Source organism: Balearica regulorum, chromosome 22 (genome assembly GCF_011004875.1).
Source record: "Balearica regulorum gibbericeps isolate bBalReg1 chromosome 22, bBalReg1.pri, whole genome shotgun sequence".
Lineage (NCBI taxonomy): Eukaryota > Metazoa > Chordata > Aves > Gruiformes > Gruidae > Balearica > Balearica regulorum.
The window spans coordinates 3,657,390-3,797,103 of NC_046205.1; the positions used below are offsets into that span (position 1 = coordinate 3,657,390).

Sequence of the window (139,714 nt, forward strand, 5' to 3'; positions counted from 1 at the left end):
TATTCAAAGAACAGTTAGAGCTTTATGCTTGATTTAAACAAGTGAACAGAGAAGTACGACGGTTGAAGTTAAGTGGAGAATGAAAGCCCAACGCTCCTTTAAGAATGTGCTTATGCAGAGAAAAGGAACTATTCATGCAAAGGTTATGGAGCACCTAAGGACATCCCATCTGCTCCAAAAATGCCCAAAGGTGGATAACACAACTGGAAACATTGGGCTTTGTTCAGAGCTATTCAAGTTCATGGCAGTTTCTCTCTCTTTGGGGGTTTGGGAGTAGTTTTAGAGGGGTGCGACGCTTTGTGCCAGGCTCTAGGGGGGATGAGGACACTTCTTGCGTGGAGACCTCTCCAATGTGTCTGTTCCCCACGTTGGAAGGCAGATGGTTGAAGCTGTGGTGAGCGTTTCGTGCGGCTCCTGGGACCCCTGGACAGACCTTCCCTGGAGCCCAGTACAGCTGAAACCAGGAGGGAAGGGACTGAGCGCCGGGGCCCCGGGCAGCGCCTGTCCCACGGCCGTGCTGCCGGAGCCCGGGGGGGTGCTGAGCCCTTCAAAACCCAACACGCGACAGGGGGAGAAATAAAAAAAATTCCAAAGGAAAGAAAAAGGGGAAATGTCTGGATGGTGGAAAGAGGAACCGAAAGGCACATGATGACGAGAAAAGTACGACGGGGTGGATGCAAAAAAACATGATATGATTTCTAATTGTGAGGAGAGGCGCTCAGAGGAATTGCTTGTCACGGAAGGGCTCCCAGGCAGAGCGCTGAGGGCTCGGGCACAGGGAAATCCTGCTGCACGTGCTGAGCAAAGCACTCTTGCAACACAAAAAGGCTGCAGAAAGCCGTTTCTTGCCTCGGAAAATAGCTGTGCATTGGCAAAACTGCCCCACCGCTCGTCCCCATCCCTGGCGGGGTGGGAAAATCGACCTCCTGTCCCCGTACAGCGGCTGAATGTGCAATGGGGTTTCCTAAAGAGCATTTTTTTGCTGCTGTCCCTACAGCCTGGCCCAAAATATTGGGGCGATGCTGGGTATCAAACGGGTGCTCAGTGCTCCCATGCTACGCTGAGGTTTGCAGGGAGCAGGGACCCTGCAGGGACTGTTGGGGAAGGGTCTTGCATCCACACACCAAAACGGCGGTCGGGGTAAGTGCTCGAGCCCTGGTGCGGTGAAGCGAGGCTGAGCTGGGCTCCGGCTGCCGAGCGATCCCTTTGGGGAAGTCAAACGTGAAGAGAGAGAAAGTGAACCCTGGGAACCGCTCACGTTCCTGCACGCTCGCCTGCGAGGGGCACCTGGCTGTTAGCAAACCATAGCCAAAGGTTTAGCCGCTTCAGGGCTGCGAGGTCTGCAAATAGCCCTCGGATGTGGGGGCAGAAACGGGTGCTCACCTACCCCCAGGAGGGTGCTGGCAGCTGCCTGCGACGGGTGCGGGCGTCAGACAGGGAACTCCAATTTCCATTTTGGTTCACGTCTGATAGAGCATCTTAGGGTCACAGCTCAGCAAAAGCAGCTTTACAGGCAAGTGCAAACACACTGTATCTGTTTAACTTCCCTGCCAGACATCAGCATTGCAAAGGCAACCGAGCCCGGTCACCCCGATGGCACCCTGATGATTCGAGAGCCCAGGACACCCCTTTAAGCAGGCAGCCCACAGACGTGCTTTCCACGGTGGCTTCGTGCATTGTTTGCATCTTGCTCCGAAGAGGACGACGGGGCCGTGCCATCTCACGACGGCTGACCACAGGGTAGCGGAGATGCCTCGCGGCAGCTTTGCTAAATTTCCAAAGCCCTTCCTGCAATATCCTCTTGCTGGAGGTGGAGAGTTTCGCCCTCGAACCTCAGCCTGCGATGTCTCGTGGGGAGAGCCACAGCCACACCACAGTGGCCAGCAGTGACACCGACATGGACATCTCCTCCCCTCCTGCCTCACCCCCAATTCTTTCCTCCTCTTCCCCCCCCCGAGGAGGTTACCCCATTTCTCCTGCCTGGGTTGGGTTGAGCCCTGATGGAGGCAGAGCTGGTGGCCTGGGAGGGAGGCACATCACAGGAGGTGCTTTATAAATGTGGTGTTTATAAATGTGCCTAATCCACCAACTTTCATCCACGTGAGGGTCTCTCATCCCCACCTGTCTGCAGGCAGATGAGCTTTGCAGAGCAGCGCCAGCGCAGGGTGGCTGATAGTTGTTCTCCAGCAAGAGAACGGTTTGGAAAAGGCCCCAAAACTGATATTTAAAGGCAGAGATCAGGGACAGGAAGAACAGGACCAACTGCAGCAATGGAGCCCAAGGAAGCTGCAAGGTTTGCACCGAGTGTCATTGCATACAGCTGGAGAAATGCAAACAGGAGGCTGGCAGCGCTTTTCTCCAGCCCACTGCGATGCTGCTTGGCATGGAGGATGAGCAAATGGCCGGCAGCACAGTGTTTGCCTGCAGGCAGCTGCCTGCTCAGCCCCGCGGGCAGATCCTGCATGTCTGCATTCAGTTATCACCCCAGGTCCACCTCACTTGGGTTGCTCCTCAGGCAGCTTGCCCGTGAAATCACCGGCAAACGCAGCTCATTAACTCTACCTTACAGCTCCAGGCAGAAGATAGAGACGAGGTTCAGGCTGGCTGGCAGCCTTTTTGCAATGCCAGTGGCGGGATCGCACCCCAAACATTTCTGTCAATGCAACACATTGGCCCTTTTCCACAAAAAATAAAGTCCTGGGCAAGGACCAGCTCTTCCCATGCAAGGTGTTTATCATCCCTATGCGATCAATCCCTGATTTCCACCATGTCTGCCAGACTTCGTGGCAACCCCCGGGAGAAACGGTGAGGATCAACCTCAAACTGTGCTGTCAGTGACTCACCTGCAGCAAAATAATTCTGAGAAAACCAGCCTCTGGTTCCAGTTTCAAATTGTCCTGCAGGCCTGCACCATTTTTTCCAGGTTCATTTGCTTTTTGCCATTATTCACTACTTTCACTCCTACGAATAACTCCAGGCGATGCAATTTCACAGCAGGGCTGCGGTTGGGCCACTGTGACTAGATGGGCTCCAGGTTGCGTTGCTTCTGCTCCTTCCTTGGATTATTTTTTCTGGTGCAAACATTTTCTTTCCTATTTGCCCTTCCGTAAAGACTCTCATTGATGTGAGTTTGCCTGACATCCCTGACCAATAAGTCTGGTGGTTGCAGAGTAGCTCCAGAAAACAAGTCCCCGAGGGGGTTCAGCTTAGGAATTCACCCAGCACTTACGCATCCCTTTAGGCACAGAACGAACTCCCCAACTTGGAGGAATTAGTCACAGGCTGAAAACGACACAGAAGGTACTTTTCTGGTTTCTGGCTATGAACTCAGACAAATCAAACGCGATGTTATTTAGGAACGGCTGTTAAGTCACTGTTTGCTCCTCATCCATCTCCAGCAGCCTGGAAAGGGAACTGCGCCTGCTCGCCTACATCAAACCCCCAGCCCCACGCTCATCAGCATGAGCTCATTTTTTTTTTAATTTTTTTCTTTTGCAGAAGTTTCTTATAAAAGTTCATATGCAAGCAGGAGGTGCCTGTCTGCCTGGGTCAGCTGGCTGACACCACGAGCAGGCTCCTCACCCCAGCCCAGACAGCAGCCCGGGAAGTTGGAGCGGTTCAGCAGCAGGTTGGGGCTGGAGACGAGAGAAATGAAGAACTTGCCCAGACAAAACGGTAGCGGCTTTCGGTCTCACACGAGCAGCCAGCTCTGCGGGGAGAGAGGGGATCTTATCTGTGAAACACAACCTCAGCCGTGTCCTGGGGTCTGAGCCGGTCCACGCCTGCCTGATCCTCCAAAACTGGTGGTTTTGGAGAATGTTTGCATGTTTTCTCCTCCAACCGAGTGGCAGGCCCTCGCTGGCACGAAGTGTGGGCTCTGGGAGAAGGCATTGGCAGGGGAAGCAAGATGTCTGTGTTCAATCCGCAGCTCTGCCGCAGCCTTCCCATGGACCCCAGACGTGCTGCGCAGGGGCTCCCTGGCAACTGCTTCGGTCACCCCGTCTCCCACCCCTCAGCCAAGCAAACCCCCCGCACCAGACCCTGCCACACAACACGGTCCTGGCACCATGTGTCCATCCCACCTCCAGCAGCAGGGAGCCCCCAGTTTCAACCACCGCCCCCCAAACATGACATTAGCCCGAGGAAAGCCCCGCGAGCCCCGGCAGGCTCGCATTCGCAATCTTGGCGTTGCAAAATGCAACAGGGATGAGCCCATCCTGCTGCAAGTGAAAGCTCCCCGCTTCCCTTGATGTCAGTGGGATTCAAGCAGGTTGGATCTCGGCAGGATCGGGGTCTTTTCATCCTCCAGCAGTGAGGGTCGGCTTTGCTCACCCACTGGACAACGGCAGCGGAACCACAGAGGTGATCAGGGATGGGAGGTGGGATGTCTCTGGGGAAAGTTTGGGGACACAAACTGTGAATTCCCCATCTCAGGAGCATATCCCAACGCCCCAGCTCTTGTCGGATGTGATTAGGATATTTTGTCTCTTCCGACACGGGGTGGGATGGTCAGACCGACCAACCGAGCAATGGTTTCTGCAGGGCGTTGGGTTAAACGGTGTCTGCTGGCTGTCCAGGTAGAAAGAGGTTTGAAACAACTAACAGATGCCACCTTCAGGGCTTGACTAATCCACCTCCTACACTAAGAGTGTGTTGACTTTCCAGGTAGCACAGGAGGGATCCTCGCGCTGCCGGTCCTGTTTAACCCCTCCTGGTGCAGCCGGGATGGAGGTGACCTGCTTGTCCCACCACAGACCCGAAGCTTTGACTTTGGGGGTCTCAATCCCTCCCACTATCACAGATACAACTTTTTTTGTGAGTTCCCTTCATCATCATTACCCAACCCCATTAGTCTTCCCCCCAGCCAGATCCAACCACAGCATGGAGAGCCACATTTCTCAAGGAAAATGTCCCCTCCGGCCGCGGCTACCTGGGCAAAACAAACCCTGGAGGATAGGCACGTATTTCTAGTAAATATGAGCAACGTTTTTGCATTTTTATAATATCCTATATTGCTGTTTCAGAGTAAATGAAGGTGAACTCTGGCATCACAGCAGGAATAAGTCCCTGAAAATGACAGGAGAGAAATGTGTGTTGGTGGTGCCAACTAGAACAGTTCGCGATTGAAAGAGTTAATCAAAGCGGGGCTGATCAGGAACTATCTCATTTAATATATTATCCCATTGGCCTTCATCTGAATGGGGGGGAAGATGATGGGGAGAACTGCAGGATGAACTCAACTCAGGACTGAGCTGCCCTGGTCCTGCTCCCACCAGCCCCCTCTCCACCACCAAACGCCTCCGTGATCCCGACTCAAACTCAGCCCTTCCTACCGCTCACCAAAAGTCTCCGAAATGAGAAGAGCAAGGCGATGGATCTCAGCAGCCCGCCGGGCTTGCAAGAGGAGGTCAAGCTCCTTCTCAGAATCGCAGGGCTGTGGTGGGAAAGCAGAGCTAACAGGGAGCAGAAACGTATTTTTGGGAAAAAAAAAAATCAAGCGAAGTGAAGCTCTGTGCCCAGCTCGAGGTGCAAAAGCAAGAGCACAGCATTAATGTGGAGTAAATTGGGGTCTGAAAGGCTTCGCCTTTGGGTCCCTATTAGCTGCAGAGGTAGGGAAGGTTTAAAGCACGTGCAGGGGATCCAGCCCCCGTGGGAACGGGGACGAGGTGCCGCTGAGTGTCCCACCACCCCGCTCGGGGACGAGGAGTTGGGGCTGGGGCTGCTCCTCCCAGCCTGGCAGTTTGGCTGAGCTTTATGGAAAAAAATTAAAAAAAAAAATGGTAGGCTCGCTCATTCAGTGAGATTTTCCAAACTGACCCAGGGCTAATAAAAAAAGGTGTTTAATTACAGGGTTCAAGGTAATTGGGCACAAAAGTGGCCAGTAAAATGCAGCGTGGTGCAAAGGAGCTGCAGAACAAGGGCTTAATTTTGGAACAGCACATCTGATTTATTCTTTATGTTCTCTGGCCGGCACTTTCTCTCTCCTAATGAGGGAAAACAGCATGGCCTTCCCCAAATCCCCACTAAGTTTATTCCCGCCTTCAAGTCACTGAAATCACGGCACCGTGCTCTGTCCTTAAATTATCTCCATGCATATGCTTCCAGTTTAAAGGGAAACGTTGCAGCCCATGTCTGGCACTTAATGTCTGCCAGGCTGTGAAGAAACAGCCTCCCCGGCTTTTCCGTGCAGCCCATCGATGTGTAGCCCCACTCCCACCTCGAGCATCTTCTTGCCTCTCACTTGCACCCACCATCACCGAGCGTGGGATGCAGGGAGCAATATTCCTTTAAATATTTCGTAAAGCGTTTTAAGCAGGAATGGAAGCAGGCATTTTTAGCGGCAGTTTCTAATATTTGTAATTGAGTGTAGCTTCTTCCCCGGGCTTTTGGCTTCTCATTGGGAGAGAAATCGAGCCACAGCTGGGGATATTCCTGTAACAGCCCGGCTAGCGGCAGCGGCTGGATGGGAGGCGTGCGAGGGCTGCGTTGCCAGTTAGGAAACGTGCCGCTCGAGGGAATAACCCGCGTGCTCGCTCCAAAGATCAGAGAGCAATTGCTCCAGTCGCTCGCTGAGGTTTTCCTCCAAGAAAATTCCCCTTCGTTGCAAAGTGAATGTCAATGCATGAAGTGCCAGAGAAGCACTATCGAACCAGCACCCACCTGAGGGGACACGGACCCCGTGCTGTCGGCTCCGTCCTGGGTGCTGCACCCGGAGCCACGCGGGAAACCTCTTGCAAAGCCCCGACTGAGGTTCGTTAACATAACGAGGAGCTTTTAATGACCAGCTCACCCCATCCTGCAATCACGGGCGTGGCGAGCTCTCCATCAGCACGCGGAGAGTTTGTGACACTCTTTGTCTGTGCGTCCCTGTGCCAGACAGAGCCCTGGCCGGGGCCCAGGAGGTGCAGAGGGTGCGAGAAGCCAGGGCAGACTTTGGTCCAGGGTTGTGCCGCTCACATCATTCCTACCATTTTGTTTTGATTTTTTTTTAGAAGCTATTTTAACAAAAACCACGCTGCGTTGTGAAATCACATCCCAATATAGCTGCCATAAACACACACACACACACAGAGTGGCTGGGGGAAAAAAAAGAAAAAAGAAAAAGAAAAAAGAAAAAGAAAAAAGAAAAAGAAAGAAAAAAAAAGAAGAAAAAAAAAGGAGGGGGAAAGAGCAGCCCTGGAGCCCTAAATCCCATCATTACCAGGAGAAAAGACCCTTGGAAGGTGCCTCCTCCTGACCAGGTTCCCCCAAGGCATGTGGCTTCCCTGCACCGACAGCTCACAGTTACGAGGTCAAACCCCGCCATGATGTCAAAGGCACTGGTGACACCTTGGCGAGGGTGGTCGGCGCCCCGGATCCCGGTGAGCGGGCTGGGGGGGATGCGTGGCCGATGCTGGCGGTGATTCGGGGCACCACTAGCACATCCCTCACCACCCGCTGCCCCGAATCGCAACTGCGAAGCTGGTGGCACCTTGGGGACACGAATCCCTCATGGGACACTCCACGGTGGGGTGATGGGACCAGCCAGGGTGGCAGGAGGTCCCTTCCCAGCCGTTACGGGGAGGGTTGCATCTCCCCAAGTGGAAATACAAACCCAGGAGCCTCTTAGCCCTCCATCTAGGACCCGGCCGTCCCAAAGGCAAAGAGGTCTCTACAGGGCTCTCCTGCACGACAGAGATTGTTGAAGAAAGCCCATTTTTTAGCATCTCCCTTCCCAACTGAGGCCCTTTTTTTAAAAAAAAAAAATCTCTCCCTTCTCCTCCTATTTTGGTTGTTTTTATATTTTATTTTACAATAGCTTGAATAATATGTTCCTCATGTTCCAAATACGCTCGCTGCTTCCAGTGGGAATGGAAAATCATTGTTTCTTTTTATTTTCCCTTTTCTTTTTCTTTTTAATATGTTTATGTTATGGAAAATACCCCCAGATTGCAGACGCGTCGGCTGTCCCGCTTTCTTGAAAAAAAAAAAAAAAAAAAAAAGAAAAAACCAACAAAAAAAAATTAAAGCATTTTTAGAGGAGGAGGAGGATAATAATGCTGTGGTCCAAGGCTGTGCCTGGCACCCCGCAGACAGCTGTCGTGGCCAGCTTGGGTGTTGCTTTTGTCTGTCAGTGCATCGTGGCATCACGATGGTCCGTACAGCACCCAGTGCGCTGGGGCTGCATCCTGCCCTCTCAGAAGCAGCCGAGGCAGGATGCCGGTGCCCCGCGTGGGAGGTGGATGCGCTCCGTTCCCCCCTTTCCCACGCGCCCTTCTCTGCCGGGGGGTGCCCAGGGAGGAGCTGCTCCCCCCACACACCCCAAGGATGATTCTGCAAAGGGCCTCGTCATCCCCCCCCAAGCCGGGAAATCACATCTGCTGCCGGCACGGCAGCTGCCCCGGCGAGGCCAGGGCAGCAGAGGGAAGTAAAGGGAAGAGGCACAAATGGGTGGAAACAGAGAGAAATTTTTCCAGGCAAGACAGGGAGCAGCGATAGGTCCGGAGGGTGAAGGAGGATTTGTGTTTGTGACCAAAAGGGCTGATGCATCCGCGCTTTCAGCCAGCGCTAGCGCCGGGGATGCTTCCCCGTGCTCCCGCAAATGCCAATAACCGCATATAGCCAGGGGCACTGCACCAGGTTTGTGGCATATCTTCACCCATTTTTCCCTCCCACCCGGCGCCGCCACCCCAGGGTGCTGCTGTCAGCACCCCCAGCCTGGTGCACCCGAACATCTCTCAGGACAAGGTGAAGGTTTTTTGGCCAAGAATTGAAGGTAAAGGCTGCTGGGATATCCGGGATGAAGGGGTCAGGAGTACGGATTCAGCCCCGTCCTTTGCGTTTGCTCCATCCCCGGCACATCAGGGATGAAGCACTAGAGCCAAGGAAAGTGAAAGTGTGATGGGAAGCCCCGGGGGACAGCTCAGCCCTCTGGATCCTGCACCGCTTGCACGGCTGATGGACATCACCCCTGCAGCGACATTTTCTTCCCACCCCGGAGATACCCAGGAGAAAAATCGGGTGCAAAGGCACCCTGAAGCAGGGGGGAGAGGGGATGCGCATCCTCAGGGCAGAGCCCCGAGCTCCCGTTGCCAGCGCCCCGATGCCACTGAAGACCCGCTGGCAGGTTTTTCAGTCTTCTCCCCTCTGTTGCTCAGTCTCGTTTGGGGAGTATTTACGGTGTGGCCTGTGGCTCGGGCTCGTCGCTTCGGATGGGAAGTCACATTCTTGCTCCTAATGCCGACCATGTGTGGATCTGAGCCTGCAAACATACAGCTCATTCTTTGTTTTCCAACCCGTACGCGGCCAAAACAGTGGACCGCAAACACTGACGACATAGCAGAGGAGATCAAGTCTAAGAAATCATCATGAATTAAAGTGTTCAGCAAAGGAGAACGCCACTGTCTCTCTACCCCTATTAGATCATAACAAGGTGATGAGAGACAGTGGATTTATACTCGTTCCCACACACACACACATAAATATATTAAAAAAAAAAAAAGACAAAAAAAAAAAAGACATGCCACCAGTCAGCAGGGTGCCCTTGGAAAAGGCAAAGCCACTGACAGTCAATCAGGAGCCGGCGAGCTCCAAGCACAGAAGCCTTCCCCGGGAGGGGAGAGTGAACGGACGCAAAACAGATTTTGTGGCCACGTGGTGCCGCGCACCAGGACCTGGCACGTGGGCGAGCACGTGTGCAGGGCCGGGGCAGCACCGGGGCTCCCTGTGCCCTCTGCCCCCGGTGAGCTGGAGGGACAGAGGGAGGGTTTGCTCAGGGGTCTGAGTGTGCAGGGACCTGGGTGTGCAATGCTCATGGGCGTGCAGACATCTACGGGGCATCCCTCCTCTCCCCAGCACGCAGGCTCTGCCTTGCTTCTCCTGCACGCAGACACAGAGAACGGCTGCGGACAGGCACGGTCCACGTGCTCGTGTGTCCCACCTCCGCACTTGATCACTGCAACCCCCCGGTGCGATGCACTGTTATCATGCTGGTGTGGAGCTTAGACGCCCGTAAGTGAAAAAAAAAAAAAAAAAAAATTCAGCTTGGGTGCTATAGGATGAGACAAAACACTTGCCTTTAGGGAAACATGATGGCAAAGCTTGGTGACACCGTTACACGTGCATGGTGTTACCCGGTGCCCACTCGCCCAGCCTCCACTGGAGGCATTGCCCGGAGCACAGCGTGGCAGGAGGAGGAGAACACGACTCCAAATACTGTCAGGGTTACAGTTGTCTGTGGTTAGGAAGAAACACAGAAATCCATTAAAAGGAAGTTTGCTGAGTGGGAATCCTGCGGTGGCCGGTTATGGGAAGGGTGGAAAAAGAAACCTCTGCTTGGGGCGAGCTGGGGCCGTCACCTCCGCGCCGGCGGGCAAGGAAAGCCGCTGGTGACGTGGGGGTGCAGCGAGCAGAAGCGCCGTGCCGTGGTACGGCCACAGCACTGGGATACGGCCACAGCACCGGGGCGACTTCTCCGCACCCCGGGATGCACCAGCCCCTCGGCAGCCCGAGACCACAGCCCCCAACACAGCGACTGCGAAACTCTGACTAATCCACGCTCATGGCAAACTGGGGATAGGCGCGGACTCAGCGACCTTCCAGAGAAGAAATGACGGCCGCCCGCTGCACCAGGGTACTGGCATCACCCACTTTCAGAAGCCAAAGGCGACCGGCACCGGCTCTGCCACTGCAGGGTTTTATCCTGCTCCTCCTGGGGCAGGTCCAGGGCCAGGAGCCGCTGTGTTTTGGGGATGGGGTGGGTTCCCCATGGCATCACAGCTCATTTCTTCCCCGACGAGATGGACCATTTTCTCGGTAGGATTTCAGACACCGCCCCCAGCAAGGCTGTCCTGCACGGGGCCACAAGCCTGCTGCCTTCCCTGGGGGGCAGAGCAGCACTGCACGGACCCTCCAAGCCCCCACGCTCCCTGCTTTAGGCAGAACCCCGCCTGTTCGTTAGGCTAACGAGGCCGTGAAGGGCCAGCAGGGACCCTCGGGTTCCCTACACCCGCACACGCCACCCTGTCCCTGTGGCAAAGCGGAGAAGAAGGAGCAGGGAGAGGAGGAAATTTGCCACAATCAACCGGAGTGACCCAGAGAGCCCAGGAGAAGTGGCAAAGCAGGGACTAAACCCCAAGATCGGTCCCAGTTCCTTCAGAACAGCACTGAGCACTGCATCACGGCGCAACGGGCCTGAGAGCTTGCATTTGCAAAATAAACAGTAAAATTCCCTCCGTGGATGGCAGGGCTGAGGCTCAGCACCCTTTGCATCCTGTACAAGGCCACGAGGCCACCTGGAGAAGACGGCAGGGCCTGGCCTACGAGGCTACCAACACGATGGAGAAAGAGGCAAAAAAAAGTGATATAACACTGTTTCGTTTTCACTGGGAAGCGTGGACAGACGGTAGACAGTTCACAAGCTGTTCCTGCATGCTTTTACATTTACAAAAAGCAAGGGAAAAATGTCAAACATCGGCAACCTGAGCTAGGGAGAGGTGAACAAGCCCAGCACGGACACCCCGAGCAGAGGAGCCAGGCCACGCCAGCAGCCAGCCTTCTCAGGGCTCACCCCGAGGCAAAATAACTCCCAACCCTCAGCCGAAAGGTCTGAGAGCATCCCAGCCACCGACACCTCGCTCTTCCCTTGGTGGCCCCACGCAGCATCGCATCCCGTGGCCATTCCTGAAGGTTTCCACCGAAAACACAGCGGTGGCTGTTGAGAAACCAGCCCCTGCGGCTGAAGCCTCCCCCCCTGTCCCGATAGCCATCGGTAACAAAGAACTGACTCACGGATGTGACATTTGTGGTTTGATGACTTAGAGGCAAGCGGCTGCCAGAGGGATGGTGGCTCCAGAGGTTCCAGGAGGGCACGGCCGGACCCGGGAGCCAAGCCACAGGGTGCTCAGATGGAGCAGAAAAAGATGCAGTTGGGTTTTTTTTATTAAAAAAAAAAAAAAAAGGATAGAAAAGCGTTTGGCAGCCCCGCAGAGGAGTGCGGCCGTGGCTCAGTCCGGTCCCACGCGCTGCGCCGGGAGCTCGGGCTGGCACCCACCGCGGGGTTTGGCCTTTGGGAGCAGCAGGGGAGTCTCCCCCAGTTCAACCCAGTTTATCTCACAACTTCTGGTTAGTGTCCAAGAGAAGCGAGGAGACACAAAGGCAGCCCCCAGGCCAAGTCGACGCTGGCCACCAAAAATGGGGTTTATATCCCCAAAACTGTTGACTGGAGGCAAATTTATTTTGGTACCCGCCAGATATTTCACTCGGATGTGAATCCAGCACACACAAGCAGGGATTGGTGCCACTTTCCCACGTGGGACTCCTTCGCCTGCCCCATAAGCAAGCCAAAAAATCCCTTTTCTACCAAAAAAAAAAAAAAAAAGCATTTCCAGACTAACTAGTGAATAATACCTTTGGGATTCTTTGTTTCATTCCTTAAATATTTGTGCAAACAAACACCCATTTTCATGGATGTGCCCAGAAAAGCAAACAAAAACTATGAATGCGGTTGAATCCCCCAAAGCCATGAGGAATTTAAATGAACGTTCATGAATGTTTTGCAGTACTCACCCAAATCTAGCCAGGCAGGAGAAGACACACTGAGCTCCTTAAAGAAAACAAGGATTTCTTGTCCTAATACTAAACAAATGTTTCACCATTTGGCCATATTCCATCCTTGGTGCAATCATTTAATTCTCCCCCATTTAATAAAAAATCATGTCTGAAACAAAGATGTTTATTGCTTTTATGAGTTCCTATTTGTATGGAAATTGCATACAAGACGTGATATTTCTGTTGCTCCCTCTCTTTTTATTTTTAAATGAGCAAGCCCACTTAAACCCCGACATTTCTTCATCTGGCTTGGGGAGGGAGAAGTATAGATTAAAAAGAACCATGCAAATGTTTTTTATAAACTTCTCTTATTTCCTTGCCACGGGACTGCCTTTAATTAGCTGCACAGAGTACAAAGGACACATTTATAATGCCACCATCTCTGAGCGGAGGGCATTACGATGAACGCGGTTATTTTGCCTATTCGCCCTGCGCTCTGGCACGGTGTATCCATGATGGGGCCGGGGAAGCCAGTCCAGATTTACCCCCATCCCTATCCACATCCCCATCCCTGGCTCTTTCTGCTGCCTCTCCAACACTCTCTGCTCAGACGACGACTCCAAGCCACGGAGGTGCGGTGACGTAGGCTGACACCAGCGATCCGCCTCAAAAGGACACGGAAACTTTTGTGTTCTCAAAAATGGGCCCAAATCCGGTCTGCAGCGACATGTTTCTGGATGACCTGCTGTATTTTGCTCTTTGGATAGAGGTTTGCGATTACCCTCCTCCCCTGATCTGCTTGGGTTCAGCGCGACGTGCCGAGCCATCGCTCGGGACGCAGGTCCTCGCAGCCACCAGCAGCTCAAGCTTTTGTTCCCGAACCGCATCAGGAAGAGAAAAGGCAAAGGATGCCCAGCTTCTCCCCAAAAAGTTCTCAGCACACACCTGGGAGCCACGGTCCCAGCAGCTCCAGCCCATGCCAGCCCACCCAGTGCCCCCCAAACAGCCTGGCTGCAGAGGAGCAGGGGACAAGAGGATGGCAGTGGTGAAATGAAGGCGGGTTCAGTTCTGGGGACAGGACATCCTGCTGCAAGCTGGGATCAAGCAGAGGAGGAACCTGGGGAGAAGGGACCCCCTCCCGTGGGCAGTTCGCCCATCCCAAGGCAGCCGGGAGGGACCAGAGCATCGTGTCCGGCGTGTGCAGAGAGGCCGGGAAAAGCAGGTTGAACAAATTCATCACCCAACGGAATTATATATTTAGCAAAGCACTATATACAGTTGCTGCGTGTTTTCATATTTAAACTACTATATGTAAGTAAACGTATAAAATTGTAAGCTCAAATGCAGCCCTGACCTCCCCCCAGCTCTTCTCCCCTTGCAAACTGGTTTCTCTTTAGAAGCAATTTCCCTTTCTGCAGATTTTTGCTCCCCCCGCGCAGCACCTCAGGCTGCACCTGCCCAGCACCCAGCTAACAACTCAGACTGCAGCAACACATGGAATCAAGCCCAGCACCATTCTGCCCAGACCCTTCCCAGCGCTGAAACCACATGGGAAAAGGGAAAAAATAAACAGGAGCAAACCACCCACCAAACCCGGACAAACACAGTGGTGACCCAGAGCATCACAGACCTGACAGAAAACCCCGTTGGGCAGCGGCGAGTAGTGAGGTGCCAGCAAAGCCGCATCAGAGCCCGCTGCCGGTTTGCCTCTTTGCAAAAAAAATAAATAAAATAGATGCAAAACCCGACGACGTTTCCTGCTGCCGAGGAATGAAAGAGCCCGGTCTGTACTCACCACGCAGGAAAGCGGAGGAGTAGGTGGTGAAGGAGTCGAAGATGCTGTTGGAAGCCATCCCCCTCGTCCCGTATCCCAGCTTCCCTGGAGGAGCCACTGGCTGGCGGGAGGAGGAAGAAGAGTGATGGGAGGAAGAGGAAAACCCCGCTGGCAGCGCAGGTAGCCTCTGGCTGGCTGGTGGTTCTGTGGTCGGCACGGCAGAGCCGCCGGCTCGGCATCCGCTGGGTGGGAGAGCGGCGTCACCTGATCCGTGGCGTCAACGGGCCGGCGATATCGCTGCGGCTTCAGGGTGCTGGGGTTGGGTTTTTGTTGGGTTTTTTTTTTTTCTCTCCTTTTTTTTTTTTTTTTACTAATAATTTTATGGTTTGTAGTTGGTGGTTCATTGGAGGCTCGCTCGGACTCGTGGCTGAGTGACAGACGGAAGCGGAGGAGACATTTCTCTTTAATTAATTATATTGTTGCCTTAGAAGAAACGAAGGAGAGAGCCCGTAGATTCCTAATTGGGTGATTGAAGTAATAACCCATTTACATGCCGTGGTTTTCTCCTTTTAACTGCCTTTTCTCCCACATTCACCACTTGTCTGTATCCTAATTTTGAGCTGTACACGGCTTTCCGACTCCCAGCTGGGTACGGGGACCGCGTGCCAAGACTGTTTCCATATGTGTAGATGGGTGGTTCTTCTTCACAGGGATTTTATGTGAATCAGTATTAAGCAAAAATATGAAGCACATGCGGCAGAATAAACAGCGTCGTCTGTGGAGGGGGGACTGGGGAAGGTGGAGAGGGCTGGCGAGGAGGAAGAGGAGGAAGGCAGCAGGTACAGCTGACCTCCTGCTTTGCCCAAATGACAGCAGATAATTTTTATATGGTTTTGGGTTTGGGTTTTTTTTAAAGTAATAAAGCCAATCAAGTAATACAGGCACAGCAAATTTCCAGGAACACCTAAAGATGCCGGTTCTGCTGGACCGCAGAGGTGCTGGCACCCAATGGGTGCTCGTGCCCGGAACAGGAGCTGCTATCGGACACTGCCCTGCCTGAGGCCGAGGGGTTTTCTCAGAGAAAATTGCCGTTATCACCCTTGGAGACAAAATTTCCCTAAATGGGAAGAAATGTAGAATTGAAACACGAGATTATATTTGTCCTTTTCTTTTTTCCACTCGTAAGAAAAAGCAAAGGGAGGCCTCTGATGGAGCAAACCAAATGCAAACTGAGCCTCAATGATCGAAATCCACAGGCAAATAGGACCCAAGGTAGAAGACATCAGCCATCAGCGCACGCAAGTACCATTTTAAGGTATTCAGAGAGTTTGGTGTTCATCACGCCTTGATGCTCACCGTTGTCATTCTCCACTGAGTTTTTCATCCGAGGGATGTTGGATGTACTGAGATGCTATCAGCTGAGACGTTACAGATTCCTCCAGCGTTATTAGAGGCTAGGGGAAAAAAAAAAAAAAAAAGAAAAAAAGAAGAGCTGCTCATATTTACTGCAGCTGAAAACTGCTTGCTTGCTGCTTTTAAACAAAAAGAGGGGGAAAAAAGTGGTTTCAGAGACGTGAAGGGGGCAGAGGTTGTGAAAATGCTGGCACAAAAGGAAAGAGAAAAGCAACCCAGGCTGGAAAACACCCGCTGCTGCACAGAGCGGGGTCTGTGGCACTGAACAGCATCGCCTTGTCTCGCCTGCCAGACACCCACCGCAACCACAGCTCCAGCCCCGGGATGACGAGGCTACGGGCGGCAAAGCCCTTTCTACCAGAGCTGCGGCATCGCTCCCCTCCAGCAGCTGCACGCGGTCCCCTGGCCCCCCACCGTGGTCCAGAGGGGAGGGGGTGGCTCAGCCCAGCAGCATCCCACTTGCCACCCCTGCCTGCTGCAGCCTCACCAGCCTCTTGACTCACGTGCGCATCCACTCAGGCAGGATTCAGGGGGTTTAGGCTGGTTTTTCAGGGGGATTTTGCAGCTCTTTCCCTGCAGAAGAGGGGTGGGAGTCTCAGCCCCCACCTGGTTTGGGTCCCTCTGGGGTCAACAGGGAGAAAAATCAGGATGAAAAAGAGGAGGAAGGTGCTTTTAAGGTATCTCCCCACTCCTCACATGGGTAGGTGCCAGACGGGGGCTCTGGTTCAGCTGGGCTGATTTCCACACTGACCGAACATCCTTCAGCAGCACTAATTGGGGGAGGGTCTGCAAGGGGCTTTTCTCCTCCATCACCCTCCCACCACCCCTCCTTCCCTAAATCACAGCTGAACCGCCCCAGGGACGTGGTCTGGGGCTCCTTCAGCACAGCCAGGGCTTCTGGTCCTGCTCATCGTCCTCATGTGAGCCACGAAATCAAACTTTATAAAAAAATTTCTCCTCACATCTTTTTGAATCATGTTGGTTTTTTGTTTTTTTTTTTAAATTGAAACGCTGTGAATTGTTCCTGCAGTCAGATGTGAGGGGGCACGAAGGGGCTGCAACCCGCTGGGTATTCCATACGTTATCTGGGCACGGTACCTACGCAGCGCTGGCCGCGTGCATCAGGGAGATTAACGACCAGCCCAGGTATCACGCTTCATTACACGCATTTATTTCCATCTAGGTGAGAGTCACAGACGTCCCCAACAATTTAGTAATTTAGTGTTCGCCAGTACCCGTGGAGATCCAAAATTCCTCCCCAAAGCTACACAAGGCTCCAGAGCGATTTGAGGACCAAACCCACATTAAATTCTTGCCCTTTTCCATCCATTTACAAAAATAGGTCCTTCCTCATCAGCTGTGTTACTGTGGGAGCTGCGAAATGGAGCCAGGATGAGGTGAAACACCTACCCCCCAGAAAGGGAATATAAACCGGTGGTTTTAGTCTGGCTTCTGGGATTAAAGGTGTCGCTCTATTTTTACGTGCAAACCACGGCTCAGGAATGGTCACGTTTTAAAAATAACTGACTAAAAGCTCTCGTGCAATTAATCCACCTCTGGGATGGTCCTGCCTGTTCAGAGCCTGGTGCACAGCTCTCGCACGCAGCTGCGGCGTGGGGTCCGCTTTCGGGTGGGTTTGTTCCCTGCGTGTACCAGGAGATCTCCGTGCCGGCTAGAGGCAAGCGGGCATGTTGCAGAGGATGAATATTTCCTGCTAATAATAATATTGATAGGGGGGAAAAAAAAAAAAAAAGCAGTGACCCCAACCCTTCCACCTTGTTTTCATCACCCTGAAGCTCTGGATTCACTTTCTGGGCGTTGCTGTGAGCGAAGGGCAAACTCAAAAAAGCCACGGAGCCTTAATGTCCCTCCAGCACGCACAGCCAACCTGGCTGCAGCTGCACGCTCCCTACCCAAGCGCAGGTACAGCAACCAGCACCTGCGCCCTCCCTGCCTGCACCCCCCTCTGCCTGCACCCTCGCTGCCTGCGAGCCGCAGAACCACCCCGGCATTTTCTGGTTTAGCAAACGCACCGGTTTTACCCCCAGCAAAGAGCTGCTTCTAAGAAAGATGGGATGGTCGCTGCAGCGAGCGGGTTGCTGTACGTGCAGCCGGCGCCGTGCGCTGGTGTGGCAAAGGGGCTTCGTAGCTCAGCCGCTTCCTCCACGGCTCAGCCAAAACCGCAGCTGGGCGCAGCCTCCCGCCTCGCCCCACGCCGCCAGCTCTCACCTCTGGGAACGGGCCGGCCAAAATCAGTTCCCAAAGGTGCAGGCGGCGGGTCCGGCAGCACCGTACGCACACGCGCGTGCACGCACGCACAGCTCGCCGGGCAGCCCAAGCGCCGGCACCCAGGCACCACGGAAAGGAAAGGATTAAGGGCTTTAGCACCCGCGGGTCTGCTCCATAGGGAAAGTGGCTGCAGCACCCGGTGCTTCCCAAACAGCGTCACTGTGTGCAAGGCCAGGAGGCAGGATGCGGCTTTCGCTTCGCAGGTGGGAAACTGAGGCACGGGGTGATGGGGACTAAAACATCCGTTCATTTGGGGAGATGATTGAAAGCAGATAAGCTGTGCCCTGAACAGTGATGTGCCGTATCACCTCAGCACGCAGCGTTTTAGCCAACCCAGCAGCATCCCACCCAGCCGTCCCAAAACCGAGGGGCTGCTCATGACCCTCTCCAGCACCCCGGGGCTGATGGCGGTGCCCAGCCGAGCCCGGCTGGGGCAGGACTCGCTTGCCTGAGCCGTGAGGCCCCGACCGCACATCCCTGCTCCACCACCACTCCTGGCACCCAGCCCCGCGCTGGTTCTGCCTGAAGCCATGGGAAAGGAGGCATGTGATCGGCTCCATAAAAACTGTCACGATCTGGGAACAACTCACCGTTGTGTCTGGGCTTCACCCCGGCCCTTCCTCGCCGGCGCCAAGGCACTCCGGGAATGCCCATGGCCAGTGCTCAGCGCCCGGCCATGCAGAGCCGCGGGCGTGCCTGTGCGGCGAGTGGCACAATGCCGGCGTTGTAACCGCGACGCCGACGGAGCGATGCCTCCTGACCCTGGAGCAGGGAGCGGCCACGGGATCTGTCCTGTCATGGCTGCCTTGTTTTCCCAGTGCATCCCAAAAAAGCACCCAAGCCCAGCTGGGAGCCATGGTTGCCGCTGCTGTGGTCCAGGGCCCTGGTGCTGAGCTGCTGGTGGGGCCGGAGCCGGAGGGCGGTGAAAGCCGGTGCGGCGGAGCCGATGGTCCGGCAAAGCTGCTGCCCAGTGCCTGCGGGAGCAGCCGGGTGGGGGGGTACAGGCAGAGGGGCTGCATCGGGTCCAGAGGATTGTCCGCAGAAGCGATCGTCACCTTGGGATCAGGGCAGGGGGAAGAGAGAAATGAAGAAAAAGCCAATTTAGGAGGGATCAAGCGCCTGAGGTAACTCGGTGGTGCCTTTGGGCACAGACCTGGTGCCTGCCCAGACCTCTCCGGAGCCCAGGCTCCCCGGCTTTGGGGACCAAGGTGTGGGCAGAGCGAGAGGGACGGGGCGGGCTGGCCGTGCTCCTTCCTGCTCCCGAGGGTCCCCGACTCTGCCGGGGAGGGGGTGCAATGCTCAGACCCGGGGGAAAATGAGCGGCTCCTTGGAGGGTTTTCAACACCCGTCTGCACACCAGCCGGGCCGTTGGCAACTCTGGAACCGCACCGCAGGTGCCCGGGGGGTCCTGGGGTGTTTCATGGGGTGATGGACACGCAGTCCCCCAGAGGTAACCTCCGAGCAGAGACGTTTCAGCCACGAGCACTGGTGAACCCGAAGGGAGAACCCCGCACGGGCCGGGGTTGCGCCATCGCCGGGTCACGCCGCAGTCACACGCCGGCAGAGTGTGGTCACACCACTGCCCTTCGCACGACCCTGCGGATCGCAGGCAGGCACTGGGGATGGCTGGTGGCATCATGGGGGGGTGACAGCCCCATCCCGCCGTATGCTCCGTCCCGGCAAGCACCGGCTCCTCTCCGTCGCTGGCACTAAGGGGGTTTGTTGCAAAAAAGTGGTGGGGCCAGCAGATCCCCATGGGGCCGCAGCCACTTTGCATCCAGCCCCAAAGAGGGAGAGAAAGTCTAAAAAAATCCCCCAAACCTCAATTCATCCATGGACCACGAGGATATTATCTTTCCTTTTTGGGTTTAAATACGTCTGCCTGTTCCAAAATACTCGGGGGATCACACAGCGATCTCCCACCCATTTTAACTGTCGCTCTTGCAAATGGCGATGCAAAACCAAACAATTTATGGCAAAGAACGTGAATTTTTGTGTCTGGTCTGTGGCCTCGGAGCGTACGTTCTCCAAGCAGAGTTTCCCGCAGAAGCCAAAGAAGCCGAGACGGTGGCTGGTGGGTTCTCACTTGACACGTCTCCCATCAGGGATGACCACGCCAGAAGTTAACCCAAGTTTACCAGCACGGAGGAGACCAGGAGCAGCCTGAGGTCCATTCCCCACCGTGCTCAGTGCTACGGTCCCGCCATGACTTGCACCAAGAGCAGGGAGGTCCAGCAGCAGAGGCCATGGAGGGAGGCTCCAGGCATTTCTTTTTTAAAAAGATTAGGGATTTTGCAAGATTAGGGATTTTGCAAGATTAGGGATGTATTTTGCAAGATTAGGGATTAATGAAGAAAAAACGTCATCTGGAGAGCTTGGGGAGAAATGGCTGTCACCCTCACGCTTCCTTATTTTCCTCCCCAGGAGACAGGGTTGGGTTTACGTTATTAAACAGAAGCAATAATTCACATTTCAAGGGGCACCTGCAAAGCAGGAGCCACCAGGCTGCCAGCAGGTGGGAAGGTTGGGAGCTCGTTTTGGGGCAACGATGAAGATGGGGACTCCCAGGAGGGTCAGGATCCTGGCTTTGCCCCCGTGAAGGACCTGCTGCCCTCGGTAGGACGTGCTGGGTTTGTGTTTCACGGCCGACTTCTCTCTCCGCTGGTGAGCAGGCAGCGTGCGAGAGCACACGTGGGCTGCAGCTCGTTGGCGGGGAGCTTTTGAAGTGGTTAGAAAAATGAGTTTTATCCCCACAGCCTGTGGGGAGAGGTGGATTTGGAGACATTTGCTGGCTTGAAGAAATTTAAAAAGAAAAAAGAAAAGAAAAGGCAAACCAAGACATGGAGACATCGCCACTCACGGGGGAGCTCAGCAGAGCTGTTGGGCTGGCGTGGCCTCGGTGGGTACCGAGCATCCGTCCACGGGTGATGGAAACCCTCCTGCATGCCCTGCGCTGCTTGGAGAGAGGAGGATTCCTGTAAAATACCAAAATAATTAGTCTGGACTTCAGAGGAAAGGTGGAAATTGCAACCCTTGAATGCTCAGTAAATCAAGGAGACAGCAGAGGAGAGACCCTTAAATACATATATATATATACACATATATATATATTCGTCCCAGTGCCCCCACGCTCCTGCTCTAAGGATCTGATCCGTCAAGTTTGTCATTTTTTCCAATTTTAAAATCCATAATCAAATCAAAAGGCCGGAAATTTTTTTGATGTATGGTCACAAAATAGTAGAAAATACTGGTATATTCATATAGTCATGGAATTGTGGAAGAGAGACCTCGAGGAGTCACCCAGTCCCTTCCTATAGTGCATATATACACATACACACATGCATGCATATATATATAGATATATGTGTTTGAATTTCCACAGAATTTGTAAGTCATCCAATCAGAATTATTACCTGATAATGAAGGTAATTTCACAATGTTTCATTGTTTCACAAGTTTCACAATGAAGGTGTCTCCATAAATAAGATTCACATCTTTTTTCATTAAAAACTTTCAGCTGAAAATGGCTCATTTAAAAAAAAAAAAAAAAAAAAAAAAGAGCTCAGGTTGCAGTTTGGCTGAGATTTGGTTTTTTCCACAAAAACCTCATTTCCCCCCCCCCCACATTTCTTTCGCTTTTAGGTAGAAAGTTTCACCTTTGTTTTTATACTGAAAGCTGAAGTTATTTTTATTGGTCTGTTTAAGAAAGCCAATTAGCTATTCTTCAAGTCATTAAAAAAAATAAAGTCCCCCTCGAAGCAGGACCCCCGCCCCGCTCCGCCGGCTGCGGATGCCATCCCTCAGCCCGGGGGCTGCTGCCGTCTCCATTTGCAACCTCGGTGCAAGCCAGAGGCGTTGCAAATCCCACGGCTCTCCAAGCTGGGGGGCAGATAGAAATCTGGCTATTTTAATAAACCCAACAAAGAAACCTGCCCACGAACAAGGTGCTTTGGAGGGGAGGGCAGAGCTCTCTCCCTGCGACTACTCGGGGAAATTTCTCCTTCCTACAGGCACCTGTTTTGTCTGTTTTCAGACAAAAAAAATTGCTCCTGAGCATTTTTCAGGGATGGGAAAGACCTGGGAGCAGAAACATCCAAGTGCGTGAAAGAGGCAGAGCCAGGAGAAACCCCCGGTTTTCCCGTGGCCGTTGGAGGATGCCTCCCTGGGTGGGAAGGTGCAGAAGCATCGGAAAAGCCACATTCCTGCTCCTCCCTTCAACAAGCAACATAGTCAGGCTGGTTTTCCACCCCAAATCCGGGCACGCCACAAGGACTGGTACGCCATTGCGGGGAGAATATCCACCTGAAAGGGGGCTTGTAGCCCTCCGATATACCCAACACAATGGATTTGGCATCGCCTTGGTTTAACTTGTCTCAGGGTTTCTCTTCTAAGACCAGTAAAACCAGTACAGGACACAGCCGTGCTGGGAGAGCCACCTGGGCTAAGCCACCGTGATTGTTTTGGCACCTACTCGCACATCACGCTTTTGGTTCACCAAAGGTGCCGTTAGCCAGATATCGCGGTGATTTTGCCTTCCAAAATAACGCTCAACCAGGCGACGTCAAGGGAGAAAGGCACAGCCGCGGCTCGTGTCGAGAGCCGTGGCCAAGGAAAGTCCTTGCAGCTGCCCCCGCGCCAGCGGAGTGAGATGTTCTCTGCTTTGAGGTTAAACCTGGGGGGTTTGGAGGTTTTCTCCTGACTGGCTTTAAAAGTACCAACGGTGCAGCAAACTGGGGGGGGGGAACTTTTATTAGGGTGGTGGGTTGGGATTCAAGAAACTGGGGTCTGACACCCAGCCCAGTCGTGACCTCGGGCGTCTGCTCTCAGGAACAAGATCCTCTTCAAATCCACCCTGCAGGAACATCCCCGAGAGCAACGTCGGATGGGGACTGGGATGGGGGGTCGAAGCCCTGAGTCCTGGGAGGGTTTGGCCATGCCCGGCTCCGAAATCCCAACACGAGCCTCCAACACGGCACCTGGCTCTGCTGGGTGTGAGGAAGGACCCTGATCCCTCCTGGCTACTGTGATGCCAATAACACACATAATTTATTACCAGCTGGTCACCGATTCTCTCCTGCCATGCATATTGCAAGTACTATGTTTTATTTCAGAGACAAAAATCTTTATTAGGATTACTACCGAGTTACTTGCTTTCCTCCAGAGAGAAGAGATTCAAACCAGAAGAGCTAATGGCTTAAAGACCAGGGATGAATTTAAAAGGATTCAAGCCATGGTGTTCTGTTCCCATTCATGCAACACCCCTTTTGCTAAACAAAATAACATTGCCTCCGTTTCTTGCTTTTTTTTTCCTTTTCTTGTCCTTTTCATCCCCCCCCCCCAGGCAGCTGTTTCTCTTGATCACATCTGTAGCAAATCTGCACTTAATCCCCCACTGACAGCGCAGAAGAGGGTGGAAAAAATGGAAGGGCTGATCCCAGCGCCCGGGATGTGGCAGCGAGGGAGGGAAGAGCCGTAACGGGAGCAGGAGGCTCCGGCTGGGGCGAGATCCCGGGAGCGATCCCCGTTCCGGACCCCGTCTCCCCCCAGCCCATCCCACCATGACTCCAAATCTGCAGAGCTGCAGGATCCAGCCCCACCTGCCTCGGGGAGCCCCGGGGCCGCGGCCGCAAGCCCAGGGAGATGCGGCTCAAGGTGCTTTACTCATTGTTTTTGTTTCATTTTTCCTTTCTCCCCGCTTTTGGTGGTTGGAGCCCTCGGGCACTTTGTTGCAGAGCGGGCCCGTGCCAAAAGCAGGACGGCAAGAGGTTCCCCCACATCGCTTGGCGCCGTGCAAGGCAGGAGCTGATGTTTCAGAGAGGATGGAGAGGTACCACTGCCTGGGAAAAGCGTCCCCAGCGTGACCCTCCTGGGTGGGGAAGTCATTTTGGAGCTAAATTGTGATGATGATGATGATGATGATGATGACGATGATGATGATGATTATCGTTGGCATCTCACCATAGCCAGCGTGGGCAAGGTTTAGCACTGAAGCTGTGGCATCCCAAGCCGTGAGCACAGGTGACAACACCCCGAGATCCCGCCGGTGGCTCAGCCCTGCGAGACGCGGGGTTTCGCATCCACCCCACGGTGCATGGGGCAAAGAGCCCCTGTGAGGGGCCGAGGGGTCCCCAGCACCCACTGGGGGACGGCGCTGGGGGCACATCCCGGTTTTACCTTCCAAAATGGCTTTGCAAGAAGAAGCAGCAACGGAGGGGAAGCTTGTTTGCGGGGGGGGGGGGGGTCACATCCACCTCCCGTCACTTCATTTCCTCACCGCCGGCTGCTTTCACAGAAACCCTCCAGCCCCCGGGTGCCCCCTCTGCCTCCTCCAGCACCGTGGGCTTCTCAGAAGGGCCGGTCACCCCCCCTCTGTGCTCACCGCTCTTGCTTACTGGAAAGAGGTGCGGAGAGGGCCCCTGGCACGCTCTTTCCTTTCTCACCGCTTTTTTTTTTTTTTTTTCTTGCTCGCTCTTTTTTTCTTTTTTTCTTTCTCTTTTTTTTTTTTTTTTTAATTGAAACCTTTTTTTTTTTTTTTTTTCGAGCTCAGCGTCGTCGTGAGTGAACCCCGGGCGGAAGCAGCACTGCGGGGCGCTTGTCACGAAGGCGATGGCAGGTGACGGGGACGGAGGCAGAGCTGCAGGCAGGATTTGGCAGGGGATGGCTGCAAAGCACCGGGCTGCCAGCCTGGGCAGAAAACCACTAGGCAGCACAGCAGCATCCCCGGGGGGGCTTCAGGGCACCCCCAAGAGTTTTGGGGTGAAGCAGTGGTGGGTTCACGCTGGGAAAAATTCCCCCGTGGGGTGTTTTGGGGGTGATAGGGGGAAAGGGGAAGGCATGCAGGAGAGGAAGAGGATGGGGGAAGCGATGCTCGAGCACCGGCGTGGTCCAGCCACGGCTCGCAGCAGCTATTTAAAGAGCAGACCGTGGGAAACTTCTTCAGACGTGCGGTTTCTCTAAACGGAGGGACTTGTGTCTTCGCTGCCGCTGGGTGAGTCACAGTCAGAGCAAAAGAGAAGGGGGGGGGGAAGAAATAAAAAAAAAGAAAAAAAGACCAACCCCAGCCCCCAGCAGTGGCAATTAGTGCAGCTGCCTCCGAGGACCCGCAGCACAATTATCTTCTGCGCAGCAGATCAAGGTCAGATCTTTTAAGAGGAGGAAGCTCCAAAAAGGGGCTTTTTTTTTTTTTTTTTCCCTCTTCAAACAGGAAAACTGTCCCCTGCCTCAAAAAAAACAAAGAAAGAAACCCCAAACCTCTTATCTGAAATTGTATCGCTTGGTGGTGGGGGCAGGCAGAAGAGATGCTAAGGGCTCCTCTGACCTGGAGGGGACCCTGGAGGGGACCCTGGGTGGCTCCGGGACCTCGGGCAGCTGTGGAGGTCGAGCATCCCCAGTCCCATCCCCAGGGAGGGACCCCGGAGGTCCCGGCCACCAGCGCAGGGCTGGGTCACCTCCCCGAGCCAGGAGGGGGATGCGCATCCAGGATTTGTAAAGGCCTTTTTCTCTTTTCTTCAGAAGTCACGCGCTTCCCTGCAGAGTTTCAGCCGCTGTCTTAGCAATAAGGGAAACTGAGGCACAACGCAACGTGCGTTCCCAGTTTGTTGTGGGTTAGCAGCGCCTTTATAAACCTGGGGTGACTCGTGCTGTTGAAGTGGCATTTTTCTGGGTGAAAAATAAATATTTCTGACTCTCTTGACGCCATCGAGCATGCGATGGGAGATCCTTGGAGCTTCAGGGCCCAAGGAGGCGGCTTCAACCAGCGAGGAGCCGCAGCAGAACCCGGGGGGGGTGGCTGTCCCTGGGGACAATGTCAGTGCAGAGACACCCACGGGGTCACGGGGGCTTCGGCGTCTGCTGCTGACGCACACGGGGGGCACAGGCAGTACCGGGGGGCTCATACTTCCCCGCCGGGTCTCCTCCTGAAACGAAACTGCTCTGAGATCGAAGTTTTCAATTCTTGTAATTTGCTCTGAATCATTCTGGAACGGCCTCTGCAGGTGACTCAACCTGGGGCGGGGAGGGGGAACGACACCTAAAAATAAATCACAAAGCCACATTTCATTCACATTTGGGTGGTACCGGGCCGGGGGGGAGGAAGGTCACGCGCGGCATCGTGCTGCCGACGGCAGCGGTGGGTGACTCCAGCACCGAGCCGGGGCTGGGGCAGCAAACAGGCGCTGGCTTTTCCCCAGCTGCTCTGGGTGCAAGAATCCACCCAAAATACAGTTTTTCCTGGTTCACGATCAATTTTGAGAACTTCAGGAGAAAATATTGAGGGTCCAAACCCAACAAAGCAGATTAGAAAGGAGGGAAAAAATAGACAGCAAGGTTTGCATTTGGCTTGGGAGGAAACGCTTCATTTCAGGCCCCAATTTTTCTAAGGTTTTAATTTAGAAAGTAACTTTTAGTGTCAAAGCTACTTCCCCAAGGCCATCCCGCCAGGCTAAAGGGAAATCCAAACCCCTTGCAGCAAACCCTTGGGGCTTGACCTGCACATCCTGGGCACGGGCAGCTGAGCCACCCCGGGGTGCCGCAGGGTGCCACGGGGGGACGGCGGCGGAGGAGCGGGCAATGCACGGGGATGGGGACAGCGACTCCATCTCCACGCCGCACAGAAGGATTTGAAACCCAGCGGCCGCAGACGCTACTGAACTTTGCAGGAACCCTGCGGTGACACAAAGACATGGGCCAAGAGTCACCTTATCGGTGACCCAGATAACTGATGTGAAACCAGCCCGGCGCAGGGCTCGGCCAGGACCCAGCTCACCCCGAACGGCGATCCAGCCCCCCCCCGCAGCTGTAGACGTGATCCCTGCGATGGGAATCCCCAGCCCTCGCTCGGGGCGTCCCTCCAGGGTGACACCGGTGCCAGAGAACCAGACCTGTGCAGAGATGGCTTTTCACCGGTTCTGTCCCAAAACACGCGGGGGGTTTTGCTCTGAAGATGATGGGGGGGGGGGGGAATGAAGGGGATGGGGGAGCACCCCCAGAACAGGGCCAGGCTGCAACGCAGGACCCCAGGGCTGAGCATCCCCCCACCCCGAGTGCCCCCACCTCTGTCACCCACTGTCCCTGCAGCCGGGAGGAAGCGGAGAAGGGTGTTTCCCTCCCCCCCCCCACCCCAAAGCAGACAGAGACGTTGTATGAAATCATGAAATCGCCTTTTTTCTCAGCAATGCAGCAGACACAACACGCAGCAGCTTCCGGCGCTGGGGGGGCCGCGGCGCAGCGGCTCACGCACCCCAAGCAGAAGTCTGCGCCGTGCTGGGGAAGTCGCCCGTGGCCGATGGTCCTGGGGCGGTTTGCAGCCCCCGACGTGCCGGGACGACCGCGTGGGAGAGGATGCAGCTTTTGGTGGGGGGGGAGCTGGCGGGAGGGAGACGGGGCTTCCAGTGACACCCACCCCCCCACCATCCACCTGCACCTCTCTGGGGCTTGAAGAAAAAGCCAGCGCTGCAAACCCCAGTGGGGATTTTTCCTTCTAGCGAGGATTTATGCTGAATTACTGTCTCTCAGCACTTCGCTTCTCTCTTCCCCAGTGGGTGGCGGGGGCCAGTGGCAGCGGGGAGGGGGATGCCAGCCCACTGCTTTGCCCTTGCTGGCCACCTGGCCACGGTGCCAGACCCCCATGGCACTTGGGGTGGCCCTTGGTGACTGTCACAGAGCCCCAAGACTGCAGGTCCAGGGTGCGGGACTGGCCGGGATGCAGAGAGGGAGGAACAAACCCCAAATCAGCACTGGCTTTGCAGGAAAAAGCAAAAGGAAAAAAAAAAAAAAATCACAAAATTTAAAAAAAAAAGAAAACAGCAAAACAACAGCAAAACCCACCCCGAAACAAAGCGAAATAACAGGTTTTGATGGTTTCAAAAACCAAGAGGCATGCCAAGCCTGGGCTCTCTGCTCTTCCCATGCTACCCACGAGCATCCCAGTGCTGCATCCCAATCACCGGAGCTCGCGGGGGACAGGGGCAGGGTGCTCAGGGTGGGCTCTGGGGCTGCCTCTGCTGCCAGCCCCCCCAGCCTCACCGGGGTCAGCCACGCCGTGGCAGCGAGGACAAAACTGCAGCTTTCTTAGCCCAAAGTGTGACAGAACCCTGGCACCGAGCACCAGGCCATCTCCCCGGCTGTCCCAGCCCCCATCCCCTCTCTCGGGGTGGATCCCCTGTCCCTGTCCCCCCTCTCAGGATGGATCCCCAGTCCCTGTCCCCTCTCTTGGGGTGGATCCCCAGTCGGGGCGATGCGGATCGCACAGCGGGAGGTTTTTCCCCTCGGCACAAGCAGCCAGCCCGACCCGACCCCGAGCGCTGGCTGCAGCCGCAGCAGCGCACAAACGCCGTAGGAATAATTCACCAAGAATCTCATAAACACTTGCAACCACGGCCAGTGCATTTCCTTGATTACCAGCCTGAAACTTTTCATTAGAAATTACTTATTAAACAGGGATCTAACCTTTCTCCCGGCTGGCAGTGGATAACGAGTGGTTTATTAAGTTGTCAGGAGCGAGCGGCAGCTAATGCAAGCTGCATCCACTGCATCCGCAGGGCTCTGTACTTCATTAGCCATGGATTATTATGCCATTTATAATTAAACATTCAATGCTTTAAAATACGGCGCGGCGAACAGTGGCGGTAGTCACCAAGCAGGCGGAAGGGAACGGGGAAGGCTCCTGTAAACGGCGTGTGCCGTGCTGCCAAAAAACACCTTCCCGTGGCTTTGGCTACTGGGCAATTTGACCAATTCTTCATTTTTTCCAGCTCTTCCTCAGCAGCCAGGGGGGGTCTCCGGGCAGGAAGGTGCAATGCTCACGGGCTTCTGCAAAGACCACAGCCGTGAACTCAGCAGCAACATCCTCGCCGGGCGCTGCAGCAGCGAGCGGTGAGATGGCACGGAGCAAAACCCCAGCCTTCATCGCCCGCCGTGCCCGGGGTCTTCGTGGACAAACCCCACGGGGCAACGGAGCAGCCGCTCTCCTGCAGTACCCGTTTCCATAACGCAGCCGTTTTACAGCAGCACCATGGTCCGGAGCAGCCTGATGGTTTTGCTTTGGTTTTAACCTGAAATAAATGTCTCATTTCTAAGCTAACTGGAAACATTTTTTCCAACCTTTTCTGCCCCACCACAAAAAGACAAACTTTATGGATGAGCCGATGGTTTGTCCCATCAACTCCAGATTTTGCCAAGCCCCTACGCTGTTATTTTGACCTAGAAGTAACTTGGTGCTTGTGCCCATCCCAGGGATGCTGCCAAGGGGGAAGATGAGCCCTACGTGAAACACATTTCCCTTGATGTGGGTCTGTGCTGTCCTGGAAAGGACCCAGCCAGGCTCAGATTTTGGGCTGAAAGTCGCATCTGAACCAGCATTTGCAAACCCAAGACGCTTGCCGAGCAGCAGGCAGGGCAGCAGCGGCCACACAGACGGTCTCAGCACGTTTGAGAGCGGCAGCAGCTTAAGAAGAAACAATTAGGAAGGGGAATTTGGATAGGCAACAGGCTGAGCTTTTCTCTTGCCTGGGAATAATCCCATAAATTTCAGCTGAGTGAATTAAATGCAAATTGATGCTCAATTTTTTTATGCACCTTTGATATTTCAGTCTTGTCAAGAAAGAGGATATACAAAAATAGAGGGGTTTTCGTGACATGTTTTAGGGCAGGGAAGGGAACGAACGCTTCCCTGATGGAAACCGAGCTGCAGCACGTGAGCGCTCGCCGCGGCATGGAGACAAACCCAAACTTGTCCCAATGCATCCCGGATCGGGGCAAAACCTCCCAAAGCAGCCGCTCACCCCGAAGGAAGAATCCTCTAACGAAAAGCCTAATTAACAGAAGGCTCTATCCCTACATCCAATGCCAGTAATTTAAACCTGACGAGCGAGGAAAGAAAAACCACAGTCCCATTATTTCAGCCTCGCTAAGTTTGGTCAGTTGGGTTGTGCTTTTTCATTAGACGCTCTCCTGCAATAAGTAATTTTCTTTAATGCCTCGAATCACTCTTGATACCGCTGTGGTGTGCCTGTGGCCAACGTGAAGTATGAGGAGGTCACAGCTGATGTGTCTTCGTTGGGATGGGGTTTCATTAAATGTGAGTGACCACAGAATTTAACGGTGGAGCCCGGCAACACTGCCCACTAATTGCTTTAGTGTGCTTCTGGTACCACCACAATTTCCCCTCCTCGGTATTGGGATTTGTCTACTTAATCCAATGCCCTTCGTCAGGATTGTAGGGAGACGTGGCTTCGTTATGTAAATATGCCTTTTCCTGCGTCTTCGGTATTTCTTCAGCATGGAGAAGAGGGAGCCCTGGGCAGGAAACATCTCGGTGCCAGGGGAGCATCAGTGCCTGGAGGACTTCCAGCTCCATCCCCCGGTGTTGTGAAGTGACCATGCTCAATGACATAACCCATTGCAAAGTGCCACTGAGCCCATTTCACAGATGGGGAAACTGAGGCACTGGCAGGGAAATGCCCACGGTCATCCCACAGCCCAAACACGCATCTGGAAAAAGGCAAAAGCTGTGAAAGCACCCCAAAAATTGGGGCACCTCCTGGGCGTTCACAGCACTTGCATAAAAACAAACGCCTTTAAGGTGAGCAGAGCTCAACGCCCCACGACATCCCTCTGAAGCAGCAGGTAAACCAAGCGAAGCCCCATCGCAGCCAGGAAAGGGATGACCGAATCGGGGACCGAACCCAAACCCCTGTCCCGCGTCCCCAGCAGCTTCAGCGCCGCTAGAGGCTGCTCGGAGTCATCCCTATTGAGCGGCATTATGGCTTGTTTTGCTTTAACTAAGTAAAATCCATCTGCTCTATTGTGCTATTTCTATTCCTAAATCTTGCATTACATCGAAAGTCTTTTAAATCGTCTGCACAAGAGGACTCTATGCGGTTTCTAGGGCATTTTCTGTTTAACTTGCATTAAAGTGTACCAAAGAGTTACAAGTGCATTAGCGGTCCTGCTCCCAAATTGCTGTTATAACCTTTGCCCCCGACCAATCAATCTTGCTGACACCCATTAAAATGAGCTCATGGTGCCGTTTTTATGGCCGGATTAAGTGGTATATCTGTAGCTCAGGCGGTTCGGTAAGGGCGTCACACTGCTAATGATTTCTTTATTGATCTTTAATGATTTCCTACATTAGTACAAGCAACATTAGCCTCAACAACATGCTCCGGGACAGATTGACTAAATAATTCACTGCAGCAAACTGTGATCACATAACTGCACATTCCTCCTTTGTGTTAAGAAACGGGGGTGGAAAATGCATAATTATATTCTCTGATATAAGACAGAAAGCCGTTGCCTCCCTCCAGATTTCTCACGGCCGTCCCCCCAGCGCCAACCCACCGTGAGAAGAAAGTTTCCCATCAGGGGCCGATGATCTGCCCCAAATCACTCACCAGGAGAAGAAACGCATCAGTGTGGTCGAGGTTTTGCTCCGCTTCTGCCTGAGGAAATGCCGCGCTTGGGGGGCTGAGGGGGTCAGGAGGAGTCGGGCTCTGTCGGGTCTCGGCAGCGGGGCGCTGCCCGGAGACTGTTGGCTCAGGGAACATCACTCCTGAGGGACATAAGGAGCTGCCACCTCCCCAGCCATACCCCTCCCCACACACCTCCCCACAGGACACCCCACGGCTGGTGTTTAATGTGCAACGGGCATTTAATCTCAAATATTAAGATCCTGAACCCCAGGGCTTGGATTGCATCCCACATGGGTAGCCGGCAGCTTGGGGGATCGTCACGCCACGACTGCCTGCGAGGGCAGGACCTGCCGGACCCCACGCAGGCAGACCTGTCCCACCTCACTCCATGCCCAGAACAGCAAACGAGATGAGAGGCGCAGAGGTCCTCAGCACACTGAAATGAAGTTTAAAATCTCTGGCACGAGACTGACATCCATTGCTACCCAGAGGATGGATGGATGGATGGATGGATGTCTCCTCGTGCCACCGGCGCGCACAGGGTGGATGGGATGGGTTAAAGGAAACCTCTTGTCGAGCCCAGCTGTAGAGGAACGCCCAGGGCCACGGCCAGCACGGGCGTCCCTGCAGGCAGAGCACTCTACCACACGGGCGGTAGCAACAGCAGTGCCAGGGCTGCAGCAGGGCCTGGCACCGGGGGATGAGCAGAGCTGCCATGGGGCCAGGAGCTGCGCAGCACCAGCCGCGCTCCTCTCCATCCACCTCCCAGTCACCAAACCATGGGGAAGCCCTTCAAAAGCTGATTTTGCAGCATCACTTCACCATTTCCTTGGTTCACCCTACCTGGGAGCTCCTTCCTTTGACGGCACAACGAGGACCGAGGCCAGGATGGGAACGGCTGCTCCCTGCCAGCCACCGGCCACGAAACCATCCCACCCGGCCACACGGCTCGGGATGCATCGGGGGTCTCGGGCACCACAAGAAACCCGTCTGCGACCTACAGCCTTCCTGCCGGGAGGTAATGGGGAAGCGCCAGTCCCGCCGCCGCGCCGTTTAGTTGGGGAAAGCACTCAGTGGCGTGGGTCAAATTCTCCACGGGTGCTGGCACAGAGCCAGATGAGGCTGGGCATGCCACAGTCTTCATTAGCGTAACTGGTTGCAAACCACAGCTCTTGACCTGCAAATAGAAATGATTTCTTCATTAATGGAGATGTCAACAGTGGGGAACCTGTGGTTTCTAATGACACAGCCATTTTCATCAAGTGTACAAACAAACAAGAAAACAGAAAACCGGAGTCTTCTCCCCTCTCCCCTGACTCAGCGTGGGGATTTTTTTCCTTGAAATGCAAAGTGATGTTTCCGAGGTCCTGCAGTGAAGGACCTCTCTCCTACAGAGACGACGAGTTGAGCATCGCCATGCCTTACTCGAGCTGGCTAGAAAACCCCTCCCTGATGTTACCACCAGGACGTCAGCAACAGGAAAGGCTTCAGGGAGGCATCTGCGGACGTCACGGCTTGGCAGTCCCATAGGACAAGGCTAGAGGGACAGGAGGACACGGGGTGGTGGATAGGGGCTGCTCTGGGGACCTTGGCTGTGGCTAACGAGGTTTCTTAATGATGCTCCTACCCCCCACTGCCCCAGATCGGTGCCAGGTGGAACTGCCTGTGTGTGTCACAGAGACCCTGGGCTTTCACGTGACTTTTCTAAGTGTCCCGAGCGCTCAGAGCTGACACCAGGTCCCGGGGTACCGGTGCTGGAGGGGCCACCGCAGCTGGAGCCCTCCCCGGCCGGCACTTGCCCAGCACCGAGCCCGCAGGAGCTGCTGGCTTCACTGGGTGATCTCCGTGCCTAGGAAAAACGTCCCAGAAAAAAGGTATTTTCAAGCCCTGGTACAGATGGGCCATCTAAACAAATGAGGCTGCTCAGATGAGTCCAAATTAGAAGCCAAAAAAAGACAGACCGTGGCTCTAAACAAATAAACAAACTAAAGCAAGAGCTCGTTTGCATCCCTCAGCCCTCAAACAAACCACAGAGGATATTCTCGGCTGAAACGCAGCGACAGCATCTAACACCTGGACCAAACCCTGCTGTCAGCCACCCCTTCAAAACCCTCCCCGAAAAACTTGCCAAGGGCCGTTTCCACCTCTCCCACCTGGATGCCGCGGCACAGAGGACACGCTCGTCGCTCTAATTATTATTTGCAGGAGCGAAGCCCCGCCAGCAGCGTTCGGTTTGCACGGTGCCAAGCAGAGCTGCTGCAACCCGGTGCTGCAGTTGGTGGAGCGGGATTTTGCCATGGTCCCATAGCAGAGCAGCACCTGAGCATCTTAACAGCAGTTCAGAAATGAGAGCCAGTTTGTAGCCTTGTGGTTGTGGGCAAAGAGTGGAAAAAGGAAGGGAAAAGCCTCAGCCGTGCTAAGGAGAACAGCCTCTGCTTATTTTATTTATTTTATTTTATTTTTCTGGGTGTTTCTTTTTTTTTTTTCTTTAAGGCCACCCTGGGTGGCTGAGCACGCAGGGTGGCAACGCTGCGGCCCCAGGAAGAGAAAGTGGGTTTTCTACAGAGCAGAAATAGAGCAAAAGGTGAGAAAACAAACAAACAAACCCCACTGAAACAGAGTACTCGGGATGGGACAGGCTCAGACCAAATCCGGCACTGCCAGTAGGAACACAGCCCTCCACTCCAAGGAGTTTCCCATGGAGAGCTTGGAGCAGAGACGTGGGGGACAGAAATGGGGTGCAGCTCCAGCCCTCCCTCCACAGACATCCCTTGTCCCTCTGGGAGCCTTTTCCCGATGGTGAAAACCCTCCGGGGAGCCGGCTCTGCTCCTTCGCAGCCCCAACACGTGCACAGCCGAACCCCTGCCCCTGGTTTCTCATGGCGGACGTCCCCGCAGACGTGACTCACGCCTCGGAGATGCCGTAAAACGGGCTGCAGCCAAACACTGCACCGGTGAACTCATCAACAGAAAGATGTAAAGGATCCCATTAAAGGCTCCAGCCATCAGCATCGGCATCGCCCCCCTTGAAATCAAAGAAAATCCAGTGTTACTCGCTGAAGCTCTGAATTTACATTTGTGTTTGGGGGGGGGGGCCAGGAGCGCTGCAGTGGGAAACACCACCTCCTCAAGTAACTTCTAGATGAGGGTTTGGGGTTTTTTTGGGGGGAAGCATAAAAAAAAATAATAATTGCATTTAATCACACAATCTACACGCAAGGAAACCAAGTGTCGGGTAGGTGGGCAGCCTTGCTGCGCCAGAGTGAGTTGTTGGGTGGAGATGGGTTACAGTGAAAAATCAAATATTTTTGTTCTCACCCGCACCTATTATATTTATTTGGAATAAAACATGCTCCAGAAAAAGAGCATCTCCTTGGCGGAGCAGTCATAAACCATCCCTCGGGGATAACCTTCTGCCAAGGGACCGCCTCGCTCGCGGGCTGAGTACAAACCCCATCCCACGGGTTTTCAGCCATTTAGACCCCAGGAAAACCTCATTGGTGTGCGGGCAGGACAGGCAGAACAGGCAGGCAGGGATCCATGCCCTGGGCGGGGGGTAGAGGACAGTGCTGGCGGCTGCGGGAGCCCCGACCGCGCTTCCCATGTGGCTTCAGAGCCTCGAGTTGCTGCCGGCCGTGGCCAGCGGCTCCGACAGCGAAGCCACAAACAGCCCCGTCTCCCAGCCCCTAATGCCTATCGACCGGGGGCCCCACGGGGTGCCGTCGCGGTTGGGGACATCGATCGCCGTTGCAGCGGAGCAGCAGCCAAGGCCACGCGGGGTGGCACGGGGAGCACAGCCCGGGCACCAGTACCACAGCCTGGGCACCAGCACCGCACGGGAAAGCCACGCGCCATCGCACGTCCTGCCAAGGACCGCGGCGGTGGGTGCCACATCACCCGCTGTCCCCGAGGTGTGAAGGGCCGGGCTTAGGTCACCCACAAATCCAGACTTGAGCCCTCGAGGAGCTCCCGGCCCCGTGCAGGAGCATCCTCATTGCATCTGGCCGGACCCTGCGCTGGGAAAAGCCCCAGCAGCACTCACCACGCATCCACGGCAGCAAGACTCGGGTCCCCATCCCACGGGGCACCCAGTCCCACCATGCACCCAGGTCCCACCAGCGGAGCGTGGGGCTTTGTCTCCCTCTAGTGCACATCGCTCCAGAGCAGCTCGGAGATGGGACGCGCTGGCCAGGACACCCCTGGACACGGCCAGAGCCCCAAGGCCGCGGGCTTGCCCACCGGCTGACCACTGCACCCACGCTGCCTGCACCCCACGGCACCAGCCAGCAGCACCACTTCCCCGGAGCAAAGCTTGCAGCACTGTAACGGCAGCACCCACGGCGTGTCCGGCTGGTCCTGATGCAGGGGAATGTGTCCGAGCGGAGGCTGCCATCCTCCTAGGACACAGTTTGGACATGGGACCCCAAGAAACTGCCTGTCTGAAGCAGCACCCGGAGTTTGTGTCCTACGGTGACACGACTGGGAGAGTTTTATCATGTCCCCACACACCTTCTGTATTGACTTTCCCAGTTTGTCCTGTTAAACAAATATTCTGGCAAGGGTACAGGGTGACTTATTATCCTTGCATTGCAATATCTAATCCACTGATATATCTATTATTCATTTATTTTTCTATTATTCATTTATTCACTGGGAATTTAGAGGCAATCAAAAAGGCACTCTTGGTCATTTTGCTATAAAAGCATTTTTGATCCTGCTCTCTGCCAACGCGAACTTGTCTCTCTCACTTAAAATACATTAATGACCCATTACAGGGATGGGATCTGATGCCCTGCTTGTATATAGGAGCGTCTTCGGAGATTTTGAAATTGATATAAACAATCAGGGGCTTGTTAATGCGCTCATTAAGCAAGGGGTGGGTTGGGATGAGGAACACAATATTTTCCACTCCAAACTCCCCAAGGGCTTTGCAATTGTAGATGTTAATGCCTAAAAACAAGCGACAAGCCGGGCTCTCCTGCCCTGCTCCAGCAGCCAGGAGGACCCGAACGGCACCAGGGAACACCACGATCCCTTCAGCCAGCCCAAATCACCAGGAATCGCTCACCAGGTGGTGGGGGCCGTATCCAGCATGTTTGGAGGATGAGGTGATTGCCCTCGGGAGCAGGAAAGGTCCAGTCCTGCCTCTGCTGTCCCGTCCATCCACCCAGCTCAGCTTTCAGGTGCACAAGTGCAATTTTAACACAGGCACACAGATAACCTTGTAAGAGATCCTGACCAGAGAGGTAAAACTTTACTTACCAAAAAAAGTCAAAATTCACAAGGTAGAACTAACAACCACTGATGATTTAGCCAGCGCAGCTCTGTATCACAGCACCGAGCGACACATCATGCTGGAACCCTCCCTGGTTTTACGGGGACCTTACGCAGGGATCTCTGATGGGACAGACGTTACGGCTTCGCCGGGCGCAGACCGGCACCGGCTCCTCTTTCCTGCTGCCTCGAAGCGTTAGTGAGTGGGGTCAAAGTCCCACTCGCAAAGGGAGAACCTGCCTTTGGCACCCGGGGAAGCAGGCTGCGGCCATGTGGGAAGGTAGAGGAGCAGCTAATGAAGTACCAGCTGCGACATTATTCTAGTAACAGGGTGATATCGTATAAAACATGATTGGGTATTTATGTCTATGTATATTATGGCTGAGAATTGCCTTTATTCACCAGCAAGGAGAGCTGGCAGAGCCCATCCTGGTCTGCAAGGTGCATGCAGCCTGGGCCACCACTTTCTTCCTCACCTTCAAAGCCCATGCGCCCCCCCAGGGTCCACATCGTACCCTTTTCCCGGGAGCCAGAGACCCTTTCTGTCAATCAGGGGTTGGATGCGAAGCGGCACCGCCTGCCACCACGCTGATGCCCGTCTGTGGAGAGCGTGCATCGTCACCTCCACTTGGCACTGGGTTTGTTGTTGCAGGGACTTGCAGGGGAAATGTCACCCAAGAAAAGCCAGTGGCAATGGCAGAGCAAAGAAAAGAATTAGACGAGAGCTATTTCTGCCTCTGTGCCACCTCTCCCGTCGCCTGTCCCCAACGGACAGGAGTTTCCCTTCCCCAGGGCCAGGACAAATCACCGGAATCATTGAACCAGGCCAAAGGCTGCCCTCAGCCCCGGCAAAGTCAGCACCCACTCGGCACCAGCCCAGCCCCTCCCACCACACCGCTCCCGGGCCAGGCCGGGCACAGCCACAGCCACCGAGCTGTCCCCAACCCCTGCCCTGTTTGCCGGAGTGGGGAAAGCACCGGCACAGCGACCAGGCCTCGGCCGCTCTCGCAGCTGCGTGACGGCCCTTTGCTTCTGTTTCCCTGTTCCCGGCAGTGCTCACCCCGCAGGGTGGCCTTTCCCTGCTTCTTCCTTTGCTCCCGGCCCAAGATGATGCCGATCCCCAGCCCCACAGGTGCCACAACCCAGTGGCTTTGCCGCTGCCAGCGGCCCCCTTTGCACGGGGGAAGGCTGCTGGCAGGGCACCCTCTGCAAAGGGCTTCGTTCTCCCTTGCCCGGGGGAACCGGCCTCAAGCATCACCCAAGGCTGCTCAGCAGGGTGAGGGCATAACGGGGCCACTGTGAACCCAAAACCCGCCCTTGACCACCAACGCGACTTCCCTCGGCTCCGCCAGCCAAGCACACAGCATACAGGGACGCCGTCGCCCACCGCACAGCCGCCTCTCAGGGTTGTGCTTTGAGACGAAGCCAGACGAGGTGGTTTGCTGACATCCTACTTCTTCTTTAGCGTCTCGGCTCTTCTCCCACTTCCACAAGCAGCATCCTCTCTGCTGGTGGGGGGAACGGGCTCGGCAAGCACCTCAGCCCACTGTCTGGTCCATCTTCCAGGAGAGCAGATCACCTCTGAGCATCCCCTGGGTCGGGGAGGAGCCCCCCACCCAGGAGGAAAAATGAAAGCAGGGAACAGGCTGGAAACGAGGGCTTGACCCAAGCTCTGACGTCAGCTGGAGATTTTCCGTCTCTTCCAAAGGTCACCAGATCAGGTGTCCACACGTGATTGCCATCGCCTGGTCACAAGGTTTGGTGGTACAGTGCCAGCAGCAGAGCCGAGAGCGGCTGAGAGCACCGTGCCGGCGGGTGGACCAGGTTGCACGCCTTGCTCCGGGCCCGCGGGCTTTTGAGATGGAAAGAAGCAATAAAATCCCAACGAGAGAAGCAGCGGCCGGGTGAAAGCCAGGAAGCAAGCGGCTCCCTCTCATCCTGGCCATTAAACAGTTGAGGAGCCCCTGTGAAGGGCAAGTCCTTCACGGCACAAAGGGCCCGATATGGATCAGGGACGAGTCTCAGGGCAGGTGAGACTCAACACCCAACGTCTTTTCTCCACTCTATCCTCCAAATACCCATTTATCATCTGAGGAGGAGGAGGGCACAAAGGCTACCACGGTGAACGGTGGGCACAAAACCTCCGGGCCACAGTCAAGGCCAGGCAGATGTTAATTATTACATTAGTGAAGCACACTTAAAACAAAACCAATGAAAAAAACCCAAAAAAAACTCAACCGAAAATGAAAACAACCCCAAACCCCCACCAAATGGCACCAGCATTATGGAAAAAATAAAGTTATTACTGGCTGCAAACATTCAGGCTCCTGAGCAAGGTCTTTCATAGGTAATTTCTGTTGTAATTAACATCTCTGGGGTTAATGGATCCGAGTTTCAGTGGATAAAGAGACGCATTGTTAACAGCCCGTGCTCCTGGCTGCGGCCATCCAGGCTGGGGCTGGACCGGCCGAGAAATCTCCGCTTTCATCTGCCATTAGCGTCAACCCAGCTGTTATACCCAGGAAATTAAAACTATTCACCGCAGTAAAGTTTTAACGTCCGCGGTTTTATTTGACATCCCGTGACTTATGGGCTGGACTGGATCCCCCTGCTCTGATCTCTTGGATTTATGAGTTTGAAAAAGGCACCAAGCAACAGCCCCCGGCACCCAGCCACCGGGCAGGGAGCGACGCATGGCCCCGAGGTGCCCGTTTCCCTCCGCTGGCTCCCAGCTCAACAAACATGGGGCTGGAGGCAGCTCGGTTTGCAGCTCAGCACCTCCGTGCTGCCTCTGTCCTCAGGAAACCTCCCCGCTGCCGGCTGCGTGCTGGCCCAAGCGATGCTCGGGCTGGGATCATTTTTTACATCCATCAGCGCTGCCGCGCAGGGCAGCCGGCACAGAGCAGAGCACCGCGGGGACACCTGGGAGAAGGGATGGGGATGTCCAGGGAGAAGGGACAGGTCCTCCAGCTCCAGCCGGCACTGGAGGTGGGGACAGCATGCTGCAGGAGAGAGGAAAACCCCTTGTGTCGCTCATCCCCATCTCAAATAGTCCCATGTGTTTTACAGCTTCTGGTACCCTCCCGGCCATGGGTACCTCCCTGCAAATTTTCATGCTGGTGCGTCCATCAGCAATTGGCATGTTTGGGAACAGAGAGAGGAGACAGGACCCTGCACTGGCCGCCACCAACCTGAGTTTTCACTGCAGGCAGAGCCAGCAAATCGATACTGCATCCGAAACCTTCGGGAGAATTACGCTCCGTACCCAACCTCCGCCCCCAGGGAGACGGAGCTCTGAGCTCTCAGAGGGGAACGCACAGTTCGGGAGATACGAAGTGGCTGCTCGGTGTCCCCGGCTGTGCCGGGAGAGCGGCTGCAGTGGGAGGCTCTCACTGGAGCTACTGCAGTAGCATCCTGGATTTCAGCAAGCAAAGAAACGCTTAACGGATGGATTTTGCATCCATCCTTGTGGCTCCTAGAATATCTTCATAAGCCACAATGTGCCCTTAATCCCACAACAAAATCAAGTCAAAGAGCAATTAATATTCTGATACCTGTGGCTAGCTGAAGTGATATAGAGCTGAAGATTTCTTTTTCCATTTCACTCCAACTGTGGTTTTGTTTTTTTCCAGCCATTCTCTGGTCAGTGGTTTTAGGGGCACCAAGGTTCACTTTTGTGGGTAACCTCCACTGTTAGCTGTTGATTTAATTAACTCAGGCTCCTCTGCCTTCTTGACCATACCAACCCCAGCAGGGCTGGATTTCAAACACAAGAGAAATTAGAAATACTGAGAAATACTCAGGGCTTAAAAAAAAAACCAAAACCCTGAGAAATTAACCGCCCCCCCCCGACTCTGAACAACTGGGCTCTGTAATTCCAGGGTAGCAATATCGGTTTTTTAGCCCTAAACCCAATTAGCAACAAGCGTTTGTGTCTTGTTTAGCCTAAACTTGAACTGGGTGTTAACGAATGTGTTCAACGGCTAGAAGTCACGGCACGACCACGGGGATGCTCGTGGCATCTCCCAGAGGTAGCACTGAACGGCAGCTCCTGCTGCTCTGCAGACATCTCTGATTGCACCCCAAAAAAAAGGGGAGGTAAGAGTTTCTGGGCAGGTCAGGGAGGGAGACAACCCCAGAGCGCAGGGAAGGGACCCGTGTTGCCCCAGCACAGCTCCACAACTGCTGTCCCCATGGGCAGCATCTGCAGGTCCAAGTCCAGGTGGGGTTTGGAGGAGCAGAAGCCTCTGAATCCTCTGGATTAGGAGCAATGGGAAAACAACCGCTACCTACAACAGCATTTATCAACAAAGTCACCGATCTGGACCCCACTGAGAAACACGGTCCTACAAGAAACCCCCAGCAAGACCCGAGGACATCCTCCATCCCCTGCTGAACCTCCCTGACCTTCGCCAGCAGCCGAAGCCCCAGCCGAGTGATCAGCCCAGGCAGGTGCTGCCTTGTTTTTAGCAACCTCGTTGAAATTTAAATTGATTTGTTATTTATCCAACTGACAACAAAGAGAGAAAAAAAAGTCCTAACTCTGTGCGCTGGGGAGATTGGATTCCTGTATCACTGTCAGCTGCATTAACTTACTTCCTGGACCTAAATTCAATTAGGGCAGCATTCCCTAGCATTAATAAATCAATACCAATGCCATTTTGATATATTTTGAATGTCTTTCATTATATATTTCAGGGCAGGGATTAGTGCTGAATTCGAAGTTAATGGGACGTGACAAGGCAAATCAGGTTGGGGAGGTAAAGCCTTCGAGCCGTTAGCTGTAATTGCTTTCTGTTGCAAAAGATTGCAGTGGGGAAACAAAGAGCTGCTGAACTTTTCTTGTCAGGGAGTAATCCCAGCCAGGGACTGTCTGTCTTTGCAAGGGGGAAGAAGAGTTAAACACCAGCAGAAAGTCTCCAGCAGGGTTTGTGCCTGTATTGCAACAGGGGTACGGCATCGTGTCTCTCCCCGGGGCTGCCAAGAACTCCAGCTACGCCAGCTGCAGCATCCCCAGCTACCTGCACCCTCCACCGGGTTTTAAATTAAAGGGTTGTGGGCAAATTGAATTGGTTTTGAGGCTCAGTTACAAAGGGCGAGACATCGGTGCTGTGCTAGGGAATTTGTCCCCCAGCCCTTCTGGAGCATCTTTTGAAAATCAACGTGAGAATCCAGCAGCCCGGGCACACGCCCAGGCGCCGGGTCTGTATGTGCAGCCCGGGCCACTCGTCTCAGCCCGGGCATTTTTCACAGCAACGGGGCAGTCAAAATGCAAATAATTTCTACTGCAAAGAGTCATTGTAAAGCAAAAGGGAGTTTGCAGAGGCGATGGAGAAGCCTTTACCTGGGGCAAGGAGAGGTTATGGGCATCAGGAAGAGCACAAGCAACAGGTAAGCAGAGTGGTGCTGCTGTAGACACAGTAGAGCATCCTTAAGGCTAGATATAGAAGGCAAAATCCAGATCCTGAGCTAGGATCAACCTTACTGACTCCCACAGACAACCCAGCCCTGGTTTTGGCCGCTCTGGGCAGTAATCCCTCGATAGATGCTGCACCAAAGGTAAATCTCCACATCTCCTGCTCGCTGCCTCTCAAATTGATGAGGACAGTCCTGATTGCAGATTAAGTGACCGGCTATCAGTGACTTGAATCCTGTCCATCAATCACTCAGTTTGGTCCCTTGCAAAACATTAGTGAAGTAATTTCTCAGAGCGACTCTTTCAGACAATAAACCAGGCACCTTGCAAAACGGAGTGTGCGACTGTTAAAGGTCTTAAAAGCATTTGCCAATTATGAATGGCCTGAAGGGAGCCATTCTTGCTGCATCTGGGGATGAATAAAGATGGAAAATAATAGTATATCAATGGTATTGCAACTTTGCCGTATTAATCTTTTAAGAATTAAAGTTGCTCAGCCCTTCAAAACAGGAATGGTACAAGATACCTCTGGATTTTGGTGCATTAAAAGTGGGAAAAATGTACAGTCTGAGACTTGTTCTGACCCTTCCCCACTGAGTTTGTTGCGGTTGTGTCCCTGAAAAGCTGATGTAGCCTGGACAGGGACAGAGGCACATGGGGAAGGCCCCTGACTCCTCCACCAAAAACCTTCCTAAACTCAAACTTCAAAGCCTCAGAAAAGCCCAGTGTTTCCTTTGCCAAGCAAGCAAGCCCCCAAGTTGCATTATCCTGTCCATAAAATCAAAATATGCTATTAAGAGCAATTAAGAGTCAGGATTGCCCTTTGAAACCAGGTGTTTTCACTTTCAGGGGCACCAGAAGCTGCAAGAATAGGGAATTTATATAGATTTTCCATAGTTGACTTGGAAAAAATACATAAATGGAAGGAGCCCACTAAAGCGTAGCCCCGAGAAGGCAGGTACAAGTCGCATCCTTTTGCAATTCATTAGATCCTTCCTCCTCCGGAGGCAGGTGCTGATCTCAGCCGCCGGTCGGGCAAGGGAAGGAGGTATAAAAAAAAAAAAAAAAGCCACATGGTTGATTAAAACCATTTAGCCCTGACAAAAATCAAGTAGCTCTTTTTCCAAACAGACTCCAAAGCCTCATAAAAAGGCACCAAAAGTGGAACGACCTTATAAACCTCATCCCCAAGTGCCTTTGGGGGCAGCTCAGCTTGGACCACAGCATCCAACGAGGTAGCCAAAACGGCTTTGCCCCCAAAAGACAGCGACTGCCGCCCTCCAGATGATGCAAAAAGCCAAATCGGACTTAACCCCAGCAGGGGATCCAGGTCCGGAGGCAGGATCCGGCCCTCACAGCCAGCACGGTTTCCCAAATGCCTCCGTCGGGGCCAGGCTCCCCCAAGGTTCTTTCGGCCGGTGGGGGTCTGGCTCGGCGAAAAGCCGAACAGAGACACTTTGGCCACATCCGCGGCTTGCCGAATTAAGCAGGGCAGTTTCTGCCCACTTCTGAGTGACTATAACGCGAGTTTATAACTGCTGGAGGGTGTGGAAAGTCGGCTATCACCAGCTTTTATTTAACTGAAAAAACCAAAATAGATGTGCAATTAACACAAGCATCAGTGAGGATTTTTCCACCTCGGTCACAGGCAGCACACCCTCCCGGGCAGGCTCCTCTCATCGATTTGATGGTAGTAGCTAAATCTGGACAAAATATACCCAAAATAAGAGCCAGGCGTTTCTTGCATTACATCCCGGGCTCCCCAGAAGGGAAAACGAGCGTGTGGGCGACGTGCCAGCCTCGGCCACCCCCGCCTGTCCTGCGAGGGCCACCTGACGGTGCCCGTGTGTTGATGGGTTTTCCTCGTCTGTCCGCCGTCTCCCTAAAGCACTTCCCTCGAAGTGCAGCCGCTCACACGTTTTTGGCCGTGCCCTCCTTGTGACGGGCAGCTGAACCCCGTCCTGCACAAGGCGACAGCCAAATCCCAGCCAGCAGCTCCGGGCAGTCGCCCCTCAATGCACAAAAGGGATTTCATTTCCCCTCAGCCTTCAACTTTTATTTTTCAGGCTCGAAACCTTTCACATCCACAAAACAAGCAGCCCCCCATCACTCGGCAGCCCGGCGCTGCCTCTCACCGTGCAGCCCCGTCCCGGGCCTACCTGCCTCCCCCCCACGTTCGTGCCAGGTGAGACACCGAAAGCAACCACCATCTGGGCTGGTTTCCCCGGACTTCCTCGTCTCACCCGAGCGCTTAACCCACTCCAGGGAGAAGAAGAAGAAGAATCAAGAATGGCTTTGCCCAGATGCATTGCACAACCTTTAAAAAAGCAGAAGCCTTACTTGCGAAGAAACCTGCTTCGGGCAGCCCAGACAAGCCCCAAACCTCTCTGCCCACAATCTTGAGCAATAATTTATCCCAGCCATGATGGGGGATCTTCCCTCCCCACACTGCAGAGAGCGGAGCGCTGCCCGGCCCCCGGGAAGGCTCGAGGTTTGCTCGTGCATCCAGCTGCTATGGTCTTCATCCTGCAAACAGGGCATGATGCTGCTGGCTCACTCCTAACCCAGGGAGACGAAGGAGGAGATGCTGAATGGGGGTTGGAAAGCTGGAAGACCCCACATCTGCCTAAGGGATGTTTGATTTTTTTCCTATTTTTAATTAATTACAGATGTAAAGCAAACTGCAAAGAGAGCTGGCGGCTGCAGAGACCCAGAGCTGGTACAAATCCCACATACAAATGTGAAAATTAGACAAGGTGTTCGATGACCCAAGGGGGGAGGGAATTAAAAAAAAAAAAAAAAAAAAGAAAAGAAAATATTTCAAACATTCCAGAAATAACACAGGCAGTTCCTGAATTACCACTGCGTTAATGGAGACTGCTCCGCTGGCAAGCCACCGAAATCTGCCGTAATCCCACAAAAATCAATGCAGCGATAGCGCTGCCAGCCTGCCATAACATCGGCATCTTCTTGGACTCCTGAGCAGCATTCCTTCATGGATGCTCAGATACAGCAGCAACGGGGGCTGCATTACAAGCGCACACTCGTCTCTCAGCCCAGCCTTATCCATCACCCCCAGCTGATGCTCAAAATCAAGATAAGAGCCTTACTGCATCAAGAACCATCCGATCCAGGATGGAACACAGCAGGAAAAATCATACAACCTGCAATCCGACCACTAACCCTCCTTTTCTACCCCAAACAAAGCTCTTATTTCCCTCCCTGGAGAAATTTTTGAGCCTCCCTTTCAGCAGGGTTAGAGCCCATCAGAACGACGGCAGGACTCATTTCACAGACAAGCCCATCTCCCCCTACTTCTTGCCTTTACTTCAGACGTGACCTTTTGATTTCTCGGGTAGAGTGTAAATTACATGTCGCCAGCATAAAATATTAAATCCAATTTATATTTAATTATTGATGTTATTATGTATTCCATAGTAATGGCAGAAGGAAAAAAAAAAAATAATCCACCCCACCATTAAATAGCTCGGTTGCATTAGCAGCTTCTTGAGGTTAGATATCTTCCTCCGTTCCTTCTTAACGGTAAGATTGATGGGTATGGGGAAGTTTGTAAATAGTCTTCCAGAAATATTTTATCTGATTATTGTACCTATAAAAGGGAGCGGGGAGGGGGGAGAAAGGGCCTTTTTAAACCGCTACTAATTATTTGTTCAGCTAAAGGGCAAACAGCTCGGTGAGCTGTGTGCGTCTGATGCTCTCCAGCAACCCCACTGGAGGTCGGCAGCTCCAACAGCCCCCGTAGGCAGAGACGGGGCCGTGGAAACCAGCCTGGGTTTAAGAAAAAAAAGACGGTGGAGAACCACAGTGTTTTTTTTCCAGCTGAGATTTAACCAGTATGTTAGACTTGAGTTTGACATTTTTACTAAAATATTAATCAATTCTATTTCGACTTGATTAAGCTAATTTTCTCCCCATATATATTTAATGCCAAAGCCACCCAAGGTGTGCAGGGCTTCGTTGCGTTGGTTTTGCTCCTGTGGTCCTTACACGGGATGAAAGGGATTTACGGACATCCAGCACGGACCAGGCTGCCACTGGGGAAAAGCTCATCCCACCACCCAAAAACGCTGCAAGGCTGAACCACCCAAACCACCTTCACCCCCCACCACAGCAGCTTCACATTCACCATAACGCAACAATAATTCAATTTATTTCTGCAGCACCCATGCCCCTCACCAGCATCCTCAGCTCCCTGCTCAGCACAATAAAAACAACATTATCCCCCTCACTTAAAATTCAAATCAATAGACCAAATGGAGAGAATCTGACTAAGAAAAGTAAAGAGCAATAATTCATCTGGGGGCTGACAGCAGGCCACTAAGTACTCAAGTGTCACGGCACTGGGTGACAACCTTTGGGACCGGCCGAGCTTCGGAAGCAACAGGGAGAAGTTTCTCCAGCCCAAGTACATCACAGAGCTGCTCCCGTAAAAGACCCTCATTCAAACAAATAGGCAGGTTCCTCGATATCCCCCCCACCTCCTCGTCTGGATCATAGGATATCCTGAGTTGGAAGGGACCCATGAGGATCATAAGTCCAACTCCTGGCTCCACACAGGACCATCCGAATCAGAGCATATGCCTGAGAGCATTGTCCAGACACTTCCTGAACTCAGTCAAGCTCGGTGCTGTGACCACTTCCCTGGGGAGCCTGTTCCAGTGCCCGACCACCCTCTCAGTGAAGAACCTTTTCCTGACATCCAACCTAAACCTCCCCCGTCGCAGCTTCATGCCGTTCCCTCGGGTTCTATCACTGCTCACCAGAGGGAGGAGATCAGCGCCTGCCCCCTCGCTCCCCCTCGTGAGGGAGCTGTAGGCCGTGATGAGGCCTCCCCTCAGTCTCCTCTTCTCGAGGCTGAACAAACCAAGGGACTTCAGCCTCTCCTCATACGTCTTCCCCTCTAGACCCTTCCCCATCTTTGTTGCCCTCCTTTGGACACTCTCCAATAGTTTTATGTCCTTTTTGTACTGTGGCACACAAAACTGCACGCAGTACTCGAGGTGAGGCCGCACCAGCGCAGAGTGGGACGATCCCTTCCCCAGGCCGGCTGGCAACGCCGTGTTGATGCACCCCAGGGTACGGTTGGCCTTCCTGGCAGCCTGGGCACGCTGCTGACTCCTGTTCAACTCGCTGCCGACCCAGACCCCCAAGTCCCTTTCAGCACGGCTGGTCTCCAGCGTCTCATCGCCCAGCCTGTGTGTACAGCCAGGGTTCCTCTTCCCAGGTGCAGAATCCAGCACTTGCCCTTGTTAAACCTCACGTGGTTGGTGATGCCCAGTTCTCCAATCTGTCCAGATCCCTCTGCAAGGCCTCTCCACCCTCAACGGAGAGGAGTTCGGCAGAGCCCGGGGAGCAGCTCGGCGCAGCTCTGCACGCCGGCTGCGGGTGATGCTCCAGCGGGAGCTGCAGGGCCAAACCTGCACATTTAGTGACATCCAAATGCTCTGCAAGTTTCCTGAGCTGTCGTCTTAAAAGTCAAAAACACCGAGTGTGTTATGTCAGCGTTTCAAAACAAAGCGCTCCCACTGCTTGATGGGAAGGGGTCTTTTTTTTTTTCTTTTTTTTGGGGGGGGGATAGAAATGCTCCTTAGCACCCTGTAAAGTACTTCAGAAGCCCTTTCCAGTCAGTTCAAAAGAAAACACTGTGAATTTTTTTTCTTTCAGCTCACTGAAAAGCTTTGCCAGTATTTCCAGGGAGCCAAGTACCCAGTCAGCTGCTGACCACCCCAGCCCAGCACTGTGCAGAGACCCCCTAAAGCTGCTGGGCCAGAGACCACAGGGGACAACCCGGTTCCTCCTCTGGTCCCCAGCACCAGCCCTGGGCTGCCCAAATTTTACCCTTTAGCTGCCTGCCAGCCCTTGCTTTTCCCAGGACCCCAACACACAAGGCCCTTGAGCATATTGTGAGATATTTCAGCATCACGACAGCTCCGAGGAGCAGCAGCAGCTTTCAAGACTCACGTTTGCCGAAGCAGCCCCCGGAGTTTGCAGCACGGGAGCAGCTGAAAGCCCCTCCGCCGGCTCTCCGGGGAGATGCTGGCATGCAGCACAGCCACAATCCCCAGCAGCCATCGCATCACCTCCCCTCCCTCCCACCGACTGCGGCTGATTAATCCCTAATTGCCTCCAGCCTGTCCCACTGGAGCTGCCTTGTGGGGCAGCTCAGGTGCCAGGCGTTTGACCCTGCCTCTTATCACCCCCCAAATTGTGCCAGCTCCAAACTGCAGGTCTGGACTTCATTTCTGAATGCACCAGACCCCAAAGGGGTTTAACCAGGGGCCAGACTGCAGCACGGCACTGACTCTGCACCCTTCCTACCTTGCCATGATGTGTGAGAAAGGAAAATTTGTCCCAAAGGGACCAAGGGGCTGAAGTTGCCTCATGCAAGCCCAGGGGATGTGCTGGCTCCCGGAGCACAGGAGCATCCACCTGTGCTGCGCAGCTCCCCAAGGGCTGCAGGGTCCCAGCACCATGGTGGGGCTGGAACTGAGGGAGAAAACAAGAATATTGGGTCTTTTCATTTATTTAAATGCTCAGGTCTCAGCTTTTCCCAGGTTTTCATCAGGACAGAGCAGCTGGGAATTTCAATGCTGCAGGATGCCTGTGTGTCGAAGCACCCAGATGCTCCTGGGGACAGCCCCTTCCCTTTCAGCAGCTCCTCGCTTCAAATATAAATTATCCCCCTCTCCCGGGGAGCTCAGCAAAGCTGCCCATCTGGGGATGCAGCTCCACTTGCCCCGGGCCGTGCTGCCAGCGCTGGCGATCGATAAACGCGTCCGGCCACGGGAAGGCGAGTGATGGACCGTTCTCCTCCCACCCCGCGCCATTGGCAGGCTCTGCCCAGCTGCTTGCACAGCCTGGATCCAACCCCTCCGCGCTTCTCAAGTGTCATAGCTCTTTGATATTTTTTTTTTCCTTTTTCTCTTTTTCTTTTACCTATTTTTCCCCCTTGGGGCCCAGCACCAGGACAGGCAAACCCTCCGCTACCCTATCACCCAGCCCTGCTTTGGCACCTCCATGGCCGAAACCCTCCCATCCCGCTCGGCCAAGCGGTTAGTTACGTTATTAATTAAAGCAAGCTGTCGTGCCCAAGAGATTTATTTTCTTTGCCGTATCTTGAGCAGTAAATGCCACTCAGAGAGCTCAGAAGACCATGTCAGATCCAATCAGCTTCTGAACAGGCTTTTTTTTGTTCCTTGTCCCCCTTGATTTTGACCAATTGCTCTTTGCCATCCCCAGGAAGGAAGCAAGTGTTGCGCTACACCCGTGCCGCTCCCACCGCCACCTCTGCACCCTCAGCACCGCGGTGCCACCCCTGCACCGGCCTGGGCCCCCATCTGTCTTAATTACCACCCCCCTGCTAATGAGTACGGGCTTTTTATCCCACTCAGTTACCCCATGTGATGCCTAAATCAGTTCCAGTCGTGTCCTCTGCCCGGACCTCCGATCAGGCAGCATCGATTCCCTAATCGTGTTTGTCCACGTCCTAATCTCTGCATTTACTTTAATGGACATTTATATATATGAATTATAGCCCAGGTCATGATGTTTCTCAGAAATACTCAGAGAGCGCCCAGCAAACACCGCACACAGGCGTCAGGGACCAGCACAACCCCACGTTGGGGACCCAGAGGGATTTCTACACCTAAAAATATACGGCCTGGATTAGCTTTTAATTTTATTTTTTTTTCCTGAAGACCCAAATCCAAGTTGCAACGGTACATTTTACAGGCACGCGCAGACAAATCCCTGCTTGCCTGTTGTCCTGGGTCAGCGACCCACCTGCGGGGATGTGCAGGGACCCCCACCACCGATGGCACCATGGAGCAGTGGGCACTGTCACAAGCGATGGCAAAGCCACCACACCAAGCCGATACCTCCTGCCAAGACACTGCTTCTAAACAAGTGAAATAACTGCCCCGGGTGGACGGGGGGGGACTCAGCGGCCCTTGCCCCCCCCCGCACGGTCTCCCCTCAGCCCCGGGCAGACGGGGGTCCAGGAGAGGCGACCGTGGGTGCACGGATCCTGCCAGGAGCTCCGCTTTGTGCCACCGTCAAGGAAGGGATCGAGCCGCCCAGTCTGGGGGAGCAGCCAGGGAAACACCGCAGCTGAGAGGGAAGGAAAAAGCAAAAGACAAACCGGCCCAGGCTCAGGTTTTGGAGGGAGGAGGGCTGGCAAAGGGAGACGGATGGGGAGGCTCTAACGAGCAGAGCTAAATGCTCAGAGGGGACTCGTAGATCACGCTCGGGCTCGACTCAGCCCCGCTGCAAGGGGTGAGCGCAGTCCGCATCCCGCTCGCTCCGTACAAACCCATCTGGGCTCCGGAGGCTTCCCAGGATGAAGATGTTTCCCCCTCTCCCGCCTCCTCGGCTAATTTTACTCCGTCTGGCCGGAGCTCGCAGCCCCTGGTTCTCGTTACGCCCCCCGCCGCGCACCAGCGCAGGCACGCAGCATTTTTGTAAAGTTACAGGGTAGCAGAAATATCCTTGTTTTGTTTTTCCTTTGGCCACTCTGTTGTGCTTCCAAAGTTGGGAAAAAATTACGATGTAGCAAGGGGGGGGGGGGGGGGAAAAAACAGGCAAACCCAACCAACACAGATTAGGCAAATGCATAAATAACTTCTGTTCTTTGGGGGTTGATTGTGCTCCAGAGCGGAAGAAGGGGGAGGACAGAAGGAGAGAAGAAATTCAAAGTCTAAAAAATTGGAGTTTGTTTATTAAAAAAAAAAAAACCCAACCAAAAATCCGTACAAGCGGTGACGCCAGCCCCGGCCAGCCCATCGTGCTCCATCCCTGCGGAGACGACCCGTCGGCTGCGGCTCCCCGTCACCAGCCCCAGCCCAGGATCCCTGTCCCACAGCGGTGACCTGCTTGGGGGAAAAAATAATCCCTGTTTCCTTCTCCTTGCTGTTCCTGGCAGATCCTCCCTGGCACCCGCCTGGACGGGGCATGAGAGCAGGTCCCCACCTCTTGCCACCACGCTGAGCCCTGGACAGGGCGATGCGAGGGAGGGAGATGAGGACGAGCTGCAGGTGATTAAGGGAGAGATGTAAAACCTCAGTGAGAGGGAGAGCAGTGAGGTCAAAGAAAAGGGAAGGCACTGGCAGGGGAAGGAGGGGCTCTGGCCCCAAAAAGAGGGCAAATAGCGCTGGCCAGAACGGCTAAATGCGTGCTTGGAGCTGTACACGGTGCAGGGGGTGAGCTGGCAGCGGCAGTGAGCAGGACCAGGAGCTGTTACTGGCCCCCAGTGGGGGGGGGGGGGGGGCAGGCTCTGGGAGCCGCTGCAGCCCCAGCAGCCCAAATTTCTGCGCATAGCACGTCCGAAAGCCACGGCCCCAAGGGCCGAGCAGGAACCTGCAACTGGGCTGGAGCCGAGGGAACCGCGGGCAGCGCTCGGGCCCTCGAGGTTTTCATCGCAGCCATTCCCCAAAGGGAAAACCACAAGGAACAGAGGGTATAAAGCACAAAACACCGTGTTTTCCCCCAAAATGCAAGAGTTGAAGCCATCACGCCCCTGGCTGCTGCGTGGACGGGTGCAAGGTGGGCGCCGGGAGGAAATCGTCCCAGCGGCGGGTGAGGAAGCTGCGGGGCCGGGTCTGGATCCGGCACACAGTCCTGGTTAACACATGTCGCAAAACTGAAAGCCAAATGGAGAAGGAAACAGAAGGTGACAGTAGAGATACCGTGACTAAAGGGATCTTCCAGGGCCGGTTAGAGGAACTGGCTTTGCCTTGAGGTGGTCGGGGATGTGCTCGAGAGCGACGCACAGCCCCGCAGATACCATCGAAATGCCACCCAGGTGGTTACAAGAATGACAGATAAAGGCGGCCGAGCAGGAACAGATTTGCAGAAGTGACACCCTCCGGGGCTCAGCACCAGTTTTGGCCAGGCCTGGTGGTTTCTCTGTTTATTGTCCCAGCAAACAGCTACCCCCCAACCCCCCTGCAGCCAGAGCAGCCTTCCCAAATCCAGCCCCGGACCAGCACCCTCTGAGAGTTTCCTAACCCCAGCCAAGGTTTCGGGGCAGGCAGAGCATTGGTGCAGAGGCACATGGCATCAGCACACCTCTAAGGTTTCCCATTGCCAAAAAAAAAAAAAAAAAAAAAAAAAAAAAAAAAAAAAATCACCTTTTGGTCTTGCAGTTAAATGCCTTTTTACTACACTTGAATGCCCAAATATTTTTGCATCAGTGCGTTTTTTGCTTTGGCGCATTTATCACCTCGCACAAAGGAGGAGACAACCGCTCAAGGGGTTCCCAAAACAGGGAAATCATTTGCACCCCCCAGCAAAGACGAGCATCATGGAGCCCTCCCAGCACCCATGGGTGTCCCCAGGAGAAGGATGCTCTGGGCAGCTCTCACAGGAGCATCTCCCATGGGATGATCACAGAGGATTGAGACAGACCATGGCTCAGGGGGACTTACAGCACCGGAGGGGTGCAGACCTGAGCTTGCACTTCCCCACGGACCAAACAGCCCCGCACACGAACATCAGCTCCCGGGTTTGATCCTCCACGAGAGCCAAGCAAACTCAGCTTGCTCGCAGGCCCTCTCTGCTCCTTTCACCAAAGTTTCACCATATTAAGCAGCTGAACTGCATCATCCAAGGAGTGTCAAATTGGTTTTAAATGGTTCTAATTATAACCAGGAAGTTTTAAAGTGTGTGGGTGGAAAGGAATGCAGCAGATTAATTTAACAGCAGTTACCACGGCACAATAGTCCTTCAATTAAGAGTTCTTTCTGGCTGGGTGTTGTTTTTTTTTTTTCTTCTTTTCCCTGTTAATAATAAATGTCACAAATGAGAATAGACATATTACTTCATCAGATGCCTTGGCATATCTTGTCGCCGAAAGCCTTTTGTGCAGAAATAGTAGCTGAAAGGGTAATTTTATAGGGCTTAGCACTCACTTAACACTTTCGGGGCCAAAATCAGGCCTCAGAAGGAACCCAATAAGCTGCACCTGTTTACATCCCAGCAGAATCCAGCTCCACAACCACAAAAAAAAAAAAAAAAAAAAATTCCTTGTGTAGTAGCAGGGTTTTGCTCTGGTGTGTCAGACATGAGCCTGGCTGAGGAGCATCCTGCCGCCCGCGGCTGGAGAGAGCCCAGGGTGCAGCACGGGGAGCTCAGCTTTGCACTCCCAAAATGTTCCCACTCGGCTGCTTCTGGTTTTCCAGCCCTGTGAACCCGAGTACTGCACCTTCCGTGGGGTGACTTTGTGGTGCGTGGGATGAAGCAGGATTCCGCTCCAGCTCCCCACGGTCGGGGAAGGGACCAGCTTCCTCCCCTCTCCGGCTTTGAACAGCATGGGGGTTCCCAAAATCCAGGTGTCCAGACGGGAAATGACACATATCCTAGCGCTGCTCTGCAAGGAGAGAGGCTGCGCGTAGGGCTCGGGGTGTCCCACGGGGAGCAGCCTGCACCCCAACTCCTTCCCGCTGCTCGTTACCAGCCACGACGTGCAGCGACGCCTGTGCAACAACGTGCCCCAACACACCACGTCACCCTGCTCCGCGGTGAGCAACGAAGTGCATCTCACATCTCCTGGAAAAGAGATACCGTGGCCCCATCTCTCTTCTTTGAACTCCTCTCATTAAAGCCATCAAACCCCAACCCTAATTGCTTTCACACCTGAAACGCCGGCTGGGTTTCCAGCGTCCCTCTCCGGAGTCGCACAGCATGCCAGGATGAGCTCCCACGTCCCTGGCCATCCTCCCCCGCCTTTGCAATCCGCTTTTTCCTCCCAGGTCTCTGCTGCGGCCGGGCAGGTTTCTCTTTGCGGGTGGAAGTTTTCCCCGGATCTGGCTCCCAGCGCTGCGGAGGGGAACCCGCCAGCCCTGGCCTTGCCTGAAATAGCCTTTACCGTTCTTTTTTTCTTCTTTGAAAGGTTTATTCTGGTGGGTAATGATGGGGGGAGACCGCTGGGATAGGGGAAAACCACGGAGCAACCCAACCCAGGCAGTTAATGATGAGGGAGGATGCAGCGGCCACGGTCAGGAGACAAAAATACTGGGAAGAACGACCAGAAGCATCTTTAAAAAGAAAATCTGTGGCTGGTGAGAGGCGCAGGGAGATGGAGGGGGGAGGTGTCAGGAGACACCCCAATGCTTCCGGGCTCCCCAGAGCACTGGGCAGAGGATGGTAAGGAGGGGCACAGCCCCTCCGCTGGTTTGGGTGCCCCATGGACCCCCAGCACCTCTGGGTTTGCACCCAGGAGTGGTGTACTGGGAGCACTGGGAGCCCTGCGGGGAGCTTGCCCCTGTCCCCCCGCCCCGGCATTGCCGATGAACCGCAGCTTGGGGGTGAGGTGCCTGCCGCTTACCAGCACCGGCTGTCCGTTAATATTTAATGATGGCTAAAGCGTGCTTCCCACGCAGGGGGGCTCGCCGCGGGGTTACCAGAAAGCGACTGATCGGACTGGGAGAGCTCGATCTCTGCAGTGGCAAAACTGCACGGGCAGGGGGTGGCAGCAGGGACAAGAGGCGTCCAAAATGTTCGATGGGGCCCACACGGGACAGGGACATGTCCCCCGGAGCTGCAGCAGCATCGCCCTCACCCAGCGCTTCCCCGGCCATCCTGCATTTGCCAGGAGGTCAGCGCTTGCTCGCAATGCCCGGAGAGCATCCCTGCACACCACCAAGTACTGGAAAACAGCAAAGACTGACTAATATTCCCCAAAATCCGGCTTCGTTTTTGTGATTTGTGTTCACATTTGGCCAATGCAATATTGAACAGATGCCTGGAGGGACTTTGGTACTTAAAAACAACGCACAGGAGGTAAACAGGGAGATTTATTATTTTACTTTTGTGGTTTTGAGATAGTTTATGACACCAGGCTAATAACTCACAAACCAAAATCTTCATTGATCAGGGGAAACGTTACGTTATCCTCCCTCCGCACCCGGAGAGGCTGCTCCCTGGCAGCCACCCTCTGCCCCGCTGCGTGCTGGGGACAGGTCTGTCCTGGCACATCGCTGGGGTGCACCCGGCAGGACGGCCACGTCCCAAGCCCCATGTCGCACAGCAGGGAGGGAAGCAAATCCCCAGTGTCCAGGGCAGCCCCTCGGGACCCCCGCGATGCCGTGGACTCAATATTACTCGTGCTGGGACCAACAGCAGGAGCGTCCCTGCCCCATGCTGCCCAGCTCGCAGCATCCCCTTCCGGTCTCCTTCTCCCTCCTAATTGCAACAGTGGGACCACAGGTCCCATCCTTCCCCGTTATTGACAGTTAATTAATTGCCACTTGTCACATTCCCCCTGGGGAACTGTCTGCCCCTAGTGATTGATCCCTGCTGCTGCTGGGTTTTGGGAGCCTCGAAGGCATCCCCATCCCGCAGGGGCCGGTGGAGAACCAGCCAGGCACCTCTCGAAACGGCCGTGCACAGAGTGCGGCCCTGCGCCGGGGCGGCTGTGCCGGTGGGCGATGCCCGAGGGTGGCACATTGGCCGAGCCGTTTCCTGGCCAGAGCCCGGCAAGGGGAGAAACACAGAGGCGAGTACCCCAGGCCACTCTCCCGTTGTCTCGCACCGGCATGTTTCTGTGATATATACTGTAAATCTGCTTCATTTGAAATTCACGGTTAATGACTGAGGTGCTCTCATCCAGGAAACTCCGCGAGGTTCCGGCTTTTAAGGGAAAAGATGTAACCGGGCAGGCGTTGACAAGCGCTGCGGAGAGCTGCCCTGCTCTCCAGGCACTTAAGAAGTCTCCAAAAGAAACATCAACCCCCCCGGGAAGGCTGGGATTTATCGGTCCTTAGGGCTGCGAATCCCAAACCATCCCACCCCACGTCCCCCAGCCCATCGTCCCAATTCAAGCTACGATCCCGGACCGACGGGCTGTAACGTGGATGGGGAAGGCTTGGCCAAAGCTTGCCCACAGCCCCTTGTTTGGCCGGCACCGGAGGCACCCAGCGGGACCCTCCGTGCGGTCCCGGGGGAAGGAAAACAGGGTGGATTTTCCATTTTGCCCGCATGCTGCTAGCATTAAAGGCAAACCGTTGCCATCATTTGAACTATATGATCAGGAGCCTAATTCAATACAATCAGGCTCATTGTTTGAGGGTTGAGCATTTAGCTGAAACCCTAAGCCAGCCCTGCAGTAATTTGGCTGGGGAGGAATTGATTTTGACCATCAGCACTTTCTCATTTTCAATAGAGTACGAACGTAACCAGGTTAATTTCTGTTAAGCACATTACCCAGGTACTTTTTGCTCTCCAGCCCAATGATTATGTGTCTGATCTGAAAGATTATAATTGCAACCCAACAGGACACAAACAGTAGCCCGTGATTGAAAGGAACCGGACTGAAAGAAAACCAGCTTCTCTTCTACCTAAAACCCAAACAATCTTCACGTTTCCCCTCTCTCCGAATTTCTTCATGGTTAATGACTACACGCAATAAAGCAGCATTATGAGATCTGTTCCAATAAGTAAATATGTTCTTATTAATCTTAGCTTCCAATATACTAGTATGTCACCCATCTCCCCGGATTAATGCGTTTAATGAAAGTTTGATTTGGTGCTATTCAAGTTTTAGGGCTGGTTTTCCTCTTCTTCACCCAAACCAGCGCTTCTGCTTGCAAAGGGTTTCCCAGTGTGGTCGCTCCCAGTCCCCCCCGTGGGTCCCAGCCCCGGGGGGTCCCGGCCACGTGGGCATCCCGGGTGCTGCCTCTTTTCCCGACCCCAATTTTCGTTGACAAAAAGGATTTCGCCGCAGGTCTGAGGTTCCCAGATGCCGGCACGCTGCCGGGATGGCACTGCAGCGAGCCGGCCCAGCGGGAGCACGGCGAGCCAACCCCGTATGTGCCACGCATGCTCACCCCTGTGGCTTTCCCCAAAATCAGAGGTGGGGAAGGGTCCCCGCGCCGCTGCCCGGTTGAGGACGTTAATCGAAGGGCTGGGACCGGGATGAGCGCTGGTTTCCCTTGTCTGCAGCCCTGCCTGTACATTATTTCTCCTGATCATCATAACATTCTTCCGCTTCTAAAGCACCTTTCATCACGAAACAGGATGGAGCGCGGCAGCTGTTGAACAGCATGGAGCTGCGCTGCACAGGCAGGGACGGGCAGGAAGTGGAAGCGGCTCCTGCAGCTGCTGGGACCGCGCAGGAGAGCTGTACTCACGCCACCGCATGCCGGGGCCTTATCACATCCCCCAGCACGCTCACGGCTCCCTTCTGACACGCAAGAACCCCATGTGGCAGGTTGCACGTGACGGCACCGATGTGACATGGGACGGCTGGGCAGGGTCAAGCTCCCCTGTGGGACCAGGGGGAGAAGAGCTGTCCTTGGCCGCAGCAGAGCATCACGCCTGCCTGCCCTCTCCAGCAGCTCCTACACCCAACGCAAGGACCCACGGTGCTGCGGGTCTGACCTGCGGCAGTGCGGGTCCAAGTTATGGCATTGCACACCCAAGCCACAGCATTGCATGTCCAAACCACGGCATTGCACGTCCAAACCACAGCATTGCATGTGCAAGCCATGGCACTGCACACCCAAACCACAGCACTGCATGTCCAAACCACGGCATTACACGTCCAAGGCATGGCATCGCACACCCAAGGCACAGCGTTGCACACCCACGCTTTGGTATCACAGGTCTGGCCATGGCGCCACACGCCCAGCTCAAGCCGATGCTGCGGCAGATCAGCTCCGGCAGGCAGGAGATGGAGGCTGCGCCGTGAGGCAGAGACAGCGAGGACGGACGTTGAGGGAAGAGATGCTGATGGATGCCCTGGCTCAGGACGAGGGACCGGCTGTCCCAGCGCTGCTGTGTTTAAGTGCCAGCCGGGCAGAGCGAGCTGGGCACGCTGCAGCACCTCGGTTCAGCTCCAGCTTGGGGCTGTCCTCCCTATCCACCCTCCTTCGTGGGTGGGGAATGTCCCCAGGGCTGGGGCTCGCTACCTGCAGGGGTTTGGCTCGCGTTCTGGGGAGCGCGCTGTGGCCTCTGTCCTGCTGGAACCACAAGTATTTTTCTGAGAAATGACACAAAGCCCTCCCTTCCCCCTGCCCTGACTGTCTGAGCAGCCCGAGGAGCTTCACACCGCGAAGACGCTCGGTGCCTTCACAGGGACGCTCAGCCACGCGCCCTGCAGACCCCTGATAAAAGCATCATGTTTGCTGTGGTGGACGGGAGATAACTGATGCTGTTCCCCCACTACCCCTCGACCAGGATCTTCCCCTTTGAAAAGGACAAATATAACCAAGATGAGTCAGTTCCTCCGAGCTCCCATCCCCTGTACAATATGTAACTGGAATTTTTCATTTCGGCACTGCAGGGGAGGCATAACTGGAGAAGACAATGGAGTCAGCTACGACCCAAAAAAGCAGTGCCAATTCTGTGTGCATGAGAAATAAAAACATTTTTTAATCTAAAAATAAATTAACTGTAAGTGACAGCAAGAGCAGATCTGCATGTACTCACTGTCAGCCTGCGCGGGACCGGTCCCTGCTCCTTGGCACAAGGCGGGTTTGGGCGAATTCCCTGCTCTTTCGGGCCCGGTTGGGATTCGCAGCAGTTCCAGTGAGCTGGGGAGGCACTCAGCACCTGCACCAGAAACTGGGCTCCCTGAGTTGGCATCGGACCCCAAAGCAAGTCCACAGAAGCCAGGGAAACCTCTTGGGCTTATTTTCTTACTGCATTACGGCAGTGAGAAGGGAAAAGAGGCTCCACCGCGCTCAGGGCTTGGCTGGGCCAAGGCACTGCACAAACCCATCACCCCCCCCCCCCAGTTTGCCGTGATTAAATAACGGGGTAGCGAGTACGCAAGCAGCTGATGGCCCCGCTCCGCAGCTGAGCTGCGGCCACCCCCACGCCACAGAGCAGAGCAGATATCTGGGGCAGCCTCTGGCCAGAGCCCACCCTTCTCCCCCACCACTCGCCCCTCTGCTCACTCCTAACTTGTGTTTGGAGGAGACACAGAGTGATCGAGCGCTCAGGTGCCACAAGGGACTGCCTGGATGCTCCAGGAAATAAAAGGCCAGGTCAGGGACCACAAGTGGGAGCTGCAGGGAGGGTGCAGCTGACGCCGTGTTTCATCTGTTCGAGAGCCAGACCAGCATCTCTCCCTGCTCCCAAAAGTTCTCTGACCCCAAGTGTGGCGACCAGTTCCCACACATGAGGACATGGAGACAGACCTCAAAGCACAGCACCATCTTCGGGCACGTGAGCAGGGCCAGATCCTGCTACTCTTCTTTACAAACACCAGGACTTGCTGGGACAAGGCTGAGGTTGCTGCTGCAGCGGCAGCAAGATGTTTCTCAGCTTTCCTTTGCTCCCGTCATGCACTGATTGCCTTCACTAAAAACCATTTTCATGGGGTCACCTAGACAGCTGGTGGGACACCCCTCGCTGCAAAGGGCTTGGAGCTGGCGAGGACAGGACCTAAGGGACACCTTCATGGCAGAGAGGACGGAGCTCCAGATGGAGCAGAGATATATTGGTAAAGCCGTGGCCCAAGAATTTTGACAGCGCACTGCCCAATTTAGTGTGTGATGACACCAAGCACTTCGCTGGCTGCTTCTTTCAGAAATCTCCCCTCCTCCAGCACCGCTGGTCCCTGTCCCCAGCATGCACGGAAATCTGACAACTCCCAGCCAAGCTGCAAGGACGTGGAGAAGGCAGGGGAGGGGGGATACCAAAAACCAAACCATGTCGGGACAATCCTCTCATTTTTCTTAAGATATTGTCAACAGGGCTATATAAAAGCCCTCTGCCTCCCATTCTTTGCCCCAGTCTGCTCTGTTTTACGGCACTGGCTTCGCTAGGTTGGGTTTCTTTTTTTTCCTCTGACTTGACTCCTTGCTGGGTAACGCTGTATTTGATATTTTTAATCACTCAGCATGCATCAGAGTTTGGCAGCGGAAGAAAGTGAAGTTAAAAGAGAACAGAGACAGTTCACGTTCGCCAGGGCTGCCTGCCATTGCCACAACCCTTCATCGCTTGTGCTGCATTTCCCTCTGCTGGAAAGTCACAAGTTGAAGCTGACAAGGTCAATTTAAAAAACAATTCGTTGGCCAGCAGTTTTAACCTTACAGGGTTTGGATCACTTCTTGAAAGAAAAACAAAAGTCCTGAACCCTTCCACCTTTACTGTATAAAGACATTACACATGCGTTTGTATGTGCATATCAATATTACTGATAAACCCTTATAACAAATCTACGTTTGGCTTTGTAAGGCTGGGAGAACCTGGCCACTGCAGCAATATGACAAAAATTTGGACTTTCTTTGCTCAGAAGTTACGGCAAAACTTTTTGTTTTCTGTGAGAGCTGCACCTTTCTCCCTGAGCAAACCTGTTGTGGGTAAGCTGAGCGATTCCTGGAGGGGCCGAGCAGACGGACGGCACGGACACAGGGACGCTGTTCCCTGGTTTCTCATCCCACACCAGGCCCTACCCTGGACCTCGCCGGTGCTTCCAGGTGAGCCGAGGCACAGCAGAGTTCACCTGGTTCCTGTGCTCCTTCGACTATAAACTTTGCATCACCCCATTGATTCCTTAGAAGGAGGGAAAAAAAAAAAGGTTGATTAACAGTGTTTACTAAACCCTGGAGTCACTTCAAGCCCGCAGCGGGTTGCCTGCCCGGACATTAGTGTCTGGAATACAGGGGTAATTTAAAGATTGCTTTCCAGACGGCTCCGAGATGCAGCGACAAAGCTTTAAATCTGCCTCCAGAGATAAAAAAAGGAGAGTCACTGCTTTCCATCGGCTTTTCCTCAGCACACAGAAGATCAGTCCCAGCAGCCCCATCACCCCGGAGTCACGTTGAACCGGGCAGCGGAACCGGGAGGCGACCGGAGGCCGTGGCAGCAAACCCAGCTACAGGATGCTGGTGGGGAGCAGAGCTTGAACCTTCTCCATCTCCAGGGGAGGGGGAAAAAGTCCCGCAGGCGCCGAGGCGAGGAGCACCGAGGGTTTAACGGCGGGAGGGCAGGCCCCGGCCCCGGCTGTGGGGAGGCACCGGGCCCCGCTCCGGCCGCCTCACGAAGTGGGGGGAAGGCAGCACCTCCCGCCCGCTGGGGGGCGCCCGAGCGCCGCGGCAGCTTTCCGGCAGGAAGTGCGCAAAGCCGGAAGCGGAAGTGTTTATGATGCGCGATGGCAACGGTGGTGTCGGCGCTCGGCGGTTTGGGGGCTCCCGATCCCGATGGCGGGGTGAGGCGGCGGCGAGGGGGAAGAAGGGACGGGAGTGGGGGGTGTGTGTTTCCCCACTCCTCCCCAGTGCCGGTGGCTGAGCGTGGGTTGTTTCAGGGCTCCTCGGGCTCGGAGGACGAGGCGAGGCCTGGCACGGCGGCGGCGGCGGCAGCGCAGAAGCGGGAGGAGCGGCTGCGCAAGTTCCGCGAGCTCCACATGAAGCGGGTACGCGGCGGCGGCCGGAGCGGGGCCGGGGCCGGTTCCTGCCGGCGGGGCCCCTGAGATACGGGGAAGCAAAGCGGAAGGAGCGGCGGGGGTTGCCCGGCCCAGCTCGGGCGCAGGCCGGCCGCGGCCCGGTGGTCCCGGGGAGGTTGTGCCGCCGGTTCGCTGCTCCCACCGCATCAGCGATTCCCCGTCCTGTCTGACCCCGATCCCGCACATACGGGAGATGGTTTCTTTAGCCCTTCACCAAATGCAGCGGTTTATGTGGCAGGATCAGGAACCAGCGGCCCAGCCCCCTCCCGGGACCGTCACCGGTGGTTTGGGGGTTTGTTTTTCTGGTGCTACCGCGTGTAACGATCTGTTGTGCTCCTAGAATGAGGCTCGCAAGCTGAATCACCAAGAAGTGGTGGAAGAAGATAAAAGACTTAAATTGCCACCAAACTGGGAAGCCAAAAAAGCTCGGCTGGAGTGGGAGCTGAAAGTGGAGGAAAAGAAGAAGGTAAATGCACAATTACAGCTGCAGTGAGGCTGAGCCCCCTCTGTGGCAGCTAAACAGCCTTGGGAGCTTATATAGACATTACCCCAAAAAAATCCATCTCCTAATTAGATTCCTGATTAGATAATTCAGATGATCATCCTGCACTAGAGGTTGAGTGGACTGATCTAGGTAGTTATAACCAGGATTGATGCTTGGGCACTTATTGTTAAAACTGAAGCGTTCTTCGCGCTGTGTTAGGAATGTGCGGCGAGAGGAGAAGACTACGAGCGAGTCAAACTGCTGGAGATCAGTGCTGAGGATGCTGAGAGATGGGAAAGGAAAAAGAAGAAGAAAAATCCAGATCTAGGATTTTCAGGTAACAGCAGTACTATGTAGTTGTCTGTGTCGGTTATGAACACCTCTGTTAATATTTCAGCTGCAAACTAAACTGTGAAATAAAACCCTTCACCTTGACACAGATTCATTTTCCCCCAGATTACGCAGCTGCTCAGCTGCGGCAGTACCAGCGGTTAACGCGGCAGATCAAACCTGACCTGGAGCAGTACGAGAAGCTGAAAGAGCAGTAGTAAGTTTGGTTTCAGTCATCTGACACCCTCTGTGGTATTTCTACTTTATTAGCAAACACTGAAGACTTGAACTAATCCTTTCAGCCCCATAGTCTCATATACACTGCAATATTAACATGTCTTCTGACAAGATCTTAATTCTGCAATTGCTGCGGCAGTAGGGGCAGTGGGGTCATTGAGGTTTGTTTCTTCAAACTTGGCATTATCAAGTTTGAAGAAGTATTCGGTCAATTAAATTTTATTTAAATGCAGGAGTAATCACTTGTTTCTCAGAGTAGGTTTTGGGGTTTTTTTTTAAGCAGCCTGGTCCATTCTTAAGCCACACCAACAGATGAAAGTTTGCCTAGTTTGCATTCAGATTTAGTTTCAGTGCTGGGCTCCTGTATCTTTCGTAGGCATATGCCTCAAAATAATTAAGAGAGCTTGGGTTTAGCATCAGCATGTTCTCACCTTGGACTCCCACAATTCAATGTGAGCTAAGTGCCTTGAAGTGCTAAATTAAGAATCAAACCAAAGCAGTGAAACCTCAAAGCAATCGATACAGTTGTGTGAACCGCTGCCTGTGTTACTCTTGTTTAGCGGTGAAGCGCTTTATCCCACATCTGACAGTCTCCTCCATGGAACACACGTGCCGTCTAAGGAAGGGGTTGATAGAATGGTTGCAGATCTTGAAAAACAGTGAGTAAATACCAAAATAAAACCAAGCAGTGTGTGACACAGAGCAGCTTTGTGTCATCGGGTCTTTAAATGCTGCGGCTTGTCTTACAGGATCGAAAAGCGTGACAAATACAGCCGGCGACGTCCTTACAATGATGATGCAGACATCGACTACATCAATGAGCGAAATGCCAAGTTCAACAAGAAGGCTGAGAGGTTCTATGGGAAGTACACAGCTGAGATAAAACAGAACCTGGAAAGAGGAACAGCTGTCTGAACCCTCAGCTCCAGCACAGCACCTACGACAGCCCTACTGTCCGTTAAGAGTTTGGTACGGATTTTGCAGGCAATTTTAAGAAAAATGCTTTGTAGGCCTCATTAATTTGTAATCTCAACAGTGTATTTAATGTACTAGAAATAATTTGCCTCACAGCTTCAGCTGTATATAGCTTTTACTTGCAGAAGTAACCAACTTGTGCAATTTCACATTCTAAATAAACACAAACTCAAACCACTCAGTTTAGGATAAAGCTTGTTTCATTCTTCTGCCAGCTTTCAGCTATTAAGTCCCTGAAAAAGCACTTGTTGAGCAAGAAGGTACAAGAACAGGCAGCACCTGCACAGCACAGCTGCCTCCACCCCCCAAGAGGTGATCAGATCATCTCCAGCATCAAGTTGCCACAAAATACATAATCATGAGCATGTTTGCCAGCCTGGTCTCAATTTTAGTAAAGTTTCTTAAAAAAAGCTTCCAGACTGCAGGAGTCAAGTTCAGTTTATTTTACTAGCAGTTTATTTTTTACAAAAAGAGGAGCTGAACTGATGGCTGTAATCCACACAGCAGCCTGTTGACTTGCTTGTAATACCCCCAGGTATTTTTCTTCATTGAGTAGAGGGAAGTTACTCCAGAGGCCCTGAACTAACCACAGCCTGAGCAGGAACCATTCCACTGCAGAGTTCCACCTTCAGAACGATGCAAAAATTATCACCAAGTGCAACAGCAGGGTAAGAGAAAGCTAAACCTGGAGATAACCACTTACAGGACACGTCAACTTACTACTCAACACATTGAGAAGCCAGTGCAAAACTCAACTTTATTTACTTGAAATAAACATTTACACCATATAAATCAAGTGTTTAAAATAACAGCTATTGAACTATCATTTAGAAAAAGTTACCCACCTGTAAGTTCTAGTCCATTAAAGCAATACAAAATATTTACAAATATACACAAGATTCCCATCTGCAGCTTCTGGATCACTGTGCTCTACATCTGAAAGAGAAACCTAAGATTCCAAAATTAAGATCTCAGAATAAATACTCAGTATTAACAAGTCTTCAACCTCATCAGAAAGTTTCAGATCTCACTACTGAACCAAGCGTAATGCTGCAGTCAGAGCAAGAAAAATACGCTAGCGTGCCCGGAACGGTGCACTTTTAGGCGAGAAGTTTAAAAATGTTTTCTTCTCCTCCTTCTTGACAGGAACCCATTGCCCGTAGGGACTTCCCTTTCTGTCGTCTTCTCTTCCCAGAGAAATTACCGGTTCCTTAACAACATGGCTTGCTGGCTTCTGTAGTACTGGTTTTGCCATTGTATTCTGGAAAAATAAAGTTTTCTTTAAAAATGCTAGAACAAGAAGGAATGTACTAAGACCTGCCAGCTTCAGGGGCTTTGTAAGATAAAACAAATGGTTTCTTTCCAGCTCACACGAGACCTGATGCCTACTGAGCACCAGTGCATATACTTAATTGACACAGGATTCAGGGAAGTTGCTTTTTCCTTAGTTCTGCATTATTAAAATATAACCAAACATGCAACTTCAAATAAGTTCTGGTGTAAACCAGTTCTGTACTACAGACTCCAAAGTGTATGGCAGATGTTCAACGTTATTAGGTGCTGAAAGGTAAACATCCATTTTGAACACACTGCTGTAGTGTTTACAGTGCTCTAGTGCTGAAGTACTGATCTAACCCCTCCAGCAAAGTCATTACCAAACCATTAAATTAATTACCATGAGGATCTTTAATTTGGCAACCAGCACTGGGAATAGCCTAATGCAGGGGGTGATTAATTACTGGAATTCCACCTTGGGAAATGACACTTACATTAGGACTGAAAGAAATGCTTCTCTGTAGGGTCACTCGCTCCAGTCCACTCTTGGTTATGTCTTCTACTGGTCTGCTGGGTTGCTAGAGAAGAGCACACACAGCTTTAGCAGGAGGATGCATTACTCCGTGCTAGTTAACACAGTTACTACAACGTATGAACTTTCCGGTAGAGTTGTTTCAGATATTTACATCAAAAGTAGCTGTAAGCTACTAAATATGCAAACAGATCAATGCTGAGCTCAATTTGAAAAGCATTCAGTATTTTTACCAATGTCATTGTGCCAATTCACACGTGACCTGACGTCCATGCCCCGGTTACAGCTTTAAAGGATTCAAAGCATGGACTGTGATACAATGAGGTGTAGTGGTAGAGCAAGTTGCATTAAGTTCTGCATGTCCATCCTGCAGAGCTTTGGATAATGACAATAAACTTATCTGCAAGTGATGCAGGCCTCTTCTTCTGTACTTTCTCAACATCTGGAATATATTGCATATATTATGAAAGGGATGCCTGTACCATTTGTCTAATACCCTTAGTAAATTTACTTCCATTTGAAATAGCAGTATCTGATTGATCTAACAGTTACCACAGTTTTGTATTTACAATGAATCAGGTTACACACCATAACAGAGCCAAACTAAAATTCAAATTCAATTTAAGCGGCTCAAGTTTCTCCCTCCCTTAAATGCGCAGCAGCTATAGCCCACAAGTCCCTTAATTACCAACAGATTTTCTTCATCATGTCTGGAACCATAGTCATGATTTCTATAAGACAGAAATAAAGTATGTAAAATGCATTGTGTGCTTGGGTATGTAATTTCTGGGAAACAGTTTGTTGCACATGAAAAGCTTTTAACAGTTAAAAAGGGTAGAAAGATTTAACCTTAAAAAACCCACACTATTCACTAGGTTTGGTAAGGAAACTCCTTGTTTTAGGTCAGAAACACATAAACTAGTCTAAGTAATGGGCAAAAACAACAATTCAAAAGAACAAACTACATTCACCTCTCCTTCCCAACCTATCACGACTGGAAAGCCTGCACATACTCAGTGGATTGAACACCTCTTAGGAGTCCGTAGTACTTTCAGCTTAACACAAAGTCTACAGTGGTTTCTAGAGTAGTTTTTAGCCTTCTGGTAAATTTGAAGTTTTTGTTCAAGGGTTTGAATTCATAATCACAAAGTCCACAGTTGAAAACTGTAACACATCCATGCAGACGACAAGTTTTAACAAGTGTTTACCTTTTCATTGAGAATACTCCAGTTCATACTTACCTCAGCTGACTCTCCAGCGTCTTCATGCTCTTGTTTTTCATTTTTAATCTCTTTGGAAGGAGTAACAATCTTCAAGCTTGCTGGCAAGACTATGTTATCTGTTCCCAGAGCTTTTGCAGCATTAGCTTTTGCAATTTCCAGGAGTTCCCTCTTGTCTACAAGAGGAAGAAAAAAATGTTATTCTTTTACGTTTAAATCAACATTACCTACTCATCCAAGCCTAAAAACTGCAGGCTCACTATCCCTGCACCTATATAAGCATCGACTGTGATGAATTTTTATCAGAAGAGACATAGTTTTAGCAGTTGAGAAATTTAGCTTCAGTTGAAATGCAAAGAATATGCTCTGAACTACTTTCTTTTAATACATTTTTCATAACCACACAGAGTTTTTCCTCCACATTGCTATTATCAGTTATGCTCTATAGAGCAATTAAACAGGTGAGAATTTGACTGGTTAAAATAAATACAAATTGTATGCTTTGAGGTTCTTGCACAATGGAAGTCTCAGAAAAAAAGTACCTTTTTCACTCAAATGGAGAGGTGACCTACTCCGAGATCTTGTTCGTGACCTGCTTCTCCAGCTCCTGTAAGCCTCAGGATACACTGTTCGCCCAAATCCATAATATCTTCGGCCTCTTGAACGCGATCTGCTTCTTGAATAGGACCTTCTATAGTATGATCTTCCACGAGACCACGACCTACTGCGTGACCTGTATCTCGGAGGAGAGCGGTGGTACCTCCTGTAGTGCCTGGCATGGTATCTTCCCCGGTACCTCATGTACCCACGTGATCTGGACCGGCTTCTGGAATACGAGCGAGAGTACCTTCTGTACCTTCGGGAACCATTTCTTCTAGCCCATGACCTTGACCTGGATCGGCTCCAACTCCTGGAGGAAGCTGAAGAGGAACTATTTGAACTGGACCGTGAACTGCAAGAGGATCTGCTAGATGACCTTGTTGATGACCTATCGCAACTCCTCTTGGATCTCAAAGACAACTCTCTTTTCTTTGGTGAGCTGAGGGTTAAGTCATCCATGAAGTCTGTCATATCCTCAGTTTTCCTAACCACCATTTTCTCCATGCAGGTACTGTCAGAAGCTGGTTCTGTTTTTATTGTCGTTCTGTAATACCCAGTCTCTGTTCCTGTTATGGGTGGGGAGGGGGAAAGCTAGTCATTTACATACCACAAGTCATTTATACAGCAACAACAAACATTATGACACACAGGCAAAAAGTTCCAAGAATAATTAAACACACCAACAATTCTCATCCAGTTTATCAGCATGTTTTGCACATGACAATTTAAAGTTTAATCATTTCCTCTCCTGTAGTCAGTCTTCTATATGAAATAAAAAACCCCTTCATTTTCAACCATGAGTAGTTCTGGGTAAAATTCTGAAGAAAGGTTTATTTGTGTGGGCTTTAAGCTTAACATCTTTTGTTTGGTAGATAAGCAGACACCTTTTGTGAAAAGGATACAAGTTAATACCTCCCCCCAACAGAATTTTCAAGGTATTTTATCTTCAATCTATTCTAAAGGCAACCTATTGCATCTACAATGCAAAATAACTATTTACCTTCCAGATCAGTACAAATTCAATACTTCTGTACTTTTATGGAGGTTGTTTTCCTCCAACAGGGGGAAAAAACCATAGCTTCAAGGCACAAAGCAGCCACTTCAAAATCTCCACCATATCAGAATACAAAACTATCTGCACAAAGCTCCACACATCCCAGCAGAGTATGTAGCAAGCTGCTATTAAAAACATTCTACATAACTAGCAAAAGATACAGCTAATGAGTCACTGGGTATGACTTGTACAGGCTGTAACATTTGTTAAGGTGATATATTAATAATTAAAACGACCATCCCATTTTAGTGGCAGCTATTTTATACCTACAAAGGTTACTGTATTCTAGGGTGTAACTATCACCGGTACTCAAACCCTGAGTTACATCACCACTTCACAGCTTAAGGAAGCTTGCTTTAAAACAAAACTTCTACTCAGTACTCATCGCAAACCAAGGTTACCCAATCTATCTTGAACCTTACTGAAATCGATCAAGTGTTTTACACGAGTTTGTAAACACTTCCCTTGCTACTACAAAGCTGAAGTTTCTGAACTTCAGCTCCAAACACGAGCCAAGGCCAGCAGTGCTGGACAGGGCACGGCTGAAGAGACACAAGGGATTAATTCTGATCTCGAACACCGCCCCACCTCCCGTCATAAGCCACCTCCAGATCACCGCGCGTACCGAGCGCACTCCCCCTCCGGCCTTCACCGGACAAGCCGCGCACGGGCCCCGACCGCACCCACACGGACGGGATTTCGCCTCAAAAGCCGTTCACTTACCGCTGGGAGCCGCCGGACACCCCCGGTGCTGGTTCCCGTGAGACACCAGAGCGCTTCTGTAACGAAGAAAAACGTGAATAGCGTGTGTGTCCCCAACCCCGCAACGGCGTCCCCCCAGTGCCCCCAAGAGCCTCCCTGCCCTCCCCGCCTCCGCGGAGCTGCCACCGCGGTGCCCCACCAACTCACCGGCTCCACGCAGCCGGGCTTCCCCCGCACGGATCCTGCTCCAGTGGCGACGCCTGAGGAGACAGCCCCACTTCATGAGTCACTCCCATAGCGACCAGCCCAACTCCCTCCAGCCAGGAAACAAGCGGCGATCAGCTCCGGGAGGACGCAGCCCTCACAGCAGCCACCGCCCGCTCCCGCCGCCCAACAGCGACTGAGGTGAGCCGAGAACCTTCCAGAACTGCCCCCGCCCTTACGTAACGGCGAGCCAATGCGCATGCGCGCAGTCGAGGCGGACCCACCCCCGACCCCCACGCGTGCGCACTGACCACCATCGCCTCCCCGCCCCTAGTGCTACGGCCCATGCGCAGAAGGGTCTGTTTGCGGGCCCCCCCCTCCCCCGCCTGCACCCAGTGCGCCTGCGCGCGGCCGCCCTGTCTCATGATTCCGCTGGAGTGCATCAGCTGAGCCCCGCGCATGCGCAGTGCGCGCGGCCCGGCGGCTGGCTGGTGGCGTTTGGGGCTGTCTGCGGCCAACGGTCGTTCCCCGCCCTCAGGTAAACGGAGACGCGGCGTGAGGCGCCGCTTCGGGGCGGGAGCGTTCCCCGGGCAGGGCGGGACGGTGCCTTGTTTTCCTCCCGGATGTCCCCGGCCTCAGGCGCGGGAGGGTGGCGGGGCCCCCTCCGAGGGCTGGGTGCGCTGCCCGGCAGTGTGTTCGCCTCAGCTCTGAGGCCGGCGCCTCTCCAGCGGTGTCCCGGGTGGGTGTCGGTGGCCAGGCTCTGTCCGCTGCTCTGCTCGCTCGTCCTTCGGGAAGAGGCCGTGGCTGTGGGATTTTCAGGTAGCCTGTAGCAGTTTTAACCTCCCTCCCACCGTGCGCATTGCTGCATGCCAGCCCTTGATGTGCGACGGCTTTCCTGTTTGAAAGAAAACGTCCCTTTTTCTTCTCTAGTTCTTCACGGTGCTGAAAAATGTCAGGTTTTCTTGAGAGCTTGAGGTGCTCGGAGTGCGTGGACTGGGGAGAGAAACGAAACACGATCGCTTCTGTTGCTGCGGGAGTGCTGGTATGTTCAGCTTCTCTTACGCTGCTTTTGGGCTTTGTGGATATAGTCAGCTGTCGATGGGCTAAAAATTATTAGGTGTTTGGAAGGAAGAACAGTGAGGGATACATTGTCCTTGTGTGTAGCTGCAGACTTAAGGACAAAATCTGCTCTGGGTGCTACCAAGTGTTACTTAAATTTCACAGTTTCTACCTATGTAATAGCTATTAGGAGTAAGCAAATCTCTGGCTTTGCATTTAACCTTGTTCCTAAGTTGACAGCAAAACTAGTTATGCTATTAGTTGACTCCAGGTTGGAGACTGTAAAAATTATTTTATACATTAATGTTATTTTTTCTAGAGCAATCTTACATACGGTTAAAAGGCTTGTGTATGTATTTTAAGCTATTGAGCTCTTTCTTCTTTTTTTTTTTAATAGTTTTTTACAGGTTGGTGGATAATCATAGATGCGGCTGTAAAATACCCTAAAGTGGAAGACTTCAACCATTCATACCATGCTTGTGGGGTTATAGCCACGATTGCATTCCTAATGTAAGTGTAATTTCAGATCAGAGCTACACACTCCTAGACCTTACTTTATGCAATTCATAAAAGAACACATAGTTTTTAAATAGAGAGGTAACTAAGAATAACAGATCAAGTTACTGAGTATCTCTAATATCTTTCTTATATTTGTTGATATTTATAGTAAGGAACCATTTTTTTTAAAAATTGTGTTATACAGATCCAAGTCTTGTTAGTCTCTGGAAAAATGCTTTTTTAAGTTTTATTCTTGTCCTCCTTTAAAAAAATACCAAAAAATGCAAGAAAGACATCATCCTTTTCATACAGATTTCTGAGAAGTTTCTCTGTTGCTTTGTAAACACTTACTTCTTGCTTTACCTTTGCTTACCCAGTTTGGTCCTGTTTTGCTTGTACAGGATCAATGCGGTGTCTAATGGACAAGTGCGGGGTGACAGTTACAGTGAAGGCTGTCTAGGACAAACAGGTACGGTGGCATTGGAAGAGTCATGAGGACTGTACTGGTGTGCGCGTTGTGTATCTGTGCATAGCCCTGTGTGTCACAGAAGGTGAAACAAATGCGGACACAGGCGCAAAAGATCCCTACGTCTTTTTCAAGGTGCTCGGATCTGGCTGTTCATCGGTTTTATGATGGCTTTTGGATCTCTGATTGCTTCCATGTGGATCCTTTTTGGAGGCTACGTTGTTAAAGGTAAGATACAGCATGGAATGTGACCTGATCCTTTTTTGAAAGTTTAAAGTATTTTAAATACTGAATTTTAGAACTTAGTTTCTAGGCAGTTCCCTACCCCATTCCATACTATCTACTATTATTGGGATGGATTTTATCTACGTCTCGGTCACAAACTTCCAACTAGCCTCATTAGAAACACAGGTCATGGTCAACTGGGAACTGTACTGATATAATTAAACTGCTGCAGTTATATGGGAATAATTCCCTGGGTGAACGCTTATTCCCAGAATAAAAATTACTAATTTTGTGCCAATTGCTCCTAAAGCCTATATACTAAATTAGAAAAGGGAAAGAAAAAATTCACATTGCCTATTTAAATTCATACCTTAACATGTACCACGGTAACTTTTTGTGAAGACAAGTCTTGAGAGCCATGAAAACTGTGGTGTGTTGTTTTTCAAATGGAAGTAAGGTCACTTAAGTACCTGTAAAGACACTACTGCTTGTACCTGGAGCTGAAGTGAATTTCACGCCAGTCAGGGCACATTGGTGGGTTTGTTTAATTTACATTCCTGTCAGCTTTGGCCTTACTCAAGTCCCAGGGGATTTTCAGGGAAACCGAGGTGCATTAGTTGCTACTAATGTCCGCTCCCGTTTTGTATATTGTCATTATATATAGGTTTATATACTTACACATGCATGCATTCCAAACAGCATGTGTAATCCCATGCGATAATTACAGCGTTTTGGGTTAGAGAACAGGAGAGGCTTCTTTTATTTGGAAAGCGAAATGATTTGGGGGCGCACAAAACCCATTGAATTAACTTTCCAGTGAGGTGAGGCTTTTGCTTGTCTCGTGTGTCACGCAACTGAGCAGCAGAGATTGCTTCACAGTGCATGGACTCCACATGTTCATATTTAAATGAAACTGGTTATCTTGGCTATCATAGCGCAACTTAGTGTTTCTGAAACATCAGAGGTGGGATATTCTGGAAAATGACTTCCAAAAAATTTATGGAGACTTTTTTCTTTTGTTAGAAAAACCAGTAGTATACCCAGGAATAGCTGTGTTTTTCCAGAATGCGTTCATCTTTTTTGGGTAAGACTATTTTCCTATGTTAATTTCTTATTTAATTTGTTTATAATGATTAAAACTGAAACACGCTGTCATCTGTTTTTTCTTAAGCCCTGTCTTGTAACAAGACATGGGTGAATAAACTGCTGGGGAGGGCAGGAGACGTCTGGGATCTGTCTGCATAGGTTTCAATTTTGTAAATTGAATTTACAAATAACGCAACTTGCTCCCTGAAATCATGTAGTTAAAATACTAGGTATTTGATTTGCTCCGTTATGTACTCATGTCCCTTTATTCTGTTTTAAACAGAGGACTGGTCTTCAAATTTGGTCGCACGGAAGATTTGTGGCAATGAACATGCCTGTGGAAGTGCGTCAGCCAGGCTGGTTTTTTAACTGCACGCTCCCCGGATTTTGTAAAACCATTTTGTAAGCGGTGATCTTCAATAGTGTCTAACGATAAAACAAGGAAAACTTAAATCATAGCACTAAAACTTCTGGTTCTATTCTGTTTAATTTTTTTACTCTTGTTATGTTGATGTAAATGTTGTCATGTTTTTGACAAATGTAAAATGGCTACAAGTAACAATGGAAGTGACTTTTATGATACGGTGTTTCGCTATAAGTAAACAGTATAGTGGAAAATGGGTGTATTTAACCAGCTGTTTCTACGATGTTATTTACAATCCAAGACTTACTAAAAATGCTTTAAAGCAACTTTTTAACATATATTTATTAAATATTTCCTATATCTGGACAATATAGCCATTTCTTCAATTTCAAAACTTACTGGTGTGTGTCTTTTCTTGCGCAATATAGAACTGTGCTGCTTTGGGACTTCCCCCCCCCCCCATTTATTTTATCTTAGGGCGATAATAAGTAACAACTTACTGTTGCTGTGGATGACACTGTAGAGGCACAAGTACAAATTGCGTAGTGGCTCTAGATGGAAGTAGCTCATCCCCAAAGCTTGCTGTCAACTATTTTCTAACCACTGTAAAACAAAGGAAGGGTACTGTTCTTCAGAGCAGAGTTCTCCTTGGCAAAGAGTTCTCACAGCAGGGACAGTCACTACCAGGGAGAATTTTGATCCAGTGGCACGCTCACTTGAGGTGAGAGAGCTCTTTCTGTACCTGCCCCTTCCTATATGTTCACCCAGGATCAAGAAATCAACAATAAAAGACACATAGGGAAAAGGGAGGGAATAAAATACTACTCCTTAAAAGCATGCCTGCTAGAAAACAGCAGAAGCCATTTGTATTGCAGCAGTTATGTTTGGTTGGTTGCTGGAAAGTTAAACAAGTGAAGTGCACGAGTTGAGCCGGGATTACACAGGTAAGTAGTGTGTTAACTGTGAGACAGTGTGACTCTGTAGGCGTGCATCCAGGCTGAGTGTCACCATCAGCTGGCGGGAGCTGTGGGCAGCCGAAATGCTCAGCAGATCACTGGCTATTTTGTGACAAAATAAGAAAAACTGGCCCTTCCTCCACAAGTAACTTTTCATTACTGGAAACGTGTCTGGCGCTTCTGTAACTGTCGTGATCTACTTTGGTTAATGCCTAACGAATGAATCAAGGTCAGCAGGCATTACTGCAGCCAGCATCAAAGAACTCCTGCTTTGTCTTCAATGTTACGCTTTCCTCATTATTTAATTTTTAAGCACGTGTGCTGAATAAATAAAAAACAATCACATTTTGATTTTTTTATTATGTAAGCATTTTTGAAAGAGTTTTTCTATGTCAAGTAGTTTCAAACAAAGAAGAAACACTGAGGATTGCAATCCATTTAAAAACAGGGGTTTGTTGGCACAGAATCCTCTGCCGCATCAGGCCCTAGCTCCCGCGCCAGCTTGTCTCCGAGCAAAGACGCTCCAGAAACGGGGTACCAAGGACTGTTCCCTCGGCCTCTCCAGTTGTCTGCACCCTGACCCTGCAGCGGCGCGGGCTGTCCCTGCCCGACAGGCTCTTCTGAGGTTTGCTGCCGAGTCTTAAATACCAGTAATACAATTGATTTCAGGGGCAGCATCCACAAGCAGAACAATTTAACTTCTTGCCATTAGAACTTCCAAAGAGGTAGCCCAAGCCAAGGAATTACAGATTTTTCTTTAAGCAGTCAGATAACTCAGAGTTCAATCTGGCAAGATGCAGAGTTCTGGCCCTGATTCAGCTCACTCATCAAGTCCTTGCTTAACATGGCTTTCAACAGAATTAATTTAGCTTAAAAACAAGTACTTTAACGCTTCGCTAGATAAGAATGAATACGTACTTCTTGAAAAATTATACTTTAAAATACATATTGGCTTTTAAACTTGGGAGCTAAAAAATTAAGTTTGGGAGCTTAATGTTTCCAAGCATTTTGATTGATAAGCCATTATAGTAATGAATATAGCCAAGTTTTTGGTACATATCCTACAAAAGATACTTAAGGTAAGACTCACAAAGCAGAGAAGCGAAATACACTGTAAGTTTGCATCTGTAAATTTACACCCTGTACCTTTCAAGAATAACTGGAACTGTTTATTAGTAATTCTTGTGTGTGTCCATTGGGATGGCTTTTCTGAGCCTGAGAATTGATACTGAAGTGTTCTTTCAGCCCAGCATAGCTATTTGTTTTCTCTGGGGACAAATAAGAAAAGCTTATCTTGGTCAAATCGGTCATCTGGGTTCCTCCATTCAAAATCCAACAGCCAAATGGGGAAACTGTGAAGACAAACATTTTTGTATCAGAACATTTCATGCAGCAAAACATCATGTGAAAAAGGCAATGGAAAAACGTTATTAGAAGCTTATTCTCATCTATTTCTTTTTTCTGTAATTCAGATAGAGGATCACATTCAGCACCTAACGGTGCTCACCTCATGGCAGCAAAGCTCAGAATGCAATGAGTTCACCCATTTCAAACAGGGCATCCGAAACCTACTGTGAAAGGGAATTATCCCCCCCCCCCTTTTTTTTTTTAATTCAAATACCTGAAGTTCTTCATTAAGGTCAACAAGGTGCTATATATACTCCCACACAGTTAATTTTACATTAAAACTTACCTCCCAATAAAACTGGTCTTCGAAGTACTTTAATACGGGGACGGTCTTAAACACTTTGAGGTTTAAGATTAAACCTATTTGTAAAAACAGATATATCCAATATAAATACATACATAGGGAAAGCGGAGGATTGTGTGTAACCGGAGGCTTCAGTAACACACATCCAAATGTAACACAGATCAAAATACAAACTCAGAACTAAATGTTTCAGCAGAGTCCCTTGACGCAAGCTGACCTTAAATACAAAGAGAGAAGCTTGCCAGGATCAAGGCTTGTGTCATTAAAAATTAATTACTCTAGGTAAAACCCCGTAAAACAGCCTGCCAGATTCTAAAAATACATCAAAAATCATTAATTTCTTGCATGAAAAAGGCCTGTGGATTTAAAGCAATTGGGCTTATCAGCACTGTTGCTTGGGATTTCAGATGGAAACATCTAGATTTTTAAATAATCAGTTAAACACTGATTATTTTAGCTGAATATTTTTTGAAAAATCTGCTTGATTACCTCAACTTCTTAATTACACTTAGGGTAATGCAAAGATTTTGGATCAATTAAAAGCACAAAATAAAATAATTTTACAGTGTATTTCACAGTAATTTTCATCTGCCAGAGTAAAGACAGAATTAACAGCTACAGAAAAAGAGCAGCTGCCATAAACCAGAATGTCACATGGGAAACACATGATCTCAAACCACTGGTGATCAAAGGCCTAGTGCTCGGCTGATGCAAGTGAGCTACTGACGTTAGCGAAATTTTGCAGATTTATACTGACTGGCCCAAAAAGTGACAAGCTTTAGATAGCATTTTTCTGTCACTAAGACAATACCCAAATGTAAAAATATTTTCATCCTCACACATCTCCCGTCTGAAATCTGAAGGCAGCTGTTAAGCATCTGTTAGAATCAACTTCATCAATGAAAGAATGGTGCTACTAAGTTATTTATGTTGAATATATCTCTTCAAATGACTGGCTTTAAAGAGTCCCTGGCATTATGTTTCCCATAGCTTCTTCTACAAATAATTTACCCACAGAAACACACTTTAGAGCCCCAGTTAAACTGGCCTCTTTCTGGAAAGGGTTGCACTGACCTGATAGCAGGTGCAATAAGATGACGTACCCCTCACCGCAAGGAAATGAGGAAGATATCACTGAAACATGTTTTTCAATACTGACCTGTAATAAAACCTGCTATCAAGGCAACACTGATGGTCAGGCAGAAGGCACCAAGAGGAATCATTACCAAATAACCCAGTCTGAAAAGCAAAACAAGCATTTCGCATTAAGACTGTGAATGAATTTGTGTCTACACGGCATTGTACATAAAAACCTCTCATAGAAATTCTGTTATTCTCTAATCTCGCTGCAGCTAGATGTTTTAGAGGATGCTATCAGAAGCCTAATACAGACTTTAGAGGACATATTTTTCCCTTAGAAACCATCATCGTGGTACTAAAATTTCCTTAAATTTATTTGTTTCAATAAGAACATGATGAGAAGTGTAAGGTCCTTACACTGCACTGTGATTCACCCCTGCGTAAACCAAGAAAAATCAAAGAACTTCTCGTATGACACATCAGCAGCTTGATTTTAAAAAATAAGATGCCAGTGCCCGACCAAAACCACCTACGGAGAATATCCTTAACTGAGCCCTTCAGCTTTTGCAGGGTGTCTCCCTGAGTATATTTTCCAGTTCAGAGTCCAAACTGGCTTGAGTCCAAACTAGCATTCTTGCCCCTGACTCAAAGTTAAAGCCTCATTTGAAGAGAAATTATGATTTTTGCCCTCCCATATTAGCATACAAAGCTCCCCAAAACACATATCAAAAGCCAAAATGAGTCTTGGAAGGATGCACATCCCCAGCCTTCATCTCCTATGGCTGCTGTATTTAATATCATAATAAAATGGGAGACAGAAAAAAGGACCAAAAGTTTAATATTAAAGTTTTGATCCAAAGTCTGCTCAATTCTGAAAGGCTTTTTTTATTGACTTTTTTGGACTTTAGAGATTATCTCAGGTTATCTGGTATAAAATGATTTATCTGTGATGATGTTCAGACTGTCTGTATGCATGAGAATTCTTCTCAGGGCACACTACAATAATGATTAGCTAAGCTTATTACATAATAGCAAGAATTTAGGTACCTTGGTGAATTAGTCCAGTTTTGTATTACTAAGAGAACAACCTGGGCAAGGGCTCCAAGCACAGCAGGCAAGCCAAAAGTGAAATGAACTCCAGAGGTATCATGAATCTTGAGAGCAGGATTCAAGCATCTCTGGGAAGAAGAAAAGGTTTAATTGATATACAGAAACACAAGCTGATAATAGGATATTGTCTATTGCAGACCTAGAAAATGAGCTTTGGTCTTGCAAGTTGCAATCCTGCACTCCACTCAAAGGACTTCAGGTTTCCTAGCTTTAATCTCTTTGAAAGAGAGGTTTCCCTTGAAGTATCCTACATTTGAAAAGAAGTTTATACGGCTTATACAAAAACAATTTCAGGTTTTGAGTATTACCTCTAAACAGTAAGATCCTAATACAGCTATCACACTGGAGAGCAGACCCAAAATCATTGCAATCCAAGGATACTCGATATTGTGTGCTGTATAACCAACAGTGATCCCACCAGCTAGCACTGCACTGTGGATATGAGTCTAAAATGAAACAACAAAAACACAGAGTGAGAATTCAGTCACCACTTAGACCAGCCCGATATCATAGATTGCTATTCTCATGCAAGTGCAATCTCTGTAGGGCAAATTTGGGCCTCTGTATCCTCTGAATTACAATCTGAGAACATAATTTCTAAGTTAGAGCTTCAATGTTCTGCTTGGGAGTCTAACAATGGCTGACAGGCTGAAAAACTGGACTTGTTTTTACCTAATAGCTATTATACTTTCAGTAATTCACTGAAAGTAACAGAAAAATATCTTCTCCACGCAGTGATTTTCTTTGATGTCTTACCATTCTGAATTTTCCGTCCTTTGTGGTCAGAACAGACAACATGAAGGCAGTTACAGCACTCACTGCAAGGGCGAAGTAGGTGTTGTAGATTGCTTTCATCTTGCTGTCCGCAGCTAGTACAGAATTGAAGCTTGGCCAGAACACCCAGAGAAAGAGAGTGCCTTGGAGACAAAGACAAGCAGCTATCACTACCTGCTCTACACCACAGCGAATCCACCACAGGCTGTCTCTGGAGGGCTCTGGCCCACATTTTGCATTCTCTATAATTCCCATACTGTAAACAAAGGACAACACTTCGCAATGCAGACAGCTCTGAGAGTTCCCTGCTATACCAACACCTTCCTAGAAACAACCACTGTAATGTCCGACATACAGGCTGAGGCACAGGTCTACCAGGCCTTCACAGAGTTGAAGGTAGGATCAGCTTTGTCCTATCTATTGTCCCCTTAAACAGGTTCATATACAAGTGGGAACAATTCCACTGTTGATTTCCAAACAATCAGCATCCTGCCTGTTCTGTACAGGCACCAGGGGCTTGTTGCTTGGCCGAAATTTCTGCTCCTTTTCATGGAACTGTGGAATAACTGTTCAAAACCAGCTGCAAGAGAGAATGAAAACAAGCCCAGGAGGAAGAGAAAACAGCTCACGTGCTACAAATCACTATAAAGAAACCCAAGGTGCACTTTGGAATGTCTTTTACCTTGGCTGCCAGTACGACTGGTACTGGTTGTCTTGCCTCCTGGCAGGGTTTGAAGAGAAAAAGTGGATGAGCTGAATCTTAAGAACAGAATCCTCTCTACCTCTACTGGGATTACTCCAGAGGAGGGCTAACGACCAATAACGTGAGCTGAGGTGACCATGCTTCACCAACTCAGCTATACACAGCCCTTCTTGTTATTTGTGAAAGAGTTATCTACCAAATAGCTATTCCCTAGTAGGTCCAAAAGAACAATTCACTTTCCTCCTGCAAGATCACTGCAGTGTCACACTTTCATGACCACACAGGCTTTGCTAACAATAGGTACGAAAACAGGTTCTCCTGCTTCTATGACCTGGGCCCTAGTTGTCAGCATTTAGGAATCTCAGCCCCTATAAAACAAGTTCACTGCTTGGCAGGATATATCTTTTTATAGGTGCGCATGGATACAGACACATAGATCAAATTCCAACCAGCAGAGGGAAGTAGGTGGCCTCACACCAAATCAACTTGACACATGGCTCTGAGTGCAGAGATGACAACACAAACAAGTGACAGTTTATTTTGCCTCATCCAGTCATTATATTTTGCTGTCCAGTCAACTTCCATAGCTAATGTTCTGTTCTTCATGCTACAGAGGTACCACAGCCTTGTGCAATTCACCTCACAGTAAAATTTTAAGTGTTCTTTTTCAAGTCAGTGAAGAAGTGACACAGGCATTGTCACTATACAGCACAATGGTTAAATCCAGCTTCTAGCAACCCTGGCAGCTACTGCTTTTGTACAAGTTTATCTGGGCTCCTTGAAATTCAATTTCCATTGCTAATTTTCACCCATTCAGTGCACCAAGGCAGTGATGAGGCTTTGGGCAATGTGGTTTAGTGGAGGGTGTCCCTGCCCACAGCAGGGGGGTTGGAACTAGATGATCTTTAAGGTCCCTTCCAACCCAAACCATTCTACAATTCTATGATTCTATGATAACCATGCCTCTCAGACAGAAGAGGCAATTCAAAACCTATGGTAGCAGTGAGGACTAGTGGAATGATCCGCACTATGACAATCTTATTCCCATTGATTAGGTAGTTAGTCAGTCATTAAAAAAAAAGTAAAAAAATCTACTAACGGCATTGAAGCATTCTTATGAGTATCTGCTCATCTATGGAAATAAGTGTCTCAATATGAATTCAAAGACGGGTGAAAACTTCAGCACCCTTCACACAACCCTCGGAAGCAGGATGCAAAAAGGAGCTATGAGGAATTTGCCTGCCTTGCTACCCAGGTTACCTCAGGAATTTTTCAAGATATGGCAATATAATTACTTGAAATAGCAAGCACATGGTTGTAGCAAGCTGCACTAAAATTATAACAAAGGCTTAACAGTATCTTGATGAGCTAGATTAAAATCCTGATCTCTTCAAATTCTCCAGCAAACCAAGAACTCCAGGGACTCAAAAGAGCGGCATTTAAATTTCTCTTTCCCTAAACTGGGCGGAGACTGACCAAAAATTAGACTCTGTGGGCCTTTGCAGAAAGATCTTAGTTCAGCTGGTGGCAGTTACATAACAGAAACCATAATAACAAAGAAACCAAATTGCTTCTTTAAGAAAAAGAATGGAAGTCCTATACATTCAGTCTATCATCACTCCGATCCTTTCTCATGTGCCTGTCTGTATCATATTCCCCACCCTTCATCAGGCTTTTATCTTCTCATTTACATTACTAGGCAGGGACTGCCTTTTTATATCTCTGTACAGCACCTTGCAAAACAAAACCGAACCTTGGCCCCAGCTGGGAACTGAAAGCACTCCTGAAATACAAGTGATGAGCTCAACTTTGGCGCGTAGGTCCCTTACCAATCTGCCTATGCAAGCCCAAAGGGGACAACTTAGCTGGGAGAGGGAACGGTTAACCTGGCAGAGCCTTTATGCTGAGACTGACAAGAGCGAACTAAGCCACAGCTGTTGCAGGAGTGGCTTATGTGCCTGGCAGGAAACACACTGAGACTTCACCAACTCACTGTCAGAAACAACAACACAGCAGCAGCAGTTTTCGATGGTTCGCTGCATTCAGACCTGCACTTTGGATGCAAAAGCTTCAGTGTGCTGTGGTCAGGCCTCAAAAACCTTCCTTATGTTCTCACTGCAATCTCTTCTTCCAAATGAGATGTTAAAGCAAAAGCCTTACCCAACATTGAGAATAAATCTGACTTTGAGGTACTCGCATTCTTCTTAGAGCTTGGTGATGGCTCAGAGAAGCGTGAGGAGACTGCCAGACTGAAGTAGGCTCCAAACAGGTGAACATGCATCAAGCTGACATTGTCTGGAACCTGTATCAACAGAATAATCAAATTTGTGGTTTATTTCATCCCACAGGAAGCCTTCGGTGCAGTTCTAGATATATTTGCTCATGTAACCTTCCTATAAGCAATTTATTTTCACAGTCCCTCAGTTTATGCATGAGTTAGTTATGCAAGAGTAAGTTATCTGAATTCAATGCAGCTCATAAACACACAATTCATATACTGAGAGTTTGGAGCATGTTTACATTGTACATTAAACGCAGGTCTGATATTGCTGTCCAGGCTGGGCTGGAATACCACTCACACTGGAAATCACACCGGAAAAAAAACAATTAGTGCCTTAGCATAGGTCAAGGCTTTCATTCATGTGTTGGGGATGGTCAGGGCATGAGCAAGGCCAAATGCACTACATCCCAATCCATCAGATCAGCTCCTCCTTTACGGCCAAGAATATAGATATAGCCAATTATATAGAGTATGCAGGGTTTGGAGATCAATGTCCTTAAGTATATTCCCAAAGTCAGACTTCATCTCTTAATGAAAACATAGCCACAATCTAATTGAGATGAGATAAAAGACACTGCTGTTCCTGTCAGCAGAGCACTAACACACCACCTAAAGGCAACATTCCGAAGCCCCAGTGAAATTTACCCCCATGTGCCTGGAAATCATACTACTGTACCTGCAGGAACATGTTGTTGATCCATCTGCTCATACGGAAAACTATTATCTCCACAACTGTCATCAGAATTAACTGCATAGGATTAGTCTTCCCAAGAACAGCTCCAGTGGAGATGGCCACAGCTGTCATACTCATAGTAGCCTTTGTTATTCTGCAGTAAAAGAAAGGAAAGAAGAAAATAATTCTGTAACGGGACACCACCAGGGCCAACGAAGAAAGAATTAAGTAAAATGTACTTAAAAACCCAAAGCCTTCTAAAACGTCCGCAACTATAACTGCGCTAATTCGCAAATAGGTCCATATAACAAGGCATTATCCTCCACAAAGAGCAATTAGCAGTTCTAGATTATTCCAATTCTAACATGAACTAATTACCTTTTCAGACCATCTTCGTTTTCGCTTTGAAAAAGGAAAGCTAATAAATCTTCTATCAGCACGGAGCATTGGACACCAAGTACAATGATCAGAAGGTTGAATCCAGTGCTGCTAAATCCATATCTTTTCAGAAATGTCAGGAAAAAGCCAAATCCAAAAATCACCATGTGGTTGACATCTTGAAAAACTGCATGACAGAAAAGACCAAGACAGCAATGAAGTTATTAATGCAGACTGGATTTCTGGTTTAAATAAATAAATAAATAAATCACAATTAACTAAGAAGTCTTTAGATAAAAATTCAGGTGTCATTATTATTTAGTACTTGTAAAGAATTCCAGAGCTTTCTTTCCAATCTATAAGTAATCAGAAAAACAATACCCTTGATCCTGAATTTATTTTTACAAAGTGATCAGAATGGATGCCATAGGATGGGGGTTGAAGGGGCCAAAAAGCATGACAGAAATGAAGTACGTTTAGCGATGATATTTGGACATTCATTTTCCCTGAGGTGAACTGAAAGAGCTTAACTTGGACTTTTCAGGGAGAGTTGCTGTGAATTCGTGCTGATTCATTCCTTGAAGGCTTTAGGGAAGAAACGAGTTACAAAGAGAAACCTGTATGATGTCCTCTTCTGGGTAGAAGGAAAAGGAACAGAAATAGCAGTAGAAGGATTTAATATGGAAACCAGCACCACTGCATAAAAGGAAGAGGCTGTCCAAGATATAAGCACTTGGATCTGTAGGTCTGGAAGCGTCCCTCAGCACATGCTAACCGTCATATTCTCGTATGGTTGTGTCGCCCTGTACCTACAAATATCAAACTGCTGGTAAGTAGATCTCATTTTTCAAGCTATAAAACAAGGAGGGTAGCACAAGGATGTCATGAGGATTGATCAGCTCGTATTTGCACAACACTGTAAATACGTTACACATTATGGCCATAGCATGATCTGCTAATACGTTCCTTTGATCAGTGCACAAAATACAACTCCAGAATATATTTAAACCCTTAATTCCACTGTATTTACTTCATTTATTTACATCAAGCATTCAAATGGAAAATACTGTCATCCTGAATTCCTACTCTGTAGCACGACGATGCCTTCGCATGCCAAGACCTCACAGCATTAGGCACTTAACCCAGAGCAGTGCCTGCCCGCAGAAGTTTGTTACGTTCATAGGAGTCCAGATTACCACCAACAGGCAGCAGAAAACAGACCATGCTCACTGTCTTTACTTTGATCTAAATAAATACACCCCATATATGGCAAGGCAGGGGACTCAGAAGGCAGTAAAAACATTCTACTTCTCACTAACAAATACACGAACCTGCTGAATCCCATCTCTGTCATAAAAGCAGGCATTAACCCTTCCTTTCACAGTAAGGCTGCCAATCTTACCTGGGTAGGAGATGTTTGATATGGATGCATCACCAGTTGAGAAGAAAAAGAGGACAATGAAAACAGCTTCCAGAAAAAGGATTAGCCACGGCACGTTATTTCGGAAGTTGCGGTATTTAGAAGGCATTGTGCACTATGCACAAACACATTAGTATTTTTTTCTATAAAACTGTTCCAGTAACCTCAAACCAATAGAAAAGGAGGTGTGGGGGGGCAGGAATAAAAACTCAGAGAGATAAAAAGCCCAAGAGGCGTCAGCAAGGAACAGTTTCTTATCTGTGGCATGTCAGGAGCCCAAAGTTACCACAACTGACATGGACTGAATTCAGAAAGTACTCATGAACGCAAACATACCAAGCTGTCAATACTGTAATGCTCAAGGATACCTCCCAAACAGTACTTCAGCTGCCGTTGAGCTGTACCTATCACCTAAAGGGCAAGTAAAGAACACAGACTCATATAAGAACAGGATGTTGAAGTTTATGCAAAACCATTATTTATTTACATTGCTCCTATCCATCCTAGACCCGAGCCCCTTCATGTAAAGGTTGGGGCAGGTCCTGTTGAGATTCTCAGTGTTTCTCAGGTTGGTTAGGACGCAGCTCTACACCCATGTCCCATGACAAACCTCCTCATACGTGAATCCAACCCAACACCAGAGAATCAAGAATCTCTGGACATGTAAAGGAGAGGTAGCATTTCCTACGCTACTTGTGAGATCAGCCTATTGTTTATCGTATGGCTATGGAAACAGCTCCAGTGGACACTCTGGAAGACCCTGGTAATCCCCAGGCCAGGAAGCCGTAGGCAGACAGCACCGTTCAGAGTGCCGCAGGCTTGTAACCGAGAACCAAACCACAGACCTACATCCTCCTGATTCTTTAATTCAGCCCTAACCTTCATCCAGAAGTGTATCAACATCTATTACCACGTTGTAGCTACAAGCTAACTGTTGCCTTAGAGCTTCTGAGCCTTTTGGTAGGGCACAGGATTTTGTTGTTGGTTTTTTGGTTTGTTTTTTTTAATCGGGACCCATTAAAATGAGCATTTTGGGCACATGTGCAGGGCTACATGGTGGAAGCTAACTATGTTCAGGACATCCCTACGCACAGACATTGTAATTTGTTAGGTAAGATTATCTGTCTGTTCAGGACAATTTATGAATCCATACTATGAACATTACTATCTTCTCAGTACTCATTGTGCTTTTGGTAAACTAAACGCTTCTTTGTTCAGGTAGTCCAGGAGATTAAAGTACTGTAATTATGTCTCAGACTTTCTACTTTGAGTAGTAGCATTTCAAAGCGAGTACTGCGCTTGTGCGCTGGTTTTTGAGATAGTAACGAGGCATACAAATGGGTAGAAAGCCACCTACTGGTGACAGAAATATGTATCAGACAAAAACAGATGCAAAAAAATTCCAGTTCACTTGTATTTTAGGACATTCCGCCTGCAAACCCAGGCTGTATGGGACAATAGTAGGTTTGCATTTGTGGTGATAATTTGCACCTTCCTCACACGCAATACCAAATTGCTTTATCAGCTTTTACTTAGGCGTAATAAAACCATAATTTAAGTATCCTTACCCCAATTTCACAAACTCCTAAACAGCATTCAAAGGACTTTCCTAGGCATGCAGAGCGCTGCCGTGACTTTAGAAAAATCAACACTCAGCTCCTTTTCATGGGAATTCTGTGATCACATGGGCAATTCAGACAGAACCAGAACGTCTGGTGAACCTTCTCTAGACAAGAAAAAGATTAAAAGCTGAAACAGCGATTTAGAAATTGGTTTAGGTAACTGGTGCATTGTCTTTGTATGGTTTATAAATTCAATTTATCTAATTAGCTTTCATCTGTTTCCTGCAAGACAAACCCTTAGGACTCATACCCTGGATGAGAATCACCCAGAACTCCTTCCACCATTTTGCCCTGGTCAAACGAACACAATCAGCTCTTTTGCCACTTGTTCCCAAATCCCCTGTCAGCATTAACACTCAGGGAAAATACCCCAAAGGCTAGGAACTGACCCACGTTTTTCCCTCAGGACGACACGCCGCACTGCAAACGCTGCTGCTCGGATTTCCAGCTTAAAGTCCCTCCCAAACACAAAGACCTACGCTCGGTGATCTCAGGCAGGGTTAAGTACAAAATAGCTTTCAAACCAGAGCTCTGCTACCAGCAAAACGTCCCCATCGTCTCGGCCAAGGGGACCAGCAGCCTCACACGCATTCCTCTGGGCCAGTTTTACCGCCCTACCGGGACCCACCCTGCTCAGACTCAGCCCAGCATCACGTAACCCTTGCGCTGGGAGGCCCGTTATCCCCTTGAGAGGCCTGGCAGGCCCACGGCACCCAGCCCAGCTGCGGGCGAGGCCGGAGAAGACGAGGCAGCAAGCAGAGACGCGTTGTGTCTCAGTCAGCCGAAGGGCGGACCGGGGGCCGGGGCGGGGCGGGCCAGGCCGCACTGGCGGCCTCCCTCAGGCTCGGGGGCGGCCACTGGTTCCCTCACGGTTTCCACAGTCCAAACGGGGGGTTTAGGCCTTGGGACGGGATTCTGCCGAGCGGCACCCGGGTGAGGAGCCCAAAGCCCAGGCACCCGGCCCTCAGCCGGCACCGCGGGGACGAGAGGGGGCGGCGCCCGGCCGTGACTAGGCAGCCCCGGGCGGTGGCGGCGGCGGTAGGACCGCCCCTCGTCTCCCATTGGCTGATCACTCGCCCCTCCCAACAGGCCTCCCCTAGGGACTAGCCTTCCATTGGCTGAAGACTGACTTCCCTCCTGACCTCTGATTGGCTCATCTCCAGCCACCGTCCGTCTTTGGGCCGATCGGGAAAAGAGAGGCCAAGTCGCCCCGCCCTCCTCCCTTCCTGCCCCGTGATTGGGCACATCGCTTGTCACTCTGTTTTAAGCGTCCTTTATTGGCTAGAGGAGTCCGTCAGTCACGTCGAGGGTTTTTTTTTTTTTTTTTTAAATCTTCTGGTGAGTTGTCAGCACAGGGCGCGACTAGCTGCCTCCGCTTACCTTTGCACCTGAGACTTTGCTTTTCCTTTCTTAACACCCTATTTGTCAGCCAGGTTGTCAATCAAGTGTGACAGGCTGTACTTCAGTGCGACGGTGACAGAGGAAATTGAGCCCTCCTTTTTCCGTTTCCGAATGGATAGCTGAGCTGTCCTTTTATTTTTGTTTTTCTGTTCCATTGGGCAGTCTTGCTGTCGATCACAAAACGGGGCGGGAAGCAGCCCAGAAGGACAGTAGGCGGGAGGAGAACAAAACCTATTCACGGATTGGCTCACAATCGATCAATTCACGAATCCTTCTTCTTGACGGGCTCTCGTGGCCGTCAATCAAGGATGTGGGCGGGCCACCTGAGAGCGTGGGGTGGGACCAACTTTCTGATGTCGCGATAGGCCTTCTCGGCCGTCCGTCTACCTTTCTCCGTTGCCGATTGGTCGAACACGCCGTCATTCCGGCGGGGTCAACCGCTTGATTGGGCAGCGCCGCGGAGGTGGGGCGCTGCGCGGCGGCTGCGCGGGGGGACGCGGCGGGGAGGGACGGACCAGGAATTATTTTTATTTCTTTGTTTCCTGGGGAAAAAAAAAAAATAAAATAAAAAAAAGCCCCTCGCGAGGGAACCCCCCGCGGGGGCGGATGGTGCTGCCGTGACCGGGCCGGGGCAGCGCGGGGCCGGGGCGCACGGCGGGGCCGGGCTGGGCCGGGCTGGGCCGGAGGCGGCCGGGAGGATGAAGCGGCGGAGCGCGGACTGCAGCAAGCTGCGGCGGCCGCTCAAGCGGAACCGCATCACCGAGGGCATCTACGGCAGGTACCGAACGGCAGCTGGGGCGGTTGGGAGAGAGGGGGGGGGGGGACTACGCACCCCCGTCCCGGTCCCTGCGCACCCCCGTCCCGGTCCCTGCGCACCCCCCGTCCCCTCAGCGGTTCCCCGCTGCCCCGCCCCTGTCAGCGGGGGCCGCGCGCGACATGGCGCCCCGTGCCCCCTCAGGCGCTGCCCCGCCCCGCGGCCTGGTCGCGCCGCCGCCGCCGCTAGGCCGCACCGGCCCCTCCGTCACCCCCTCGCTCGCTCCCGGCTCCGGCCAGACGTCGGGGCCGGGGGGAGAGCGCGGGGTGTGGGGGGAGCTGCTGGCCAAGGTCCTGTCGGCGCTGCCTGGAGGAAGCAGCGAGGAGCCGGTGGGAGCTTCCCCCCGGGCTTCGCACCGTGCGGTGGGGCCCTTCGCCGCCCTGTCTCCCGGGAGAGGTTTCCTGACCGGGTTCTCGTGGCTGGGCTTTTCCCAGGGGTGTTAAACTTGGGAACCGCACGCTGCGGCGCTTTGACAACGGCAGCGTGGTAGAGCAGGTTAGCATCTGGGCCGCTGGCTTTCGGCGGGCGGCAGCCTCTCGCGTAAGGCTAACAAACGTGGTTTTCGTGTGGTGGCGAAGGTACCTGTGCTGTGGCTTCTGCGGTGGAAGCACGTGAGAGCGATAGGTGTAGCAGCGAGGGATGCGAGCGAGAGCTTGCGTGGGTGATGCCTGGAGCAGGGATGGATGGCTTTGTGGTGAAAACACGGTGGGTATCTGATTCGCCTCTGACCTACGAAATGAGAAAGGAAGCTGTAGTGAAATGAGATCCACGCTCTTAGGCATGGGATGTACCTCATCAGGGCCTTGGAATAAGGGTGTGCTTTCCAGGCGTTTACATGCAGAACGCACCAAAACACAGATTCCTTAGTATCTGCTCCTTGTGCACATATTTTAATCAGTACTTTAGAGCTGTGCCCTCCTAAGTATCTCTATGCCAGATTTTATATAAAATACAATAATTATGTGTTTCCGAATAAAGAGGAGTTTGTTTTAGTAGAGGCTGGAAAGCTGGCTTTTGAAAGTTACAATAAGCATAATGTCCCATTCCTCTTTCTAGTTCAGTTGAGGTTTATACATGCAGTGGCTGGAAACTTGAGCGAACTCATACAATGCAGATTTTAGCTTTGCATAAGGAAAACAGTTGATAGTGAGCTCTGACTGTAATAAATTTGTCTCAATATACTGCTTATCTCAGTTGTAGTGAATCTCTACGTGACACTAGACAGCAGCTTGTTGCTTTAGACTCCCAGCTTTTGAGAAAACGGTGCTTGGAATGTTAAAGAAAAAACATCTATTGCTTAAAAGTTAATATTTAAGATGAGTAGTCTTAGGAAAATAATTTAAATGTAAGCCATTCCTTATATCATTACTTAGTTTTCAAAAGTAATTCAAAATCACATACTCTCCATTAACTTTGGGGTGACTGGCTGGAAAGATGGGATGAGAGAAGGAGGGAAGACCAGAAAAAAATGAGAAGAACACCAGCTGATGAGTTTGTTCAGCATTTAGAGCTGTTAAAGTTGCATGAACAGCTAATAGAGACATCTGGCTTCTTGTACTAACTTCTTCTGGAATGCTTTAGTTCAGAAATAGGATTTTTAGCCTTTGTTTCATGTGGCATTTTGATTAAACAGAAGAAGTCAGTGACTTCAAAGTATTGTCCCACAGAAAGAAAAGAGAAACTAGTGTGAAGGCTTGCCTCTCTGGAAGTCTAACCAGAGAGAGGTACTTTTACATGGATTGTGGCTCTTTCTCTTGTTTCTTTTGCTCTCCTTTCTTCTCCTTTCTTTTTTTCTCTGTCTCTTTCCCCCCCATAATTCAGAGAGATTACATACAGGTAGCTTCTCATATAACTATAGATTTCTAAATTCTTGTAATTACTAGAGTTATTTACTCAATTTACCTTAATTGTCACTGTCAGCTTACACAAACCCAGTAAATACTGTTATCAGTAGGTAGCATCACAGTGTTGTAAGCAAAGCAGCTAGGCTGAACAAACAGCATGATGGAGATACTTAACTCGTGTAGGATTTTTGTTTGCTTTTTAAATTAAGACCAATCTTCCCACCCTTATTCCCTCTCCAATCTTTCAATGCAGAGCTAGGCACAGCTCTTGCTGATAGACCCATGTGAGTGTAGTTGAGAGCTGCAAAGCTGGAGTTTTGGAGCAGGTGAAGCAGTGAAAGAATTGTCCTGCAGTAAAACTCTGGTGGCAGGGTTCACTACATGTCTAAATCTGAAGCAGATTGTAAGAGGTGATAGAAAAATAACTTCTAGTCACAGAACAGAGTTAGAAATGTAAAATCCTGGGTTGCATTGGAAAATGTGAATATCCTGTCTCCCTGCATGTTAATTTTTTTGGCCAACTTCTGCAGTATCCTTTTTAACAAGTTTATCTAAAGGTTCATGACATTTCTTATTTGAAAATTTACAGCTGTAGCTCTTTAAAGTACTTTCCCCAACATTCACTACCTAAATTAAATGGACTGTTTGGCCTCAGCCCTTTATAAACACTTCCAAAGCTATTCTTGACCAATCTTCCCCACTGCCCCTTCCCCACCAAATTTTCAACAGCCTCCCTCCCTATTCTTTAGACTGTTTTTTCCTTTCAGCTGTTTTTCGTTCCTTCTGCTTTCTGCCTTTTTTACGCCTTTTTTTTCCCTTTCAGTTTAGTTTTACTCCCCATTTACGCTCTAAGGTACTTGAGGCTTCATCCAAGTGCTGTGTAACATGGCATGCCAGCACTGCCATTAGCAGCTTTGCTCTGTGTGCTGCGACTGAAGCCTTGGATGCCAGTGGTGCAGTGTCACAGCTTCAGGGGAATATTGCTACCTGTACTCTGAAAAACCTGATGAATCCCGATCTAATATTGTGTGCAAGCACGATAAAGACTTGTGATATCTAGAAGTATTGAAAGAACACTATTATAATTAAAACATAACTCTGCTTTCAATAGTTCTCCAACAAACTAATGGTAGAAATTGTGAGAGCTCTTGTTATTGTGTCTGTTCAAAACTTTGCCTTTTCACTTTTAAAGCTATCCGTTGCCATCGTTTTACTATGTGTGAGTGATTAACATCTTATACCTTTGACACTGTGCATGCATTGAAACCTTAATTGTTAATTAAAGTATTCATTGCAGCTTGTCATCAGTTAAGCAATTAAAGTTTACTTGTTACTGCTTGTTTCTAAGTCTTCCCAGTCCTCATCCTTGATCTATTTAAAATCCTTCAGCTTTATTGCTGATACTGCTTGTTTTGGCTCTACTGAGTCATATTGGCACTTGCTACCAATTTTGTAGCCGGTTAAGTTTTGAGATGAATTCCACATGTTATTGGCTTAACCTCCACATCAGCTGTCTTATGCTGTGTATCATGGCTTTTCTGACAATAGTCCTTAAACACTGCACGTTCCTTTAGTATTGGGATTTTTTTTTTTAGCCCTATATATATATTGCCCTTTATCACAGGCGGTACCTGGGCTGGCAGCCAAGTGAATGCCTGGGAGGATGTGGATGTGTCTGTAATCGCCAAGTGGTTACGGAGATGCCTGCTGATGGCATACAGGCAGTCTGTGCCCCTGGGCATCGTACTGGGCAGCGTTTCTTGATACCATGATCCCTTTGCTGAGATACTCCTGTAGTTCTGTATGCTGCCTAACTTCTGTTATGTCTTATTTCCAGGGACTTGATTTTTGTCTCTGCTGACAGCCAAATAAACTGTTCATTACTAACTCCAGGAGTGTGGCCCTTTTTTAGGCTTTTTCTTTTCTTTTTTTTTTTTCCTTTCTTCAAAATCCATAATGATTCTTCCTACTGATTTATTCTGGCACTTTTTTTATAAGCTTCCTATACAGAGGAAAACTTTTTTTTCTCAACCTGCCCTGGAGGTCTGTAACAAACCAGCAGTGCTACCTTTTAAGACTTAAATTCAGGTCTCAGATTTAATTTAGCTTACATTTAAATGTGTTCTACTGTGTCAACCCCAATACTACATGTAATATTGCTTCCCTCTGCCAGTGACTTTCATTCCCTGCACACCACAGTTCCTCTAGCTTTATTTTATGTGTTCTGTACTGGGGTGTTTTCAGCAGAGTTACCACAGTGGTCTAACAGTTTCTCTTGTTTTGGTACTACAAAACTGGTTGCTGATTATAGATTGCTGAACCACAGGCATATTACACTTGCTTCCAGAATAACTGTAAGAATTTTTCTATTTTGTCTTCCTTTACTTGCATTTCCATAGTTCAGTGACTGATATATTCTATGCCATATCAAGACACCGAAGAGCAGTCAGGGAGGTTTCCTGGCATTCTTTGTTTCTTTTCCTTTTCAAAAATTTAGTTGGCAAGCATTTCATATAATAGTTTCCAATGTGCATACCACATCCCAGTGGTCATGTTTTCTCTCTTGCATACTTGCTGTGCTCGTTCTGTACTACTTTTTTTGCCCACTAGTAATACTCTTACATATATATGTATTTTCTCTGTGTGTTTACATATATGAAGTTTTTTATTTTAAAGTCTCTGGTGATATTCAGTCAGCATCCCCAATGTTCTGTCTGGCATTGGATGGGTAACCTTGAGGTGGTGGTTGTTGACTCTTTGGTAATTTCACGTGCATGCTAAACTTCACCTTTCTAAAGCCTTGCTCTGCATTTAGTGCCCTGCCAGCCTCAGGATGTGTTCCACTCCATTGTCTTGTGTGAGTCAGGCTGCAGAATGAAACATGCCATCAATTCTGCTAAGATTCACTTTCCAGCCTTTGAGACTTGCTGATAGTAGTGGAACAGAATAGAGGCTTAATTTGCTACCAGTTTGGATTTGGGGTGCGTAATTGGTTTTGGGTTTTTTCTAGAGATTTTCTTGAATGTTTTTACCTTACAGCAAGTACAAAAATCTGTTTCCATGGGGTAGTAAAAAGAGAACAAAGAACAAAAGGAGGGAGAAAAAAAAAAAAAAAGGAAATGGCATCTGGCACTTGGAGGGGGGGAGGAGGAATAGGGAGGAAAATTATTTGTTTGAAAATTCAAAAGGGGAGCACAGCCACTGTTGGGTCATGAATAAATCTTTATGTCCAGTATACATTAGCAATCAAATGACCTTTCACAGAATTTGCAGCACTGTAATCACTGCTCCTTCCACTTCGATACCCTGCTCTTTTCGTGAATGTGTCCATCCTTCCCCCTCATCTTGTATTACCTTACAAGACTAGACACCATATGCTAGTTTTATAGGGAAAGCCCTGTCCTTCTTAAACCTCTAGCGGATCACTGAAGTCAGCTTTTTTTGACGTGTGTCAGAAAACTGGATAACCCAGACTTTAGGTATTTATCTGCAACAATCTTCCCCGTATGGAGAACAAACTCAGAATTCTAATTGGCGTCATGGAATATATTTGACCCTTTCTAATATAAGGGCTAGGGATGTTAAAAGCACTTCTGCCTAGTGAATATTACCTCAAAGTGAGGATACTGATGCAGCAGCTATCAAAATTGGAGAAATGTGTGGATGTGCCCAGAAAGATCAATGACTATCAGAGGTTCACGGGCATCAAATGGCTGTGCCAGATTCCGAAGGAGTGCTGGCTGGCTGGGTGGTAGGATGAGCGTGTTGGAGGGGAGGCGCAGTGGGGACAGAGACTAGATAACAATAGAAACGCACTGAAGGGAAGAACGGTGTCTGGAAGGAATCAAGGGATTGAAGAGCAAAGACGAAGTAAAAGTGGCTAGTACAAAGCAGCGAAAGGGAGGAGGGCTATTGCTAAATTTTGTTAGTTGTTTCATTCATGTGATCTTATTTGAACAGTCTTTAGAATGAAACAAAGCAGCAGAAGAGCGATTAGCCTGTCCAAACGAGAGGTCCGTTAGCCTGTTTTTCTTTGGGATTTCATTCTTGCTGGACATTTTTTAGCTACCGTGAATTTGAGTGTTCACTGACGAGTCTGTTCACTAAGCACTTGTAAATTAACTGATGAACTGTGTGCTTGCCAGGAACAGCAGATCTCGGTGTGCAGCATACCTTTATGGAAGAAGGAAAGCCAAGATTTGTGTTCCTTTCTTCCTCCTACAGAGACTCATTGCCATCTGCAGACTACAGTGTGCGGCAGAGATGCCCGAGCTGGTTGTAACCCAGCTGTGTATGTAGCTGTGGCAGCGTGGAAGCTCAGCACAGTTTGTAAAACCGGCCCGTTTCGAGGAGGGAGCCAATGTCTTTAGGCTGCTGCCAATATCGATCTTTTTAAAGCTGGGGTGGAGCGTTTAAGTTATTGACTGCAGTGTCTGACTCTGCAGTCCTGCATGCTTTAATGGAGGGAGGGAGGGAGAAGGGGGTCCTGCTGTAAAACAAACAAACAAAAAACCCCCAAAAAACTCCCCCCACAATTGATGGAGTATAATACCTTTAAAATGTTTTCTGTAAGTGTGTGTATGGATGTGGACTCATGCAGTTGAATACCTATGTAGAACATATTACACAACAGTGAACTTTATTGCTGAGGCCAACATAAGTGAATGAAGTCTTTTATAAAAGGAAATAACTTTCTTTTGTCTTAGTCTTGTACTCATTAAATTCTTAATTGCTTTTGAATCCTTCAGATGACTGAGTAGTAGGCTCTTTAATATTGTTGGGAAAACCTTATTACAAAAAGTTGTATTGTTACAATTCCACTTAAAAAGGTGGTAAATGTCACCATGGCCTTCAGATTGATATGAATTCATATTAGAAATCACTTTAATGGCTGTATTACAGAACTCTGATTCAGCAAATGCTTTAACTTAGAGTGGCACTTAACAGTGGAAAAGCATTAGTTCTGATAACCCTATTTTGCTAGGAAAAATGTAGTCTCTTTATGGATTTCAGTGGCAGAAAAATAAACAATAACCATAACTTTAACACAGGGAAAAGTGCTTGCACAACACAACTGCTTTTCCAGCTAAACAGAGTAATGATTGCCTGGGTGTGATGCCTTTATATATTTTTTTCAAATCTTAAGAGCTGCACGCATACGAGTCAACAGCACGGTCAAAACGAACACAGTGGTAATTGCGTACCCAAATGTCTGTCACCTTTTATGTCTACCTATTCTCTGAATGCAGCTGCTTTTCACATATTTCTGTTGAAGATTTAAACTTTGAAAGAGAACAGCAGCATATGCAACCATAATCTGTCAGGAGAAATCTGTCCATTTAAGGTTTTTTGGTGGGTTTTGCTGGTTTGTTTTTTTGTTGTGGATTTTTTTTTAATACTTATGCTGTAGTTTCTTTCTTCTCCAAGAGTAGTTTTTGACTAAGTGGCTATAGTGAATCTGTAAAAACTGAAAAAAAGCAGTACCTTAACTTTTCCAAGTATGTGTTGTTAATTTTGTTGCCATTAAATTGAAGTGCTTCCTGTAGCCTCTTTATTTGCAATTTTTTTTTTAGTCCCATTATGTTAAACTCCAGATACAGAATGTTCAAAAAGGTGGGTGGGGGAGGAGGGGGAGAGGTGGATTAAATGTAGAAATAGCTGCTTATTTGTGTCAGACTTCAAAAATGTATTTTCTGTGAAGTCTTTCTTTAGTTTGCGCTGATTTAAGGCATGTACTCATGTGAGTACATTTGAGAGCTTTTACCTAAAGAGTTCCACTGAAGCAATTCCTTGCAGGGGGTCTAGTCACAATGAAAACCTCGGCATTGGACTTCTAGGGGAGAGCCTGATAACATCGAATGGATGAGAACAGCTAAGCAAAAACTCTTCCATTGGGGGAAGCCTTAGGACCAGGACAGTTGATAAGGGTGACTTTCAGATACATGCAATTAATCTTTGATTCACAAGAAATCAAAATGTTTTCCCAATCGTGTGGTTTGGAAGCTGACCTCGTGTGACAAATAATGTAAGTGAGAATTGGGTGAGTAGTTCAGTTGCTTCTAAACCTATGCTGGTACAGAAGGTTTTTCATAGAAGATATTTTGTATCTTGTCTGAAGCTCCAAGCAACTTCCTAAAAAAGCCACATGTCCACCAGCAGCGCAGAAACTTGACCCTACCCTGGCACTGTGCATGCACACTCTTGGCAACTTATCAGTAAACTTTCCAGGGCAAAATTCTCCTGGAGGAGAAAAAATAAGTTACTAAAAGGAAAACCTGCCCTTGATTTAAAAAAATAAAAATATGTATTTTTGTAAGCCAATACAGTGCAACAAGGCAGTTGCATTTTGGGGAACTGGAGTAACGTGCTAGACCTCTGGGAGCTGGGTTTTGGGGGAAAAGGGTTTTTGCTCCCTCCTTTTTAGCAGAATGGATTGGGCTGATCCCTCAAGTGCTCCTGTCTTAGTTAGATATGATCTCAAAATATTTTGAGCTCTATAGCCAAGAAGGGTCATCAATGGTTCAAAATGCAGGGCTAAGAATAAGAGAATGGGGCTTTGAAATAATTAAAAAAAAATAGAAGTGAGACTGGTCTGAAGTCTCATGTGCCTCCATTTTTCTGGTTTGTTTTGTTTTTTAAATGGCTGCATTTACTTTAATGTGGGTGTTTTCAAATACAACTCTGACAACTCAGTATCAAAACAGTCTTCCTAATTGCTATAGTTATAGGCTTAAAATATATCTCAATTTATTGGTGTTGCAGTTTGTGTTAAATGTGGAAAATGAGTGAACATCTGCAGTCTGTTGAGGAGAGGGAACACAGAAATTTCTGAGCTTCAAGTACAAGAGTGCAAACTAGAAGAGAAGCATTTCAGCTGTGACAGCGTACCTGTTGGCAAGACTTCACTTTGTAAAAGTATGCTGCAAAGCTAAAGGGAGATTGTCGCTGAATGTCTTGTAAGAGCAGCGAGCCTTCTGTTTCTATGCTACTTTAAAAACAAATGCAGTTGAATATAATTAACTTCATTAGACCCGGCCTGATTTTAATGTAATAATAAAACTACCTATTTTATAAAATGATTTTGGATGAAGTTTTCTTACCTGTTTTATAGTTTCTGTTCCTGAACTTTTAATTTAAAAAAAAAAATAGTCAGTCTCTCTTTTGGAAATACTGACCTGAAATTATATTTTTTTTCTTTTTTTTTTCTTCCTTTTTTTTTTCTTTTTCAGTACTTTTCTGTATCTGAAGTTCCTGGTAGTGTGGGCCCTAGTACTGTTGGCAGATTTTGTCCTGGAGTTCAGATTTGAGTATCTGTGGCCATTCTGGCTCTTCATCAGGAGTGTTTACGACTCCTTCAGATACCAGGGTTTGGTAAGTATAACACAGAATTACTGTCCCTTTGGAGGGAAATTCTGCAGTGTTTCAGGGTATCCATGTTATCCAGCTGACTTAGTGGCACTGATGATCGTTTTCACAAGAGGAGGAATTTTCAAGTGACTGGGTGACCTGGCCTCAAGTCTCTTCTCTCTGCCTATTTAATCTGTGGCAAGTGGAAGAGAAATATATAGCTATCAGATTTTCACCATAGGAAAATATTGTTTGTATTCCTGAGTTTAGTGAATTTTCTTTAAAATAAAACAGAAGCCCTTGCCTGTTTAGGTATTTACTACTATTTCAGAGAGTAAATGACATTGCTGGGTTGTTCTGTTGTTTTGGTTTGGTTTCTTTCCAGAAGGAGAGTATAGTAATGATAATACTATATCAACAGTGTAAATGAAAGTCTTCAGACAAAATAATAAGTAATAAATGTAGCTGTGTGGAGACTTGGAAGAGTGGATGGGCACAAACTGTCAAGTTACACCCCTTCTCTCTTAATTGGCTAAGTTTCTACTTTCACTGGCTAGACTGCTTCATTTCCGTGCCCTGATTACAAACAACCCTAGTGTTTCTATGTTGAAATCATTAATAAACAAACTGGTAGAATTTGCTGGAATAAACAAAAACACTCTTCTTTCCCCCCCACCCCTCCTTTCTTTTAGGCCTTTTCAGTATTTTTTGTTTGTGTAGCATTCACATCAAATATAATCTGTCTGCTCTTCATACCAATACAATGGCTGTTTTTTGCTGCCAGCACGTATGTTTGGGTACAGTATGTCTGGCACACAGGTAGGTCACTATTCTTTATTTACAACTTACTGATTTGAATATATATCTTGCACCTTTTAGTAACATGCAGAAACCCTCTTCTGTTTGTTACCACATCTGGTTTACTGCACTTTTGTTCTATTTAAAAAATGTTCTTTTGCTTTCATTAGTATGCTGATTTGCACTTGATAAATGTCTGGGTGCATCTTGTAGTAACCGTTAACGTTTGACCAATGGAACTGAAGGGTTATAAAAAGGAATTCCAGAACAGTAAAATCATAATTTAAATTTGTGTTAGTCAAATCTTTGTGTCAACTGGATTCAGTTTCTGAGCAAAGAGGCTGGTAATACCAGTGGCTACCCCAACAGTTTGACACTTATATGGAGAAATCTCCCCACCACCCCCATTTTTATTTTTTTTTTTAAATCCTTAGTTGTTTCGTTTTGTGGTGGGTTTGGGGGTTGTTGGTTGTTGGTTTTTTTTAATAAGTCCTTGGGTTCTGGGGTTTTGGGGCAGCAGTTGGATTGAGGGGAAGTGACTTAATTTGCTTGAGCACTAAGACTTGACTTGGGTTACATATATGTCTTTCGCTCAAAAAAAAAAAAAAGAGGAATAAAACTTGATTTTTATTTTTTGAGGTAAATTTTCTCTACCTTTCTCTAAGTCCTTTGGATTTGGGGCTTTTGTAATATTTCATGTTAGACTTGCCATCAGATCACAAGAAATTGCATGGATCATTTCCCTGCTTACTGGTGAAAGCAGTCATCTTTCTGACAAGTTAGTCATTTATAATAATGACAATGTGGGAGCTAATGGAAGATACTGTGAACCAGTTGCTGCCCAATTTAAAATAAGTAAAAAATCTGGAGTTATTTTTAGGATTGTATTAAGATGTTAAAGTGTTATCTGAAGTTGTTCTCAGAGTTGATGTTTAGAAACTCTAAAGGAAAAACCTGATGAGCCAGTTTTAACTGGCTATCAAGCTTGTTTAATATTTTAATTCACTGCAGCCTTAGGGATTCTTGTTTTTAAATGTTCATCTAAGTTGATGGGAACTTGCTTTTTTAATTTTTTAGGAAGTTATGATCTTTTTAGGTGGTATGTCTACCTAGCTGAAATGTTGAGTCCCTTTAAGCTGACAGTTTCGGCTATAGGTTTCTCATTTATGCAGAGTGCAGCTATTCAAGGGAGACCAAAGCAGAGACCACAGTAAATAATATCAGGGCCTCAGACTAATGCTCTTTCTAGTTTCAAATTTGAGACTTGTTTCCAAACCAGCACGCAATATGTTAATGTCAGTATGTAACCAAGAATGTTGTTTATTTTTATGAAGCTTGTGGCATGTAACTGCAAATTGATTTGTGGAAATTTACAGTGGCTATATTGCAAGCAACAGTGGTGTTTGCCATTGGCCAAGAGGTTTAAGACCTTAGTTTTGCTTGGCTACTATTTTACGTTCTTGCCAGTAGTGCTGGAGAGAGAAATCAATACCGCGTCCTCAGTGTTCCCCTGGTGTGGAGTTTTCAGTCGCAGAGTGTTGTCTGCATTACTGTATATGGAGTAACCAGTACTGTGCTTACTCACTCCTGTTTTCTCAGCTGATTTGCTCACTGCTGCTACTAAGATATACCTAACTTGGAGTGAAAAAGTAGTCCAAGCTTACCGCTTCTGACTCAAAGATCATAAGCTGTAACATTACCTCATCTTCTGCAGTTTCTTCCATTTGTGTTCCTTTTCTATATAGGGTTTTGTGCCAAGCTATTTCATTAGCTGTGCATCTGTTATTTTTCACTGATGCCTTATACAAGTAATAAAGCAAGATAAGGAGACAAAAGTTTAGAGTTGGTTTAAAATAAAGATATCCTAGATACTTTATTCTGAAAAAAACCTCTTACAATTCCCTGTATGTCTGTCTGAAAATTTCCCTTGACTTTTGGAATGTTTTAAAAATAAGTTTAAAATATTTGCTGCTTGTAATATGTTACTAAAGTGTTTCTCTTTTTCTCTTCTCTCAATAGAGAGGGGGGTGTGCTTACCAACAGTATCACTGTGGATACTTTTTGTTTATATTGAAGCAGCCATTAGATTTAAAGATTTAAAAAACTTCCATGTAGACCTTTGTCGTCCATTTGCAGCACACTGGTAAGTGGGTTTTTTTCTCCTTTTCTTATTAAGCTTTATTTCACCAGGGAAATTAATATTTAGGGCTTTTTGTTTTGGTTCATGCCTTGGCCGTTTGGTTCTCCCCTCACGCATCTGTCATTAAATATTCCACAAGAAATACATGCTAAACATTAACCAGGTGCAACCTTTCTGAAGATACAGTGCTTGTGAGCAGTAGAGAACTCTTAGCATGGATGTTCGTAGCATTTCTTGAAGGTTCTTGTTATCAGTATACAAATTTTGTATTTACATAATGAATAGATGGTAAAAGTAGCAAAAAACCCCAGTTTCACTAATAATTAATGTATCCCGTTATGAAAACTTTTTTTTTTTCTCTCTGTAACAAAGCACTCCTCTTTTTTCCCCTCAAAACAAGAAGGGTTGTCATGAGTGTCTGATTTCATGATTCACCAGAGGAAGTGAATAAGCTTCAGGTTGAAAACCGTGGCAGAAAATAAAAACCAAACACTACTTATTACACCACTACTTTGGAAGTGATAAGAGTGACTTCAGGCAAAAGACATAACTGCAGAGTATCCATATCTGGAAGAAATGTACTTTTATTCGGCAAGTTTTTGGCGTAGTATGCATTGATCAGGCTACATTTAAAATGTGTCCTGTTTTCCTGGAGTCATTTGGTCCAGTTCCCTGTGATACAGTCTCCAATGAATTAGACATCTGTCATTTTAATTTATATTGTCTACATTGTGCAATAAATCCCTTAAACACTAATTAAATGCTATAATAGGTTACAAAAGCACTTTAGAAGCTGTGAAGAAAGGTCTTTCTGCTGCTGAATTGGATGCAAACATTTTAGCTTGTCATCAGAGTTTTAGAAGGGTAGCTACAGCTGGCTTTACACAGTATTACAAAAGCAGCATTGGCAGACATAATGTCAGATGCATATGCAAATGATTCTTGAGTTCTGGCAGCTTACTTAGAAATGCAATTTACAGAGTGCTATTACTGAGCAAAGAATGAGAAGATTTTAATGGTTAATAGTTACCTGCATCTGAGTTTTCCCCTGATCTAGGACACCTTCAGTGTTTAAAATTGCAACTTCACTGTGCTTTATTAAAATACTTGTCAAAGATATATTTATTTTTATACAGGGATGTCTGCTCATTGATTGAGTATTCTTGTTAATAAATACACTAGCATGATTTGATAGCATTCTGTATTGGTGCAGTTGTCAGGAGCTAATAAGAATACCTAAATTCTGCATGGTGCTGATATGCAAAAAATAATTCCAAAGTTCTGTTATGCTTCTGTCATCCTCGTCAACAAACAGAACAGCAGAGTCTGGCTGGAAGTGAAATTCTTCATATGTTATCTGTCAGTAAGCTAAGTGGAAGAACTAAGTTTAGAGATTAGATATTTTTTGCTTACAGCTTCAAGGTCAGTCTCCTAAACAGGGCATTTCCAAAGGCTGTTTGTTGCCCACAAAATATGTCTTAGTTATGGCCGTCCTCAACAGAGGCAGGTGGTTACTGAGGCTTCGCCTCCACGGTCGCTTCTAGCTGTACCAAGTGTGGGTGATGGCACTTTGGCTCACAGCCTCGGTCCCCCCTGGAATGCAGTAGCCCCAAAGCTGTGTGTTCCAGTGGCTTCTCCAGCTCTTGTTTCTCAGCCTGTGCTGCAGTTAGAAGGTATTGCAGGGCCTGTTGCAGAGGTGGTATTTTGGAGAACCGTTGTTTTGTCTCAGCTTTAGAGTGGTGGAAAAGGGATCTGCTCTAAATTTCTGAGTGGGAAAGGATGGGGCTAAGGATCAGTTTCTCCTTTCACTGATCTGGATGAATGTTGTTAACACATCTCCCAGTTCAAAGTCTTACATGGCCTTTAGGAGCAAAACTTGGGAACTTCTGCTGTATTTGGCTGTTATCACCTTAAAAGATGCATAATTCCTAGGCTGGTGCTTGTCTAAAAGCTGTCTTTGCTATGCATAGTGCAATTGCATTGTTGTAATCCTTTAATCTATGCTACAGTTAATAGCTGTCTGTAATGAACTGTAATTTTATCTTGATAAAGAGGTGCCTACATTTTTGAACTGTAGCTTTATTGTAAAAAAGTTTCATATATAATTTTCTATGAAAAGTTGTAATCCAGATGTATTCACAGCTATATAATTTATTACAATTTATTAATTTGCTATTATGGTTACATTTTTTAATAACAACTTTGCTTTTTTTTTTCCTTAGTATTGGCTACCCTGTTGTGACTTTGGGCTTTGGCTTTAAAAGTTACGTCAGCTACAAAATGCGTTTAAGAAAACAAAAAGAAGTGCAGAAAGAGAATGAGTTCTACATGCAGCTTCTCCAGCAAGCTCTGCCTCCAGAACAGCAGATGCTACAAAGGCAAGAGAGGGAGGCAGAGGAAGGCAAGTTACACTTATTACTTGATGTATTTGCTGTTATTTGCTATTGGGGGGGGAAGCCTACTAAGGAGGAGCTTTAGTCCATGTTGTTTTGATGAAATTACAGTGAACTTGGAAACAGAGGAGCCAGAAATAAAATTATTTTGGCAGTGGTTAGTATGACAGTAGAAATGAATTATGTCCTCTCTGTTTACTTCTTTATTAGCAACTGCATCAACCTGGTCAGTCAGTGCTCTGTGAAGCACTAGTATTTATTAGTAAATCCCTTGGTTACTGTTTCCTGCCTGTAATGAAGAAAAAAAAAAGTTTTAAAGTATCATGTGACTTCTGATTTTTCTTTTCTAAATAGACTCTAATAATGATTGTTTTCTGCAGAAATGATTGATGTGTATTTAATGATTTTTCTTTGTATGTCAGAGTATTGATTGATTTAATGAACTAAGTATTTTTTTTTATTTTGGTATTGCAGCAGCCAAAGGATTATCTGATATGGATTCCTCAATACTTTTGCAGCACAATGGAGGCATTCCAGCCAATAAAAAACTATCTGCAACGTTGCCAGAGCTAGAATATAGAGAAAAAGGGAAAGAAAAGGACAAGGATGCTAAGAAACACAACCTTGGAATAAATAACAATATTTTGCAACCTGTAGACTCTAAAATACAAGAAATTGAATATATGGAAAACCATATCAATAGTAAAAGATTAAATAATGATCTTGTAGGAAGTACAGAAAACCTCTTAAAAGAGGACTCATGCACTGCCTCATCCAAAAATTACAAAAATGTCAGTGGAGTTGTGAACTCCTCGCCTCGCAGTCACAGTGCAACTAATGGGAGCATCCCTTCCTCATCTACTAAAAATGAGAAAAAACAGAAGTGTGCTAGCAAGAGCCCAAGCACACATAAGGACTTAATGGAAAATTGTATTCCTAATAACCAGCTAAGCAAACCAGATGCACTGGTAAGGTAAGTTTGATCTGAGCATTGTGTAACAGCCTGTCTTATCCTCCCTTCGTTCCAGTACATCAGTTCTGGTTTATTTTTTTTCTTAGGAAAATGTAACTTACGATCCCATAAAGAAGACAGAATTGTCTAGTTACAGAATAAGATAACTCAGAACTGTGCCTTTTGGGTTTGGTCTTGGTTTTGTCTCTGGTTTGCTATGCAGCCTTGAGGAAATTGCTTCCTTTCTACCTCAGTATGTGATACTTACCTACCTCACAGGGGTGTTGTGAGGCATAATAAATAGCTTTGACAATCATTCAATAGAAGGCATGAGCGAAATGTGGAGAATCGTTATTACAGACCTCAGTGGATGTGTTCTTGACTAATTTTCCGTGGGGTGAATTTTGCATCTCCAGGGAATTCAGTGGGGTTTGGTGCCTGAACAGGTGGTTTGTCTTGATTTTTTGTTTGTTTGGTTTGGTTTTTCCCCTTGAAATGTTTGGCTTTTGTTTTAATCTTCAATTGACAAGTATAGATGCAAAGTATCAGGTACTATGTAATTCCTGTAAAGTGCTAAGTTCAGATTCCTGCTTGCATACCTGCTGCCTTATTGGTTTAAGCACAGGTCACAGGGATTGAATTTAGCTGCCTTGTAAACTATAAAGATTGAAAAAGTCACATCTTTACATATGCTTATCTGAAGTTTAAATAAAGATGTATTTATGAAATGCAGCTAAGTACTTACAGCATGTAAGTCCTGAGACAAACAGTGTTGTCATATGTTACCAAAACAAGTACTTGTAAGAAAGAGGTAGTGTGTAACTGTTCCAAATGGTGATAGAGATACATCTAGAACAAAACTGTTGCACAATTATGCATTTTCCTACCGTTCCTGGCTTATGTCTCTCTCCTTTTCTCATGGGCTGAACACTCTTTGGCCAATAAATCCTGGTTGGCTAACTTAATTGGCAGATCGGGGTTCGCTTTCCCTGCAGGTACCTTTTGGTAATTGGACTTTTGACTCTGGTCTGTCTCTGAGGATTTGTGCTATGTGAATACAATTACTTCAATGAAAATATTATTTTCTTCTCTGGTAATCGCTCTGCCACTGATTGGCATGCCTCTGCCAATTAAATATCCAGACTAATTGATACCTAATGTCTGTAGAGAACTTGTATGAAGCAAATAAGAAACCAGCTAATCAATCTAATCTGTGAATCAAATTCAGCCAAGATTAATGGGATGCAGATGGCTCTGTCTTCAGCAAAGCTGCATCTAAATAAACATGTATATGACTGCTGTATTTGTATGTTGCCAGTGTCAGATGGGCATCTCTATACTCTATATGATTTATTTGCTCACTGAACAAGAGAACAGGTCAGTTCAGCTTTGTTGCATTTCAAAATGTGGTTCATAAGCCCTGAGAAAAGAGAAGGGAAGCACTTTATAGAATGACCTGCAAGACTAATTTTTGTCCCATGTAGCTATGACAAGGAATGAGATTTAAACGTCTTGTGTTTTAGGATTTAAATTACACATTGAAACTTTTATATGCTGTTCTCAGATGTGATCTTAGACCAGGTGGTCATTGTAGCTGTCCAAAGGGGTTTTTCTAATGCAGAAGTGAGTATACAATAAACCAGACTGTGCCCTGACAGAATTCCAGCTCCTCTAATTCACTGAGAAGGGATGGTGTACACAATTAGTGTACTCTGAAAGTGCCTTTGTGCAACGTAGCCTTACTCTGCCCTGAAAGTGAATCAAGCTACTTCACTCTTTTGTTTGTCAAGTGTTTCTATGGGATGCGTGGGTGTGATGTGGCTGTTGTGCTACAAATTCAAGTAGCTGCTTATTGTGCGCTGATTTCCCCATGCAGGCAAGCCAGGAGCACTTAAAACACCAACGTACTGTGTGTCGCTGCTCGCAGTTTCTTACAAATGTAGATGACTGAAATCATTCATGAAATCTTGTTTCAGTTCAGATTGAGTATATAACTCCTACGCCAACAGAAGCATAAACTTACCTGACAAATTGGATGGGATGGAATGCACTTAAATTCAAAAATTCATGTTTATTTCTTTTAACTTGTCAGTTATCCTGTCCCTGGAGTGTAAGGCATTTGTTCATCATCTTTTCCACTTCCAGTAGTATTACTCATTCTTGTTATTACACATTTAGTCTGCATCAGTGCTGTACCCTGAAAAGGGCTGTGTGAAGTCCTGCATTTGTGTCTGACTTTCAGATCAGATCTGCTTAGCTTCCAAATAAAGATGCTTTTTATAACTTCTTGTCCAGCAGACTCACAGCAGGATGTCAAAGCCAAGCTGCTTTCCTTTTGTGTTCACAAATGATTTCCCTGAGCTGACTAACCAGTCTTAAATGTAAAGTATGCCTTATGACTGCTAGAGATTCAGGATTAACAGGGGTTATTGGAGAGAGTAAAGATTGAGGGGTTTTGAGAACAAGACAGTCTTGCATGCCTGTTAACTTTTTCTCTTAAATGCTTGATGTGTCATATCTGAAAGGGTACTGTTAATTAATTAAAGTTTATATTTTATATCTACAATCTCACTCTTACTTGTAACAGTAGGTTTTTATTTTTGTTCTGTCTGGTAAACGGTTAGTGCGTGTATGTTTGGCTTTCTGGAAAGGAAGTTGCCGATCCCCATCTGTAGGTATTTCAGTGAATGTTGTTGTTGACATGAGAGCTAGAGCAGATGGATTCAAGAGACTCTGGCCCTGCTGATCAGCCTTGAAAGTCATCTCTTAGTGGGTTTTTTGTTCCTACAGTTGAAACGAATATCTACTTCTGATGGATGCTTAAATCTGCTGTTTGTTTGTCGGGCATTTAATAATTGAATGTCTGATTTGAGCTGCTTATTTCCCTGAACTATGGCAATTGGGCCAATGGAGGGATATGTTTGGTATCCAGCGGACGGATAAACTTGGGATTCCTTTACACTTAATATTGTTTGTTGGTGGGTACAGCGCAAATTCACTTCTTGTTACTGTTTCACTGTCGCTTCTGAGATGCAGCAGGTTTTTTTCACGTTTTAGGGCCTTGATGTATGGAATGAGTCCAAACTGTAATTGTTGCAGAATTATTATTTTTTGTTGTCTTGCGTAGTAATAATCATGTCCTGCCTCTAGCTATTTGCACCCTTAAAAAAAAAAGAAAACCAACCAAAAAACACACACAAAAAGCTGGCAGTGCAGCTTGGCAAAACTGTTTGTATCCGTAGAGGTCTTGCCTTTGGCACATGAGGTGTTGAAACAAGCTGTCTTATGTACTAATTATTCTCAGAGATAACGATGACATTTTCTGGCAATTGGACTAAGAAAAATATTTGTGAAGCAAGAGCTGGTCTATCACATCTTATTTTGCTCTCCTAAAATTTGATGTTACCTGCAGAGGCAGACTTGAAGGTTTTAATGTAAATTTGTGTCCATTTGATGCTAATTATTGTACATCTTCTGTGGCACCGTTGATGTCCTAAGAGTGATTGCTGCTGTTTCCTGATCCCCCCTGCCTGAAACAGCATTAGTATACCAGAAGGCTTTCTGCTCTCAGCCGCAGTGCGGGAGGTGGTCAGTGTTTCATGAAATATGATGGGAGTGAAGGAAAGCTTAGAATAGAAAAGCAAAAGAATTGGGAAAGTAGATTAGAAATCTGGGAGATGATCCTTCTAGCAGACGGTTTTCAAGCCACTGTCAACATAGTGCTTGGAGTGTTCAGAAACAGAATAACCTTTTGAAATGCCAGCTACTTAGATCAATTCTGTGTAGGAGAAAAATAAGTAACTCTCCTTTCTCTCTGTGGATTACTGACTTTTTGGTAATGAAAAATGCTCCGAGGAACTGCTAGTAACAGCACATTAGTTACAGCAGGAGAACCTCGATGCTGCGGGATCGTGCTGGCTACTTCAAAGAAGTAGGTTCACCGCAGGGGATGCTTATGCCAACAGACTGGGCCGGAACAGAACAAAGGAAAAAATGGGTTTCTTAGAAGGCACTTAGGTGCTTTTCTGAGTCTTTTAAAACTTAATTTTTTAATATAAAATGTGTTTAATTTATGTGCGACTTCCAGGTGATTATGGCATTGCGTTAACTGAGCAAACTAAGCAACAAGCATGTGTTATCCACCACTTATCAATACTTAGGAGGATTAAACTGAATTGAGTTGTCTTTAAGTTGATCCATCAATCTTCCCTTGAAGCATTTGGAAAAATACTCAGTCTTGGAGGTGATTACTGATTAATTCTCTTCATCAGTGAGATCAGGAATGATATGAGGTAGTGCTGAGAAAAGAAAATGGGTAAGTCTGCATTTATAGTAATGCCAAGCTGAAAGAAATTTACTATAGTTGTATAAACAGCACAATGTAATAATCTGCAACTAAACCCTCATTTTAAAAATAGTTGTGTGCCAGAATGACTTGTAGTTTGTGCGGCGATAGAGAAAAGTATCTTCTAGAACTCAAGTTTTATTCACACACACACCACCCCCCCTTGTAAATAATTTTTCCAGTAAGCCTGGAAGTAAGAGACTTAAGCAGAAAATGAAATGGTAGAAAGAATAATAATATAAAAAAAAGTGCTGTCTTATTAGGTCGTTTATCATTGTAACAGTAGCGCAGACTGTTACGGAGGGGAGGAGGGAGAACTCCACACGCTAGGCTGTGCTCCTAGCAGCGAAGCTTTCTTTTGTGACATTGTATTGGTTTACCTTGATGATGTGCTTTCATTTTAGAAAGGGGCAGCAGAAAGGGTGTTTTTAATCTCCTTGTATTTCTGTGAAAATGATGGATAACCCCTCTGTCTATATACAGAGAAGAGCTTTGATTTGCTGTTCCACAGGAGGAAATTTTTAGGCTGCAAATATTTGACTGGACTTCATAAGATGGATAAGAACATGGTTACACACCAGAGAATGCAAGGAGTGCATGTGGTTTTGAGGGGAAACTAACCTCATCTCTCTCTTTTTTTTTTTTTTTTTTTTTTTTTTTTTTTTTTAAATGAAGTTGTATCTCTAGCTAATTGTGGCAAGTCTGGGAGAGAAGCCATACAGGAAACATTTGGTCCTTGCATTATAATGGATTATTAGCTGCTTAATTTTAGAGAGTAAGGAGCATTTATTTGATCTATAAATTGCAGAAAATGTCCGCTCTGGTATTTAAAGGTATAGCAAAAACTACAGCATAATTAAAAGGAGTAATTTAAATCTGGTAAAATCTTACTTTAAAACTTATTTCTAAATGGGTTCATTGACAGATAAATTTCCAGTGGTTTTTTCTGCCATTGACTTGAAAGAGATTAGTTTTCTCTGCATTAATTATCTTCTGCGCCTTTGGAATTGCACTACAATATTTGATCACTCACTGTGTGTAGATTGATCGTGTTTTACATATGTTATTCTGTCTTTTGACTGTTTAAGTTAGGTCATCTGTACTGATAGGAGTGATTGTTTCACAGCAGAATAAAAACTCTTAACTGCGTGGTGGCCTGAAAAATTCAGATGTACAGACGTACTGGAATCCTTTCATTAGAGTAAGTTGAACTGGTGAAGTTGTCACTCTTTCACGCCTGAGCCTACTGTGAGCTCGTTTGAGGTGGCTAGTAAATTGGAGAGTCTTTGTATTTTAGTGGATGCACAAGATATATAGCTCCCACTTTACACCTGCTAGCAGTTTCTAAGAAAAAGAAAGTCCTCTCTGCAGCATTTAGCAAATGAAGGGTCACAGGCGAACAGTGCCAGCTGCTCATAGGTAGTAATATTCTATCGGTACGTGGTCTGCCTGCGTGTGTTTTAGCAGTGTGGCTACTGGGGGTTTTTTTATAAACAATGGAAGCACCCAGAGTTTGATCAATTCTTGTTGAGTTTAATCCTGGCTTCTTTGTGATTTACAGTGAAAGTCATAATGAACGGCTGGTTGGTCTCATTTTCCTTTAAAAATTACCTGAAGTCCTCTGTGGTCCTTCAGAGTAAAAGGATGAATATTTGATGCTTGGAGCATGCTTGAAAAGTTAAGGTGGAAAGGACATTGGTGAGGCTTTGGCTCTGTGTTCAGGCAGGATTTGAGTGATGTACCATGAGTGTGTAACACTTCCTGATCCGATTCTCACCAATTTAATGTATGCAGTTGTGGTTGGACACTTTTACCTATGCTGAGTGAAAAGGAAGGCTGTGAGTTGGAGGCTCATGTATTTCCTCCTGGTTTGGAAAGCAGGCATCCTTTCTGGTCACGTTTGTGTGCACTCTACAGATCATGCTAGCTTCAGCTCTCTTTTCAGCGCAGTCTGGACCAGCTCCATGAGTGCTGCAGGTACGGAGCCCTCATCAAAACCAACAGGAACGCCATGAGCCAGATGGCTTAAGAAGTGTGAACTAATGTCAATGCTCTGATGCCAAAAATACAAATTCAGCTTGTCCTGTGCCAGCACCTCTGATTTATTCAGGCTTTACCTGATCAGTGCTTCTTTTCCTGGAATACTAAATACCCAAACATAAATCCTGATAAATCTCATTTGAGCAAGTTTGACATAGTCTAAGTTATAGGGAAAAGGCTATTTACAGCTGTCTGATTTTTACAGTTATCACTTTATTGTAGAGATGTATGTTGAAATTATTTATGGATACTTGGCAATGTAAAGCATGTGTGATTTATATGTGTTCCTTTACATTGTCCTACCAACCTTTTTTTTACCTATTTATGAAAACCTATATTAAAACCAATCAGCTGTTGGCAGACAACAGTCTGTTAATGCTTCCTACAGCATCTTACTCTCTTCAGTTAATAAGTTTGCTCTAAAACACTTAGTTACTGCTTATTGGAAGATTAAATTGAACTGTTATATCATAGCCCAAGGACTGTCCAGCTCTTCACTTAACATACTGAACACGGTGAAAAGACATACCTAATAACGTCTGCTGATGGGTTTTCCATTTTTCATTTATGTGCTATGGTTACATGGTTGAATGAATATTTGGTTAGGTTTGCAAATTTTTTTCCTCCTACAACAGAGTATAAGGTGTTGAAATGATTGAAGACCACAAATAGGAAACGTGTATTTGCTTTGTGCTATTACTATTTGCCTACTAAGTATAAGTATTTTTTTTTTCTTTTTAAAGGTACATTTGACCACAATATATACTATATTAAAAGGAATTCATCTTGCCAGGAGGAGGACAATTGAAGTATAACTAGAAAGACAGCTTAGTACAGCTGTAGGAAGTAGGATCTGCACATTTGAGTTGTATGAGTGTATTATAGACCATGCTTCTTTATAGGCTGTTTCTTGCTGTTAATTTACCTGGTAGACCTCTTCGGTGCAGTTTTAGCCTATTACAGACATACTTTTCTGAATTTCCATAAGTTTGATGATTTCACATTTAACCTCTTGATTCATTCACGCAGGATGCTCATATGCCTTGTATTGTTACATCTCTCACTAGCATTTTAGATGGAAATTTTCCTCCACTGAAGCCCAAAAGAGCAAAGCGTTTTCATTATGAGGATGAAAAGCTCTAACTGTTCGTCTGTGCTAGTGCATGTCAGTGAGGGCAGTTCATTTTGGCTTCTGTGACTATTTTCCCAAAGTCTTAATGTTCAACTACCACTGATTCTGTATGGAACTTTAGAAAATAAAAACATCTTTGTATTGTTATCAGCATTTAAAAACTTTTAAATCAATAACTGATGGAGCGAATGAGGATTATATGTGAATGAGGCATGTTTGCTTTAAATAAGTATGTAGCAGCGCTCAAAAATGGTTATTATTTACCTGTCATGTTTTTTTTCTAAGAATCAATAATCTTAATTTGAAGATGTGGGGGAAAAATTAAGGGTGAGCTGAGGGCCTCTCTTAGAAATGTGTGGTTTATTTAACCAGTTTTGGTTGAGAATATTTTAATTGAGGAGCTTGGATGAGTCTTCAAGAACTTTCTAAAGCTGCAATTAAGTATATAGCAGATGGTCTCTGTTCAGGAGCAATTAAAACTAAATTTACTGACTCCTGAACTGTGGATGACTTAGCACGTACTCTTTATTCAACATGCGCATCGTGTACTTCAAGGAAGAAAAAAAAAAAAAACATTTAGGTGAGAATTCAGCAGTATGCTCCATAGCTCAGCTAAAACTAACAAATGAAACTCCTAATTTGTTGAGAAAAGTAAAATTTGTTCATAAGTGCACCTCTCCTTGTTTACAACTTCTCAGATGTATCTATTTCACTTCTGCTTGAAGAGGAAAAATATAATTCCATAGAATTTGTTTTACAACTCTGCAGTGCATGGAGGAAAACAAAATTCCTGTGGGAGGTTGTGATGTGTGTGTATACTATATATAGAGCTATACCTAGAGCTATAGATGTATAGTTACATAAAACATTATTGTTATTTAGCAAGGATAGACATCATTTCCGAGAGTTTATTATTTTAAGAATCAAGGGTTGGGGGGGTTGGCAGCTGGTATGATGTTTACTTATTTTTATAAAATGTGCTTGAATCTTTGGGTAACTGGGAAATAAAATTGAAATTGTATTTGTAAATTCTCTTTCTTAGGTTGGAACAAGATATTAAAAAGTTAAAGGCTGACCTGCAAGCAAGCAGGCAGATCGAACAGGAGCTACGTAGTCAGATCAGTTCTCTGACTAACACAGAGCGGGGAATTCGATCTGAAATGGGACAGCTCCGGCAAGAAAATGAACTGCTTCAGAACAAGTATGTGTTTCTACACAGCCATGTAAATTACTTGCTGTAAAGGGGAAGTATTATGTTAAGATTCCACAAAATTTGAGGCACTTGTCTGCAAATCCAGCAAGACTTATTTGGGACCATTGGCGGCAATTTATTTTTAGTAAATAAAATCCACCCTTAAATCCCATACCTGTTATCTTCCAGATTACACAATGCTGTACAAATGAAACAAAAAGACAAACAGATGATCAGCCAGTTGGAGAAGAAACTAAAGGCAGAGCAGGAGGCACGAGCCTTTGTAGAAAAACAATTAATGGAAGAAAAGAAAAGAAAGAAGTTGGAAGAAGCAACTGCTGCACGTGCTGTCGCATTTGCTGCTGCTACAAGGTACTTCGTTCTACCCTAGAAACATGCTCAGCTCCAGAAAATTACTGAAACGTAGCTGTTGCTCACGAAATGTCCTTAGGGGGGATTTGGGGGAAGCATTTTTCACTCTTCGGTATGTAAAGGAGTAGTCTGTATTTTATTTAAAAAAAAAAAAAAAAAAGCTTTATTTGTGTTAAGAGGTTCATTTGTGTTAAGGCAGTGGGAGGACTGAGAGGTCTCCTTCCATGAAGCTGAGTCTCAGTACTCACATACATTACATTTACAGGCTGTAAAGGATGAATATGCTCTTAATTATCTGTTGTACCTCATTGTGCTAACAGAGGGGTGTTGTACCCTGCGTGGCTCAGTCTGCTTTTAAAAAAGGAATATGCCCTTTCATGTGGGGACTGAGACTCAAGGATTCGTGCAATGACATTGGGCAAAATACTGTCTCGATCTCACATCTTGAAAGTATTCTGCTCTAGCTGATGACTACCAGTGCTCAGCACAGCGGTGTTTCAATAGTAACATAGGTGTATAGATGGGAAGTTTTTCAAGATGAAAGCATGGCACAAATGTGGATGACTTTAATCTGCAGTCTCCAAATGTCTAAAAAGAATTATTTCTGCTTTTCTGTTCTCCGTATTTCATAAATATTCCAAATTTCCTAATACTTGAGGCATAACATTGAGTAACTTTTTGCATTGTTGCCATAAAGGAAACTCTCTTGCTGAAAAGAACAAAGTTAGCTTCCTCTTTTTATCCTTCATATTTATATTAATTTCCATGTTATAAACAGTTCAGGAATGACAGCCTCATTCTTATTTCATCTTCTCTTTTAATGTTTTTTCTGCAGAGGAGAATGTACCGAAACTTTACGAAATCGTATCCGAGAGCTGGAGACAGAGTGCAAGAAGCTAACAATTGACATAAAGCTGAAAGAAGATCAGATACGAGAACTAGAAATAAAAGTTCAGGTAATAAGAAAGCACCAGCGGCTTAGATCAGCATCACAATGGGTGCTCTCAGCTCTCTGAAATTGGTGGACCTACATAAGAGGCAATCAACACCTTCAAGAATTATGCTCTTCAGATGTCTGTCTTGCATGTCTTGCATCAGGCTTTTCAAGAACGTGGGCATGAGAAAGGTTAATAGTCTCAGCTCCACACCACTGAATTGTTTAAATTATTAGAATTTTTTTCCTCGAACCAATGGTCGGGTAGACTGAGAATATAATCCCCTCAACAACAGTTTTTGGCTAATGCGAGGAGCTTGTTGCCAGCCTGTATCGTTATAAATTTCACTGCTAGCAAATAAGATTGCTTACTCAATGCAGTCTTTATCGCTGGGCAGACTTTTTTTTTTTTTTTTTTTAGTGAAAGTGCTTGAATATTTAAAGTACATTGTGGTAGCAGACACGTTGTCTGGCATGTTAGAGTTTGAGCTCAAATGTGTGAGTTAAAGTCGACCTTATTCATTTAAAATGTCTGTTCCTAAAGATGTACTTGGACTGTCAACGGACAATTTGCATGAAAAGTATTTTTAATGTCTAAATGTGGTTTTTAGACACTCTTCAAAATCCACCTGGTGTTATTGTGAACTTGTTTCCAAATAACATATGCAGCCTTGTTGTTCCTGGTTTTACCAAACCCTTGAAAACAAGTGTGGTTTATTCATGAAGAACATGAGCATGGCTTTCAAATAATTCAAACCAGCTATAATCAAACTTTTTAGTTTTATTACCACCTTCAAACTGTAGAGAAGCTTTTTGTTACATTCATTAATATTTCCCCCATTGTATTATTATTTCTTCATTTAAAAGTATAGAACTTTACATTAAAAAAAAAAGTATTTCCTTTTTTTCTTAGTCAAAATGTTAATGCATACTTCCCAGCCGCAAGGTGCCTGTCTCTTAAGCGCAGAATACTTGCTCCCTCCTTTCCTCTTTTCTAAATTTCTGGGTTTGCAGCACAGTTAGGTTCAGTGTGGGAAGTATTCTGAGATAAAGAAATCCCTCTCATCGGTCAACTTAAAATAGCTTAAAATCCTTTTTTTTTAGTATCACTTTAAACTGTCTAGCAAGAGATCAGTCCCCATTATAGCTGGTTTGCTTGTGGGAAGTGTTTTCTTATTCCACAGCTTGGCTAAGAGGACCGTGCGGCTGCTTAGCTGGCACTTGGGAGCGATGAGGAGGATTTCTGGGTGGAGGGTCTCGATACGGATGATATAGGGCTGAGAAGCATAGTAAATGGTACTTGCTCACCGCACCGTCATTATGCGTTGTACAATATGACTTTAATCACTTGTATGATGGTCGTGTGTAATTACTGGAGGTAATATTACAGTGTCCTTAATTAACCATCATTTTAATTTTACAGTGTTAATACCAAGCCCAGTGGTGTGCTGTGGAGAAGAGAAAGACTTCTCAGCGTATCTCATGTGTAAAGTCAATGAGAATAACATTTGTCCTAATTACTCCTACAGGAACTGCGGAAGTACAAGGAAAATGAGAAGGATACGGAGGTGTTAATGTCAGCACTTTCAGCCATGCAGGATAAAACACAGCACTTAGAGAACAGCCTGAGCGCAGAGACAAGAATCAAGCTGGATCTGTTCTCTGCATTAGGAGATGCAAAACGGCAGCTTGAGATTGCCCAAGGTAACATGGGATGGTTTAATTCAACACATAGTACTGACTGAAACAGGATATTCTTTCTGTCATATTTTCACTACCTTTTTGTTTAGGGGCAGGCTACAGTCCCCACGCAGTATTTCAGCTTTCAGTGGGTTTTTGTCTCTTACAGCTTTGTGAATGTGAGCCTAAGCAATCCAGCTGATCAGCTGACCTAATTTTCCCCAAGCTATTAAACTGAAGACAATAAACATCAAGATGGGTGTTTAAGTTAATTTATAATGATTTTCTGCATTTTTAGAAACCATTGCCTTAAAGCTGGAGAACTCCTTTTAAAGTGCTAGAAGATAAAATAATAGTTGCCATCTATTAAGCCCCTGCCCTTTGAATCCTAATAATATTTTGATACTGCTGAAGTAAATACAACATAAACGTGGGGGGAAAAAAATAATCCAACCTGTTCTAAACTTCACACCCGTGAGGTAAGCGTAGACACTCGTGTCCGTGTTGGGCTGGAGTTGCAGCCACCAGAGGGAGCTTGAGGCTGATATAAACCCCTGCCCAGGCTGTGCAAACCGTGAAGCAGAATTAAATAACCTTTTGATTTAGTCCCTGTCTAATTTCCTTGCAGAAGTTTGCTTGGTTGCAAGAAAACTTGGTTAGAGTGAGATTGTTTTGGTTTGTTTCATTAGTGTTTATGTAGTTGTGAGTATGCAAAAAGGGGATTTAGAAAAATGGTGAGAATGTGGCAGTTTTGAAAATAAAGTAGATAACACATTTAATAAGCAAACACTTGTGCTTCTGTTAGGTGCTTGTAAAATGTGAACAGAAAAGTCCAGGAAAAAGCTGAGCCATAGAAATAATCTTGCTGCTGTGAATACAAACAATGCCAAATCTAATGGAATGCTCTGTCTGGTTGTGTTACGTGGTAACGAGAGGGAATTAAACATCATTCCTCGACACAGATCAGGAGTTATGTGAGCTGTGCTTCTAGTGATGTAATGTTCGAGCGCTGAATGTCTTCTGGGCGTTTTGCTTCAACGGCTCTTATCTTTGGACAATTAGTGGAGGGTGAAAACATGCTGCTGGTTCTAAGTGATGTTATTTGCTGTTTTCAGGGCAAATCATTCAGAAAGATCAGGAAATCAAGGACCTAAAACAGAAGATTGCAGAAGTTATGGCAGTAATGCCCAGCATAACGTACACTGCAGCCACCAGCACTCTGAGTCCTGTTTCCCCACATTATTCTTCCAAATTTGTGGAGACCAGCCCTTCTGGACTTGATCCCAATGCCTCTGTTTATCAGCCCTTGAAGAAATGAATGCCAATTTTCTTTTTGCCCAGTAATTTTGTCATGCTGAAGGCATCACACAGGAGTGTCTCTTGCAGTCAAGATGAAATTGTATTGTGTGAGACTGTATTCGTTGTCATTTAAAACAGGATAAAAGAACATCTGGATTGACTAGAACTGCCCATCGGTTTTTCTTGTAAATTTTTAGAAAACCTCACAGAACTTTGCAATTTATTTTCCTTGGCCAATGCATTACAAACAATTCTTGGTTTTCAAGTAGCCAATTTTGCCTTTTTATGTACTCTTGCATGGTTTCCTCTTGAAAAATACAGGGCTTTGCTTGATTTTGAACCCTTTCTTCTTTTTTTTTTTTTAAATAATCAAGTTGAATTTTCAGATTCATTCAGAAATAGTGAGGAAGAACCTTTAGTTTTTACAGTGAAAGGGTTAAATAATCTAACAAAGCTTTGATTTATAGATGTGTTCAATACAAATATGTGATGTTGCAGAAGATAATTTGATTACCCCTCAAAGGACCAAACAAATTTCAGGGGCGTTGTTTAAAGGAAAGAATAAGAGAATAGATGATGTGACGGTGGTTGTTGTGTGAAATATTTATATTCCCATTGGTGTTTTTAGTCATTGAGAATTGCTAACAGTCTTGTTCACAGTGCCTTGGGAAAAGACATTTCAAGAGGAAACTTGATAGTTTAAACTATTTTTTCCCCCTTCACTGTCATCTAGCTTATATATCAAGCTCATTACAGAGTCTACTGCAAATTGTACATGGTAATTTGGATGTTCATTATAAACCAAGGTTACATCTTCTGTTTATTTTGATATAAACTCAGCAGTGTTCTGTAACTTGCCTTGATTATACTGCATCGTGGAAGGCACAATATTAATACAGGAAGCGTTATTGTGAAGGCGGAACTGTGCAATGTACTGTATACAAGAGACTGTAAAGCTGGCTAATAAAAGCTGCAGTTCTGGGTTTTTTTATTTTATTCAACTGTGATTTACACTTTATATCACCTTGTGTTTGACAATTTAAACGGAGCTGAATATTTTTCAGCTGTTGTGCCAAGGAGTTTTTAAGGAGTTTTAAAGGAAACTCATAAATTGCACAAAGGTTTAAGTTAAAAATGTATATTATACATTGAAAGTGTTTGCACTGGCAACTTCTGAAGTGTTTCAGATTTTCCGAGGGTGGGGATTGGAGGGGTGGGAAGCAAAATTGTAGTGGAAGCTAGCAGAATTACAAACCCGACATTAAGATTTTGCAAACATGCAGTGGACTCTGGAAGGACAAAGTTCTTCTTAAAAGAAAAGAATTATTTTTTTTAAAAAAAAGTTTCATGTTAATTGGCATGTATGCCTCTTTAAAAAAAGCAATGAAGTAGGACACGCAAGTCAATAGAAATATTAAAGTTTCATCATTTTAATCACAGATATTCTTTTGGGATAAAACTTCTAGCTTTAGCCAGGTGTGCATGTTGCTGTCATTTGCATTTTTGAATCAACTTGTGTAATTGTCACCATAAAAGTGTTACTCAGAAATGTCATAGGTTTTTCATCTTTGTGCAAAACATGAAATATTGTCACTGACTTTTTGTGTTGAGGTTCCCCCATTTTGCTGCCAACTTTGGCACGATTTTCGTTCAATACTTGGTCTTGGCTGCATTCTTTTTTTTCTGTGGGGTTTACAAAGAATAAACATTTTCTTGCAGATAAAAAAAAAATAATTTTTTTGCCTTTTTAACTGACCTGATTTAGCTTGCTATAAAGAATACATTTTGTTTAGAGTGCTCTGTTATTTCAGGTAAGTCTTCTCTCTTGCAACAGAGCGTCACCTCTGTGAAACAGAAGGAAGAACAGATGTTTTTGCATTCGATGTATAAACTTAGCAAGTTACCCTGTCTGTGGGCTCTAAAGAAAAAAAAAAAGGGGGGGGGGGTAAATTTCTTCAGAATTGCAAAAGTATGTCTGTAAGTTTAGCCTTTGTTCCTTTCCAGCCATTCTCCTTAACGCAAAAGCAAAGCCAAGATGGATGATTTGGAGATTTAAGCATTGTCCTTGTCTAGACAAAAAGAAAGAACAACTTGTCCCTGGTTTTTACTATATCTGCTTAATTCTCTTAGCAGCCACAGTTCCTGTTGTAAAATTTTTTATTTGGACTCCTGCAGTCATGTTCAGGGTAAATGAGCTTTTACCTCTTTGCTTTGGCTTCTGCCATGGGTGTTCTCTTCCGACTGCATTAGGACTCCAGGTAAAATTTTTCAGGTACTGAGAAATTCCAACCTCAACTGTTCTGTGATTCTGCTGCAAGCACTGCCAGAACCTCCCAGTTAGTTCCCTGAGGACACATTCCTTTTTTCTTCTTCTCAAACCGCCACTAATCTGACATACACATAGATCATTTCTTAATCAAAATAAGACATTATAGATAAGTTTGCAATTTTAACAGATCATGTTGCAGTGCGGTAGAAGTTGCATTTTCTAGTACCGTCCTCAGTTCAAAGGGAAATATTCCTTTAGGAAAGGTGAAAGGATTTGCAGGCAGCGGTCTGCTACAGAGGATAAGTGGAGTGAGTGGAAAGAGATAATTTAAGCACTCAAATCCTATGCCAGCCTCTGGATCTTTAAATATTTAAATGTCTGAAATGGAAAATATCTTAATGACTCATCATAAATCGTGCTTGCAAGATTAATATATGGAGAAATTTAAGAATGTAAGACTGCGGAAGGGTCACCTAGGATATCTTGGTTTTTCTACAGTCAATCTTGAAATATTACTGTTGAATAAATACTCTGGAGAGATCTGCCAAAGAAAAACTGAAGTATCCAGAACTCTTTCCAGCCAGCGTAAGTCTAGGGAGAAAAGGTAATGGACAGACAGGAGTTTGTGTAATGGTTTTGAGCACGTCAGGGTTTATCGTCACTAAAATTTTAAGTAGAGTGGAAAGCAGTATGTAATTTTGTTTTTAATATTTAACAAAAATATGTTGTCCTTTATTCACAGAATCTGTAACTGTGCTAAGATGAACTAGCTCCCCTTAGCATATTTCATGGTGATGGGGAAAGGAGGGCTTAAATGCCTGTCTTGAACTTGGTCTTGCTTCATCAAATAACTTCCAGAAAGTTAGAGAAATTGCTGCTTGGGCTGCAAAGTCTTCTGTGGCCAGCTGGAACCGAAGCTGGAGATACCAACTTCAGTGCAGGAAAGCAGGTGAACTTCTATCTGCCTTGACGTAGCTGTTTCCTCTGACGTGTTTAAGCAGAACAACCTTGAGGTTAGGTTTTTCCTTTTTCTTTCTTAATTGTTAAATCAGATTTGGAAGTTGTTTGCTTACCCCAGCTTTGCCTTAAGCACCCGGGAATTGCACACCAGAGTAACTGGCTCCAAGATGAGTTTCTTAGACCAAAAGAAAACATCCCTCTTGGCATTTCCTGATCCTGCCGTTATTGTGTCCAGGAGCCGGCTGCTCCAAATATGTTGTTACTGATGATATTTGTATGCAACAGATGGATTTTTATTTTTTTATTTTATTATTATTATTTTATTATTATGGTTTTTTAATTATTATTTTAGTCCTGAGCTCAGTGGTTATTAAATACACAGGAGTTAATGTGCAGAGGGGGCTGTGTTTCTTTACTACTGGACACTTCCCTTTCTTGTATCGCAATTTGGACGTCAAGGTCAGAAATAGACCTTCAGCAAGTTAATACATAATAGATTATAAAAATGAAATCTGAGATGCCACAGTATCTTAATTGAATCAGCTTCTATGATGCACTAAAATAATAGACAACCCTTTGACTGAAGCATTTCTAATGAAGGAGAATATGCAGAAAAAAGGGGCAAGAATCCATTTCAATCAAGTTCAAATGTAAGCAGCTCCTTTACGTATGATCTCTGAGTAGTAATTATGCTGTTCTAGAGCATGTTGTCAGGCTCAGAAAATACAGGGTTTTACTCCTTACAATGAAAATCTTTAAACTCTATGCCTTACATAATTAACAAGAAATTATTTCCCATCAAAATTTAGCTGGTATGACCAATAATGGTTTGACTGTAATAAAATAATAGTGGCAGTTAGTGAAAGCGTAGCCTGCTCTCTTTACGTTTCTGGAAATGCTCCAGCAGTAGTACATTTTTATTGTGGGGAAATGGAGCTTTTTCTTGTTCTACCCCAAAGCATTAGCTTACCAATTTCCTTTTCCTACCAAACACAGATCATAAACCAAGTGTCAGCTTCAGGTGAATTTTCTTACCCTTTGCTTTCAAGCCATTCCATTCAAAGTCTGATTGAAACATTCCTTATGCAAAATGCATGACAAGCATTTTAAAGACAATTTAAGATGGTGCTAAAACCAAGGGATTCTTACAAGATTGAAATAACCAGCATTTTACAATCTTTATCTCTGTAATTGCTCACTTAATCTGATCTGTTTCATCTCTTTCCTCGTGTGTTTGCCACTATGTCCTAACTTTCATTAACCTTGACTAAACAATTTGGTCTCTTGATGATCTTTTTAGGCAGTCTCTCTATTTATTTTTTTTTGTAACCTCCTCAGGTGTATTGTCACTTAAAACCATCTGTTTGTCTGTAATTTCTTTTTTTAAAATAGGTTTACAGTTAGTTTGTTTTGTTGGTTTTTTTTTTTTTTTTTACTTAGACCTCTTTGTGAATTAGTGCCATATAGAATAATTGCAAGCAAATTTTATCGTGAGAAGATTTATGCTTTATCTGCTTTTAATCCCACGTATCAAAAAACAAACAGGCGATTATATGGGGTGCATCCATTACCCCTGGGACAGCATTTCTGTCTGCAAAGCCCCAGGGGCTCTTTGGAGGGCAGCAGGGCCCCACATTGCTAAAGAAACTGAACCACGTGCCATCCTTAGAGCCTTACGGTTTAAAAATATTGAACTGTTTTGATGGGGGGGAAGATTAGAAGTGAAGTAATCTTTGATTGTTGATTAGCTTGAAGAAAAAAAAAAATCCAAATACCCCTAAAGCCAAGTAAATTTGGATCTGAAACTAAATGTTGTGGTTCGTAGCAGTTTTCAGTGAAAATATCGAAGCTCTGGAGGGCTTGAAGAGAACAAGTCTGGGAGGTTTTTTCTGAAGATGAGAATTTATTGAAAGGAAAAGTACTTTGTGTCCTCTCCAAAACAGCCACGAGAGGGCCCAGGCTGCCTGGAGTGAGCTCGGAGAGCAAATCCTGAACATCACTGTCACCAACGGACTGGGAAAAAATTCCATTTCTTTTTAAACAGCTGTCTGAATGTTATTTCGTAGTCTTTCCATTATGTGAAAGAATAGGAAATTCATCACGAGAAGCCCAGAGAGCTCAGAACTACATGGATTTGTGTGATGATCGAAGTGTAATCAACGTGCAAACGTTTTCTCCTTGTGAGACCGTACAGGGATTCAAAGAAAGGGAAGGAAGAAGGCTTTGCTTCATTCTCCACATCCAGAAGCCTTTCTGTCGCAGAAACCGAAGCGAATATAGATCCTTGGTTGCTGCAAATACAGGACGCTTTCCACAGTGTATGTATCTATAGTATTTCACCCGGTTTTTGCCTGTGGTGATGGTACTTCATGCTGAACCGCCTTGACCGGGTGTCTGTCTGCTTCTCAGCCTGCCGGTAACTCTTTTCCCTCGGGAACACCAATATTACAACTTACATACCTTTCAAAAGTCCATGGCTATTCATGATAGCAAAAACATAATGGCTTTTAGGATATCTAAAAGTGTGGAATTGTCACCTCCCATAAAAGAAAGGTATTATTTAGAAATGCAGGTGAAAAACATTTAGTCCTGGACTAGAGTGTAGTTTATGATCCAATATCTGACCTCTTCGGGCTAAAACCAAGTTGCTGAAACTCTCCTCTATTTGCAAAAAGGGGTACAGCGTGTATCTTGATCTCTGCGGAGGCGCTGGTTTAGATTTCTGTGGAGAATAATTCTTCTCATTAAAGTTCAATTTATAGTAAAAAATGCCCAGCATCAAAAGTCACCACACTAAAAATACTCCATATTCACAAACACTCTTTTTTAACCTTAGACAAATTAACACTTTATACCAAATTTTACCACGGGGCAGGGAGAGACCACACCAATGCTATAAGATGTCCTATTAACACCCCGTTGTTGTGGAGTTGCCCTTCATTACCTCGTTCCTTTGGCTTCCTACTTGAAACACAATTCTCCACACCGGCTCCTTTAAACTCTGCGCTGCGTCTCATCGCCTGGCGCGTACGGTGTGCGTTGCCGCGTGGCTGTACGGCAGGACCGAGCGGGCCACCGGCTGGGAGGTTTTTCTTTTAACATGAGGATGATTATGGAATGAATTTGCTTTCCCTTTATTTTTTTTCTCCCCTTTGCATTTAGTTATTTTTAACTCCTTTTTTCTTAATTACATTAGTAATCTATAAGCAGCGCTTACAAGTCCGGAACAAACTCGGAGCATTTCTGCCTTGTGTTGTGTGTGTACAGCCAACGATGGGGCTTTTTTGCCCCGAAGTGCTCTGAGCCTGAGCAGACTTGCAGAAGAAGAAGGAGAAATCAATCAAACCAGCAGCACAGCAGCGTTTCCGTTTTACAGCTTGGCTAAGTGAGATGCAAGTATGCTGGGTTTGCTTCCCCTCCTCCACCGCCTCGAAGACCGCTCTGCCGGGGCCAGGTTTGCAGAAGAGCTCAGCATGTGTTCTGGTGCCCAGATGGAAGCAGAGCTTTTTTTTTTTTTTTTTTTTTTTTTTTGCAAAACTCATCTTGCTGTGTGAATTTCAGCAGGTTCAAACCCTTGGCAGAGCTGGCAACTTGAGTGAGACCGAGCAAGTCAGGCTTAAACTGCTGCTACGGCTGAAGATTCATGTCCGCTGCTCCAAGGAGTCAGTATATCAACGCGAGGGCAGAGCATAAAAATGGACCTGCCCTTTCGTAATGGCATTTTTACATATCGTTAGCACAACTTCCCAAACCCACTTGCAGCAAAGTCAGACCTTAAGGCTCTTTCTATCAGCGGACAGCTGGCTTACCGGGTACAAATGATCCCTCCAATGTTTCGCAAGGACATGGTTTTTTCCAGATGCCTGTTTGAATTTGCTGAATTTGGTTGAGTATCGTTCACTTGGGGTTTTGTCTCTACATTCAAAAAAAAATTCTGTACTTTATAGGCAATCTTTTTAACCTATACTTCTGAGTGCCAGGAACTGTGCCTTGCAGGTGCAGATTGATAAAGCCTGATACTCTTAATTTTCTGGCTCTAATTCAGAAATGTGAAAGTATATTTCCTACTCTCTTTTACCTGGTCTTCATAAGGAAATAGAAGTATTTCTATATGGCTGAGTGTCTGCCTGTCTGCTTCAGCTCGGTTTTAACGTCGGTTTGCTAATTTCAATGAAAATGGGCAGCAAATCATTAATGCTAAGGACGTACAAGCTTCTACAACCTCGGAGAAAACAGGCAGTCGAGTAGAGGAGGGGGAAACCATCAGCTGCTGCAGGAAGAGCTCTGCGTAGAGGTCGAGTCTTCTTAGGCTTGGTAGTTAATCAGGAGACCTGTATCTACAGGACTGCAGGTACCGCAAGTTAGTGTGCGTGCGCAACTACTTTGTGTTAAAGCCTATTTATTGACGACAAATCAGCATTATTCCTTCTCAGTCGGTCGTCTTGCCATTCGTGCTTTGAAGCATCTAATCTGTTCTGGTTTGCTACAAAAGTTTTATTTTGTGTATTGGGCTTTAGAGGGTCACGGCCAATTTTGAATGATGCCAAGAAACGGGGATCGTTGTAACGTTAATACCATCATCCTCCCGACCAGCGTATATCCCGGAGGAAATCGTTTAACTTCTCTCGACTTGCTTACCCATCTGTAAAATGGGATTTTTTTTGTTTCTTGGCTTCTCAGGGAAATATTTAAAAGCTTGCTCCGTATTTATTGCTGCTTTAAATGTTTAGGGCATTATTAAAATGTTCAGTGTTTCTGAGGGGGACTTCACCGGGCTCAGACACACAGGAACGCAGAGGCTGCGTGTAATAGTTTACAGGTAGGAATTTCTCTGGCAGATATTTCGTAAAATATTTGGCTTCCTCCTATGTCTTATCTTGCTCACAGCTGCAAAACTTTAGTAACAACAAAAGGAAAACTTAAATATATGCATATTTGTAACAAAAGAGTCTGATATCTCTCTTTTTAATTTGTTTCTGATTTACCATAGCTAAAGAAAAAAGGAGGGAAATGTAGTAACGCGATGGAGAACAGCAGGACCCCCATTTGGGCATTTACAGGGGAGAAGCTGGAGGAATTGAAACCCTGAGTTTTACTACATACTATGGCACGAAGTAACGCATTAACAGCCTGATTCTCGTGCTGCGTTCCTAAATGGCAGCAATACTCAGAAAGTCAAAACGCTCCTCGAGTGTTCAGACACAAAGGCAAGAGTTATTTGCTGCAGAGGGAGCCCGTTCAATCATCCCACACGTACCAGACCACTCCAAAGGGAGCGTCGCCGCATGGGTCAAGCGAAGCCCTGAGCCAGAGCGGGTTCTGCTCCCAGCCCCATCGCTGTGACTTGCTGCAAAAACGGGGGTTTTAACTGAAAAATGGTAAAGCGGCTTCTTGCCCCATAGATGCCGCTCTGGAGAGAGAGACAGGAGGGAGTAGGATTAAACTGGAGAATTTTCTCAGCGCTTCCTCCTTATTTTTTTCAGCATTGCGTGTTTAATAGCAGCTACGTTAACCGACACGTATCGATCCCCCTCTGCCCTTAGCTGAGTTTGCTTTGCAATTTCTTTGCATTTCAGTTGCGCCGGCCGTGCGCCTGCCCTGCTCTTAAATTGATGGTGAGCCAAGGAACCCAAAACCAGGTACAGGTAAGGAACACCAGCTTGTGTATCATCTGATCTGGTTGACTCTCTCGTGAGCTTGTGAAACAGCAACTTTATTTGTTCTGTGACAGTGCTTCGAAGAGCTATTGGACCGGGATTCAAGATCATCACTGGCAACTGAGCAAGGGCATAATTTGGGGTCCCTGTTGCTTTTTTTTTTTTTTTTTTTTAACCTTTAAAATTCCCGGGTCTCTCAGCACAACTGCAAAGTCCCACAAGCCAAAGCAGTCACGGAGCTGATATATCTCGCTTGACAGGTAGAAGTTACTCCCTCCCAGCTGGGCTTTCTATGCAGTACGGCTCTGAAGATGTACATCTCCCTCCCCTCGTTGCTTGGCTCGTTAGAAAAGCAGGTCCCTTATTCTAAAGGAGGTAATTTGCTTAGCTGGACCTCTTTCTTCATCTCCCTTGCTTTTTGCAGCCAATAAGCAGCTGATGGAGTTTCAGCCTATTGAAAGTTTGTGGTGGTTCTTGATTGGATTTTGGATCGCATGGCTGCCAGTAATACTGTTTCTCAAAGCCAAGGCTTTGAAAATTACTTAGCCTTATGTTTGGCAGTTCAGTTAATAAGTTGTATAATTACAGTTCTAGGAGCAGCTCCAGCACCTTTAGAAAGTGCAGTGGAATCTAAATACCTTCTTCCTTCTCTGCCTTGAGATGGTATTCATTTCTTTCTCCTCTAAATGGCAACAGAATTAATTTCGGAGAGACCTGTTGCTTGAAGTGGAGTCAATAGATTAATAAAAGCGTTAATTATTAAAGCCTGCAAATGCTCCCTAATGATTGTTTGCTGCAAAGTTAATGTTTGATTGGACAAGGTCATCTGCAAGCCTGAGTAGAAACCTGTCTCAGTAATAGCAGGTGAAAGCACAATTACCTTCCCTTCACGATACGCACTGGTGCTCCCTACTACGCTCCGCCTGATCATCCTAAACAACGAGCGTTGAGGAAGAGCCGTTTTGCCATAGGACAGCTGCAACCCAAAAGGTCACCCTTTTTAATGAAGTGGGAGCAATTACATCTGTTACTGTGCTTCCTCGAATGAGGCACGGGCACCTCATTCTGTATCCCTACCCGAAAACGAACCTCAGGCTGAGGGTGGTTTGCGGGGTTTTGCCGCCCAAAGGGCTGCGCTGCACGCGGTTTCCTGAGAGCTCGATTAACACGTGGCAGATAAGGAAAGGAAATGAGCGGTGGCTACGTTTTTACGCCCGTAAGCTGTGCTGGAAAGCTGTGCAATCAGCAGCATCTAGCAATAATCTGCGCTGCAAAAACTCAGCCTGCTCTGCCGCTGGGGTGGAGGGCGTCATCCCAACACCTCCGCCTGCGGTTGCCCGTATTACGATCTTCCCGAATTGAACTGAGTGGCACCAGCAGGTATCTTCCCCAAAAGAGGTGGGCATCCCATTGCTCTGGCTGAAGAGGGATCTTCTCTGTAAATGTGAGGTTTTAGGCACGCTGCAGAGCCTTTCTGATCCGCCCTCGTGGGGGCAAGCTCACTGCAGGCTAGCCGGCATCGGTGACAGTGTCTCGATACTGAATCCTGCACTTTGACTATTTTCCTTTATTGCAAGTTAATTGGAAAGGACATCAAGAGTCTGGCTTAACGTTTTGATTTTCCTGAAATGATGGTGGGAAGAGTCAGACCTCCGTTTTTCCCAACCCTGACACCCTCTTTGTGGTTTCGGGCAAAGCATTTACCTGTCTGTGCTTCGAACTTTTTTTTCCCCCCTTTACAAAATAAGGCTGATGATAACATACAACCTTGAGAGAAACCCTCGAGAGCCTCGTAGGAAGGGCGTTGTCACAGCGCTGCCAAGTTCTGTTGTTATTAGAAGAATGGATGTTTAACTTTAGAATTTAAAACAAAACAAAACCCCCTTTGAGTAAAGCGTTGCATGTAGCTGCCAGGTTTTAGGCATTAATAACGTCGCAAGTCCCTGCAGACGCTCCCTAGCTCGTTGCTTTATCAGAGGGATGAAAACCAGCGTGTTTCGCAAAAGGAAACGCAGTCAGAGTGGGAATATCAAGAGACGAGTCCCTGCCAGAGGTGGAACGGTCAGGAACAGAAAGGGGGGGAGCAGCCAGCTGCTCGTTGGTGCAGGAACCAGGGACGCGACGGAAGAACCTTCTTTAGAGTAAATGAGGCCGTCAGCATGTAAAGGCAGAGTCGGAAAGGGTGGCTGCTGACGTGAAGAGCTAAAAGCTGCTGCTTTATCTTTCAGACCTGACGAGGGCCTCGGAAGTGTCTGCTGTAAAAGCGCCGTTCCCCAGGAGGAAGAGGATGAGGACTTCGGAGATGTCTCCCGTGACGCGTAGCGCCAGGAGAAGCCCTGCCAGTCTGATGAAGGGTCGTGAGAGATCGTCAGGTGGGAGAGAACTCAAATGGTGATTCTGGCCTTTCGACATCGGAAAGCTCTCGCCCTTCGTGGGTTGTCCACACAATTGTTACAACTTTGGGGATCTCTTCATTAAGCTCTTAGATGTTAATAAGCAGGCTCAAAGGAACAGCTTCTGTCTCCTGGGATTTTGGCCCCTTGCTTTGCAGCTCCGATAAAAGGGGATTGAGCAGAACCCAAGCTGCACGTGCTCCCATCGTAGCGAAACACAGAGAGAAATCTCCTGGCAGATCCTGACAACAGGAGCCGCAGCAGCGAGAAAACAAACACGCTCTGTCTGGGGCTTCAGGGGTTTTGTACGTTCAGCCGCTGGAGATTTATCAGCCCTCTTTTCACCATAATTCACAGGGACACGGGAATGTTTCGGTTCCACCAGCACTGCCGGGCGGTGAATGAGTGTGACGCCGGGAGCCGGGGCAGCTCCTGCTCGTAGCTGGGACTACACAAGCGCGGGGTGAAGCAGCTCCTCCGTGCTCTGCCAGAGCCTGCAATTAAGCCTCTCAAGCCTGTTTAAATGATGCCGAGGCACAGCTCCGGTGAGACGTCTCTCCCTTTCGCTACCCTAATTCACATTTACTGCTGATCGCTTCACGTCCCCCCGTTTGAGCATTTCGCTCGGCAGAAGAAAGGTCAACGAGGGAGAGCGGAGTCCTTGGCTCGCGCATCCGCGATGCCGGGCTCTTTAGGAGGTGTCCGATGCTTGTGGATCTCCGCGGCGTCTGGTGAAGGACGTCGGTGTTTTAGCCTCGGAGCGGGTCGGTATTTGCAAGCTGCCTGTGGCAGAGCCTCTTGTTTGTGGCAGGATGTGGACAGCAAGTGACAGAGGGGGACCCGGACGGACACGTGGGTGTCTCTGCATTTCTGAGCCTAGGGAGGTGACTGATTTCTCCCCGGACTGATGCCGGTGGGGTACAGGCCAGGCTGCGCATGAAGGGTTGGTGCTTGGTTTGGGGGTTTCTTTATTTTTTTAAGAGTTTGGTCAGGGGCCAGAAATACATCTCGGCGGAGAAAAGCCTCCAAATCCCCTATCCGATTGGAGCAGCAGAAAGAACGATGGTTGGCAGAACCTAATGATCCACATTGGGCTTCCAGGAACCCTGGCGCTCGCCCTCCTCCCCCTGCGAAGGTGCCAGTGGGTATCCGGTAGGTTTTGTGTACCCCCCGAAAGGCTGGAGCTGCTGGAGCAGGAAACCCCCTTGGCTGCTGGCTGGAGCTGAGACCGTGCGGCAGCACCTACCGAATCCGTCCTAGCCGCGGCTTGCAGCACCCGAATTTTCTTTGGCAATCCCTACCCGGGTTGTGCCAGCTGAGAGCCTGGGGCATCGGGCAGGATGCAGCCCGGAGGCAGCGCATCTGCAGGCGCCGCTCCCCAGCGTTGTCTTTATCGCTGCTACGGCAGGCGACCGCATCTTTGATCCGCTTCTCCCCCCCCCCCGGCCCCGCACCCTCCCACGTTCAGTCACACGCTCCCCCGGAGCCGCAGCGGGGAGGGAATGCAAAATATGCAATTAATTCTCTGTGCCTAAGGATTTTGCTGGTGCGATTCCCCGAATCGCCTCGCTTTTTGGCCGCCTCTAGACACGTCAGCACAGCGCGGCAAGGTAGGGCAGCTTGGGTTTGCCAGCGCGTGAAGAGGAGAACCCCGGATTTGTTGCGGTGACTGTAACAAGCCCTGCCTTGTTCCATCCTGGTGTGATCAACAGGACCGGGGCTTCTCTGCCTGCCGTGTCACCGCGTGGGAGGGATGTCATCGCGAGCTCTGCCCGGCTACCGTCAGCAAACGTGCTCCCGCTAGCTAGGCTAGCGAAGGGGCGATGGGATGTCCCAGTGGCCAGGGCACACCGGAAAAGTTCTTTCTTCTGATTCTTTGGTATAAATATTTCATGCGACCCAGGAAAGTCCCAGTGGGGGCTGTGCCGTGCACTCTGAACATGGGCCACGTGAATGGAAGTGGTGTATTAATTATTATGAAACAGCTCTGAGAAACAAATGCAGGTTGCCATGGAAGCACCAGCAGCGACAATGTCACCTCATTTTTAAGATGCTTTCAATGTTCCAAACACAATTTCCCTTCCCTTTCAAAACAGACAATGGCAAAATATCCCAGTGGAGGGGAGATGGGGCCGGGTCCGCAGGTTGTGCAAAATTTGATTCCCCTTTCTTACAGCTGAGACGTCAACTCCCTGCCTGAGCCGTGGGGAAAGGGCAGCGGGGGCCGCGGGTGCAGAAGCTGATCCGGGAGGTGAAGAAAAGCGCAGGCTGGAGATCGGGGAAATAGGCTGTTCCTTCCCCATCCAGAGATGTAAGGGCTGGGGATCCACAGGGCAGCCTGTCTTGTGCCCCCCCCTGCTCCTTGGGAGGTTTGGGGTGTACCGGGAGAAGAGTTAAACATTAAAGAGGGGTAGGAGAGGGACGCGGGAAGCCGTCTCGGAGGATTTGAATGGAATAAATTGAGGTTCTTGTGTGAGAGAGGAGATGAGGCGAGTGGTAATGCTGAGAATTGATAATGCTGATTTAATGAATGCAAAAATTCAAATTATGAAAAATACAATAGTAAACGCCTGGAAGCTGGGTTCTCCCTGCCCCTTTCAGTCATCCCTGTGAAGCAGAACGGTGACCTTTTAACCCCCGTTATTCTAATGAACCTTTTGTTGCCTGACTTGCCCCAGAAACCCGCCGTTTCAGCGCGCGTAGCCAGCACTGGTAAATCCGAAGGAATAACCGGTTGCAGCCGAGTCTCGGCTTGCCTGCTCTCAGCTCGTCCCACCCGCAGGCTACAGGCGCGCACATCTGGAGGCCTTTAACTCCTCGTGTGATGCCACCCGGAATGACGTCACCTCCGAGGCAGCATCCTGTGCGCTGACGGGTGTCGATAGCAGAGACGCGACGTTTGCCTTACTCTGCCCGCGCTTGTCCCGTAACGCGAACTGTCTCTGCCTTCGGCGCTGTGCTCGTTTCCATCCCGCGGTTAGTCTCTCGCTTCACGTTTGTTCTCTTGCGATTGCCCGATTTCTCGATTCCGTGGCCTCAGTTTTTTGGGGGGTTTCTTTGCTTAAAACCCTGCGCCGTTAGCCGCCTAGACGAGGGCCTTACGGATATTTCCACAGCGCTCAGATCGTAAGTAGGAATGGATTTACTGGACCCGTGCTGTTCAAAACTGGTGAGGGGAAAAAAAAAAAAGTTAAAATTTCATAGATTCCCAAGACTCAACGTGTCTGCTCTCTGAAAGTTTTCAGAGCAAGGATTTCTGCTGCCTTACAGGATTTTATGGAGACCCCCAATTGCTAACGCTGAGGGCAGAAAGTTTCACGCGGGAAGGTGAGGATCGTGGTCGGGGAGCCGGGGCTCTGGCGCTCGGACAGCTCGTGCTTGCGTGGAGGGGATTGTGTCCCTGTGTTTTTCACCCCAACCTGGAGAAGGGTTACTCCACCATTCATGATTGGCCTTAAAATCTCTCTCAGAGTAAAAAGGAACCCCGCAATCCACTGCGTGTTTGAAAAATTCACACGTACTCAAATAGAGTTACTAAAAAAATGCATTTTAACCAACTAGCTAATGACATAACTTAGCTCAGCCTGAGCTTTGTGTTACTTCTCGGACGAGGAGGTTTTACTCTAGGCCAAAACAAAACTCAAAACATAAAACCTTGCGATGTTTTTCGGTGACCTTGGATGACCACGTGCAGAAGGAAGCCAGCAATATTCTCACTGTTAAATCAAGCGATTGCGGATTTTGATTCTTTACCGAAAGGCAGCGATATGTCCCCGCAGTAACAGCGTGAGCCAGAGCCGAGCCAGCGGGCAGCAGGCGGGCATGGATGAAAAGTAAGTACTCTCCTTAGATTCATTTTAATTGCCACTGTATCTTATGATAACTGCTAAATCATCAGCCCCAAGAATAGCATTTGTGGTTATTAAAAGCATCCGTCAGTCCACTTAGCCGCTGTAGCTGGTGCTAACCTCGATCTGTCTGCTCGGTGCTCCCGCTGGGTTGACTTTGCACCTCTGCAATGAGAACCGGGGTGCGGATTTAAAGAGGAGGATGGCAGGCGGCGTCCGCCACGCCGGAAAGCAGAAGAAGCAGCACAGAGACTTAGAAATTCTCTTCGTGAAGGAAAAAAAAGAATAGAAAACTGATGCTCAAAAGTTTAGCCCTGCCAAGCCTCAGCCCCCACCTAAGAGAGCTGCGACGCTGCTCGCTGCGAACATGTTTCATTTGCGTCGGCGGCTGGCCGGTTGGCAGGATGGTTTCGAGGAGTCCCTGGCTGGAGTACGTGGTGAGGGAGCTGCACAGCCAAGCCTCTCGCCGGTCTTGGTTGTCTGGTGTCTGCCTGGCACGTCTCGTCGACCGCAGTGAGACTTAAAAGCTCCTGACGTTCCTTCACGAGCAATTTTAATGCTTTGGCAGCTGGGCTTCTCCCAGAGTGATGAAGATGGTGATCTCCTGATCCTAGAGAGCAAATGTTAGGCTGAAGCTCAGGAAAGGGAGGGAAAAAAAAAAAACAAACCTCCCAAAGCATCAAAGGGGACACAGATGGTCAAAAATGGATGGAGAGCACAGTTCCCTGGCAGGGAGCCTGTGGGCATTAATATGAAAGCAATTGTTCTGCAGATGCACAGCTCTTCTGATAAAGCACGTTCTAGCAGCTAATGGCAAGACGAGAGCCATTTAACTCAAGGACAGACAATACAGATTTTCCAGTACATTTCTGATGGATTTTTATAAATAATGAGGTTTGTGGGGTTTGTGTTTTGATGTTCGGGGGTGGGTGGGTTGTCTTTTTAAAAAAGCCTTCTTTCATTTGAGTTTAAAACAGGTTCCGTTCCCTTCCATCTCCAACCTTAACGTCGCTGAGAAGTCCGACTCAACGTCTGGATGCCGTACGAGTCTGCAGAGCCAGCAGGAAGCAGTTTTTAACAGCCTGAGCAGTCAATGCCTTTTCTGTCTGGTCCTCGCTTGCTGGCGGTGCCTGCGATGCTGTAATCAAGCCCGCTCACAGAGCCAGGCTGGGGTCAGCGGACGGATGGACGGACGGACGATGGGAAGCCAGGTCCAGCACCGAGCTCCTGGCAGCGGGAGGTTTTGGGCTTGCTCCTGACCCAGCCCTCCGGCGTGCGGCGAGGAAGAGCGCTGTGGCCTGAGAGAAAATGTCATGAAAGCCTGTACCTTGAACTCTTTCCATCGTTAATTAACCATGTAATCTCGCTCTTACGCAGCGCTCTTCATCAGTTTGTTTGTCTTGTTCTCTTCGTTTGGCAGATGGAGAAGCTAAAGCGCAGAGGACCAACGTTTTGGCCAATTGTCTTCCCTCAAACCCATCTGCAGAAGCCAAAACAAACCAAAGTTCCCCAAATGTCAAACCAGCGCGCTAACCACGAGGTAACACTGCTTCCGTCCTGTCCTCCCTATAAAATCTGATAAAATTAGTTCTTATTTCTCCCTTTGATTCCTCTTGAAGTGCTAGAGCGCTACAGTCGACTGATCCCCAAATGATTCCCCAACCTACCGCAAAAATTTGTGCCTCTCGCTCCGTGAAAGGGCACATCATTTGATGGCCGGTAAGTAGCACAGCGCGAGCAGAGCCGCAGCGACTGGAGCGCAGGGTCGGGGGATTTGACGCTCCTTTGCCAAGAACGGCTAACTGGGGCTGTAGTGGTCAGTCCCTGTGTCGGGCTCGCTGGTGCCCAGAGCATCCTTGGGGAGGAAGGTCTGTCCTCGCCACCACGACGCTCTAAATTCCTGCTTGCTCATACCAGCCACAGACCGAAGATGCATTTCTCACTGGGCTGGAGGAGAAGCAAAATTTCCCTTCTCATGCCCTGCACAGAAGCCAAGGATGTTTCCTCCAGCCTGGCACCCTCCACCCCCTCCTGCAAAGCGCACGCAGAACGCCGTTCCGAAACGCGACGTGATGCAATAGGAGCCCAGGTTTCTCGAGCACGGTCCCTCTTCGGCGACCGGAGAAAACCAACAATGGCAAAAGGTGCCCTTAAGGGTGTTTGCTTCCCAGAGGAATGCACTTAAGGGCTCCACGAAGCACGCTGACGTTATTAAAAGGATGTGCGTGGGGGAGCGCTCGTCAGCCCTAAGTGAAATTGATAAAAAGATGTTTTATGCAACAGGCCGTATTTAAATCTACGGGACGATTTAAGCTGCTTTGTAGGTAATAACATCTCTTTGATTGAGAAGCTGTGTTTTAAATATGGAATTAGTGAAAGCGAGCGTGGTGGTGACCCTGTTTTCAGGGAAGGCGCTGTGGAGCGACTTTAACCCTTCGGTGGCTTCCGTCTGATAAAGGACGAGCCCCACGGCTCTTTCCTGGCACGTCAGCAGTCTGGGTTTGGTCCCTGGCTGTTCTGGGGTGACTGCTCTCGGTTGGGAAGCACCGAATTGGAGAGGAGAAGTGCAAACACCCAGCTGCAGGTTTTTCGAGGGCTGACGGCAGAGGCACATCTCCGCCAGCCCAGCTCTGGAACCTTCTCCTGGCTAATTGCCTTCTGCCTGGGCAAGACCAGCCTCTGCTTCAGACGACTATCGCATTCATTATCGTTCCCTTTCCGAGCCGTCATCCAGCGTTACTGTTCCCTGCCTCGCTCCACCCCAGGTCTGGCTCCTTTTCAGTGCTCCCTTGATGCAGTCTGGCATCTCTCTAGGCAAGCGGTGTGATTGCTGCCACCTTCCCCTAGCGATATCCCTTTCTCGTCGTGCCCTTCTGCCTTGGCGCTCGATGCCATCAACTCAGTAATTAGCAGCTCATTGTAATTGAATTGTCAAAAGGAGCTTGCATCAGAGCTGAGCAAGTCGGCGGGGTTATTGCTGTCTCCTTTGGTCTTTTGTCATATTTTTTTTTTCTCTTCATCACTTTATCATTTATTAGTCGTGATCGCATCGAAGGATTAGCTCGGGAGCCTTTTGGGGCAGGTTCCGTGTCTCCGTACTCCTTCTGCAGCGCTGTGGGCAGCTGGAAACCTGCCCGGGGGGGGGGCTACGGTTTGCTGCCTGCGCTGGCTCCCAGCCTCTCTCCTCCTGCAAGCTGTGTGCTAAATCTCCCAAGGGACTGAGGGGGGGTGTTTCCAGAGGAGCTTCAAGTGAAGGGACTGAGGGGGGGTGTTTCCAGAGGAGCTTCAAGTGGCAGCAGACGTGCCGGGGGTCGTCCTGCCCAGCCAGGTAGAACCAGCTGCTAAAGCCGCAGCTGGGAAGTGCTGGAAGTGGCTGCTAAAAAGGGGCTGAAAAAGCTTTTGCCCCTCTCGGGAGCTGCCCTCATCCTCCTCTTCCCAGTCCCGCTCAGCCCGGACTGCGCTGCGTGTCCTGGTCCTGCTTTCAGCGCGTGCCAGGGGAGGGCTGGGTGCTGGGCACCTCCGCACCTCCGCCGGGACAACTCTCCGGCTCCTCCAGGCACAAAACTACGTACAAGCCTCTGATAGAGTGGGGGGGGAGGAAAAAAGACGGGAGCCTGGCACCGCTGCTGGCTGCAGTCAGCTACAAACCAACTTCTCTGCTGCTGCAACTCATCCTCTTGGCCATGAATTTTGGGTTTCCCTGTCGGCAGCAGCATCGGAGAATTTGCAGGGGAAAAGCTGCGCCGTGGCGGAGCGGGGCTGGAGCAGGAAGAAACACAACGCTGCAGATTCGCCAGGCCCCCGCTGAACGCCTGCTCTCCTCTCGTCCCGCTGCCACTTCCTACAAGATTTAATGCAGAGAGCTCGTAGAAAACGCCTTGCCAGAAATAAACACATTTTCCATCCATCTGGGAATCCCAGCAATCTCTGTTGATGCTCCTGCTCGTAGCCAAGCCACGAGCTTTCAAAACACCGTTGGGACCCATTTCACAGTAGCGTTTCCAAATAAAGCAGGCAGTTCTTACACAGCGGTTTGCAGGGCTGAGAGAGGGAGCAAAGCCACACGTCGTCTTGTTCGCAGGTGCTTTGACCTCTTTTTCCTGAGACTGTTTTGCAGCAATACTTCCGTTCTCCAGTCCCTTCATCTCCCCATTCTGGAATGCTCCAAAATTCCCCCGGGGAGATGGTGTTGCTGTTCAGCAGTGGCAGGGCTGCAGGGTGCGGAGGAGAAGAGCATCAGGACCCACAAACCGGTGAGAGTCGGGCACCCGGCTGCAAGGATGGCTCGGGCACGGCTGCTTTGCACGCCGGCAAAGTTTTCCGCCAAAGCTGGGCCCTTCCCAAAGGATTTAGGCTGACTTCCTAGCCAATTGACGTGCTGACTGTGGGCGAATCTGTGGAAAGCAGCTGGGAAGGTAGAAACGCCCGAGGGCTGGAGCAGGAGATGCGATCCAGGAGATGCTTTCTGTGCCGGTGGCTGGCAGGCCAGGACACGTCCCCTCGGTGCTCCTGCCTACGCAGGCGGATGTCGAATGCCCCGGGGGAACCTGTGAGGAGGGGGATACCTCACTGCCGAGATGGCAAGAGAGGTTGGAGAAGCATCGCTCCAAGGAACCGCTCGTGCGCCGGAGGTCAGCGGTGAGCCCGGTGCTCTCCTCCGGGGCTGGCTCAGGCAGGACACGGCTGTACCACCCCTTCCCTCGCCAGTGCCTGCTGAGAGCCTGAAGAAAGGCCCCGTGTCCTCTTGCAGCTGGGGCTAAAATGGGCCGTCAGAGCCTGCGGCACCCACGGCCCGGCTCTGCTCAGCTCGTGCTTTGGACGCAGAGCAGCCATCCGGCAATCGGTGCAGGCTCAGGGGTTAATGCACCGGGGTGGTGGCACTTCATCTGGTCCTGCTTTCAAGCAGCTGCTCTGCGGATACTGCGTCCCCCTGCACGCACATCAACTGTCCAGTGCCCCTACAAGCTTCTCAGCTGCTGTATTTCCTTCCTCATTAAAATTAAAACGCCCAGACCTATGTGTTTCAAAACCCTTTGTGTTCTTGCACTCACCTGTCCCTGCACTTCCAACCACCCAGGGAGGATTTGCTCAGGAGCAGAGGCCTCCGCTTTGCTGTTCGTTGCAGGAAGAGTGATCTGCTAAATGTCTGGAGGACAGGAGTGTGCTGGAAATAATCAATATTTTATGATACCTTCCCAGGCAGGCAGGCTGGGGGGGTTTACAGCCCGGAGGGAGAGGCACAGCCTGACCCGCAGCTCCCGGCAAGCGGAGATGCCGCGGTCAGAAACAACCAAATGTTGCGGGACTTCGGCAAAAGGGACTCAAACATTCCCGTCGCCTGCTGCGCAGCACCGGCTTCCTCTGGGATCGCTGAACGAACGGGAAAGACATTTCTCCCCGCAGCGGTGGGACCTGCTTTGATTTCGTGCAGCACCAAAGGAGCTCCCTCCTCCTGGACGGAAAGCCTGCTGGGCTCCGACATCCCCTCCGCAGGGTCAGCGGGAAAATCTCCCAGCCTGGCTGCACGAGCTTTGGGGGGTTCCCCTCTGTTTGGGGGCACCAGGGTATGCCTCAGGCTCGGCACTTTTGCTGCTACGGGGTAATTGCCCGTGTCCTGCTCCAGGTTCCCCAGGATGCCGACTCTAGCATCCGAGGAGAAGCGGATTCACCCGCCGTCGGCGGGTGCATGAAACTTGTAGGAGCTGGGGTGTCTGTGGGACCTCGTCGCTCTGCCCGGCAGGGGTGAAACCAGCTGCCGGATCCAGGAGCTGCTGGGGCGGACACGCCGGCACAGACGGCGGCCGCGTATCTCTTCCTCAAAACCACCACCTCATCCCTGAGGATACGACCCGTGGGTATTTTTTTGTATTCCTGAGCTTAGGCACCATCTTGCCTCTTTCACTGCAAGGTCAGACGGTCCGATCAGCTCCGCTCTTGAACCAGGATCAGCACCTGATGTGGCCGCGTACGTCGGGGCTGGAGGGGTGGCCAGTGACCCGACCCCCTGCAAGCCAGGGCTGATGGCCAGCGAGAGAAGAGCCAGGACGCAGCTCCCACATCGCTTCTCTCCAGCTGGAGCCTCTTAGCTGAGCACGCAGCTGAGGACTCGCCACCAGCGCCCTGCCGAACGCACCTCCCGCGTTACGCTGCATCCCAATTTACGTGTGATTAATTAAAACCTGTCAATCCCCTTGTTGCTATGGGACTGACATCTCCCCGCCTCCCCTTGGTTTTCACCTTTTTCTTTTGTTTGGTTTCCAACTCTTTGTTCTTTTATTTTTTTGCTCAGATGTGGTGGGAAAGCTGGGGCTGGGGAAGGGGGTGGGAAGGGGGAGCCGGAGTTTGTGATAGGAAATAATGGGCTTTTGTAAATACAGCGACAGCTTTTGCATGTGGCACAGCAGAAATAATCTGCTTTTGGTGGATCGGGAACCACGCAATTGGACTGAGGCTGCTGGAGGGGCTTCCCAGAAGAGAGGCAGCAGAAGGGACCCGGGACGTGCCGGGGGCGGGGGGAGCAGAGGGTCCCCGTTCTCGTGTGCTCTGCTGCGTCCCCACCGGCCGAGTCAGGCGGCCTGAGCACGCCATGACGTGAGGAGCCAGCATTTGGCACTAGCCCGTCTCAAATTAAAGCCACAAATCAAACCCCACGTTTGCTGTTGGGGTGCTCACGCCCTTGTCGCGTGGTGCTATTATTATCTGTCCTGGAAACAGCACCGTAAATAGCAGCAGGGCCTAACCCGTGCATTCGCTGCCCCAAGCTGCTCCCTGCGTGGCACATCCCAGCGTGGGAAGGGACCCCCCGGCGAGAGGCAATCCCTGGGGGCTGGGGGCACCAGGACCTTTCCCGGGGCGGCAGGGAGCCGGGATTAGCCCTGGGATGGGATGCACACAGAGCTAAAAGCAGCAGCGAGGGGCCGGTCCGGCTCGCTTTGGGAACGTTGGGAAAGGTCCTGCTGCTCTCAGTCCCCGGGGGAGAAGGACCCAGAGCCCGGCTGAATCCTTTGCGATGGCAGAGGCAGAACGGAGACCGTTCCTCCGCACCAGCGATGCTCAGGAGAAACCTGATCATCCCTGCTCCGGGGAGATCATTTTTCTGATGTCTTTCATCTTTGCTCAAGGACAGTTATCTTTTTTTTTTTTTTTTTTTAAGTTATTAACATGGAATTATCAATATCCATATTCTGGTTTGTTATACCTCTTAGCAGAGTTCAAAGCAGATAGAGTTCCAAAGAAAAGTAATCGATTCCATACAACCGAGAGCAGAATGACATTCGGCATCGAGTCAGAGCGTACGAATCAGCGCTATCGGAGGATGTAACGACGACTCGGGTACCAGCAGCCTTCGGAGGAGCGTGCAGTTCAGGGGCACGGGTGGACGTGTAGCTCTGCCGTATGGTCGGGAGACCGGCAGCCGCAGGAAAGGGCAGCTGGATGCAGAACAAACTGATTTCTCAGACGCACCTGGCATGGAACAGCCTGGAACCCAGCGTGCAGCCAGTTTAGCGAAAGAAAGGTCAGAGGGGAAGGCTGGGATTGCCACGCTGAATGCCGGAATAGTAGAAGCCACAGGGCTTAATTCTCCCTCTCGGCAAAGCATCCGGGCTTAGCTTAAGTTTTTTCCACTGCTAAAGGATCCAACCCAATTCTTGATAAATTCCTCCAATGGGCAATTATCCTCATTCTTAAAAAATAAAGCAAAAAAATCCCAACAACCCCCTCCAATCTATTCTGAGCTTAAACAAATTTATCCAGCTTCACCCTTCAGTAATTGGAGACGATCTCGTCGTCTCCCAGGTTCAAGAGCCTCTTTCGGTCAAGCTGCTGCTCCCCGTCCCGCTGCGCTCCGGGTACAGAGCGGGTGGATTCGCTGCCGGCCGAGTCCGTGGCGCTGCGTCCCGTCACGGGCTCTGCTCGAAGGCGAGGGAAGAGAGAATCGGGGTCCCCATCGCCGCTGAGCGCCGCACCTCTCGCACAGGGATCTCGAACCACTTTAACACGAGAAAATGATTTTTGCTTTGCAACTAGCGGTGAAAAATGAGAAGCCAGCAAAGGCCAAGATCGTTTTCCGGAAAAGGATTCGGTGACTTTTGAGAGCGGTCGGCGCCTGCCCTTCCCTCAGCTGAGACCGAGCGCTCAGCCCTGGGAGGGCCAAGCTCATCCGCCACGTGACCAGATTCCAGCAGTACTATTAAAAGCTCAAAAACCCGGAGTCAGCTCCTCCCCTGAGTCTAAAGATTTTTAAAAAAATGAAAAAAAAAAAAAAATAGTAGTCGGATTTCTCTGCTTGCTGTCTGGATTTTTTAACTGCTATTCTTCATATTTTCAACCACAAAAATCTCGAAACTTCATGTTTTAGTGGAAGGGAAGGCTT

General features: G+C 48.2%; 5 protein-coding genes and 2 long non-coding RNA genes across 19 annotated transcripts; 4 read left to right on the top strand and 3 right to left on the bottom strand.

Moving 5' to 3' along the window:
* Positions 1–61,167: 61,167 nt before the first annotated feature.
* Positions 61,168–63,718, top strand: SYF2 (SYF2 pre-mRNA splicing factor). Its single transcript, XM_075774034.1, has 7 exons — positions 61,168–61,277; positions 61,374–61,481; positions 61,852–61,977; positions 62,215–62,332; positions 62,452–62,542; positions 63,123–63,221; positions 63,312–63,718. The coding sequence occupies exons 1-7, from the start codon at positions 61,221–61,223 to the stop codon at positions 63,475–63,477; spliced, it is 765 nt and encodes a 254-aa protein (XP_075630149.1). The 5' UTR covers positions 61,168–61,220; the 3' UTR covers positions 63,478–63,718.
* Positions 63,719–64,277: 559 nt separating this feature from the next.
* RSRP1 (arginine and serine rich protein 1) lies at positions 64,278–69,357 on the bottom strand. 3 transcript variants are annotated; one of them, XM_075774032.1, is made up of 6 exons: positions 69,128–69,357; positions 68,942–68,997; positions 67,107–67,730; positions 66,586–66,740; positions 65,307–65,390; positions 64,278–64,798 (listed from the first exon to the last, which is right to left on the bottom strand). In XM_075774032.1, the coding sequence occupies exons 1-6, from the start codon at positions 69,214–69,216 to the stop codon at positions 64,613–64,615; spliced, it is 1,194 nt and encodes a 397-aa protein (XP_075630147.1). In that variant the 5' UTR covers positions 69,217–69,357; the 3' UTR covers positions 64,278–64,612. The 3 variants fall into 3 exon arrangements, 2 of the variants coding, with proteins under 2 accessions (XP_075630147.1, XP_075630148.1); XM_075774033.1 differs by lacking the exons at positions 68,942–68,997; positions 69,128–69,357 and adding an exon at positions 68,049–68,097; XR_012838677.1 differs by lacking the exon at positions 64,278–64,798 and having other exon boundaries at positions 66,033–66,740.
* A 162-nt stretch (positions 69,358–69,519) lies between these two features.
* TMEM50A (transmembrane protein 50A) lies at positions 69,520–73,216 on the top strand. Of its 2 annotated transcripts, none has more exons than XM_075774035.1 (7): positions 69,520–69,662; positions 70,055–70,166; positions 70,581–70,693; positions 71,083–71,150; positions 71,283–71,375; positions 72,396–72,456; positions 72,742–73,216. In XM_075774035.1, exons 2-7 carry the CDS (start codon positions 70,074–70,076, stop codon positions 72,785–72,787), a joined length of 474 nt encoding a protein of 157 aa, XP_075630150.1. In that variant the 5' UTR covers positions 69,520–69,662; positions 70,055–70,073; the 3' UTR covers positions 72,788–73,216. The 2 variants fall into 2 exon arrangements, with proteins under 2 accessions (XP_075630150.1, XP_075630151.1); XM_075774036.1 differs by lacking the exon at positions 69,520–69,662 and adding an exon at positions 69,715–69,943.
* Positions 71,166–73,703, bottom strand: LOC142604836 (uncharacterized). Its single transcript, XR_012838678.1, has 3 exons — positions 73,323–73,703; positions 71,743–71,842; positions 71,166–71,216 (listed from the first exon to the last, which is right to left on the bottom strand). It is a non-coding gene; the product is annotated as an uncharacterized LOC142604836 (long non-coding RNA).
* Positions 73,704–74,118: 415 nt separating this feature from the next.
* Positions 74,119–87,064, bottom strand: RHCE (Rh blood group CcEe antigens). Of its 7 annotated transcripts, none has more exons than XM_075774024.1 (11): positions 86,159–86,513; positions 83,891–84,023; positions 82,489–82,675; positions 82,114–82,264; positions 81,317–81,458; positions 78,436–78,596; positions 77,988–78,125; positions 77,617–77,747; positions 76,649–76,728; positions 75,472–75,545; positions 74,119–75,130 (listed from the first exon to the last, which is right to left on the bottom strand). In XM_075774024.1, exons 2-11 carry the CDS (start codon positions 84,015–84,017, stop codon positions 75,104–75,106), a joined length of 1,218 nt encoding a protein of 405 aa, XP_075630139.1. In that variant the 5' UTR covers positions 84,018–84,023; positions 86,159–86,513; the 3' UTR covers positions 74,119–75,103. The 7 variants fall into 7 exon arrangements, with proteins under 7 accessions (XP_075630139.1, XP_075630140.1, XP_075630145.1 ...); XM_075774025.1 differs by lacking the exon at positions 86,159–86,513 and adding an exon at positions 84,245–84,269; XM_075774030.1 differs by lacking the exons at positions 83,891–84,023; positions 86,159–86,513 and adding an exon at positions 86,673–87,064.
* Positions 87,065–87,403: 339 nt separating this feature from the next.
* Positions 87,404–117,209, top strand: MACO1 (macoilin 1). The gene is made up of 11 exons (XM_075774023.1): positions 87,404–87,709; positions 96,819–96,960; positions 97,629–97,755; positions 99,754–99,877; positions 102,097–102,275; positions 102,742–103,240; positions 111,779–111,937; positions 112,118–112,300; positions 113,136–113,256; positions 114,764–114,938; positions 116,030–117,209. Exons 1-11 carry the CDS (start codon positions 87,630–87,632, stop codon positions 116,230–116,232), a joined length of 1,992 nt encoding a protein of 663 aa, XP_075630138.1. The 5' UTR covers positions 87,404–87,629; the 3' UTR covers positions 116,233–117,209.
* Positions 117,210–130,324: 13,115 nt separating this feature from the next.
* Positions 130,325–139,609, top strand: LOC142604797 (uncharacterized). Of its 4 annotated transcripts, XR_012838635.1 has the most exons (5): positions 130,325–131,325; positions 132,318–132,659; positions 132,761–132,880; positions 138,549–138,856; positions 139,138–139,609. It is a non-coding gene; the product is annotated as an uncharacterized LOC142604797 (long non-coding RNA). The 4 variants fall into 4 exon arrangements; XR_012838633.1 differs by having other exon boundaries at positions 132,731–132,880; positions 138,549–139,609; XR_012838632.1 differs by having other exon boundaries at positions 138,549–139,609.
* Positions 139,610–139,714: the final 105 nt, after the last annotated feature.

Coding starts and splice junctions, on each gene's coding strand:
- RHCE (XM_075774024.1), bottom strand. CDS start 84,017: ATGCCTTCTAAATACCGCAACTTCCGAAATAACGTGCCGTGGCTAATC. Junction 78,126..78,435: donor AGGACGGAAAATTCAGAATG/GTAAGACATCAA, acceptor GTTTCATTTTAG/ACTCATATCCACAGTGCAGT. Junction 75,131..75,471: donor AAGACCAGTTTTATTGGGAG/GTAAGTTTTAAT, acceptor TTGTCTTCACAG/TTTCCCCATTTGGCTGTTGG.
- TMEM50A (XM_075774035.1), top strand. CDS start 70,074: ATGTCAGGTTTTCTTGAGAGCTTGAGGTGCTCGGAGTGCGTGGACTGG. Junction 71,151..71,282: donor AGGCTGTCTAGGACAAACAG/GTACGGTGGCAT, acceptor GTCTTTTTCAAG/GTGCTCGGATCTGGCTGTTC. Junction 71,376..72,395: donor TGGAGGCTACGTTGTTAAAG/GTAAGATACAGC, acceptor TTCTTTTGTTAG/AAAAACCAGTAGTATACCCA.
- MACO1 (XM_075774023.1), top strand. CDS start 87,630: ATGAAGCGGCGGAGCGCGGACTGCAGCAAGCTGCGGCGGCCGCTCAAG. Junction 112,301..113,135: donor GCATTTGCTGCTGCTACAAG/GTACTTCGTTCT, acceptor TTTTTTCTGCAG/AGGAGAATGTACCGAAACTT. Junction 113,257..114,763: donor AACTAGAAATAAAAGTTCAG/GTAATAAGAAAG, acceptor TTACTCCTACAG/GAACTGCGGAAGTACAAGGA.
- SYF2 (XM_075774034.1), top strand. CDS start 61,221: ATGGCAACGGTGGTGTCGGCGCTCGGCGGTTTGGGGGCTCCCGATCCC. Junction 61,278..61,373: donor CTCCCGATCCCGATGGCGGG/GTGAGGCGGCGG, acceptor GGGTTGTTTCAG/GGCTCCTCGGGCTCGGAGGA. Junction 62,333..62,451: donor TCCAGATCTAGGATTTTCAG/GTAACAGCAGTA, acceptor ATTTTCCCCCAG/ATTACGCAGCTGCTCAGCTG.
- RSRP1 (XM_075774032.1), bottom strand. CDS start 69,216: ATGGGAGTGACTCATGAAGTGGGGCTGTCTCCTCAGGCGTCGCCACTG. Junction 66,741..67,106: donor TCTCCATTTGAGTGAAAAAG/GTACTTTTTTTC, acceptor TTCCTCTTGTAG/ACAAGAGGGAACTCCTGGAA. Junction 64,799..65,306: donor GCATTTCTTTCAGTCCTAAT/GTAAGTGTCATT, acceptor TTATTTTTCCAG/AATACAATGGCAAAACCAGT.